The sequence below is a fragment of the Schistocerca piceifrons genome, chromosome 2 (genome assembly GCF_021461385.2).
Source record: "Schistocerca piceifrons isolate TAMUIC-IGC-003096 chromosome 2, iqSchPice1.1, whole genome shotgun sequence".
In the NCBI taxonomy this organism is placed as follows: Eukaryota; Metazoa; Arthropoda; class Insecta; order Orthoptera; family Acrididae; genus Schistocerca; species Schistocerca piceifrons.
The window spans coordinates 36,937,389-37,081,567 of record NC_060139.1 but is presented as its reverse complement, the minus strand read 5'-3'; the positions used below and the strand labels follow the sequence as shown (position 1 = coordinate 37,081,567).

The 144,179-nt window shown below is 43.5% G+C and overlaps 1 protein-coding gene across 1 annotated transcript; it reads right to left on the bottom strand.

The window, feature by feature from the left end:
* Window positions 1-29,123: 29,123 nt before the first annotated feature.
* LOC124774034 (UPF0764 protein C16orf89 homolog) lies at window positions 29,124-86,360 on the bottom strand. The gene is made up of 6 exons (XM_047249450.1): window positions 86,107-86,360; window positions 59,424-59,564; window positions 46,729-47,009; window positions 43,366-43,510; window positions 41,318-41,441; window positions 29,124-29,297 (listed from the first exon to the last, which is right to left on the bottom strand). Exons 1-6 carry the CDS (start codon window positions 86,291-86,293, stop codon window positions 29,186-29,188), a joined length of 990 nt encoding a protein of 329 aa, XP_047105406.1. The 5' UTR covers window positions 86,294-86,360; the 3' UTR covers window positions 29,124-29,185.
* Window positions 86,361-144,179: the final 57,819 nt, after the last annotated feature.

Here is a 144,179-nt window from a genome sequence, read left to right as displayed (position 1 = left end):
ATCCAGTATAGAAGGATCAAGAAATAACTACATGATTTATTGTTCTTTCCCAGAACACAAACTGTTACTAGAACAGGATTAATTAATGTGGGTACACCCTAAAAAGCAAGCTATATCACACTCATCTGTGAGCAAACACTGTACATATTGACACATATGTCATTCAGAAAACTTGTCACACATTTCATTGTTAGCACATTGTCAAATGAAGGAAGTGGTGAACAAATTACAATGCAGATATCACTGAAATAAAACTAAACACACTCTTAACTCTGTGGAATACCTTACCAAAATAAATTTGGACTTGTTCGTGAAACATAACAAATATGATACACAAGAAAGATGAGCTTCTCATATAATTAAAGTAACTGAAAAATCAAAGGTAGTTCTACAGCTGTGTATTATGTGTAACATAACATCATTTGAAAATCGTAGAAATTGAACAAATGTGATGAACTAATAATACTTAGCAGAAATAACTAGGAAGTCACTTTGTGTGCTTCTTTCAGTATTAATTTCATCTTGGATAGTACTGAATGTACTTAAAGATACTGGTTGAGGGCATTGTTGTTCAACTTAGTCTCGTTCCCATGTAATATTTCCAATATAAAGGACATTGTACAAGAGTGATTAATAATTTATTCTAATCCCAGCTGAGCTCCATAGTAAATCATTTAGTTGGATAGATAAAAAAATCTACTCACCAAGTGGCAGCAGGACACACACACATGAAAGAGGGCTGTAATTGCCACCACTTGGCGAGTGGACTTTTTATCCATCCAATTAAATTATTTTGTCTAAAATTGATTGTTTTAGTTGTTATAGTAAATGGTTTATCTGACTATGATGGTCACAGGGCAGCACTGAAGTATCTTCGTAAGTCATGTTTAGCTAAAGAAGGGAGAAAGTACAGTTTCTCAAAATCACAATGTTGACTCAGCTACATGATTCAGTGATAATTTACTATGTGTACAAGAAGAGGAAGTTTACTGAGTACACACAGTAGATAAAAAAATATTCTTACAATGATATGAATCCACTTTTCCTTTTAAATATTTGGGATATAATTGAAGCAGAAACAGAGAAAAAGTTCCAGCATAGTTTCACTAAAAAATCTAACATGGCACTCGAAGACATCAGGCAGCAAACCAGAAATCCCAAGGTGTTCAAAACAAACTAAAAGCCATCCCCATATTTTATCAGAGTCTTTTGACTGAGGTATGTAACTTTCAGCTTATACTATTCCTCATATTAACTAGTTTCTAACTATACCAGTGTGTAGACAGACGATGATCTCTAAAATGAGTGAGATTACATAAATGCTTAGCCTGAAGTAGTATATAAGAATGGCAACTGGATATTACAAAAGGAATGCAGTGACTTAAAAAGAAATCAACTACTTTTCTCATGTCATGATGTGTTATTTGTATACTTTACTTGAACAGCCTGCAGTGCCTTCATCTGGCTGTTAAGGTATATCTTAACTTGTTCAGCAGAGTGCGAGTTATGGAACAGGATGAAGCAAGAATCAATGAAGCCAATAACAAAAAGCACATAGAAAATTACTTAAAATGCAGCAGTACAAGAAAACCAATCAGGAAAACCAACCATTCCTCCCCTGTCTGTTCTCACCACAGCAAGGTTTTTAGCAGTTGCAGGTGACCCATTTAACTCTGGCTAGTTATGAAACTTCATACAAAGAGTGTTAATAAGCAACCAGTTGTTTCCTGGATTTCTAATTACATATTAACAAAAAGGGTCATAAATAAGGAAACATTAAATGCTTTTCAAATAGCACTATCTGCAGTACATTGGCAGCCTGGATTACAGGAAATGGCAACAAGTGATGCATATCAAATGCTCTTTCACACCATCACAACAAAATTTTACCACATCCGTCCACACAAAATAAAAAAATGTGCTGCAAGCATATCCAACACATGTAGAACTAGTAAAAAAATGTGGTATACTAGTTAAATGCATTCTATGACTACCAAGTGATCACTTCAAAGCAGCAACAGGTCCCAGTTCAAAGGAAATATTTTACAGCAAATATTTACAGGCCAAAATAATTTTTCGAATTGATGTAGACAAAGTCAAGAAGAAAAGCAATGACTGCTTCACCAAAGGAGCTCACAAATAATCCAAGGCTGTCAGTTCTGTAGCAGCATTATTGGAAAAGGCAAATGAAAAGGAATTGTGCTTGGGATGGGGAATTAGCAAGTTTCCAGATTCCCCCATGAACCTGTAGACAACCAATGGTATAATTTGCACAAGAGAGTAAAACAGCAAGGCCTCTGATTTGTATCTTAATTGCTGCCTGCTACTCACAAGATGTATGCAGGACTTTACAAACTGAAAAAAAACTTTATCATCAGAGTCTTCAGTAAGCAACTGGATAGGTATGTATGCAGTAGAACAGTTCACAATGGGATGGTACTTCCATGGTATATAGCCACTGTAAAGAAACAGAGATTACAGCATAATAAGTATAAAATAAACTGTAGGGCTATAGATAGAGAGATGATTTGGGTATCAAGAGAACAATGCGTGATGCCTTCAGTGACTACCGTAACAGAATATTGTCAAATGAGATTTCAGTAAATCCAAAGAAATCCTGGTCATATGTAAAGGCTCTTAGTACCACCAAAGTTAGTGTTCAGTCCCTAGCAAATGAGACAGGAAGTGAAACTGAGGGTAGCAAAGCAAAGCTGAAATGCTCAATTCCATTTTCAAATGCTCCTTTACAAAGAACAACCAGGAGAATTGCCTCAGTTTAATCCTTGTACCACTGGAAAGGAATGAAATGAGTATTAGTGCCAGTGGTGTTGAGAAACAGCTGAAATTGTTGAAACTGAACAAAGCTCCAGGCCCCAATCAAATCCCTGTCAGATTCTATACTGAATTTGCAGCTGAGTTAGTCCCTCTTCTCACTATAATCTGTTGTAGATCCCTTGAACAAAAAACTGCTCCCACTTGGAAAAAGGCACAGGTCACATCCATCTACAAGAAGGGTAGTAGAAGTGATCGACAAAACTACTGTCCAATATCCCTGACATCAATTTGTTGAAGAATTTTAGAACATATTCTGAGTTCAAACATAATGAAGTGTCTTGAAGAGAATGACCTACTCAATGCCAAACAGCATGGTTTTCAAAAACATCGATCATGTGAAACCCAACCTGCACTTTTCTCACATGACATACTGAAAGCTTTGGATCAAGGCAAGCAGGTAGATGCAGTGATTCTTGATTTCTAAAAACCATTTGACTCAATACCACACCTATGATTATTGTCAAAAATACAATCATATGTGGTATCAAGCGAAATTTGTGTTTGGATTGAGGACTTTTTGGTAGGAAGAACACAGCATGTTATCTTGGATGGAGAGTCATCATCAGATGTAGTAGTAAATTGGGTGTGCCCCAGGGAGGTGTGTTGGGATCCTTGCTGTTCATATTGTATATTAATGACCTTACAGACAATATTAATAGTAAAATCAGGCTTTTTGCAGATAATGCAGTTATCTATAATGAAGTATTATCTGAAAGAAGCTGCATAACTATGCAGTCAGATCTTGATAAGATTTCAGTGTGGTGCAGAGATTGGCAACTTCTCTAATTGTTAAGAAAATAAAAATTTTGCACTTCACAAAATGAAAAAAACATAATATCTCATAACTATAATATCAATGAGTCACTGCTGGAATTGGCCAGGTCATACAAATACCTAGGTGTAACACTCTGTGGGGATATGAAATGGAATGATCACATCATGGGTAAAGCGGGTGGTAGATTTTGGTTTATTAGTAAAATACTCAGGAAGTGCAATCAGTCTACAAAAGAGACTGCTTACAAATGACTCATACGACCCATCCTAGAACATTGCTCAAGTGTGTGGGACCCATACCAGATAGGATGAACAGGGGATTTTGAACATATGCAGAGAAGGGCAGCACGAATGGCCACAGGTTTATTTAATACATGGAAGAGTGTCACAGAGATACTGAAGGAACTGAAACGGCAGGTTCTTGGAGACAGATGTAAACTATCCTGAGAAAGTCTATTAACAAAGTTTCTAGGGCTGGTTTTAAATGATTACTGTAGGGATGTACTACAACTATAAAATTACAATAATTACTACATCACAGAGGCATTCAGACAATCATTCTTCCCGTGCTCCATACGTGAATGGAACAGAAAGAAACATAATAATTGGTACAAGGGAATGTACGCTCTGCAATGCATCTCATGGTGGTTTGCAGAGAATGGATGTAGATGTAGAAGCATATCTAAAATATCAGTACTTTGCATTATCCTAATGAGTACTTTTTACATTCAAGATCTGGAGAGGTTTGTTTGTCAGTCTTTAGTATAATTTCAATATTATGATAACAATTTACTGTCACTGGAATTGTTTGACAAGTTGTTTCAAAAAATTCCTTTATAAAAACTGAAACTTTCAACTCTCCATTAATAATGACAGAATAACACAACTGAGGTGCAGATCCTTGTGTGTCTGCGTTAACAAAAATTACACTGTCTGTCTTGCTGCAGACAGTCCAGAACAAAGAAATGTTAATTCAATGCACCCCATCCCTCATTAACTGAGATATTCTTGAAAGTTTATTTTCTTTTTCATTTTGCTCAGCTGATTTCACACTTATATTCATTGCTGGCTGAAGCTAAGCTGCTTACAGACAAATTTGCTTTCCATCAGGAAATTCTCAGAAAACCAGTTGTGATGACAAATAGAATGTACAATCAGGAAATACTGATGGAACACATCCATTTTTTTACCCTCAGTCATTTGAGATTTACAGTTAAAATATGTCCTGTTTTCTTCTTAAAGCAGCATGCTATCAAAACAATAGTTTTCAGATGAAATGTTTGTGACAAATCTATTACAACAAAACAAGAATTAATAGAACTATCCCCTGACTGAACAGTGTCTTTAATGACAAACATTCTGCAGCCAGGTTCCTAATGATCTGTATGAAAAATCAGACATTTATCTGCTTACAGACATTGATAAATATCAACGGGGACAGTTGAAAAATGTGTGCCCTGACCGGGACTCATACCCGGGACTTCTTGCTTACATGGCAGATGCTCTATCGGACTGAGCCACCGAGGACACAGAGAATAGTGTGACAGCAGGAACTTATCTCTGGCACGCTCCCCAACTTACTATCCACACACTACATGTCCAAAAGAACATATACCATCTTTATACAGACAAGGCTTACTGGCCAATGACCTTCTTGAGTGCAGATGCACTCACATTGCTCAAACTCTTATGGGAATCGGTTGATTTACTGCCGTGAATAGTGAGCATAGTATGGTAGGAGCACTACAAATGTAGTGTGTGAACAGTTAAGTTGGAAAGTGTGAGTCTTGCAGGAAGCATGCCAGAGATAGGTCCCTGTAGTTTCACTGTTCTCTGTGTCCTTGGTGGCTCAGTCGGATAGAGTATCTGCCATGTAAGCAGGAGGTCTCGGGTTTGAGTCTCTGTCAGGGCACTCATTTTTATACTATCCTCATTGATATTTATCAACACCTGTAAGCAGCTAAAGGTCTGATTTCATTGTAATTTCATTCTTCGAGAGCTGTAAGGTCACCAATGGTATCTGTACAGATACCAGCTTCATATATTCATATCATACTGATCTTGTCAGCTATGGTGCCAAATCAAGTAACCAAATCAAGTAACCTTGGTCCTTTACACATATATACTTATATACTTTATAAAACAATTGCAAATATGCAGTGGAAACAAATAAAACATTACAAATTTATCATCTTTTACTTACACTTAAACAGTGTGTAGCACAAAATTGTTTCTGGGCATTAAGTGAGCCAGCAATTCCTCAGCTTCTCGCATTTGGGAAATTAGAACATGTCTTTCATTTCTTATTGGTATTTATAAATTTTCCTGCCAGTATGGAACACAGAACTTGTATCCTATAACTTACACAAGAACTACAGGCATATAATGTATGAAGTATAACACTTCCAAGTGGCATACATAACACATGGAATTAGGGAACGGTCCAATTCCACTCATCTGCTTTGACCCATCATGTCATCAATATGGCAGAAACACCTACTTCAAGCATATACAAAATGCAGAATGAGAACAATGCCAGGATCAGACACACTTGCCAAAAACGTGGACAAAAATTAAAACAACACAAGAACATCTCACTCCAACAATAAAATGATACTAACAGAACAACCACAACAAATGGGGGTTTAAGGTGGGGACAAGCTAAATATGTAACAATACAAAACACCACACCATCCCAAAACAAATTTTATAAAATATCTCAGCTTACAACACGATGCTGCAGCCACAAAACCAACAAGAACTGTACACTTCAGATGACCTATATAGCTCAAACAAAGCCTACAATACCATCCGCAATGGATACCTATTGGCAAACCAAACATAAAAAGAGCACTATCAGAAACTTCACACACCTACATAACTCACAAAACACTACCTAAACCAAAACCCCAACAACTTGGAAACCCCCATATTCATTAGATAAATTAAAACACAACCGAAATATCATAAATACAAAACAGCCAAAACATCAGAATTACTTTAGAATAAAACCAAAATAAAAATAACTTAGCAACAAACCCGCCCCCCCCCCCCCCACACACACACACATACACACACAAAAAAATAAACCTGTGTCACCATGGTGATAACCAAGACTGAAATGAACCTAGTATCTTATGTAAAACCCAACACCCACCACCAGAGGGTGCCATCAAATACAACAATGCACCAACTAAAAAATACACTCATGGAAATTGAAATAAGAACACCGTGAATTCATTGTCCCAGGAAGGGGAAACTTTATTGACACATTCCTGGGGTCAGATACATCACATGATCACACTGACAGAACCACAGGCACATAGACACAGGCAACAGAGCATGCACAATGTCGGCACTAGTACAGTGTATATCCACCTTTTGCAGCAATGCAGGCTGCTATTCTCCCATGGAGACGATCGTAGAGATGCTGGATGTAGTCCTGTGGAACGGCTTGCCATGCCATTTCCACCTGGCGCCTCAGTTGGACCAGCGTTCGTGCTGGACATGCAGACCGCGTGAGACGACGCTTCATCCAGTCCCAAACATGCTCAATGGGGGACAGATCCGGAGATCTTGCTGGCCAGGGTAGTTGACTTACACCTTCTAGAGCACGTTGGGTGACACGGGATACATGCGGACGTGCATTGTCCTGTTGGAACAGCAAGTTCCCTTGTCGGTCTAGGAATGGTAGAACGATGGGTTCGATGACGGTTTGGATGTACCGTGCACTATTCAGTGTCCCCTCGACGATCACCAGTGGTGTACAGCCGGTGTAGGAGATCGCTCCCCACACCATGATGCCGGGTGTTGGCCCTGTGTGCCTCGGTCGTATGCAGTCCTGATTGTGGCGCTCACCTGCACGGCGCCAAACACGCATACGACCATCATTGGCACCAAGGCAGAAGCGACTCTCATCGCTGAAGACGACACGTCTCCATTCGTCCCTCCATTCACGCCTGTCGCGACACCACTGGGGGCGGGCTGCACGATGTTGGGGCGTGAGCGGAAGACGGCCTAACGGTGTGTGGGACCGTAGCCCAGCTTCATGGAGACGGTTGTGAATGGTCCTCGGCGATACCCCAGGAGCAACAGTGTCCCTAATTTGCTGGGAAGTGGCGGTGCGGTCCCCTACGGCACTGCGTAGGATCCTACGGTCTTGGCGTGCATCCGTGCGTCGCTGCGGTCCGGTCCCAGGTCGACGGGCACGTGCACCTTCCGCCGACCACTGGCGACAACATCGATGTACTGTGGAGACCTCACACCCCACGTGTTGAGCAATTCGGCGGTACATCCACCCGGCCTCCCGCATGCCCACTATACGCCCTCGCTCAAAGTCCGTCAACTGCACATACAGTTCACGTCCACGCTGTCGCGGCATGCTACCAGTATTAAAGACTGGAGCCCCGTATGCCACGGCAAACTGGCTGACACTGACGGCGGCGGTGCACAAATGCTGCGCAGCTAGCGCCATTTGACGGCCAACACCGCGGTTCCTGGTGTGTCCGCTGTGCCGTGCGTGTGATCATTGCTTGTACAGCCCTCTCGCAGTGTCCGGAGCAAGTATGGTGGGTCTGACACACCAGTGTCAATGTGTTCTTTTTTCCATTTCCAGGAGTGTACCATGGCAAATGACATCACACCACAACACCATTACATCGTGGGTCAAAGCGGACAGGTGGAATCAGATTGAAACTTTGTGTAACAAATGATCAACAGCAAGTGTTGTAGACCTGTGTATGTAGAAGGCACTGAGCAGCGCAGCTTTCACAGTGTCATACCTGTTGACTGCTGAGGGGAAGGATGGTATCACTTATTGTGTAAGGATGTTCCCCCAACTGGCTTTGTAGGGTAACAAATTTTGTGACATAGGTTGGCAAGACAATGTTCATAGCTTAAGAGCAATTGAGCAAGTATTGCCCATAGATAACACATCATGCTGTGTGTTGGATCAGGTGGAAGGTGATGTAGCTGGCTGCAGAGTGACCAGATTCAGGCATTACCTGGTTGATGTCTCTTCAAAAGCAACTGAACACAGATCAAACTGGTTGGAGTGATGTGGCATGGGTGTAGTCCAATTTGCAATGGTAGCAGGGACCCAAGCTTGATTGTGAAGTACATAGTTTCTTATCTTCCATTGTTCAGCAGTGTTGCACATTAACGGAGCACTGTCCAGGACAGCGACACCGTCATCTTTTATCGCAAGCGTTGTATGTTGGTTGTTATCCATAACAGCTTACATCATGGCTTGAGAAACGTTGTCCATAGGTGATGATTGAGCAGCACAATGTGGGCATGCCGAGAGCTTTGTTTTTGTGCTGTAGTCTGGAATGTTGAAATTTGCATGCGGTCATGATTGCTGGGAATCACCAATGTGGATCCACAGGTACAGGAAACAAGTATGATGGATAATCACTTGATCCATACATTGTGTACAATGCTTTTATTGACAGTATAATCATACGCTGTACAACAAATTGAATGCAACCAATTCACCAGCCTGACTGCCTGTAAAAGAGTTCCCTGAGTGGGACCCAGTGATATTATTTCAGGGAATAGTGTTCCCACACAGTATAATGGCTGGTGTGTAGATGTGATACAGTTTCTCACATAACTGAACTGTTTAAAAATGGCTCTGAGCACTATGGGACTTAACATCTGAGATCATCAGTCCCCTAGAACTTAGAACTACTTAAACCTAACTAACCTAAGGACATCACACACATCCATGCCTGTGGCAGGATTCGAACCTGCGGCCATAGCAGTCGTGCAGTTCCAGACTGAAGCGCCTAGATCCGCTCGGCCACTCCGCCCAGAGATATGCGACACCGTCCACCGCCACTGTCCAGCATTCGCCATCAGGTAAGTGTCGATTGGCCAGGACCTGTGAATCGGAAGGCCCCACTTGTGTTTTCTTCGTTTAGTGCCCTCCAAAGTCAGCTCGCACAATGCAAATGAACTGAAATTTGTACCTTAGTACACACTAGTTAACACAGAAAAATACACAAATACAGTCCATTTCTTCACATAAGTAAGGGGAAAGAAAACTAAACTGCTGCCGCTGCTTGTGTGTAGACTCTCCTGCGGCTGCGGGTACAGTATAATCATTCACATACCCACTCATGCTGTGTATGGGAATGAAATTACTTCGACATACCACCATGTCTTTTGGGTGCTTCACTTTTTGGTCAGGCAGTGTAATATTTTTATCTACTCAGCTTTCTTCCTCCCAATTTCAATAAATTTTAACCGCTTTGGTGCCGCTGATACAACCATGCGTATCAATTCCAGGGGCAATGGAAATTTGATTTTTCAGTATTTCCTACAATTATTAACCGAAATTAAAAATTTAAAATGCTGTCATCGTCTCCTCATTAAGAGGTATAATCGTACGTTAAAGATTTCACAGGAAGTCAAGTACAAGTTAGAAACTGAGTATAGTCTTGGGGCAGTGTATCTGATAGTGCGCAAAATTTTAAGAAACAAAGAAGTTAGAGACTCTCAACAAACTTTACATACAATTTCACATATTTTAGAAACTTTGTCTCGCTGTAACCCTACATAGAATAATGAAAAGGAAAATGTTTATCACTTACTACATTTTCGCTATTCATGCAGTAAGACTTCAGTATCAGGCACGGAGTTTTAAAATTTTACTTCCTTACTACTAACGCTTTTGACAGTATCCACACACAACAATGAATGCACCTGCTTTGAAATACCAAATGGTTCAAATGGCTCTGAGCACTATGGGACTTAACATCTGAGATCATCAGTCCCCTAGAACTTAGAACTACTTAAACCTAACTAACCTAAGGACATCACACACATCTATGCCCGAGGCAGCATTCGAATCTGCGACCGTAGCGGTCGCGTGGTTGCAGACTGAAGCGCCTAGAACCACTTGGCCACACCGGCCGGCCCGAAATACCACATGAGAAAATTTATACTTTCGTGTTCGGAAATAATAGGAAGAAATATTAGTGACAATGAACTTTTTATCCTGACGTGAATAACTTGTATGTCATCAGATGGTTAAAGGTCTGCACGAGAAAAGCAGAGAATTCGTGTTCGAATCATAGTCTGGCACTAAGTTTCATATGTCACAACATATTCAAGATAATACAATGAGCTGTGAAGGGTGAGCCAGCCGTATGACGAAGGTAAGTAGTAGTATAGTGGCGGTGTCACTTCACTTTTGATATCAAACTGAAATGCAAATTAATTAAATATATCAATCACCCCCACCAACCCACGCCTAAACCCGACACCGACCATGCCACCCCAACCCCGGATGACGTCACGTGTTTTTCTCAGCCTGCACATCTATCTCAGCCCCTCCCCCACCACCAACCTAAACTATTGGCAGGAAATCGAATTTTGGAGGGAATTTCGCATTTTCGTGGGAATTTCTTTGTCCCAGCGCTGTGCTGACATTCCTCCCCTCCTACCCCCTCACGCCCAGGAATTGGCAGGAAATTAAAATTTTCAGTATCCTTTCCGGGATTCAAACATTGGTCCTCCTCGGTGGAAAGCCCAAGGGGCACCCCCCTAACACTATTAAACCGCCAGAGGTGCTTGGAATTGACGAATAATTAAAAATGGTGGTCTCCTTTCCAGGACTCGAAGCCTGGTCATACTGAACTGAAAGCCCAAGTGCACCCCCCAACATGTGGAAACTGTCCAGATGCGGGAGAGAAAGGTCTGGTTAGAGTGCTTTATTTATTTTGGTCTGGAAACTAATGCAAAGATCGATCCTAATTACATAATTTATCATAAAGATCGGACCTCATTACACAACTATATGCATAACGCTACACTAGGACGGCATAAAAGCGCAATACAACTCAAAAACTGACGATACAATACAATGGTGTTACGCTGCAGGGAAAAAAACTTCTCAATACCACTCGAAACTAGTGACAGACACACTCAAACTCTACCCTATAACAACAAGCTGGCGGGAAAAATGCAGGGGTGTAAGATACCATCTTTATTCTTTTGCCGGGAAATAAATTCAACTGACGAGATGCTCGTGTTGGACAGAGAGGAGTTTAATAAGTGTATAACCTGTAAGCATACAGCTGAGGCCAATATTTATAGTTGTTTGACATCAGAGTTCACTACAGATGCCTGCAGCCCAGGTAATAGTAGCCAATACACGATACCACAACTGACGGAAAAAAATGCGTCACAGACTAAATTACACATGAAAAATCCAGCACTCGTAATGAATGGGTCACAATGCATCACATGTACTGCGGAAAATCGTCGTCCTAGGCAAAGGAGGCGGTAGTTGAACGTGCATTGTCCTCAATAGGCGTCCATCAACTACCGAAAATCGAGGACCTCTTCCTCCCTAACTCCATCGACCTACGGGGAGGGGACAGGGGTTTCTTATAACAGCCAGCTGTTCTGCCTATCACCTCGCAGCACGGGCAGGCCACTGTCTGCATTCGGCTTTTGACCATCTGGTTGCTGCCTTAAGGCGATGGTCCTAGATAATACAAAAGGGAAATTTAGTAGCAAAACCCCACCCATCTGGAGAACGCTCCAGGCCGCTATTTCAAAAGGCGGCTGCTTGCGAAACAGAAAACTCCTTCCGTCTAGAGCAAGCGTTCCCTCACGCCAGCATCCCTCAGATTCGTGATAAATGATTGCTATCCCGACCGAGGGAGAGCCACGTCTGTTAGGGAGCTCGCCCTTTGTTCTGTGCAGAACTATTCAACATAAACGCGACTCCTATAGTAAAACAACTATTAAATAACGAAAACACATTCGTGACGATCATAAATGTCCTCTTTCCACGAAAATAGGCAAAGTCCATTTTCTTTTAGTTTTGTGAGCAAAATCGGTATAGCTTTTGCATTCGACTGCAGTCGCATCTCATTATTTTGTGATGTCCAGCGAAATGTACCGCCGCCGATTAAAGATGATCAGCAGAGACATGCGCACGCTGCGTAAAATCAGGAAAAAAAACTTCGACTATTTTCATGCGAGTACTACCGATACTCCAGAACGTCCTCGTTATTTCGAAACCGTCATCAGAGTAAAGAAAAAGCGTAAATTTAAACTCCAAGGAAAAAATAATAATAATCTATGTTAAAGGCTAATGTAGGTCGCTGTCTGGTATACTTTGGTGGATATGTTCGATAATTAACAATGAATGAAGGTACTGTACAGTCATCTACTTTCATTCACGATGGGACTCGCAAAGTAGTAGAGGGGCTGTTTAGCAATGATACAGAAATTGGTAAGCATGCTAGCGCGTCATTGATCAGTGTTGAAATTACGATAAAATTGCTAAACTTGATCGCACTATCAGCTATGCTGCTTATTATTAGTTCATCAACGGTGTCTTTTCCATCCCAACAGTCCACTGGTACGCTGTTGATTACCACATAATGTGATTTACAACATGCGGTGTCTAGTTTCCTGGAGGAGTTAATGGACCAAACGTGTTAATGTCAGTTTAGAATCTGACACAGACGTCGAAGTTGTGGCGGAAAAAAACAAAAGGTATGGTCCTGTACAAATCGTGTTACAGCAGAAAAAGCAGTGTATCAAACAACGAAACAGGGACCCTATCCTGCGACTGATAACATGTGGGAGAAGGTTCTCATACAGTAAAGGCGATGAAACTTTACACCGGTCTGTGCAAGGAAAGTTGATCACTGGACACCTGCTCCAATGGATAAATACCTGTATATTTAATAGAATCGCCGCATATGCTTGATGCCGGCATGTAGACGGTATTCGTTTTCGATGAATCAGGAGAGAGAGAGATGTAGTAAAAATCTTTCAGGTGAAATTAACGGAGCTTATATACTTCGTAATTTTTCTCTGCTGGAATGTACAGAATAACGATGGTAGAATGTTTGGGTGACAGACGTGAATGGATTCTGAGGGACACAGATCTGCTTCGATGTTGAGTCTTCCTAATTTTCCCGACGAGAAACACCACCGTAACTGTTTGCACTGTGCCGGCCAGTGCGGCCGAGCGGTTCTGGGCGCTACAGTCTGGAACCGCGCGACCGCTACGGTGGCAGGTTCGAATCCTGCCTCGGGCATGGATGTGTGTGATGTCCTTAGGTTAGTTATGTTTAAGTAGCTCTAAGTTCTAGGGGACTGATGACCTCAGCAGTTAAGTCCCATAGTGCTCAGAGCCATTTTGTTCGCACTGTCGTCGTGTTGCCGGAGCGGGCTCCATGTGGCACTGACCTTACTCATCATACACTCCTGGAAATGGAAAAAAGAACACATTGACACCGGTGTGTCAGACCCACCATACTTGCTCCGGACACTGCGAGAGGGCTGTACAAGCAATGATCACACGCACGGCACAGCGGACACACCAGGAACCGCGGTGTTGGCCGTCGAATGGCGCTAGCTGCGCAGCATTTGTGCACCGCCGCCGTCAGTGTCAGCCAGTTTGCCGTGGCATACGGAGCTCCATCGCAGTCTATAACACTGGTAGCATGCCGCGACAGCGTGGACGTGAACCGTATGTGCAGTTGACGGACTTTGAGCGAGGGCGTATAGTGGGCATGCGGGAGGCCGGGTGGACGTACCGCCGAATTGCTCAACACGTGGGGCGTGAGGTCTCCACAGTACAGCGATGAGAGTCGCTTCTGCCTTGGTGCCAATGATGGTCGTATGCGTGTTTGGCGCGTGCAGGTGAGCGCCACAACCAGGACTGCATACGACCGAGGCACACAGGGCCAACACCTGGCATCATGGTGTGGGGAGCGATCTCCTACACTGGCCGTACACCACTGGTGATCGTCGAGGGGACACTGAATAGTGCACGGTACATCCAAACCGTCATCGAACCCATCGTTCTACCATTCCTAGACCGGCAAGGGAACTTGCTGTTCCAACAGGACAATGCACGTCCGCATGTATCCCGTGCCACCCAACGTGCTCTAGAAGGTGTAAGTCAACTACCCTGGCCAGCAAGATCTCCGGATCTGTCCCCCATTGAGCATGTTTGGGACTGGATGAAGCGTCGTCTCACGCGGTCTGCACGTCCAGCACGAACGCTGGTCCAACTGAGGCGCCAGGTGGAAATGGCATGGCAAGCCGTTCCACAGCACTACATCCAGCATCTCTACGATCGTCTCCATGGGAGAATAGCAGCCTGCATTGCTGCGAAAGGTGGATATACACTGTACTAGTGCCGACATTGTGCATGCTCTGTTGCCTGTGTGTATGTGCCTGTGGTTCTGTCAGTGTGATCATGTGATGTATCTGACCCCAGGAATGTGTCAATAAAGTTTCCCCTTCCTGGGACAATGAATTCACGGTGTTCTTATTTCAATTTCCAGGAGTGTACATGGGGTGGCGGAGCTACGACAACATGTTCCCACTTCCACCAAGTGGTCAAAACTCGCTCCTATAGCATTAACTCAGCTCACTCTGTTTCTACACAGGTTGCAGAATGTGGTAGATATTTCTCTCTCTGACTTCTGGGTAAAATTGCAAAAACTGATCTCGTTATCAACTGCAGTGTGTATTACAGTACATTGCTCCATTTCAGTGGTGTCTTTTCCATCCCAACTGTCCACTGGGTACGCTGATGATTACCGCATAATGGCTGACTGACACCACACTGTTGAGATGGAGGGAACCTTGGCAGAATGCTGGGTATCAGCTACTTGTCGCTGTGGAACGTGGGATTAAATGTACAGGTCATCATCTGAATACAATAGTATGGAAGTGTTCCTCATTGCTACAGACTCAACGTATTTCCATATGCTGCAATGTCATATACATGTTTCTATTTTTATTGTTTTTCACCAATAACTCTTTTTATTTGTGCTACCTCACACATGTTGTGAACAGCACCTTCCAGCGATGGTCAACACCGGAACAGTAATCATGTACATAGCTGCAAAATGAAGGAACAATGCTTTTCGAAATGGAGCACTGACAGATCCGCTACCCTGGCGATGGGAAGATCAGATTAACTGTACAGGTAATTTCCTTCGAATTCCGTCCACGGTAGCTGAGTGGTCAGCGAGACAGAATGTCAATCCTAAGGGCCCGGGTTCGATTCCCGGCTGGGTCGGAAATTTTCTCCACTCAGGGACTGGGTGTTGTGTTGTTCTAATCATCATCATTTCATCCCCATCGACGCGCAGGTCGCCGAAGTGGCGTCAAATCGAAAGACCTGCACCAGGCGAACGGCCTACCCGACGGGGGGCCCTAGTCACACGACATATATCAACTTCGAATAGCTATTTGGAAGCGCAATACAATACTGCGAACTCATCCGATTTCCATATGTTGCGATGTCTTTCACGTTTTGTCAATGAGAAACATCGCATCCTTGTTTCATTTCTACCAGTCTGTGTTGCGGTAGCTGTATAGTTTATGCCATGTGATGTTCAGTTTCGTATGAGAGCCAGAGGATCGAAACGTGTTAATGTCGGTTTAGCAACAGCTGACATGGATCTCTAGGTCATGGTAGAAAAAACGACGTGTATGGTGGTGTACACAGATTGGGTGCATTACAACTGAAAAAAAATGTATGAAACTGCTTATGAAGGAGCAACACAGGAACCATCTCGTGAGACTGATAGTCTGATGGATATGGTCATCCTACAGTACAGGTGATAACACTTTACACCGCTCTGTGGAAGCGACTTCGACCATGAACCACCTGCTCCTAGGAACCAATGCCTGTATATTTAATAGGATCGCCACTTATGTTTGGGTGATAGAAATGAATGCACCCCGAGAGACATAGATATCCTTCAGACTACCTGTATGTAGTTTGGAGATGTGTCGCAACGCTGTACCAAAATCTTTGTCCTTCCTACATGCCATGTATGATGTGTAGTCTTCCTAATTTTCCCAACAAGAAACACCTCCATAACTGCTCGTACTGTCTTTCCTACTACCTCGTGTGGCAAGGGGAAAGCTTAGTTTGGCACTGACCCTATGTACTGTACATGGTTGGTGGAGCTATGACAACATGTTCCCATTTACACTGAGTGGTTAAAACTTGCTCCTGTCGCATTAACTCAGCTCATCCTGTTTCACCACAGGATTGCAGAAGGTCTTAGATATAGTTCTCTCTGACTTCCATACAGCTAAGACTTAAATTGTAACGATCACATGGATTAATCGCAGGGGGGGAGGGTCATGGGGGGGGCGCAAAGACTTAGGAGTTAAATTAAAAGGAAGGTCAGTGTTGGCCGTAATATTGATCGTTTGATGGTTTATTGATTCCAAAATCGATTTTGCTATCAATAAACCATCAATATTACGGCCAACGCTGACCTTCCTTTTAATTTAACATATATGGTCGTTGTGCACACTGCACTCCATGGAGTCACCAATCGATAGACTTAGGGATATTTACAAGATGCAGAGGGACTGTCTAAACAACAGCGCTGGGGTTCTTGGTGTATTGGGTCTTTAGCAGATAGGTTAAAAAAAAAAAAAAAAGAAGGTGACTCGTTTCGAGATACGAGAGTGGCAAGAATATGATTCTCCAAAGGCTGTAATAATTAAAAAACGTCTCTACAGGAACCAACGCAAATATGTGGTTGAATGGGTAGACTTGATTCCAAATTGCGGACAGTATTTCAGACAGCATTTCTGCCTGAAGGCGTAACACTACCAGCGACCTGTGTGTACCTGTAGACTCAAGATTGCTTATTGTGCCGGGTGATGCTAAATAGGCGTTATGATCGTATTTTTAATAGCGCGGTCCTTACACGAAATGTATGTTGTGGTCTGTAGAATCCCTGTGTGGTCAGCTTCAGATGTCTTTTCTCCGTAGTGTTCCTCGAAAAGAACATCGTGTTCCTTCCATGGATTCCCAGTTGTCCTACTTGGCGAGTGTAATCCGACTGCTGAAAAAAAGTTATTCGCCATGCAAAGTGACTCTCATGATCAATTCAATTAATTAGCCTATCAAATTGGCATCAGGACGTGCCGCCTGGTGGGTGGAAGAGATGGCTAGGGCACCACGGAATGATTCTTGACAAGCATTTCTTTTTTTTTTCGTTGCGGTGATATCTTTTAACGAAATTTCAATCTCCCACCTACAAAAGGTGAGACAGGCTCTCACGATTTGTTTCGTAAATATTAATATAGCATCGCATTGGGAAAGGGGACCCGTCATAGTGTACAAAACTGCTATGTTCTTTTCAATTATAGCTTGTTGTTGTCGAATGTAAAATGATTGTGTTTCTTCCGACATGTGAGCCAATGGCATGAAAGATTGTTTTCTCTAATGTTATTTCACGTGGATGACAGGTTATTTACAGAGACTGAATGCAAGAGACGCTCTCAGGTCGTGTAATTTGTTCAACAAGCTGGAAGTAATTGTTTAATATAGATAAATATTATTTTTTTAGTTTAAATTCTCTCTTTTTTTTTACTCTGATGATGGTTTCGAAATAACGAGGACATTCTGCAGTGATCGGTAGTTCTCGCATGGAAATAGTCAAAGTTTCTTTTTCCTGATTTTACATTACGCAGGGTGCGCATGTCTCTGCTGATCATCTTTAATCGGCGGCGGTAGATTTCACTGAATATCACAAAATAATGAGATGCGACTGCAGTCGATTGCAAAAGCTATACCGACTTTGCTCATAAAACTAAAAGAAAATGGTCTTTGCCTATTTTCGTGGAAAGAGGACATTTATGATCGTCACGAATGTGTTTTCGTTTTTAATAGTTGTTTTATTATAGGAGTCGCGTTTATGTTGAATAGTTCTGCACAGAACAAAGGGCGAGCTCCCTAACAGACGTGGCTCTCCCTCGGTCGGGATAGCAATCATTTATCACGAATCTGAGGGATGCTGTGAGGGAACGCTTGCTCTAGACGGAAGGGGCTTTCTGTTTCGCAAGCAGCCACCTTTTGAAATAGCGGCCTGGAGCGTTCTCCAGATGGGCGGGGCTATGCTACTAAATTTCCCTTGTGTGTCGTCTAAGACCATCGCCTTAAGCCGGCGGTCAGACGGTGGAAAGCCGAGCGCGGACAGTGGCCTTCTCGTGCAGCGAGGTGGTACGCAGAGCAGTTGGCTGTTTCAAGAAACCCCTGTGCCCATCGTCATAGGTGGCTGAATGGAGGGAGGAAGAAGGCCTCGATTTTCGGCAGTTCGTGGACGCCTATCAAGGAGAACGCACGTCCAACTACAGCTCCCTTTGCAGTCTTTTAGAACGACGATTTTTGCCAGTACATGTGATGCATTATGACCCGTTCATTACAAGTGCTGAATTTATCACGACAATTTCTACAGTTTTCAAATACGTCCACGCGAAGAGAAACTCAGGTCTCAAATTTCGACAGTAATTAAATCTGTGACGCATTTTTTTTCCATCAGTTGTGGTATCATGTATTGGCTTCGATTACCTGGGCTGCAGGATGGTTTTGAGGAGGCATCTGTAGTGAACTCTTCAGTCCATAACCGCACTGCTGGTACGGTCACAGGTTCGAATCCTGCCTCAGGCATGGATGCGTGTGATGTCCTTAGGTTAGTTAGGCTTAAGTAGTTCTAAGTCCAGGGGACTGATGACCTTACATGTTAAGTCTCACAGTGCTTAGAGCCATTTGAACCATTTGTAGTGAACAACTATAGATACTGGGCTCAGCTGTAAGCTTACAGGTGATACAACTATTAAACTCCTCTCTGTGCAACACCAGCAACTAGCATCTTGCCAGTTGAATGTATTTCCCGCCAAAAAAGAATAAAGATGGTACCTTACACCTCTGCCTTTTTCCCGCCAGCTTGTAGGTATAGGGTAGAGTTTGAGTGTGTCTGTCGCTAGTTTCGAGTAATATTGAGAAATTGTTTCCCAACAGGATAACACCAGTTGTATGGTATTGTCAGTTTTTGAGTTGTATTGCGCTTTTATGCCGTCCTTGTGCAGCGCTATGCATATAGTTGTGTAATTAGGTCCAATCTTTATCATTAATTGCGTAATTAGGATGGATATTTGTGTCAGTTTCAGACCATAATAAATAAAGTACTCTAACCCAACCTTCCTCTCCCGCATCTGGACAGTTTCCATCCGTTGGGGGTGCATTTGGGCTTTCCGTTCAGTATGACCAGGATTCGAGTCCCGGAAAGGACAGCGTCATTTTCAATTTATCGTCAGTTTGGAACGCCCCTGGTGGTTTAATTGTGTTAGGTGGGTGCCCTTGGGCTTTCCGCCAAGGAGCATCAGGGTTCGAGTTCCGGAAAGGAGACCGCCATTTCTAATTTCCCTCCAATTCCTGGTGCGGGAGGAGGGGGGGGGGGGGTGTTGGATCCTCAGCACAGCCCTGAGACAAAGAGATCCCACTAAAAATCGAAATTATCGGCAAAATTCTAAATTCCCACCAATAGGGTAAGCTGAGAAAAACACGTGTCATCATCTGGATGTAGGGGTGGGGGTGGGCGTGGTCGGCGGTGGGGGTAGTTAATTGATATATTTAATTAATTTGCCTATCAATTTGATGTCAAAAGTGGAGTGACACCGCCACTATACTACTAATTAAGGCTTAGGTATAGTAAGGCTTTTGAACATGGGCCTACCCAACGGTGGTGGCTGGGGGGGGGGGGGGGGGGGTTGCCTGGGATGGCGGACAGCTGCATTCCCCTAGGAAAATAATCTTTGCAAGCCGAACAAGTCTCCTGTGCCGCCCACAGACAGATGAGTCGCTCCAGCAACATTCTGAAGAAAGGTGGAGCATGTAATAGATGCTGTCTAGTAAGCAAGTCCACCCAAAAACATTCGTCATGAAATCTCAAAATTATTTCGCGATTCACCAAGAAACTAATATGAGTTTCCACCTACTTCCTATTTCCCTGCCTCCTCCCTCCCCACCTCAGATTCTGGATACGTTCTTGCTGAGGAAAGAAACCTTTAAATAGTTATCAGACAAAATGTCAGTAACACATCAAATCAAGGTATTTCTTATTGTTTTTATTCACCATGGTTAACTGCTTGGTTCCCATTCTGTATTTACCTGGATGTAGTCAGCTTCTGCAGTCGTCGGTACGAGGATGGAATGTGTTTCTAAGCTATTCCGGTGTTGTATCTTGCGGGTCTGATGCTATCCTCTATCTATTCTTTTGGTGCAAATATTTCCAATTTTGCATATCTGTTACGCCCAGCATCTTTCATAAACACTCTTACATATTACAGTCTCTGTCTACCCAAATTACTTCCCTCTTATGTTCTCCTCCAGGGCCGAGTTAACATTTCCGCGATGCCGCAGCAGATATCCAACTACGCTGCGTTTTTCTGGTTTCTTCGCCGTTGTACGTCCTGTTCATTTTTAACATCACATTCCTAGGGATTAGGCTTCCTCTTCCTCCAGTTTCTATAGTACGATCAACATTTCAGTGCCCTATATTGTTGTGATTCAGGCTCTCCTGTGCACTTTCTCTTTGATGCTTATAAAAAGGCTGGGAGCATGGAAGCATCACCGGCAGCACGAATTCCACAGTAACCGGAGGAAATTGTAGGCAATAAGCCCCAACTTGCTTGTTCATCATTGTGAACAACAGAATGGGACCTGTAGCTTGTTAACTGCAAATGTTCAGACTGACAAACAGAAATGACAAACCACTAAATGTTTCATGCAGTCAAGTTGAAGTTGCTCCATGAACTAGCAGTAGCACATAACGGTGTTAACTGTTCAGTTTTAAATATCATCTCTTACAAAACTATGAAATTAAAATAGGGAGATTTAGCCGATCATACACCATAAAGCTTCCTTTCGTGGGTTGTTGTACATTATAGTGGGCATGTCTCACATTAATTTCTTATTTTCTTGCAGGGTCTGCAGCCAGATTTCACAAACTGACTGTATGACGTGGCTGCAGACCCGACAGTAATATAATGAATTAATACGCCGGGAAACATTATGCAGTCATATTACATTACTTTGTTTCCATCATCATATTTGTTGATAGGACTGAGGAGTATAATTATGCCCGCCAGACAAAAAGAAATCTGCCACATTTGACCTGATAGTGTGTGATATTTGGACGAATTTCGATAATAGATGTGGTTAACCTTGGCATGGATTGGACACTCTTCTGAATGTAAAAGACACCAGTATCAAACCACTTTCGCAAAATAAAGTCTTATAGTTTGCTCAGATTACGTATAACCGTTCCTGACACGGAGTGCGTTGTTACAGATGATCCTCTGTATTTGCAGTAAGAATCAGTTCTAGCGACATAGACAGTCCAAATGTATGAATGTTGGTATTCAGTTTTCTTCTGAGCGCTCAGTTGTAGGTCAGCGGACGCGAGGATTATTATTTTTGAAAACAGATGTTATATCGAGATGGAGGCGATTGGGCGTTCGCTCCTTGACTTGCTACCGCAATCCCTGCCTCGTAACAAAGTAATTTTTAACCGTGGACTCTGTCCTTCTCTTCAGTTGCGATACTGATATTCTTGTGGACATTGGTAATACATACACTAACACACACACACACACACACACACACACACACAAAACACAGCACAAAGGAAATACCCGAATGGAACGAAAATCGGTAGGTATGATTTACACGTACATACAAATAAATCATTACAGTTTCTGAAAAGTTGGATGATTTATTCAAGAGAAAGATCTTTACAGTTTAAGCAAGGCAATAACGTTTTGGTTCACCTCTGGCCGTCATGCAAGCAGTTATTCGGCTTCGCATTAATTGATAAGAGTTGTTGGATGTCCTCCTGAAGGATGTCGTGCCACTTTCTGTCCAATTGCCGCGTTAGATTGTCAAGCTCCTGTGGTTTTTGGAGGGTTGCGCCCGTAACTCTCCAAACATTCTCAACTGGGGAGAGATCCGGCAGCCTTCCTGGAAAAGCTGGAGTTTTGAAAGCACGAGCACAATCAGTAGAAACTCTGGTCGTATAGGGGCGGATATTATGTTGTTGAAATGTAAGCGCAGGATGGCTTGCCACGATGGGCATCAAAATGGGGCGCAGAGTATCGTCGACGTACCGCTATGCAGAAAGACTGCTGTGGATGACGATCAGAAGGGTCCTGGTATGAAAAGAAACAGCGCCCGCAGACCATTACATCTGGTTACCAGGCTGTATGGTGGGAGACTGTCAGGCTGGTACCCAACCGGTGCCTGCAGCGTCTCAAGATAAGTCTTCGGCCTGGAATCTCATTGACTGGAACAGAATTGTTTGCAGTGATGCGACGCACTTCGATTTGAGCCCCAATGACCAGTAATATCTGGAGACACTCCAGACAGCGGTGGAATACCAACCTAACTGTCGACCGCCATATTGGACGACAACTAGGAGTGATGCACTGGCTTGCCATTTCTTTTCATAGCAGGAGCTTTGTGGTTGTCATAAGCGACACTCTTACATCACAGCGGTACGTCGACGATATTCCACGCCCTGTTTTGATGCTCTTCTTGGCAAACCATCCTGGGCTTCTATTTCAAAAGAGAATGCCCGCCTGCACGCTGTGAAAGTTCCTACTGTGACAAACAGACCCGAACTATTTGAAACAGTTAACGCAGAACAGGAAATCAGCGATCATAAAGCGGTTACGGCATCGATGATTTCAGCCGTAAATAGAAATATTAAAAAAGGTAGGAAGATTTTTCTGTTTAGCAAAAGTGACAAAAAGCAGATTACAGGGTACCTGACGGCTCAACACAAAAGTTTTGCCTCAAGTACAGATAGTGTTGAGGATCAGTGGACAAAGTTCAAAACCATCGTACAATACGCGTTAGATGAGTATGTGCCAAGCAAGATCGTAAGAGATGGAAAAGAGCCACCGTGGTACAACAACCGAGTTAGAAAACTGCTGCGGAAGCAAAGGGAACTTCACAGCAAACATAAACATAGCCAAAGCCTTGCAGACAAACAAAAATTATACGAAGCGAAATGTAGTGTGAGGAGGGCTATGCGAGAGGCGTTCAATGAATTCGAAAGTAAAGTTCTATGTACTGACTTGGCAGCAAATCCTAAGAAATTTTGTTCTTATGTCAAAGCGGTAGGTGGATCAAAACAAAATGTCCAGACACTCTGTGACCAAAATGGTACTGAAACAGAGGATGACAGACTAAAGGCCGAAATACTAAATGTCTTTTTCCAAAGCTGTTTCACAGAGGAAGACTGCACTGTAGTTCCTTCTCTAGATTGTCGCACAGATGACAAAATCGTAGATATCGAAATAGACGACAGAGGGATAGAGAAACAATTAAAATCGCTCAAAAGAGGAAAGGCCGCCGGACCTGATGGAATACCAGTTCGATTTTACACAGAGTACGCGAAGGAACTTGCCCCCCTTCTTGCAGCGGTGTACCGTAGGTCTCTAGAAGAGCGTAGCGTTCCAAGGGATTGGAAAAGGGCACAGGTCATCCCCGTTTTCAAGAAGGGACGTCGAACAGATGTGCAGAACTATAGACCTATATCTCTAACGTCGATCAGTTGTAGAATTTTGGAACACGTATTATGTTCGAGTACAATGACTTTTCTAGAGACTAGAAATCTACTCTGTAGGAATCAGCATGGGTTTCGCAAAAGACGGTCGTGTGAAACCCAGCTCGCGCTATTCGTCCACGAGACTCAGAGGGCCATAGACACGGGTTCACAGGTAGATGCCGTGTTTCTTGACTTCCGCAAGGCGTTCGATACAGTTCCCCACAGTCATTTAATGAACAAAATAAGAGCATATGGACTATCAGACCAATTGTGTGAATGGATTGAAGAGTTCCTAGATAACAGAACGCAGCATGTCATTCTAAATCGAGAGAAGTTTTCCGAAGTAAGAGTGATTTCAGGTGTGCCGCAGGGGAGTGTCATAGGACCGTTGCTATTCACAATATACATAAATGACCTCGTGGATGACGTCGGAAGCTCACTGAGGCTTTTTGCAGATGATGCTGTGGTGTATCGAGAGGTTGTAACAATGGAAAATTGTACTGAAATGCAGGAGGATCTGCAGCGAATTGACGCATGGTGTAGGGAATGGCAATTCAATCTCAATGTAGACAAGTGTAATGTGCTGCAAATACATAGAAAGATAGATCCCTTATCATTTAGCTACAAAATAGCGGGCAGCAACTGGAAGCAGTTAATTCCATAAATTATCTGGGAGTACGCATTAGGAGTGATTTAAAATGGAATGATCATATAAAGTTGATCGTCGGTAAAGTAGATGCCAGACTGAGATTCATTGGAAGAATCCTAAGGAAATGCAATCCGAAAACAAAGGAAGTAGGTTACAGTGCGCTTGTTCGCCCACTGCTTGAATACTGCTCAGCAGTGTGGGATCCGTACCAGATAGGGTTGATAGAAGAGATAGAGAAGATACAACGGAGAGCAGCGCGCTTCGTTACAGGATCATTTAGTAATCGCGAAAGCGTTACGGAGATGATAGATTAACTCCAGTGGAAGACTCTGCGGGAGAGACGCTCAGTAGCTCGGTACGGGCTTTTGTTGAAGTTTCGAGAACATACCTTCACCGAAGAGTCAAGCAGTATATCGCTCCCTCCTACGTATATCTCGCGAAGAGACCACGAGGATAAAATCAGAGAGATTGGAGCCCACACAGAAGCATACCGACAGTCCTTATTTCCACGAACAATACGAGACTGGAATAGAAGGGAGAACCGATAGAGGTACTCAGGGTACCCTCCGCCACACACCGTCACGTGGCTTGCGGAGTATGGATGTAGATGTAGATGTAGAGTTAATGCCAAGCCGAATAACTGCTTGGGTAAGCAACGTTATTGACTGGTTCAGTTTGTAAAGCTCTTTGTCTTGAATAAATCATCTACTATTCTGATTTGTTTCTCATTACATGTACATCACATCTACTGATTTTCGTCGCATTCCGATAATTCCTTCGTGGTGCACTGATTTCATTTATTTTTTAGTTTCTTATGTCGATCAATCTACTATGAAACATTTGCGATACCTAACGGACGACTTTTGTCGCGTAACCAATCGATCCGTTTAGCCACTGCGTGACAATGGTAGTGCGGCACATGTTACTAGACAGATTTTGTACTGTACACCCTCCTTGGACTTTCTGAGCGCGTGTCCACACTCCCAGATGTTTTTTACTTGCTCCCGTCTTTGCATGCCATCTGCAAGTGCTTCTTAACTAGTGGCTTTGATACGCTATATGCTAGCATTTTGTCTGGTGGGAATATGTAGTGATTTTATGCATCATCATCATCATCATTTAAGACCGATTATGCCTTTCAGCGTTCAGTCTGGAGCAGAGCCCCCCCCCTTATAAAATTCCTCCATGATCCCCTATTCAGTGCTAACATTGGTGCCTCTTCTGATGTTAAACCTATTACTTCAAAATCATTCTTAACCGAATCCAGGTACCTTCTCCTTGGTCTGCCCCGACTCCTCCTACCCTCTACTGCTGAACCCATGAGTCTCTTGGGTAACCTTGCTTCTCCCATGCGTATAACATGACCCCACCATCTAAGCCTGTTCGCCCTGACTGCTACATCTATAGAGTTCATTCCCAGTTTTTCTTTGATTCCCTCATTGTGGACACCCTCCTGCCATTGTTCCCATCTACTAGTACCTGCAATCATCCTAGCTACTTTCATATCCGTAACCTCAACCTTGTTGATAAGGTAATCTGAATCCACCCAGCTTTCGCTCCCAGACAACAAAGTTGGTCGAAAGATTGAACGGTGCACAGATAACTTAGTCTTGGTACTGACTTCCTTCTTGCAGAAGAGAGTAGATCGTAGCTGAGTGCTCACTGCATTAGCTTTGCTACACCTCGCTTCCAGCTCTTTCACTATGTTGCCATCCTGTGAGAATAAGCATCCTAAGTACTTGAAACCGTCCACCTGTTCTAACTTTGTTCCTCCAATTTGGCACTCAATCCGTTTATATTTCTTTCCCACTGACATTACTTTCGTTTTGGAGATGCTAATCTTCATACCATAGTCCTTACATTCCTGATCTAGCTCTGAAATATTACTCTGCAAACTTTCAATCGAATCTGCCATCACAACTAAGTCATCCGCATATGCAAGACTGCTTATTTTGTGTTCACATATCTTAATCTCACCCAGCCAGTCTATTGTTTTCAACATATGATCCATAAATAATATGAACAACAGTGGAGACATGTTGCAGCCTTGTCTTGCCCCTGAAACTACTCTGAACCACGAACTCAATTTACCGTCAACTCTAACTGCTGCCTGACTATCCACGTAAAGACCTTTAATTGCTTGCAAAAGTTTGCCTCCTATTCCATAATCTCGTAGAACAGACAATAACTTCCTCCTAGGAACCCGGTCATATGGCTTTTCTAGATCTATAAAGCATAGATACAATTCCCTGTTCCATTCATAACACTTCTCCGTTATTTGCCGTAAGCTAAAGATCTGTCCTGACAAACTCTAAGAGGCCTAAACCCACACTGATTTTCATCCAATTGGTCCTCAACTAATACTCGCACTTTCCTATCAACAATACCTGAGAAGATTTTACCCACAACGCTGATTAAAGAGATACCTCTGTAGTTGTTACAATCTTTTCTGTTTCCATGATTAAAGATAGGTGTGATTGCTACTTTTGTCCAGTCTGATGGAACCTGTCCCGACTCCCAGGCCATTTCAGTTATCCTGTGTAGCCATTTAAGACCTGACATTCCACAGTATTTGATGAGTTCCGACTTAATTTCATCCACCCCAGCCGCTTTATTGCACTGCAATCTATTGATCATTTTCTCCACTTCCTCAAATGTGATCCTATTTCCATCATCATTCCTATCCCATTCTACCTCAAAATCTGAAACATTACTGATCGTATTTTCACCTACATTGAGCAACTCTTCAAAATATTCCCTCCATCTGCCCAAGGCATCCACAGGATTCACCAGCAGTTTTCCTGACCTGTCCAAAATACTTGTCATTTCCTTCTTACCTCCCTTTCGAAGACTGCTAATTACACTCCAGAATGGTTTTCCAGCAGCTTGACCCAATGTCTCCAACCTGTTTCCAAAGTCTTCCCAAGATTTCTTCTTGGATGCTGCAATTATCTGTTTGGATTTGTTTCTTTCTTCAACATAACTTTCTCTGTCTACATGAGTTCTAGTATGTAGCCATTTTTGATACGCCTTCTTTTTCCTTTTTTTAGGCTGCCTTGACTGTGTCATTCTACCAAGCTGTTTGCTTCATCCTACTTTTACACACTACTGTTCCAAGACATTCTTTAGCCACTTCTAGTACTGTGTCCCTGTACCTTGTCCATTCCTTTTCCGATGACTGTAATTGACTACATTCAACTAACTGGTACCTTTCTGAGATCGCTGTTATGTACTTGTGCCTGATTTCCTTATCCTGAAGTTTCTCCACTCTTATCCTCCTACATATGGACCTGACCTCCTGCACTTTCGGCCTCACAATCCCAATTTCACTGCAGATTAAATAATGATCAGTGTCATCAAAGAATCCCCTGAATACACGTGTGTCCCTTACAGCCTTCCTGAATTCCTGATCTGTTATTGTATAGTCAATGACAGATCTGGTTCCCCTGCTTTCCCGATACCGGTGAATGTTCTTATGTTTAAAAAAGGAGTTTGTGATTACTAAGCCCATACTGGCACAGAAATCCAAGAGTTGTTTCCCGTTCCTGTTGGCCTCCATATCCTCTCCAAATTTACCCATAACCTTTTCATACCCTTCTGTTCGATTTCCAATCCTGGCGTTAAAATCACCCATGAGCAGAAGACTGTCCTTGTCCTTTACTCTAACAACTACATCACTGAGTGCCTCATAAAAACTATCCATCTTATCTTGATCTGTCCCTTCACAATGCGAATATACTGACACAATCCTAATTTTCTTGCTAGACACTGTCAAATCTATCCACATCAGTCGTTCGTTTACATACCTTATTGCAACTACTCTGGATTCCATTTCTTTCCTGATGTAAAGCCCTACACCCCATTGTGCTATTCCTGCTTTGACTCCTGACAGGTAGACCTTGTATTCTCCCACTTCCTCTTCTTTCTCACCCCTTACCTGAATGTCACTAACAGCTAAAACGTCCAGCCCCATCTTACTTGCAACCTCTGCCAGCTCTACCTTCTTCCCAGAGTAGCCCCCATTGATATTAATAGCTCCCCATCTCATTACCATTTGTTTGCCAAGTCGTATCTTAGGAGTCCCTGGTTTGTCAGTTAGAGGTGGGACTCCGTCACCTCCAACGGTCCGAGGTATTTTGCCCGGATTGTTGCCAGCATCATATTTAAAGTACCAGGGAAGCATGTTGCTAGCCTTACTTGCCCCGAGTCCCATTGGGTTTTACCCCTAACGGCTGAGGGACTAACCGGTGGATTTGGTAGTCTTTGCCGTATGAGCACAAAGGTGACCACGACTCAGAATATGTCCGAGATGCCCAGCCTTATTCCACAGTAACTGGTATCCCGACTGTCGGGACCACTTACTTGGCCACTCATACGTTGCCCGTGGTTCATGAACTAGGACATGACTACAGGAACCCACACCATGATTTTATGCAATGATCACAAATATCTTGCATTCTTCCAACAAAGTTTTATTAAGTTCTTTAATGTGAAACTACAATATAGTCTCTGGTTATCTCGTTTCCATCATGTCACGGAGAAACAGCGTAATTCCACTGACAGCTAGGCCAGTGAAGTGCATCGAACAGTCGTAATCGCCTGCGATGTCTGTTCTCTTCCGTCGCCTGTGAACATGAAAATGCACAATTTTTGAAAGACTCACACTTTTTGTGGTTTACTGTAGCTTACACTACACTGTTACTTCAAACATATAAGCTACACTGTTCTATGTATCCTTTGCTGGTCATATGACTAAAATTTTGAGGCATGCAACGAAGAGCTGGAAAGCCAGACACAGAAATCAGAGTCTGAAACAACAGTCCACTGTAGTTTATTGCTGCATATATACAAGACTCTTTTTATTATAAAGGGTCATCAAAGAGGTTCAGTTTGAGGGCGTTGCTGCAGCGTGTACAGGATCATCGGAAATTCCCTTTACAAACTTCTAAGCTTGTAGAGCGGAATGAGTACATGATATTTCGGATAAGATTCCATGTCCAGAAACGTACCGTTTCCGTTCACGTCGACTGAGTGAAAGAAAAAAATCCCAGAGTTGCTTGTCCTAGTATGCAGTAGGGTAGACAGGATAACGTGTACTACGTCAGACTTTGACATGATGTCACTTAACGTCTGCCTTGCAGTGAGACTCCTGTAGAGACAGAGGAAGATTTTCTGGCACGAGTTTTGGCCGCTGCACTAGAAATTGAGGAGGGACCAGGTGTGATGGAGAGTGTGTACCAGAACATGCTTCGTAGCAGGTACAGTGTCTGTAACGACGTTGGTGTCGCTACGGCGAGGCGCTGTTGTAATGCATCGGTACTGTTCTGAACGTACAGTATGTTGGGTCCTTTTTTGTCTTAGAATAGATTAGACTGATTATTCATTCCATAAACCCACAAAAGAGGGGTTCCTCCTGGTTGTGGAACATGTCAGATAAACACATTACAAAAATGAATTTACAAAAACTTGAGTTTCATTCATTTTAACGATCCTCAGTCAATAAACAGTAAAATTATGTACACGAATTAAAATTAAACTTCTAATATTTACAGGTTTAATACTTACATCTGCTTTCATTAAGTCCATCATTCACACAGTAGCTAGTTACGTGGCTATTGCAAAGAAGTATTGTCAAAAATTAAAGTAAATTATTCATTTCAATGATCCTCAGTTAAGAACAGTCAAATTATGTACAAGATTTAAAATTAAACTTCCACTATTTACAGACTTCAGACTTACATCTGGTTTCATGTAATGTTTAAGTGATAATAAAAAAATGTGCTTAAGTGATAAATGGATGTTTCGTTGTCTTTCCTTTCGAATTGTTATTAATAATTGCACTGCGTCACGCCTAACTCATTTTCTCAAGCAGAAGCGGATGAGTTAAACATCTGAATTGAAAGCGTCAAAGAACGGAAACGGTACGTTCCTGGACATTGGTTCCTATTCAAAATATTATGTATTTACTCACCTCTACAAGCTCTAGAAATTTGTAACGGGAATTTCGGAACACCCTGTATGGAACGTAGCCCGACTACGATGAGGTTATACGGGCATCGACATGTAGGCAAGGCACTAGTGCCGCATTCCTCTCTTTGCGACGTGCGTGCGGCAAATACGGAAACGTGAACTGAAATGAAATGATCGTATGGCATTTATTGGCCGGGATATCCCCTTCAGGGTTCGGCCGCCGTATTGCAAGCCTTTTTAGCTGACACCACTTCGGCGACTTGCGTGTCAATGATGGTTCAAATGGTTCAAATGGCTCTGAGCACTATGGGGCTTAACATCTGTGGTCATCAGTCCCCTAGAACTTAGAACTACTTAAACCTAACTAACCTAAGGACATCACACACATCCATGCCCGAGGCAGGATTCGAACCTGCGACCGTAGCGGTCACGCGGTTGCAGACTGAAGCGTGTCAATGATGATGATGGACACAACACCCAGTACCCTGCCGCGAATCGAACCCGGGCCCCCTTGCGTGGTAGGTGGTAACGTTGCCGCTGCGCTACGGAGGCGAACTATGGCGACGTTATTACCAAATGCATCAAACAAACAAAGACCAGTGTGCTGCTATTCTTTTATTGGCTGTTGAAGGACAAACACCGGTAGACATATCGGAGAATGGAAAGTGTATGCGACAACATGTCAGTCGAAAACCACTGTTATGGAATGACGCGCCAAGTGGTGCTGTTGCTTCACGGTAACGCTGTTCCTCATACCGTAGATGTCGTAATGCAGAAGTTACGCCAACCAAAGTGGGATACAGTCGAGCACCCGCCCTATAGTCCCGTACTCCTGATCTCTCCCCATGTGGCCATCACTTAAAAAAGCATTGAAGGGCTGACAATTCCTGTCGGACGAGGTTGTGCAACAGGCACTTACTGACTTCCTCACCTGGGAGAACACCGTGTTTTACCGAACGATTATCTCCATCATGTTGCGTGGGTGGGATGAAGTGTCTCATGGTGATTCTTTCTGACTAACGTACCGATTCTGAAATGTACGACCTTCGAACAGAAATTTTTTGATAGCCCCTTATACTTACACAACTTTTTTCGTTATAGAAAATCACTTCCGAGCCAATATAATACGACCGCGCGCTGAGTAGCCTATGCTGGGCCACGCAGTTTCCGTGAACTAGGGACCAGCGTTTCATGGGTGCAGAACTGCCACCGTGCAGTGCCCCAGGTGTGTTCCATCGTGTTCAGATTAGGAGAATTTGGTGCCCAAGACATCAACATGGGTTCACTCCTACACTCCTCAAACGACTGCAGCACGATTCTGGCCTTGTGCCAGGGATAGATATCCTGCTGGGAGATGCCCTCGCTCTCGGGGAGGGCATAAAGTATGAACGGATGCAGGTGGCGTCCTACAACGTTAACGTAGTCCACTGCTGCCAAATTGCCTTCAGTTACTGCCACTGGTCCCATGTAAGCCCAGGTGAATGTCCCACATAACAAAAAACTGTTAGCAACGGTCTTTGTCCATGATGCGGCGTATGTTTCGAGCAATCATTCTTTTGAATGACAGCGTGTCCGAACACGACCATCGAGCTCGTATAACAAGAAACATGATTCATGCTACCAAGCGACACGTTTCCATTGACACACCATCCAATGTAGACGATCCCGTCTCCACGTCAGTCGTAATTGATCATCTCGTTGGGTCATCGTAGGAACACCGAGGGGTCGTCTGCTGCGGAGGCCCACATTCAACAGTGGGTGCTGAATGGTGTGCCCCGAAAGAATTGTCCTCCATCAGTATTGTACTTTGTCGCCAGACCTGCCGCAAATCGCCGGTTCTGCTGCAGTACCGAGCCTGTTCTGTCATGAGGTACTGATGTCTTGTCGCCTGCTCGTGTCTCACCGTCCTCAAACCACTTTGCGTAAACGCTCATGACAGCAGAACGTGAACAGCTGATCACTATATTCGTGTTCCGTCGCTGGGCCGTAATACTATGAATTATACACGACCAGCCATTAAAATTGCTACACCAAGAAGAAATGCAGATGATAAACGGGTATTCATGGGACGAATATATTATACTACAACTGACATGTGATTACATTTTTACGCAATTTGGGTGCATAGATCCTGAGAAATCAGTAGCCAGAACAACCATCTCTGGTGGTAATAACGGCCTTGATACGCCCGGGCACTGAGTCAGACAGAGCTTGAATGGCGTGTACATGTACAGCTGCCCATGCAGCTTCAACACGATACCACAGTTCATCGACAGTAGTGACTGGCGTATTGTGACGAGCCAGTTGCTCGGCCACCATTGACCAGACGTTTTCAATTGGTGAGAGATCTGGAGATTGTGCTGGCCAGGGCAGCAGTCGAACATTTTCTGTATCCAGAAAGACCCGTACAGGACCTGCAACATGCAGTCGTGCATTATCCTGCTGAAATGTAGGGTTTCGCAGGGATCGAATGAAGGTTAGAGCCACGGGTCGTAACACATCTGAAATGTAACTTACACTGTTCAAAGTGCCGTCAATGCGAACAAGAGGTGACCGAGACGTGTAACCAATGGCACCCCATACCATCAAGCTGGGTGATACACCACTATGGCGATGACGAATACACGCTTCCAATCTGCGTTCACCACGATGTCACCAAACACGGATGCGACCATCATGATGCTGTAAACAGAACCTGGATTCATCCGAAAAAATGACGTTTTGCCATTCGTGCACCCAGCTTCGTCGTTGAGTACACCATTGCAGGCGCTCCTGTCTGTGATGCAGCGTCAAGGGTAACCGCAGCCACAGTCTCCGAGCTGATAGTCCGTGCTGCTGCGAACGTCGTCGAACTGTTCGTGCAGATGGTTGTTGTCTTGCAAACGACCCCATCTGTTGACTCAGGGATCGAGACGTGGCTGCACGATCCGTTACAGCCATGCGGATAAGATGCCTGTCATCTCGACTGTTAGTGATTCGAGGCCGTTGGGACCCAGCACGGTGTTCCGTATTACCCTCCTGAAACCTCCGATTCCATATTCTGCTAACAGTCATTGGATCTCGACCAACGGGAGCAGCAATGTCGCAATACGATAAACCGCAATCGCGATAAGCTACAATCCGACCTTTATCAAAGCCGGAAACGTGATGGTACGCATTTCTCGTCCTTACACGAGGCATCGCAACAACGTTTCACCAGGCAACGCCGGTCAACTGCTGATTGTGTATGAGAAACTTTCCTCGTGTCAGCACGTTGTAGGTGTCGCCACCGGCGCTAATCATTTGTACATCACAGCATCGTCTTCCTGTCGTTTCAATTTCGCGTCTGTAGCACCTCATCGTCGTGGTGTAGCAATTTTAATGGCCAGTAGTGTGTTAAAGCCGGTTATGTCGATGTATTTCCCCATTTGCGGCCTGTCGTTACGATGATTCTCCACTCGTATCTGCTACATTGTGTTCAATGAGGTGAACAAAGTCGAGCAAGCGATATACACATACGGGTGTACAGATGAGAGTAGCATCATGCACACAAGGATAAACGGGCAGTGCATTGGCGGAGCTGTTATTTCCACTCAGGTGATTTATGTGAAAACGCTCGGACGTGATTATGGTTGCACGACGGAAATAAACAATTTTTGAACGCGGAATGCTAACTGGACTTAGATTAGTGAGACATTCCATTTCAGAAACAGTTAGGGATTTCAATATTTCGACTTCTACAGTGTCCATATCCTGCCGAGAATAGCACTGCCTCTCACTACAGACAACGCAGGGCCCGACGGCCTCTACTTAATGAGTGAGGACAGCGAGTCGTCAATGCTGAAATGAAATGTAATGAGCGCGTGGCATCGTTGGCCGGGAGGCCCCTGTTCGGGGAAGTTCGGCCGCCAAGTGCAAGTCTTACTTCAGTCGACGCCACATTGCGCGCCAGTGATGAGGATGAAATTATGTTGAAGACAACACAACGCCCAGTCCCTGAGCAGAGAAAATTACCAACCCAGTCGGGAATCGAACGTGGGCCCGCTTGCATGGGAGGAAAGCACGTTACCACCCTTCTAAGCAGGTGGACTGTCAGTGCTAACAGGTGTGAAATAACCACAGAAATCAATGTGGAACGTAGGACAAACGTGTCCTTTAGGACAGTGCGGCGAATGTTGGCGTTAAGGGGTTATGACACCAGACGTACACGAGTTCCTTTGCTAACGGCACGACATCACCTGCAGCGCGTCTCTTGGGCTTGTGCCATATCGGTTGGACCGTAGACGAGTGGAAAACCGTGGCGTGGCCAGATGAATCTCGACTGAGGTGGTGTGACGTTTCCATACGTGGAATGGACTGACTCCTCTGGTCCAACTGAACCGACCATTGTCTGGAAATGGTTATGTTCGACTACTTGGAGACCATTTGCATCAATTCATGGTTCATTATTCCAAACAACGATGGAATTTTTATGGATGAGAATCCGCCATGTCACAGGTTTAAAGAACATTCTGGGTAGTTCGAGCGAATGATTTGTTTACTCCGAACCCTCGACTTGAATCCAATCGAACGTGTATGGGACATAATCGAAAGGTTATTTCGTGCACAAAATCCTGCGCCGGCCACACTTACGCAATTAAGGACGTCCACAGGGACAACATGGCTCAATGTTTCTGCAGAGGTTTTCCAATGACTTGTTGAGTCCATTCAACCTTGAGTTGCTGCACTGCGCTAGGCCAAAAGAGGTCCGACTCGATGTTAGGAGGTACCTCATGATTTTTGTTACCTCAGTGTACTTTCCTTATCGTATCAGTTCTCGAAAATCCGTCAGGCGGCTATTTTGTCTCGAGGTAGGGAGTAGTCATAATGTTTGAGCTCATCAGCGTATAGAATATCGTCAACCAGTTTTAAGTGGAAGTCACAATATCAAACTTTGTGGGTCCTTGGGAATGAAATAAAAAGGTAGCAGAAGGTAAAGCAGAAGGACATCGCAGCATTAGCAATTTCCGCAGGGTGGAGAGAGGCTGCGAGAGATAGAAGGCGGTGGAAACAGATCGTTGATGCAGCGCGTGGTCTACAGGCATGTGATTGCTGATAAGAGACAGAGAAGGTAAAAGTGGGCTGACATGGCACAACCGCTGGAATGTTGGTTCAAATGGCTCTGAGCACTATGGGACTCAAACATCAGAGATCATCAGTCCCCTAGACTTAGAACTACACTACCAGCCATTAAAATTGCTACACCACGAAGATGACGTGCTACAGACGCGAAATTTAACCGACAGGAAGACGATGCTGTGATATGCAAATGATTAGCTTTTCAGAGCATTCACACAAGGGTGCCGCCGGTAGCGACACCTACAACTTGCTGACATGAGAAAAGTTTCCAACCGACTTCTCATACACAAACACCAGTTGACCGGCGTTGCCTGGTGAAACGTTGTTGTGATGCCTCGTCTAAGGACGAGAAATGCGTACCATCACGTTTCCGACTTTGATAAAGGTCGGACTGTAGCCTATCGCGACTGCGGTTTATCGTATCGCGACATTGCTGCTCGCGTTGGACGAGATCCAATGACTGTTAGCAGAATATGGAATCGGTGGGTTCAGGAGGGTAATACGAAACGCCGTGCTGGATCCCAACGGCCTCGTACCACTAGCAGTCGAGATGACAGGCGTCTTATCCGCTTGGCTGTAACGGATCTTGGAGCCACGTCTCGATCCCTGAGTCAACAGATGGGGACGTTTGCAAGACAATAACCATCTGCACGAGCAGTTTGACGACGTTCGCAGCAGCATGGACTATCAGTTCGGAGACCATGGCTGCGGTTACCCTTGACGCTGCATCACAGACAGGAGCGCCTGCGATGGTGTACTCAACGACGAAACTGGGTGCACGAATGGCAAAACGTCTTTTTTTCTGATGAATCCAGGTTCTGTTTACAGCATCATGACGGTCGCATCCGTGTTTGGCGACATCGTGGTGAACGCATATTGAAAGCGTGTATTGGTCATCGCCATACTGGCGTATCACCCGGCGTGATGGTATGGGGTGCCATTGCTTACACGTGTCGGTCACCTCTTGTTCGCATTGACGGCACTTTGAACAGTGGACGTTGCATTTCAGATGTGTTACGACCCGTGGCTCTGCCCTTCATTCGATCCTTGCGAAACCCTACATTTCGGCAGGAAAATACACGACCACATGTTGCAGGTTCTGTACGGGCCTTTCTGGATACAGAGAATGTTCTACTGCTGCCCTGGCCAGCACATTCTCCAGATCTCTCACCAATTGAAAACGTCTGGTCAATGGTGGCCGTCCAACTGGCTCGTCACAATACGCCAGTCACTACTCTTGATGAACTGTGGTACCGTGTTGAAGCTGCATGGGCAGCTGTACCTGTACACGCCATCCAAGCTCTGTCTGACTCAATGCCCAGGCGTATCAAGGCCGTTATTACGGCCAGAGGTGGCTGTTCTGGGTACTGATTTCTCAGGATCTATGCACCCAAATTGCGTGAAAATGTAATCACATTTCAGTTCTAGTATAATATATTTGTCTTGGTGTAGCAATTTTAATGGCCGGTAGTGTTCTTAAACTTAACTAACCTAAGGACATCACACACATCCATTCCCGACGCAGGATTCGAACCTGCGACCGTAGCAGCAGCGCGGTTCTGGACTGTAGCGCCTAGAACCGCTCTACCACAGCGGCCGGCGCTGGAATGATGGAAAAATTTGTAGACCCTTGTCTAGCTTTCAGAGGAGGTTTGGACTAACGAAAGAGGAAGATACGGGAAAACAAAAATCTTGCGGATAAAGCACAGGGAGGGAAAAAAAACAGTTTACTTGCCCTACTTAACAGAGCATGAACAGCGGCAACGTTTGCAGATGTTTGGAACACGCTGCAGAGTAAGCGGATGGTTGCTGTTTTGGTGTTTGCTTTTCAACTATCGAAGAAACTGTGGAAAATTTATTTCTTTTATCGTTTTTTATGAAAAAGAACGACAGGCCCAAATTATCGCAGAAATCGATACATGCTATAAAAGTGGACGTACGATTGTATGTATGTATTTATGTTCCGTATCTCCTCCTAAACCACAGGACCGATTTCAACCAAATCTGGTAAACGTATCACTTACTGCCTGGAAAGAATCGCTGTGGGGTTAAGAACCACCTACCTATCGAAGGGATGAGGTGAGGGTGAAAAAGACGTGCGAAAAATAATTTACTCATCGAGTTTTTTAAAATGAGAGCTTTATCGACTTGTCACGGGCTTTAAACATAATTTCAAACCTTTAGGAAACTTTTGTCGCTGGCAGCCGTCACAAAATTATAAAAGGTAAAAGAAATTTATTCAAAATGGTTCAAATCGCTCTGAGCACTACGGGACTTAACTTTTGAGGTCATCAGTCCCCTAGAACTTAGAACCACTTAAACCTAACTAACCTAAGGACGTCACACATATCCATGCCCGAGGCACATTTTCACTGGTCACTCAGTAAAACTGCTGCATGAAGCACGACGTTTTAATTTGTTATTTCTTTACAACTGATTGTATTCCCAACGCATTTTGCAGACAGTATTAACATACACAACTAAATGCACCAGCAAAATTATGCCATTGTACGACACATGGTTCAGGAGATATGACGTCATAAACACTGAGGTGCGTTAAAAACAGCCGCATCATGCATGGCATTTAAATTTATTAACTTTTTGCCAGTAACTCTAGTCGCATCACATTTCGCAGACAGTGTACACATATTCTGCTGGATGTAGCAACGAAAATACATCACTGTATGTCAGACAGATCAGGAGACACGACTTCATAAACATAGAGCTTCATGAAAATGAAACTTCATGGTGAAATTCGCTAAAGATACCAGTGAAATACGTGTGAAATATGTTAAATATATGTGAAATGTTTTTGACGTGTGTTTCTGGGAGCAAAGTCACGGGTGGAGAGCTCATCCTAAACCCTGTGGAACAATTTCAACCAAATTTGGTACGCATGTTAACCACGTTCTGGAAAGAAATAGTATGGCAGTGAGAACCACCAGCCTCCTATTGGGGTGGGGGAGGCGAGAAAGTGAAGGAAGATAGGTGAAGGAGGAGAAGGGCAGAAAAAGAGGGGAAGAGGAAATGGGCACAGATAGGGGGGAGACAAAGAGATGGATAGAAAGAGGACGAAGAGGAAATGGACAGAGGGGAGAGGTGGAGATTGGCAGAGAAAAGAAGGAGGAGGATATGGACAGAGATGGGGAGGGGGGGCGGGTAAGAAGGACGCCGAGAGATGAGAAGGCGGCATGGGCAGGGAGAGGAGAAGAAGGGAATGGATGGAGAAAGGGAAGACAAGTGGATGGCTGAAAGAGGGGAGGGGAGAAAATAGGGAAAGGAAGCAGGTGGAGAAGGAGAGAGAGAGACGAGGAAGGAGGAAAGGAACAGCGAAGGGGGGAGATGGGGATGGAAAATGAGAGGGCATCAGGAGATTGAATTAAATGAGGAAGAGGAGGAGGAGATGAACAGAGGGGGTGGATGGACTGAGGGGAGAAGGAGTAGATGGACAGGGTGGAGTGGACAAGCAGATGGTCAGAGAGATGGCAGAGGAGTGGATAGACAGAGAAAGGGGTAGGAAGAGATAGAAGAGCAGAAAGGGATGGAGAGAGAATGGGAGATGGAGGAGGTGAACGGAGGGAGGGGTGAGGGTAATGGACAGGGGGAGAAGCGAGGGGGAAATTGACTAACACAAGTGTTGCGGCCACATGTAGTAAGCGTTGCTTCACGCAGTGGAGAATCGCAAAACAGAGGCACGCCGGCGACTGAGGCGTTGCAAAGTAGGCAGGCACAGACAGCCTTGCTGACAGCAGCAGTCTACCAACAGACTGACGCAAGGACACACGCGGACCGAGCACTGAGCGAAGCCTGGAGAGTGCTGAGTAAGGGGAAGTGAGGCCATCACGCTAAGTTACGCTGCAATATACTGTGGGAGTAATAACAAAAAGCTACAACCGAGGGTAAAAAACGTCCTCCTGCCGGATATAAACAGTGGAACGCAGGCAGGAACAGACAGAAGCCATTAGGAAGCAGTTCGGATCTGAGGACGGACGTGGTCCGTGTCCGAATGTCCAATCTTCGTAGGTGACTATTCCGGAAGTCTGTTCCAGCTCGCAGGAGTCATCCGTTCGCCACCAGATGTCAACTTCAGCTCTGGAGGTCGGCTCGAGTTCGGTCTACATCTACATCTACATCTACATTGATACTCCGCAAGCCACCCAACGGTGTGTGGCGGAGGGCACTTTACGTGCCACTGTCATTACCTCCCTTTCCTGTTCCAGTCTCCTATGGTTCGCGGGAAGAAAGACTGTCTGAAAGCCTCCGTGCGCGCTCTAATCTCTCTAATTTTACATTCGTGATCTCCTCGGGAGGTATAAGTAGGGGGAAGCAATATATTTGATACCTCATCCAGAAACGCACCCTCTCGAAACCTGGACAGCAAGCTACACCCGCGATGCAGAGCGGCTCTCTTGCAGAGTCTGCCACTTGAGTTTGCTAAACATCTCCATAACGCTATCACGCTTACCAAATAATCCTGTGACGAAACGCGCCGCTCTTCTTTGGATCTTCTCAATCTCTTCCGTCATCCCGACCTGGTACGGATCCCACACTGATGAGCAATACTCAAGTATAGGTCGAACGAGTGTTTTGTAAGCCACCTCCTTTGTTGATGGACTACATTTTCTAAGCACTCTCCCAATGAATCTCAACCTGGTACCCGCCTTACCAACAATTAATTTTATATGATCATTCCACTTCAAATCGTTCCGCACGCATACTCCCAGATATTTTACAGAAGTAACTGCTACCAGTGTTTGTTCCGCTATCATATAATCATACAATAAAGGATCCTTCTTTCGGCACCATGGCTGACTAACTACAGTGAGAACTTCCAGCAGGACCGGCCGCAGCGCGGTCTCGGTCACAGGCGCTGCCGGGGACTGACGCCCGGACTCCACGGCAACCCGGCCCCACGGCTTGTGGTCCGTCCATGACGGGACCTCGCGGATATCGCGACTGACGGCTTCCCAGCCACCGGTGCAGCAGGCGTCGGCAGTTGACCTCACGTCGACGAGTTCATCTCAACCACGGGGCACCCTGGCTTCAGCGGAGCACTGGTGGCCTGAGGCTCATGAGTGCGGTCAGCGGCGCGCGTTGCTCGCTTTATCAGAGAATCTACACAGCAGCAGCCAGGCGGAGGGATCTGAAGGGCTGGGCAGCGAAGACGAGGGAGAAATTGTAAAGAAAGTTCAATAAATAATTGTAAAACTGCACGCGTCTCAGTCTTTGGCGCAGCCACTGTGTCTGCTGCTATCAAGTGGTGCAGAAGCCGTAACACAGGGTTGGAATAAGCACTACCCGAACAACAGTAGGTACTCTGCTGGTACATCATAATTATGTTATGTAAATCTATCCGTCCTTTCTTAGAAATGGACCGTGATACCTTGTATATATATTATGAGTTCATATTGTTTATGTTGGGGCGATGGAGGGGAGGTGTTGGGGAAGATAGTTTCTTGCTTTTAACTGTTGACAGCGTCGTTTTCGGATGAATGTTTCACGGCTCTGGGGTTCTCCATCAAAAGACGCCCCGTCATTTACTTTATTTTACCAACCGACTGCGAGAAAATTTACTTACCTTTTGCGTAGTATAGAATTATGCAGATTTCCGTAACAGCCAAATGGTCGTTGCCATGATAGTATCTTCTCCAGCCACGAAGGTTTTATAAATTCTTTAAATCCCTCTAGGCCACAAAGAACAACTGGAACAGAGAAAAAATATACTTTGTTGTAATAGGACTAACGTAAACTAACTGCAGATGCTATTCAACTTTATGAATAAAGCCTACTATTTGGTCCACAGGATCTCAGAAGAATCAAACCACGAATTTCAAAGTAAAACTCGAATACGTTTTGGTTCTGAACAAATTTCTGTATCCCAAGTAATAGGCACACGATATGTTATGGGACCAGTATTCAACAGAGTACAAAAAAAATATTCTCATCGGTCAAAAATAAATCTAGTTTCTAGAGCAACAGCTTCAAATATAAATAGTTATTTATCTACAGTAGTAGCTGAACGAATAAATTAGTGTCCTTTTCTTAGTAACTAGAAACGCTGGATGCAAGGACAAATTTGTCTGCTGTATTACACATCCAGCATAGCAAAAGTCTCCCTTCCGGTACAGGATTGAGAGAGATAGTGCAAAGGTTCAATGGACTTCAAATCTCTATATAGCTGTCCTGATTTACTGATTCCGTGGTTTATATAACTCAGTTATGGAGACTGACAGGTTGACACCTGTCGAAAGACCACGGCTGATTTGCTGTCCAGTTCGAGTTTGTGCACCGTCTCCATCCTCTCTTTGTCGATGCCACGTTCAACTCTAATGTTCCTTTCCTCCTTCCTTCCACTAAATTGAATGCCTTGTCTTCTATTCAGTTTCCGAAACATTATCCTTGTGCTTTACGTTCATACAGCGTCTTGCGGAAAGTGTGGAAATGAATTCTGAGTCAACAACCAAGGTACCCCATTGTTAACTGACTTTACGAGGACATGCTGGAAAGCAGTGGCTCCAATTTTTTTCTGCGAAAGCTCTTAAGGCTTTATAAATAAAACAACCGTTTTAACATTCTACATTTTTATTCTTCATGTCTACATATTTGCAGCCCTCTCTCGCTTCAGGGTTCCGAATTGTAGCGTGAAACATAACTATGTATGTGTATGAGAAATGGCGCGATGTAGTCGAGTTTCGAATTCGAAGGGTTCATCCACGCATGGAGTATCCTTTCCAGGACAATGACAGGACACACGACCGCTGAAACATCTGCAACAGTCCGACGCCCTGGGTGCACTGTCATCGATCATCTTACACACAGTCCCGATTTGGCCTCACTCGATTTTCATCTGTTTCCATAACTTTAAGAGCACCCTCGAGGACTTCACTCCGATAGTAACGAAGCGCTGCAAGCAGAGGTGCGGTTGTAGCTCCGTCAGCAAAGTCAAACATTCTACAGTAACTGTCTCGAGAAACTGGTCTCTCGTTGGGAGAAATGTATTCGCCGCCAGAGTAATTTTATTCAGAAATAAATATCTATACATGAAGAATAAATATGTAGAATGTTAATAATGTTTTTTTTATTTAAGAAGCTTCAAGAGTTTCACATAAAAAATTCCGAGGCATTACTTTTCAGTACGCCCTCGTATATTCGATCTGTGAAACGCAGATTAATGACAATGTGTTGTAACTGGAGTGTAATCTGCGCTCAAAGAAGTTCCATAGATATCTGATTTAACAATGAGAATGTGTTCACATATTTATTATAGCACCCGAAGTACAATGCACTCACATTGTGAGACTGATTGCGAAGTATACATGTAGTGATCGTGCGAAATGTACTATCGTGTTGTGTTGTGTCGTTTTGCGCTCGTGTAGCGCCCGGCGCTCAGCAATACTCAATAGAGGTCAATAACGTGGCACGAGCAGCGTGTAAATCATGTGTAGTACTGGGTGTTCCAAAATTTCTTTCCTCGTGCCTATTGTTACAAACTGCTACTGTGGTGTTATCTTCTGACAAACCAGAAATTCCTTTTGCTCTACTGCTCAGCTGAACGTCGTGCTGCACCGTGGACAACGCTTATTAGGTGACACTGCACGCTATAAGCTGTACAAATGTCTTGATTACTTTGCTCGGTGAAGAGGTCCCTGGTGGGTGATAGGTAGCCGCCTGCGGCGAGTTCTTCGGCGTCCAACAAGATGCTGGCACACAGCTCAGGGATCCGGCTGCCCCAGTCCGTATCAGCGAAAGACGTGGCGTTGGCGCAGCCGAGCTGAAAGGGAATGGTCTGTGAGGGCACGCTCCTTATAACAGACAAACGGTACGGTTGACATACTGGTAGAGCTAAAATGCAGTAGTGTCCAAACTGAAACACAATCGCGAAAAGAGAACAAATTAACAAAGAAAATGTAAAGAGTAACTGCAAGCGGTCGCAATCATTTCTCCACAAATCAAAATTGTTGTGAAATTCACAAAAATACACACAATTTCTGCTTGAAACACTTTCATTACTAAAACGAAAGAGAGCTGTTTCAATTATACTGAGAATTAAAGATCCGTGTAAGTATTATTCAAAATTATATGAAAGCCTTGTATGTACATCTTGAAAAGATTACTGTTAGTTAAGACACAATTAGCAGTGGCTACACGAAAATAAAATCAAATATCCACAGCCACTGTGCAACACCACAAGATAAATTCCATGTTATTCCTACAAATATTGGCAACTCCTGAAAAGAAAGCTCTCACATTAGGATATAACTACACAACAAACTGCCATATAATACAAAATTTACCACAGATATAGGAAAAGTATAAGAGACAAGTAACAACATATGCATAGTAAGCCAATTTTTCGTTTGCAAATTGCCCAAAAAATTTTACTTGTGTATTTGTTGTTTTTTAGGGGAAACCTCTTTCCGCCACAGAATTGTTGACGCCCCCTCTTTAAGGGACCTTCAACGTTTCCTTTTCCCTTGGGTTATATTGCATTGTACCTTTAGAAATGCTATTATGAGACATTAGTATTGGATATGGTTTTTCATATTCCTAGAGCGACAGAGTCAAGAATGTACTGAGAATACCAAATTTCAGGCATTATCTCTCACCCAATGCAGCGGCCGACGGCCTTCACTTAACGACCGAGAGCAGCGGCGTTTGCTTAGAGTTGTCAGTGCTAACATGCGAGCAACACAACCTGAATAACTGCAAACGTACGACGAACGTATTCGTCAGGACAATGCGGCGATATTTGGCGTTAATGGATTAATGGTTATGGCAGCAGACGCCTGAAGCAAGTGCCTTTGCTAACACCACGACATCGCTTGCAGCACCTCTCCTGGAGTCGCGACCGTATCAGTTGGACGCTATATGACTGGAAAACCGTGGTCCGATTTCAATTGTAAGAGCTGATAGTAGTGTTGGAGTATGGCGCAGACCGCACAAAGCCATGGACCCAATCTGTCAACAAGGCTGGTGCTGGCTACAAACGGTGTGCGCTATGTTTACATGGAATGGCCTGGGTCCTGTGATCCGTCTGAACCAGTCATTGACTAGAAATGGTTATATTCGGCTGCTTGGAGAGCATTTGTAGCCATTCATGGACTTTATTTTCCCAAAAAACGACGGAACTTTTATGGATGACAATGCACCACGTTTCCGAACCACAGTTATCCGTGACTGGTTTGAAGAGCATTCTAGACAATTTGAGCGAATGATTTGTCCATCCATATTGCCCGACATGAGTCCCATCGAACATTTATGGGACATGATCGAGAGGTCAGTTCGTGGACAAAATCCTATATCAACAACACTTTCGCAGTTATGGACAGCTACAGAGGGGCTCAATATTTGTGCAAGGGACTTCCAACGACTTGTTGAGTCGATGACATGATGAGCTGCTGCACCACAACGGGCGAAAGGAGTTCCGTGACTTTTGTCACCTCAGTGTAAACATGTGAAGACGGAACAGACAGTCCCGATCACTGTATGTAAGACGGCGATGACGATGTATATATTTTAAAGGCAGTTGACTGAACAGCAGCAACTTGGTTGCTGCCACCGCTCAACCCATGGAGTGGGAAATAAATGATCAATAAAGAAAGAAATATTTAGATTAGATTAGATTAGATTAGTTTTTCGTTCCATAGATCCGTGCTGAGGAGATCCTCGTGGATGTGGAACATGTCAATTTTTTTTAAGCTGGAATAACAATACTAATAGTATGAGTATATACAATACATCATTTGTTTCTGTTAAAAAATTCATTAATAGAGTAGATGGAGTTGGCCACTAGTAAGTCTTCAGGCTCCTTTTAAACTGATCTTTATTTGTAACTAAATTTTTTATGTTTGCTGGCAAATTATTGAAGACGAGTGCTCCTGAGTAGTAGACCCCATTTTTAAGCTAAAGTAAGTGCTTTTAAGTCGTTGTGCAGATCATTTTTGTTCCTGGTATTGTATGTATGAACTGAGCTGTCTGTTGGAAAAAGAGATATATTATTTAGGACAAATTTTATTAAGGAGTAAATATACTAAGAGGCAGTAGTTAGTATACCCAGTTCTTTGAACAGGTTTCTACAGGACGTCTGTGAATTTACTCCACAAATAATATGTATTACACGCTTTTGGACTCTGAAAACTTTTGTTTGACTTGAAGAGTTACCCCAAAATATTATACCATATGACATTATGGAATGAAAGTAGGCAAAGTATGCAAGCTTTTTCATTTTTATGTCGCCTGTGTCTGCTAACACTCGAATTGCAAATGCAGATTTGTTAAGGTGTTTCTGCAATTCTGTGGTGTGCTCCTCCCAACTGAATTTATTATCAAGATGTAATCCCAGGAATTTAAGACTGTCAACCTCTTCTATCTGCTCTCCTTCATACTTTATGCATATGCTGGGTGGAAACCTCTTATAGGTCCTGAATTGCATATAGTGTCTCTTCGAAGTATAATGTCAGTGATTTGGCATTAAATCATTTATTAATATCCATGAAAATATCATTAGCAGATCTTTCTAGAACTACACTCGACATACTATTTATTGCAATACTTGTGTCATCTGCAAACAAAACGAACTCTGCTTCTGACAGTGTAACTGATATGAGATCATTACTGTACACAAGAAAAAGCAATGGCCCTAAGATGGATCCTTGTGGGACACCACACGTAATTTCTTCCCATTCCGATGATGACTGATGACTTAATTCACTAGTCCCTTGCACTGACACCCTTTGTTTCCTGTTAGCGAGGTATGACTTGAACCATTTTGCAGCACTGCCCATTACACCATAGAATTCTAATTTATTTAAAAGGATGTTATGGTTCACACAATCAAATACCTTTGACAAATCACAGAAAATACCTGCTGCTTGTAATTTGTTATGTTGATGATTTGTTATGTTTGATGATAGATAAACACAGCCCCCTCCAATAGAAATCGAAACTGAAAGAGGAAAATACAATAAATGTGTGGAAAGTAGAGCTTACCCTCCAGGCGACCGAGTAGAAGAGCAGGCGGTGCGTGGTGGAGTAGCCCCTGGGGACGGGCACGCTGCTGGTCTCGACCCTCCAGCAGCCGCTGGAGACGCGGCAGCCGTCTAGCAGGCCGCGCAGACACAGGTCGGAGTCGGCCTCGGAGGGCCAGCGCTGCACCAGCAGGCTGGCCAGTGAGCTGGCGGTGAGCGCGCCAGGCTGCGCTGGCGCCTCTAGCGGCGACGCGCCGTACCGGCCCAGGCCTCGCCACAGCCGTGGCTGCGCCAACTTCAGCACTGCAACACGCGTGCTCGCTGCTACTCAGGTTGTTCCCACACTGGGCCGTGGCAGTGCTGTCCTAAGTCGCACGACACCTCATCTTCGAAACTAATACGAATATAAACATTGGAAGCGCAGCCACGTCTGTCGTATACATCCGACTTGCGACACCACCACTTCCTGTTGGGTGTATTTAGCACAGTCCTTGGCCCATAAATTGACCTAAGTTCGACCACTTTCATTTATTAACATTTATTGATTCTTCCTTCATCTTGTTGTTACCACACAAATTAAAATCATAAGATTTTATAAGTTGGGGAAGGAACACTGATGAAACCACATACCCCAACCGTTAATGTGTATCTACACTTGTTCGTGAAATAAATAAATAAACGAAGATAAATTTTGTTGTAGTCTTCTGTCTGAAGACTGGTTTGATGCAGTTCTCCGTGCCAGTCTAGCCTATGCAAGCCTCTACATTTATGAGTAGCAATTGCTGCAATTTACACCCATTTGAACCTCCTTACTGTAACCATTCCTTAATCTCTCTTCACAATTTATATCCCTCGCCTTTAGTTACCCTCATAACCACATGCCTCAGGATGTGCCCTGCAATCAGTCCCTTCCTTCAGTCAGGTTTCACACTAAATTACTTTTTCCCAGTTCTATTCACTACCTTGTCAAGTGTGTATGTCATCTTGGCTTTTACAGAATTGTTAACTCCCTTACTTTCATTTATCAATATGCATCTATCTGAGAGCACAACTTGTTGATCCGCGAGTTTCGGTTGCGTTGTTACACCGTCTCTTCCTAACTGCGCTCAGAGAGAGTATATTGTTAGTCGAGATGTGTTGGGTAGCAGACGTAGGACTGCAAGGTCGGGATAATTCTATCTGAAATTGAGTTGTTAAATATTGAATACAATTATGCTGGAAATGATTCAATAAGATGATGATGAGAACATTTATGAATTTTGAAAAGAATTTTGTGAAGAACTTAATTCAAGGTAAATCCGTAGCTTTTCGCAGTAGTGCGCAGTTAAATAAAGAAAAAAAGATCATTTTGGGTAAGTTAATTTTTCGTGTAAAGGACTTTTTTGAATAATCAATCAGTTTGAATTGTTTCTAAAACCATTCATTCTCGTATGAAGTCAATATTGTTCAAGATCTTAAAAGAAAGTTATAAATTAATTCTTTGCTATAAAATTCTTTGAGAAAAATCATTTGCAGAACATTAGTACCCAAAATTACTCCCGTGTAATCAATTCAGTGCTGCTTGTGTTCGCATTGCACGCGTCGGTACACACGCATTTCAATATCATTTTTAAGTTAACATTTCGATTTATTTTCGCTGCGGCGATGCTTGCTGTGCTCCACTTTCGAGAAAGAACTGTTATTGTATCGAGGTAAGTGAAGGAATAGCTCATATAATTAGGGAAATCGCAAGGTATCCCACAAGAAACATGCACAGACAGGGACCCCTCAACTAGACTCACGTCTTCTGAAACCGAACAGGGGAAACCACACGTAAGAGTCTGGGCAAGTTGAAGACTGCAGCAAAGGAAAAACCGGATAAAGAAATGAGGCCATTGTCGCCAGAAAAGAAAGAAATATCTTATTGCACATTCCGGAGCAGCAGATATGTCCCAGAAACACAAGACAGAGTAAGTAAAACAAGGAGCTAAGAGAAGGGGCTGATGAAGTGCAAGGTAGCAAGGGAGAAACTGAAAAAGCTTTCGATACTGTAGAGCAACTACTAACAAGATAGGATGCATGCTGAAAGGTCATGGACTGAGATCAGTATTCTGGCTCGCCTCGAAGATAATAGATATGTTACGCCCTTTAAATATAACATAGATCTTCGAGTTCATGGCGTATATGGTGTACCCTGAGAATATGGTAGCATTTACGCTGTTCATAGGTCAAAGCATTCGCACTGTTGCTGAGGATTGTGCAGAGCATTCACGACACATCAAAGGGAACTTAAGAAGTCGGCTGTGGATGAACATTGTCTAGGAAATGGGCATAAAGTACAGTTTGAAAAGACTAGAGTTCTGGGGTTCTGTTATCAAAGAAGCGGCCGAATTTAAAATAAACAATAAACAGCAGCGGCTTCAACAGAGACCAGAGGTACACACTCAGAAGGGCAAGGGGGGGGGGGGGGCTGCGGGCTTTGGACATTGAGTGAAAGCAAAGACATAGGCTTGACGTTTATAGGGACACACGGGAGCCTCAGTTTCAAACTTGGCACCAGTCCTTCGCGTCGTGAGACGCCATTCGGTCCCGCTGTGAGGCCCACGAGAAAGACAGGCCATGGCGCGTACGTCATGGTGCGTGAGTCTCCATGACTTACGAGTGCCAGTAGCTGTCTCTGGTGAGGAGCGAATAACTTTTTCAGACGAGTTTACTAATTCTTGACTGGCGTTTAAATGTCTGCAAGCTCTCGATGGCACACGACAAAGTTAAGACGTTTAGTGACTACCTTTCCCGTGCCTCTTCACAGACCCTAGCTTTCGCGAAGTGGGGCGGACAAGCCTGCTAATGTGACGTCACAAGTGCGTTGCAGACCCCAATTTTCTCGTAGATCCCGTTCCAGCGGCTGGACGGAGTTGCTACGAGCTACCAAACATGCCTTTCGCGCATGCGCCACTCCGGCCCTCTCTGGAAGCTTCCAGACGCCCCCATTATATCTGTATAAGCGGAACACAGCCATGGCAGTCAGTGATTTTACCTCATGATGACGATGGACGAGACACCTACCGAAAGCTCGAGTGGTTTATTCGAAGTGACGGGGCTTGTAAACCGAAAAGATTTTACTGAAGTGGAGAAATATGCCTACTGGCCTCGCCGCACATTTATTAAATGAAGTGGCACCAGTTAGCCTTATTCCGCCTATCAGCGTCAACCGTATACCGAACGTACTATCATTTAAAGCATTTTCTCATTGATTACAGTTATACGCAAGTGGCAACGACCGATAACAAACTGACAAACGTAAGGTAATATATACAATATGTTAACGTAACACAAAGCTGGGAACATCAGAGAAGAGAAATACAAGAGTACAAAGTGGCAAGCGGTATGCAACAATACTCAGAAGCAATATTTAACAATGAGCGTGAGGGTCCAGCGGTATACCGCCGTCAATAGCAAAATTCCAACTAATTTCAAACTGTACACAATATAAAAATTCCTGGCAGAATAAAACTGTGTGCCGGACCGAGACTCGAACTCGGGACCTTTGCCTGTCGCGGGCAAGTACTCTACCAACTGAGCTACCCAAGCACGACTCACGCCCCGTCCTCACAGCTTTACTGCTGCCAGTACCTCGTCTCCTACCTTCCAAACTTTACAGAAGCTCTCCTACGAACCTTGCAGAACTAGCACTCCTGAAAGAAAGGATATTGCGGAGACATGGCTTAGCCACAGCCTAGGGGATGTTTCCAGAATGAGATTTTCACTCTGCAGCAGAGTGTGCGCTGATATGAAAGGTCCCGAGTTCGAGTCTCGGTCCGGCACACAGTTTTAATCTGCCAAGAAGTTTCATATCAGTGCACACTCTGCTGCAGAGTGAAAATCTCATTCTCTATACACAATATACCTCACCGATTCGCCCTTGAGCTCCACATGTAATCTTATCGACAGTGAGAAACGTAGATTTACATGTATAAACGAGGAAGGAACATTGAATGGAATTGGAATGGTGCTGCCGAGTATCAAGTGGATAGCACCCTGTACAATAACAACAGCGGATTAGTATTGTACTGTATTGTATGTTAACCGGGGACCTAGAAACTACGGAGAGGCTCCGTCCCAGATGCAGCCGCAGTGGTCCACAAACCCACGACGACTACCGCACTCCACTTCACCCCTCCCCCGCCCCACACCGAACCCAGGGTTATTGTGCGGTTCGGCCCCTGGTGGACCCCCCCCCCCCCCCCCCAGGTAACGTCTCACACCAGACGAGTGTAACCCTTATGTTTGCGTGGTAGAGTAATGGTGGTGTACGTGTATGTGGAGACAGCGTTGGCGCAGCAATCGCCGACATAGTGTAGCTGAGGCGGAATAAGGGGAACCAGCCCGCATTCGCCGAGGCAGATGGAAAACCGCCTAAAAACCATCCACAGACTGGCCGGCTCACCGGACCTCGACACAAATCCGCCGGGAGGATTCGTGCCGGGGACCAGGCGCTCCTTCCCAGTCCGGAAAGCCGTGCGTCAGACCGCACGGCCAAACGGGCGGGGACACAACGGATTTACTCAACCCAACTGATGTCCGATTTTCCAAAGTGAAGAGGAACGCAGTGAACTGTCTAAACGATCATATGGTATGTTATAGCGGGCCATCAAAAAGTTTCCGTTCGAAGGCCGTACCCTCCAGAGTCGGTACGCCAATCGGCAAAACCATCGGGATCACTGAGGCAGTCTTACTACTGATGCATCAGGTCGAAGACACCCTTCCGGTAAAACACCGGGTCTGCTGCGTGAAGAAGTCCGCATCCGGCCGCACATCCCCGTCTGACAGAATCATCGGCGCTTCAAGGCCTTTATTAGGGGGCCGAAGGTGTGACAATCGCCTGTGGAATGGTCAGGAATACGCGGCGGGTGGTCCTGTGTCTCCCGTATGAGTTGGCGTAATTTCTGCCTTCCGACATTTGTGATATGGGGACGTGCGTTATCAAGGAGCAGCAACACACCTTCGCACACCATTCCGTAACGGTGGTTTTCGACAGACAAGCTGCCCCATACACATTCTACATTGACCAACAAATGTGTGCATTTGGTTATAATGTCACCATAGTTCACGTTTCCGCATTTATCCCACGCACGTCGGAAATACACGAGTGCCGCACTGGTCCCTCCCTTTTTTTCTTCATTGGATTTCGATTCCCCCCTCCCCCCCACCGGGGGCGGAGGGTGGGGGGAGGCTGGCAGAAGCCTAATATGCCACTCTGCAGCCTACACAAAAGTTAAAAACAAAATTAGGAGATATCATAAAAATAAAAACAGGTGATAAAACGGTGACTGATTGAAACTGGAACAAGGCGAAAAATTGCGAAGGGAATATAAAAACAAAGGGTCGGTGATGCTGATTAAAACACACAGTAAATAGACAGGTACAATTAAAAAAACATGGCGACAGTCTGTCTTCTGTTTGCAACATTTTAAAAGCACACCTAGCGACAATATGGTGTCTGTTCGCAACACTGACAGGGGACACACAACACTGAACATGCACTTAAAACAGCACTATAGAGGAGACACTGCGGCAGATGGGAGGGGGGGGGGGGGCGGCCGCTGGTGGCCGAGCGGTTCTGGCGCTACAGTCTGGAACCGCGCGACTGCTACGGTCGCAGGTTCGAATCCTGCCTCGGGCATGGATGTGTGTGTTGTCCTTAGGTTAGTTAGGTTTAAGTAGTTCTAAGTTCTAGGGGACTTATGACCTCAGCAGTTGAGTCCCATAGTGCTCAGAGCCATTTTTTTGGAGGGGGGGGGGTAGGGGAGAGGACCCGGACCGATGACGTGAAAAAAGGGGGGAGAAGAGGAAAGAAAAAAGGGGGGAGCCGATGGAGGGAGAGGGCACAGGAAAAGGAGGGGGCAGGGCGGACGCGAAAAGGAGTGGGGAAGGCAGTGGAGGGGAAAGAAATAGGACCCAGGAGGAGAGAATGGAATCAACGAGTGGGTAGGTGAAAAAAAAACAGGATGGAAGGGGGGCAGAGAGGGAGCCAGGGAAGAGGACAGAGGGAGGGAGGGGGAGGTGAGGATCATTGTTGATAGGAGGGAGAGAGTGCATCATGTGGGAGGGGCAGTTGATGGAAGCCACCTCGGGAAAGGAGATGAAGGGCATAGAGGTGGAGGGTAGGGGGGACACAATGGTGAAGACGTGGCAGGGGGTGGGAATTGGAGAGGAGCAACCAGGGGATGAGGGGGATCAAGTCGACAGGAGGTGTAGAAGAGCTCGAGGATATGGAGGGATTTATAGAATTGGAGGGGGGGGGGGGCGGATATGCAGGCAGGACTGACATTGTAGGTGTGGAGGATGGTAGAGGGATTCAATCCCCATGTCCAGCCAGAGAGGAGGTTAAGGACAGGGAGGGGTTTGTGGGTTTTCGATTGGATAGAGCGGAGATGAAGGATCCAGGTGAGGTGACGGTCAATGGTGAGTCCAAGGTAGGTGAGGGTTGGAGAGAGGCGGACAGGACGAGCGCAGATGGTAAGGGAAAGATCAAGGAGCCGGAAGGAGCGAGTGGTATGACCTACAATGATTGTCTGGGTCCATCCCCTTCATGCCGTACCAACAATGGAGTCGCTCTACAATGGATATACACTGCAGCAACGCCCTCAAACGAGAACTTTTTGACTGTGAGGAAAAGACTCAACAGGACTTTTGGGCGTTCCTCGCGACAGATCATCATGAACTTAAACGGATGACAAACTATGAAGCTGAATGTGCCAATTTTTTACTCATTGTCTCAAGGAAAAGTTTTATTTTGTAATAATATTAAAGACAAATATCCTTTATGTTAAAGGATAATTACGCTAGTTATATGGAGTAGTTAATAATCATGTAAGTTATGAAGAAGAATGATAAAATTGTGTTAAATAAAAAAGGCCAGCATGGTCGACTGCCGTATGGGAAATCCGGGTTCGATTCCCACCTAGGTATGAGATTTTATCCGCTCGGGGACTGAGTACTGCGTTACATTATTTTCATCATTATCGACGCACAAGTCGCCTAAGTGACTTCACTTAAAAAGACTTGCACTCGGCGACCGAACTACCCCAGATGGGTCTCCCAGCCCATAATGCCACAGGCTGCTATCATATACAGGGTGTCTCTCTTAAAAGTCGTGAGGCGCATTTTTTCTAGCGTTTCGCCAGATATTAACAATTCAGTTTTTGCCATATGCAGATAGTGTCAGCCCAAGAAACACTGGTCATCACGTCTTTCATGCGACGCCCACCGTCACGAAGCGTCAGTCTGCTTCCGTTTAGAAACAAAATTTTTTAAAGTGGAATTTTACGTGCCCATTTGATAATGCGACCCTAAATTAGTCTAGTGCTATGGAAAACACAGAGACGCTTTCCATCGACGCTGGGAGTTGCATGAAATGCGTGATACGCAGTATTTGTTTGGGTTGATACCATCTACATATTGGAATAACGAAATTGCAAATATCTGCCGAAACACCAGCGGAAATGCACCTGACGATTCTTAGGCGACGTAGCCGGTATATCCCGAAACTCAGAACCTCTTGCAGGTTGCCTATCCAATGGCTTCTAGGGCCAACAAGAATTTGATTTTTAAGTATTACAGTTAGAAAGTGTGTGTTTGCGTTCAGGCAGCGTAACTGACGGTGCGCAAATTCCTGGACTTCAGTCATCCAGTATTTGAGAATGGGACCTCTTGACACCATACAATAAACTTTACACGTAATTTCAAACCTTTAGGAACCTTCTTCTCGCTGACACCGCTCCCCCTCTCCCAAATACATATATAGCAGACATTGCGTTTTAATTTATTACTTCTGTACTAATACCAACTATTCACAACAAATTTTTCGGATTTCCTCCACACATACTATTGAACCTACGACCAAAATTAAATCATCGTACGATACATCGTTCAAGAGATATGACGTCATGAACATCAAGAGGCGTGAAAAACTAGCTTTTGCTTAAAATGGAGCGCAAATTACCCACACTATATCCATTCGGTGTTTCCTAATGAGAACTTCCAACAAACTTTAAACATAATTTCGAAACTTTTCCTAACTTCTTCTCGCTTAAATGCTTAACGTCAAATATGTAACACATTAACTCACTTGTTATTAGATTTTAGAAGCTGTGTTGTTCATTGGAGTTCGAGTCTTTAAAGAATCGGGTGTTCACTAGTTTATTGCCATTTGGACGAAGTCTACTGCGAAATTTTTCTCTGTACATCTGGCTGCACCTTACATTACATGCATATCCGTAAATTCTGGTGATGAGTAACGCTCGATATTGACAATCAGTCACGAACTGTTAATGATCGTAAATGTCACCGAGTGTATTGTTTTTCAACGTAGCGCCACCAATGTCATGCTGTGCGCAGTTGTTGGTCATTAAGTGCAGTTTATAAATATGTGCCTGACATACATTGCACAGTATGAACCTCTCACATTGCACACGTCTAGGGATACATACATCGATTTGATGAACATCGATAGTTCGATGTATTGATGTTCCGAGGGGAACATCGATGTATGATAAGACTGATAGTTTTTCAGATTTTTAATTCGACGAAAAACTATTGCTTTGTAGGTTTTTACCGTACTATGAAGTGTACATGTGAAAGAAATTAACTAACTGCTATTACAATTTTAGATGAAATGACAGCAGATTACAGTTCTATATTTTTTATAAACTTTAAACTAACACAAATCTAAACACAATTATAGTAGATAACAACGTAATTGCTCTGATCAGTAATCAGTATTTTTTTTCATTTTTAGGGTTCGAAGACGTACTTTACTGTTCAGTAACTAAATTAAAGACGACAGATTCGATGGCCGTTTCCCCTTCAAACGATTACGTTGCTGACTTATCATCGATTTTCCTACAACTGGTAAATATCGTGGCTTACTTATATAGTCCCGGGAACATAGATTTTATATCTTCCCACAAGTCAATACGAGTTATCGGAGCAACAGACGAACCACTATACATCTGAACTTCGGTCTCCATTGTAGCCGTACACGACAACGACCTAAACTTCATGCTACTATGTACTTATCTTTTTTATCCTGACTCGTCGGAGGAATCGTATTTATTACCGATTTTTTGGCCGGTTTTTGAGATTTCATTTAAGTATGTGATCACTTTAAAATGTAATATCTTAAACCTTGAGACCAATGCAGTAGGCAGTGCCATAATCGAGTTATATTTGATTCTCAAACCACCTTCTCACTTGTTTGCTTAATTCACTTTTTAACCGGAGTATAATCGTATCTTTTGGAAACCCATATTTAAGGGATTCATACAGGCAATTTACTTGGGATATTTGGCAGACAAGTAGGCCATGAGCTGGATTAACTAGATACAGATAACGCAGTTGCCCACGGCAGTCTGAAAATACCCCAGGGATACTCATTTGTCCAGCCATGATCTCCTTGTGTGTCAAATGTTGTCCTAATACGAGTCGTTATAGTTATTTTTATACACAACTCGAATATACAAACTTATTCATCACTATACGTATGAAACGAAACAATAAAATATTTCATGGAGTAAGGGAAGAATATACTACAATTTAGCTCATAACTGAGTAATTTTGAAGAGTAATTGTATTAGAAACACCAACAACAACTACTCTATAATGAGCAACAAACAACGTATTTATTTACCTGTATAGAATTAAGATTAAACCACCAATTCATAGTTTTCACAAATGTAATAGATCAAGTTTCTGGTAACCAATCAATTTATCGCAGTCATACCCCGTTTCTAGGTCACCAGTATAAAAACTGCTAAGAGTCTTGAAATCCTCAACTGTGAATAGCAGTTGATAAACGAGGGCATTGTTCTAAATGTCATACAAAACATAGATATAAAACATCGTTCAAAATAACATCGATACATCGATGACTTGCAACTAGAAACATCGATGTCTCTCTGAACCCCTACACACGTCGATACAACTGAACCTATATATACCTTAGATTTTATATTTTTGGTCTAGGAAATAATGTCCCAGAATCAAATTAAAAACAGTTCCCATCCGCTGGTCCTGGCTAAAGCTTCTGGGAGGTTTCCCTAGGTTGTAGGGCAAATACTGAACTCACAGCTCCCTTCCAAGTGCAGGGAGGTTATAATTAAACTTCCGCTACTTGAGAGGGCCCCATGAAAAACGATTGATGGTAGGGCAATGAAACTTCGTGGAAACTATTGTAAGTACTCGCGGAAGGTAAAAGAATAAATCATTGAAAGAAACACATTTTAATTTCCACATCAGAGGATAACATATGTTAATTGCGTTTGATATTTTTGTACCACGTATGACGACCATCTGCTCCACGACAGGCTGGATGTTTATACCGATACCATTTCACAACTGCTCGTAGCATTTTCGAACGGTGGACAATGGAATGTTGAGCTATCGAGATACAGCTTGTGTACGTCCGGCATTCTCAGCCGTGGCCACACCAACTTCTTCTTCAGCCATTTGTGACACCGTTGCCCGTCGGCCTCTCCCATCGGTAATTCCCAAATCGCCAGTTAATGTTAACTTCCGAATCATGTTCTTCAACCACAATGCGGAAAGGGGACTTCTCCGCGTTCCTTTAATGCGCCGGTACTCGCAAAGAGTAGCAGCAGTTTTGCTGTTGTTTTGACAAAACAGCTTTACGACTAGAGCCTTACTCACCTTATCCAGAGCCATGTTCACTGTCTGCAACTGTAATGCAGACACTGGTAAGAACCACCTACCTATCATAGGGCGAAAAGCAGTGTAGTCCAAGACACGCGTATATCCATATTCCCAGTATTTGAAAACGAGAGCACTTAGTAACTTGCAACAAACTTTACACATAATTTCATATCTTTACGAAACTTCTTCTCGCTGACGACTCCCACAAAATGGTGACAGGAAAATGTTTGTCGCTTACTACATTTTCACAGATCTTGCAGTAAAACTGCCATATAAGTATTACTTTTCAATTTATTACTTCTTTACTGCTAACTGTATCCGCGACTTTTATCCACTGAATGTACCAGCAACATTATGTCATTGTGAGGCGCAGAGTTCAGGAGATATGACGTGATATGCGTGAAAAACTGCAGCATCATGTAAGACGTCTAAATTTATTACTATGTTACTGCTAACTCTATTCGCAACATTTTTCACAGATAGTATCCAGATCTTCTGCTGAATGTGTGTACAACAATATATCATTGTGCGACACATAGTTATGCAGATACGACGTCATAAACTTTGAGCTACACGAAAATGAAATTGCATGGTGAAATCCGATAAAGACACCAATGAAATATGTGTAAAAATACGTGTGAAATATGTTAAGTATATTTGACATGTGTGTGTGCGAGCAAAGTCACGGGTAGAAAGCTCGTCCTAAGCCCCTGGAACGATTTCAACCAAATTTGGTACGCATATTAGCTACAGTCTGGAAAGAAATACCGTGGCGGTGAGAACCACCAGCCCCCTATTGGAGTAGGGGCGAGAAAAAGAAGAAAGAAGCGTGGAAGAGGAGAAGCGCAAAAAAGAGGGGAAAGAGGAAATGGACACAGATAGGGGAGAGAAAAAGAGATGGATAGAGTTTGAGTTGTGTGATAATGAAACTGCAAGTGAAATTCGCTAGAGATACCAGTGAAATAAGTGTAAAACTGAGAAACATGTCGAATATATTTGACATGTGTGAGAGTGAGCAAAGACATGGGTAGAAAGCTCGCGATAAATCCCTGGAACAATTTGAAACAGATTTGGTACACAAGCTGTTTACGATATGGAGAGAAATACCGTGAGGGTAAGAACCACCAGCCTCGCATTGAGGTGAGTGTGATAACTTGCAGATGGATAGACAATGACGGGCAAGGAGGAAATGGACACGGGGAGGAGGAGATAGGCAGAAGGAGGAGGAGGAAACGGAGAGAGAAAGGGGAGAGAAGGAGATGGACAAACACAGGGGGAAGAAGGGATCGGCAGAGAGATGGTAGGAGAAGACAAACAAAGAGAGTGGGAGGAGGAAATGGACATAGAAAGGGCAGAGGAGGAAATGAACATGGAGATGTGGGAGAAGGTAGTGGACAGAGAAAGGGGGAAGGAGAAGATGGACAGACAGATGGAGGAGGTGGAACTGGGCTGATAGACGAGTGGAATAACACTCTCAGCTGGAGTAAATACATACCTGCGCAATGTCAGGTACTGACCTACATATACATATATTTGTAGTTACAAAGTTGGGTTCCCATACGGTAAACAGTTTTCCGTCTACACTGGCTGAAGTAGCGAAAGTTTAATTACATCCATGCTATATTTCGAACTGGCACCCCTTTTGCCCCACCATTAACTCGACTGATGTTTTTCTGAAAAGTCCATGCCTCTCCAGTGGGTCATTACTCGAACAGCCCCGCTGTACCTTTAACGATAGCGCCTGAAAAGTACATAAAAAGTTCTTGTTCATTTCTTTATCTGAAATATCAGTTTAGGGTGCTCTGCAGTCTCCGCAATTTTGAGCCTAAGCGTTTATATCATCTTTCAAGTGGCATGTACAATAAACTCCCTGTAGGAGCAGGTGACAGGAGTGGACACTATCTCCCTATGCTGACTTCGTAGCCCCTACAGAAATTTCCTCAAAATGTTTAGTAGAGAACTGCCCACATCTCATTTTTACAGAGTCGTCACTTTTACTGGTTAGTCTGTCAGCGTAGCACTTACTCTGCGCGCCCGCGTGGTCGGCGACGCGGGCCAGCTGGCGGCTCCTGTCGCGCACGAAGGCGTCAGCTCGCGCCTCCAGGTTCTGCAGGGTGCTCCTGAGGCCAGCATCGCGGGCGGCCTCCACCATGTCCTGCAGCTGCCCTGCGCGCACACCACCACACCACAGCTCACACACACAATGAATCTCAGTGGAGTTTATCTAACAGGTGAAGACACATGAAACACAGAATTTCAGACTTTCTCACAGGCACTCACTCACATACATCAACTGCCACATGTATTCCCCACTCGAAACTTCTGCATTTTTTTTAATAAATTATGGCTTCATTATACTATTCCTTCGTTGCCGAACACACCATATCACTATTAGTAATATGTACCCCTATGTCCACTATCTACATCAGTGGTCTGCAAGCCACCTTATGGTATATTACGGAGAGAATTCTGTGTACCACAGTAACTCCTCACCCCCCCCCCCCCCCTCGTTTCCTGTTCCGATCGTGAATGGTGTGCAGGATGAACGATTGCTGGTAAGCCTCTAAGCGAGCTCGAATAAAGGAAGCAATATATTGATTGACTGTTCTATGAAGGTACACTCTTGGAATTTTAAAGGTTAACCATATCTAGGCGAAAACTGGTTTCATGTTAACTAGCTACACAGCAGTTAATAGTGGTATTACACAAGCTGACTCTCTTTTTGAAGTAGCCATGGACGAGGGGATAAAGAGGTTATTGATTGGTAGTGATTAGAGAATGGGGGGACTTAAAAATAAAAATCATTTGTTATGCTGATGATGCAGTTCTGCTGGCAAACAGTGAAGATAACCTGCAGAGACTTTACATACATTTATCGTGGCAGCCAAAAACCTAAACATGGTCATACACACGCAAAAAATCAAATGTATACCCATATCTGTGGAACCAATTGCATACAAACTGGAAGTCGATGGAAAAATTATTCAACAGGTAATGACATTTAAATGTCGTGGTGTTGAACTGTCCGACAGTGTCAATGTAGGAAAGCTTGTTAGAGAACAAATAGAAAAAGCAAACAAAGTGGCAGGGTGTTTAAATGATACTATTTGGAAAAACAAGCATGTAGGAAAGGCAAGAAATGCAAAAGAATAGCAAGACCAAGTACAATAAACAGAGTTGAGACAAGACCGTAAAAATAAAAAAGACTTTTGGAAGCAACGAAAATGAAAATTCTGCAAAGGATTACAGGGAAGACTGAGAGTTAGAGAAGTGAAAGCATTAGAAAAGGAGTAACGTTCGCTCCATCAGTGAATGGGTACATAAGAGAAAGCTTGAGTGGAACGAATACACAGACCAGATCGACAAATGGAAGATTGTGAAAATCGTAAGAAATAAATCACGAACTGGTCAAAGAAATATTGCCATCCAAGGAAAATATGTAGCGATAACCTCAGGGTAGACTGCCAGGTACTGAAAGAGACAGGCCTTAGCCTAGGAAGAAAGTAAGAAGAAGAAGAACCACATCATGATGCACAACGACTCTCTTGTTGGTGCTAGCTAACTAAACGAAACCGTGACGAAACGCGCTGCCTTTCTTTGGGTCTTTACTATTTTCTGTCAAGGATCTCAGACTGACGAACAGTTTTCATCTATCTATCAAACGAGAATTTTGTAAGTTACCTCCTTCGTGGGTGGACTACACTGCCTGAGGATTTTTGTAGTAAATCTCTGTCTGATATCTGACCTTCCTGTGATTAATTTTATTACGTCGTTTCACTTTAAATCATTCCATACGCATAATCCCTTATATTTAAAGGATGTGACTGTTTCCAGTGACTGTTCCGAAATCGTGTAATCAATAACGAATCTTTCCGTCTATTTGTGCACAATATGTTATATTTGTTTACTCTGAGAATCAACTGTCAATTCCTGCACAAGTGTCAATCGCCTTTCGGTCTTCCTGCGTTGTGCTACAATTTTCTAGCGTTGCGACTTCTCTCTATACGGAGACAACATCCGGGAACAGCCTCGTGAGGATTCCGACGTTATCTGATAGGTCGTTAATAAATATTGTGAACGGTAATGGCACTATAGGACTCCCTTGGAGGAAGCTTTGCCTCTGTTAGGAATGACATGCTCTGATCTACAGGTTGCCCCAGAAGGAATGGTCAACGTTCAGGGATATGACAGGAAGTTCATTCGGAGAAAAAAGGTATCGTAAACACGGGCTCTAAAATGCATACCTTAAGAGCTATGGGCACTTCTTCATCTTTGATACATGAAACAAACCTCTTCTACAGCATGCTCTTTGCTTTCCATATTTTTGGAAGAGGTAGTATGTACGTAAACGACAAGAAATTCCAGTAAACGTGGGCCCTAAAATGCCGTTATGAGCACTTCTTCAGTAGAAGAGATGTGTTTCACAGTAGCAAAGATGAACACGTGCTCACAGCTCTTAAAGTATGTTCTTTAGAGCCCATGTTTATTGAATTTTTTCCTGTTTTGGTCCACATTACCACCTCTCAAAATACAGAAAGCAAACAGCTTGCAATAGAAGAGATTTGTTTCACGTATCAAAGATGAAGAAGTGCCCATACCTCTTAAGATATGCATTTTAGAGCTCGTGTTTACTATACATTTTTGCTTCGAATGACAATTCATGACATATCAATGAGTACTGACCATGCCTCCCGGAAAACATTGCAAGGAACTCTTCACAAACGTTTACAACACAAAGTTGGTCAGATATTCTGTAGACACGTATTTGATTCACTGAGCGACTATGTGGTAGCGTATCAAACGACATCCAGAAATGAAGGAACACAGCATCAACCTGGTGCCGATATCCGCTGCCTTCTGGACCTCGTGAGTAGACGGCGTCAGTCGGGTTTCGCACTGTCCATACTGATTCATTCAGAGGAATTTTCTGGTCTCCAGAACCGCCACAATGCGTGAACATAAAACGTGTCCCAGAAGTCTTCAACATATTAACACAGGCTTTGCTCTCATCTTTCTGCCATCCTTATACGCGTTATATATCATATTCACATATTAAATAACAAAAATTACTTTCTTTTTGTGGGACTAAGTAACACAGGAGGTATTTTTTTTAGCAGCAAGGCAGGTGACTGATGGTGACATATTGCTGTGTGTTTAATACTTGGTTTCCAGTCTTCAAAAAGCGATATGTGCATTACTAAGCACTACAATGAATGTAATTTTCCTTATTTTCAACCGAAAATAACAGCGAGAGACACTGATGCGCTTATTAGAGCAATAAACAAGGGACCGATACAGAAACTGTTTGCCGGCCGCGGTGGTCTAGCGGTTCTAGGCGCGCAGTCCGGAACCGCGCGACTGCTACGGTCGCAGGTTCGAATCCTGCCTCGGGCATGGATGTGTGTGATGTCCTTAGGTTAGTTAGGTTTAAGTAGTTCTAAGTTCTAGGGGACTGATGACCACAGATGTTAAGTCCCATAGTGCTCAGAGCCATTTGAACCAGAAACTGTTTAATCCATACGTAGCCCTTTTCTTATTCCACTTAATGGCCCATATCCTTACCATGAAGCACCTCCACAACTTAGAGCCCAAACCACTGTACCTGAGATGAAGTGCCCTTAGTATGCATCCGTACATGGCTCATTCTAATCGATTCCTTCTCCGTCGAGAGAAAATTTCAAGTGTAGCGCTTGTGGCGTGCTGATAACGGTACCTCGTGTTTTAAAAAATATTTTAAAAATAACTATACCCAAGAGAAAAAATTAATACAGTCTCTGTTTTAATGAATGACGGAGAAATGAGGCACGAATTTTAAGATTGTATTGACTTGTTCAGCCTTCTTTCCAGATTATTAAGAACCAGGTTCGAGGGCTGGCTGATGCAAACTTTGAAATTATACTTTACTGTAAGACGGACATACTTCCGTCAGTTATTAATTTGCTCTTCAGCGTTTTAATTTATCAAATTTTCAATGTAGTGTCTGAACAGCTCGGTAGGTAAGAACATTACGCATGAAATTTAAGAGTTAGAGAACACAACTTTAATCTGCCATGTGGGCACACAACATTGTTTCTTTCTTTCATTTCTCGATAAAGTACGTAGCTTCATTACAACTAGGTACTAACTGTAAGCTGAAACTAATTGCAGTGTGAAAATGTGGAATTCCAATGAAAATAAATTTTTAAAAGTAAATCTATGTCGGCCTTAATTGCTCTGGCATTAATGATAAAAAACTATCTTTCATTAAGTTTTGAATCTGTGCGCTATTATGCCAAAAATTATTCCCAGTGTACACAGTGTGTTTGACATAAGATGTACACCTCTGTAACTTACAAACAATGTGTGACAGGCAGGAAATGGCTGTGCGTAGATGAATGTTATGCTGGCGAGTTCAAATGTGTGCCCAAGTTCTTGAAATCACATCACAACGCTTCATCTAAACGGCCTATGGATGGGATTGCTGACCGTCGCCTTACACTGTCATATACGCGGCAGGTCATACCGCACAAACAAACGGGTTCAGTGCGCCACAGATACCGGCGTCGAATAAAAATGGCATACACATCCAACCAACACTTTGACATGTTGCTGATGCTCGGCGAATGCCGACGTGATGCTAATGAAGCAGCCACTGCGTTTGCTGTGAGACATCCTGGTCGAGAAGTTCCGGATGCCATTACGTTCTTAAGTACTGAACAACGACTTCGGCAAACAAGTGGTTTGAGAAGGCGCGGCGGTAACAGATGAAGAGCAGGGAGAAGTGAAGAGATGGAGGTGTTTATTGTAGATGCAATACACCAGGATCCTCGTTTCAGCCTACGAGACGTTGCCGCATTCACTGCTATCAGCCTTATTTATGCCTGTGTGGCATACAGTACAGGGTCACAAGTTTCACCCGTACCACCTGTCAGCAATGCTGTTTGGCGAGGATTTCAACCGGAGAGTTACTTTCTGCAAAGGGACCTTGGATAATTTCACTCTGGACGCCTTACAAGAAATGGTGCAGTGAACGTCATAATACGTATTACTGGGCCATAGAAAATCCTAGGTCGGTATGTTCCGTCGATCAATAACGGCCATTACTGCTTGTTGTGGAATTATTGGGGATAAAATCATCGGTCTATACAACTTCGCAGAGAGACTGACAGGTGAGTTGTACCGACCTTTCATCGTCGAAATTTAGGTGCTGCCTTTGAAAATGCCTATCTAGACACTGGAGGTCGTATGAGGATGCAGCACTATGGTCACCCATCCTGTTCTGTGCGTGATATTGTGCAGGAACTGGACAACGATTCCTTGGAAGATGATTGGGGTGCCGAGGTCCTCAGGAATGGTGTGTACGTGCGACCGATTTAACACAAGTAGATTTGTTTTTTAGGACATATCCAAGGAGTCGTGTTTGTATCACCGAACTCACAACCACAAATGACTTCAGATGACACATCGACGAAGCTTGTCGCTCCGTGGCACCGTCGACGTTACGTCTCGTCAGTAGGTCATTTAGAGGACGCATTGCGTTGTGCACTCAGAAACACGGGCTCACATTGGAATACCTAGCTTACGTCAACATTCCGCCACCAGAACATTCATCTGCGCGTAGCCAAGTATTATGTACAGCATGTTGCATCCACCCCTAAGTCTCTGAAAGTTTCTAGTTCCCACGCGATAGAAATGTGTTTTAAACTGATTTGTACAGAACTGATTTAAATACAGCAGCTACATAATAGGAAAAACTAATGTTCTCTTTAAAAATTGTGTCTGGTTGCTGTACGAGGCGTTTTTTTTAAGTAAGTACAGTTTTGAAATTAATAAAAAGGCGTGCTGAGATATCTAAAAAAAATGTGTGTGAAATATTATGGGACTTAACTGCTAAGGTCATCAGTCCCTAAGCTTACACACTACTTAATCTAAATTATCCTAAGGACGAACACATACACCCATGCCCGAGGGAGGACTCGAACGTCCGCAACGATCTGCCGCACAATCCATGACTGCAGCGCCTTAGACCGCTGAGATATCTCAATAATTTTATTTTTACACGAAAGCCTGTACCTTGATCTACTTTTCTACATAATTTCCGTTAATACTGAGGCACTTGACATAACGTTGTAGCAGTTTTTGAATACCCTCCTCATAGAAGTCTGCCGCCTGACTTGTTAACCACTGTTTTGACTTCGTCATCGTCTTGAAGACGCTGACCGCCCTGTGCAGGGACAGATGGTAGTCACTGGGCGCAAGATCGGGGCTGTACGGAGGATGATCTATAGTTTTCCATCGAAAAGATGTGATGAGATCTTTGGTCTGATTCGCCACATGCGGACGGGCATTGTCTTGCAACAAAACGATGCCCTTGCTCAACTTCCATGGACTGTTGCTTTGATTCTGGTGTGACGTAGGCCACCCATGTTTCATCACTCGTAACAATTTGGCTTAAGAAATCATCACCGTCGTTGTGGTACCGCTCAAGGAAAGTCAATGCACTGTCTAAACGTTTGGTTTTGTGCACATCCGTCAACATTTTCGGTACGCAACGTGCGCACAGTTTTCGGTAATTCAAGTGCTCGGTCACAATGCCATACAAAACAGTACGAGAAACATTCGCAAAGTCTTCCCGCAAGGAGAAAATCGTAAAGTGTCTCTTTTCTCTCATCTTATTGTCCACTTCCTGCACAAAACTTTCATTAAGGACCGAAGGACGCCCAGTCCGTTGTTCATCATGCACATTTGTGCAGCCATCTTTAAATGCTCTCACCCACTTTCTTACCATTCCGTGACTCATAATTTTTTCTCCGTAAGCTGCACAGATCTCACAATGAATATCGATCGCCTTTAGGCCTTTAGTACTAAGAAATCTTATAACAGCCCGTACCTCACAGTCGGCGGGACTCAAACGATTGTCGGAGGCGTCTTAAACACTCAGTACACAACGTAAACGAGGAAGAATCAGACTGTAATGGCGTCAGTGCGTAGATTAAGGTACAGGTTTTCATGTAAAAATAAAATTATTGAGATATCTTAGCACGTCTTTTTTTAATTTCAAAACGGTACTTACTTAAAAAACACGCCTCGTAAGTCTCTGGAAAATAAATCAATAAACTATGTTCATAGCCCCGCAGAAAGTGTAACGTTTCATATGTGGACCCACCACAATAAATTTTCCTGTCACCTATTATTTTGTAAGTTACAGGGGCATACGTGTCATCTGAAACACCCTGTATATAACACACAAACGTTTACAATGACGTACGCCACAAATCGGTAACGTTAGCTGAAAACATCTGAACTTATATCCACTTCATTAAATGTGGAAGTCTGCTGCCTGGTTACTGCTGTTAAAGGTAAGAGAAACTGTTAGAAAAAAACTGTTAGAAATGGTGAAGGCCATGTGCTGCACTGTCTCGGAAAAGCTATTAGCGTGAAATGCGTCGTTCAGGCGGAAGACCGCAGACGATTTGTCGCTGTTAATGTCTGCAGATGTTGACGTCCTTCAGACTTTCCCACAGGCTCACAGACGTGTTTGGGGCCTCAGCCCACAGCAGGTCGCTTAGCATTGACTATAGAAATATATGGCCTGTAAGGAATTGCTCGACCATTGTGCACTATTCCCTTTAACCCCCTACGCACAGTCACTGTGGTAGCTGGACCGCTGGTAGCTCTTTGGAACTCACTAATGACTCCTTCCGCTGATTTCACGCAATTTTTTTACCACCATCCTCCGCAACGCTGATCGATTCCTGTGCGTCAGTGCGTGAGAACTGCCTCGTCTTGTTACAGATATGACTGCTTCTTCTCGTTTCCACTTAACAATCACGCCACCAAGAGTCGACGTGGGCCTAAAGAAAAGGGCTGAACTGTCTCAGATGAATTCGTTACTCAAGTTATATCCAATGACTGCTTCACACACGAAGTCATTACGCTCTCCTCACGAATCAGTCTGCTGTTACTGCTTCCCTACTTGGGTTGTCATCTGTGATGTGTAAAAATTAAGTGTATTTGCTGTTAACGGTAGGGAAAAAAATACATCAAAATAAAGTATTTTTAACTTCGGTTGATTCTTCGTTTAAAAATATATTTTTTTATTGCGTTAGCAGTGTTTCACAAATAATTGTCACTTGTAAACTGAGTCACAGCACTTTGCGGTTTGTATTTAAGTGACGTCGAGTAAATAATTCGTTTTTATAAAATTCAGAGACGAATGATTTTTACATTGTTGTTATTGTATAATTTTTCTACGAACTGAAATATACTTGCAAGAAAATTGCTGCTGAAGAGAGGAGATAAAATATGCAAAGTCACGTATACATTTTCAGCTATTCACGATTTAGTGAAGAATAAGTTAAAAGATTGAGTTTATATTAACCGGAAATTAATGGACTGTGTAAATTTACGCCCATGTAACGATAGCAGCTACCTTTTTTATACGCATGTACAATATATCGCGTGTCGTATAAGCAATAGTTACAGCACGCCGTATATATCCCGACTTGCCTGGTTGTAGACACAAGGCGTGAATTTAGAATGCAGACCCAAGACTCGGGTGCCAGCAGGTGTTACGGTGATACATGGGCAGCTTTGCTATTCATTTCGAGCTCTCCGCAGAGTGAACTAGAGGCGGGAACGAATCAAGCTGTCGCTGAGGTAAGAGGCAATTGCACTCGAGAGTCAGTCGTGGTAAAATTTTCACAGCGATTCCGGAGGAGCATCGATCTCTCGTAAGAATTCAACGCACAAGCATATCAAGCGGACCTTTCTCGTAGTTACACGCCGATAATGTTGTTTAGGAAGTAATAATAAATGGAATAAAAGTAATGGGGAGTCATTTTTAAGCCATAAGCATGTGTGTTAAGCAACGTTTTTGGCGCCGAATGCACCATCAGCTTTGTTGAACTATAGAATGTGAAGGTTTGTGTGAATATAAGAGTAACTTAGGAAATTAAAGAACACGTAAAATTTAAAAAAAATACTCAAACATATCTACGCTTCTGAAAAAGTTAATGCGTTCCTACCAAAAAGGAAAATAACAAATTTTGTGAGACACGGTTGTTCCAAACAGTCAGGGTTAAAATTGTATACTGTAGATGATAGAGAATCCTCTCCAGAGTATGTTGAGGTAGGAAGTAAGTATCTGAAATTAGTATTTCAAGCGGTGTGACTTCCTAAAGGCCTATGAGTAATTATTCTAGGGCTCATGTCAGTATATTACTTGCGTTTCATAACAAACAACTGCCTGCAACAGTGGTATTTTTGAAGAAACAATAGACAATGTGTAGATCATAAGTTTTTCCAGGGCGATTCCATGCTCACATTGGTGACAGTAATGCAACCATTACACCTAGCCCAAACAGAGAAAGAGCGTATTGTAAATCCAGCAATTCAATTTATATCACAGATTCTGACGCTGATGAAATTACAAACCGAATGACCGCAAACACAGCTCGATTACATTTATGTTAAGTGAGTACTGTAACTTAATATACAAGTCTCTCCCAGTAAAACAATAATGCGTGAAGTGTGTCGTGGACTGATTGGACTATCAAATATTTGACTATCAGAAATCACTTTTATCAAAAATATGATGTAGAAGTACATACAGGCATATCTACATCTACAGCTGCATCTACATACTTACTCCGAAAGCCACTGTACTGTGTGTGGCGGAGGGTACGTTGTACCAGTACTAGTCATTTCCTTTCCTGTTCCACTAGTAAATAGAGCGAGACAAAAACGTCTACCTGTATGCTTCTGTACGGGCCCTAATTCCTCTAGTCTTTGCTGTCCTTACGCGAAATGTACGTTGGCACCAGCAGAATCGTTCTGTATTCAGTTTCAAGTAACCGTTCTCTAAATTTTCTCAGTAGTGTTCCCTGAAAAGAACGTCGCCTTCCCCCCCCCCCCCCCTTCCCCCCGCTCCAGGGGTTTCCATTTGAGGTCACGAAGCACCTCCGTAATATACGAATGCGTAGCCTCTCCCCGATGTTATTCAATCTGTATATTGAGCAAGCAGTAAAGGAAACAAAAGAAAAATTCGGAGTAGGTATTAAAGTCCATGGAGAAGAAATAAAAACGTTGAGGTTCGCCGATGACATTGCAATTCTGTCAGAGACAGCAAAGGACTTGGAAGAGCAGTTGAACGGAATGGATGGTGTCTTGAAGGGAGGATATAAGATGAACATCAACAAAAGCAAAACGAGGATAATGGAATGTAGTCGAGTTAAGTCGGGTGATGCTGAGGGTATTAGATTAGGAAATGAGACACTTAAAGTAGTAAAGGAGTTTTGCTATTTGGGGAGCAAAATAACTGATGATGGACGAAGTAGAGAGGATATAAAATGTAGACTGGCAATGGCAAGGAAAGCGTTTCTGAAGAAGAGAAATTTGTTAACATCGAGTATAGATTTAAGTGTCAGAAAGTTATTTCTGAAAGTACACTCCTGGAAATGGAAAAAAGAACACATTGACACCAGTGTGTCAGACCCACCATACTTGCTCCGGACACTGCGAGAGGGCTGTACATGCAATGATCACACGCACGGCACAGCGGGACACACCAGGAACCGCGGTGTTGGCCGTCGAATGGCGCTAGCTGCGCAGCATTTGTGCACCGCCGCCGTCAGTGCCAGCCAGTTTGCCGTGGCATACGGAGCTCCATCGCAGTCTTCAACACTGGTAGCATGCCGCGACAGCGTGGACGTGAACCGTATGTGCAGTTGACGGACTTTGAGCGAGGGCGTATAGTGGGCATGCGGGAGGCCGGGTGGACGTACCGCCGAATTGCACAACACGTGGGGCGTGAGGTCTCCACAGTACATCGATGTTGTCGCCAGTGGTCGGCGGAAGGTGCACGTGCCCGTCGACCTGGGACCGGACCGCAGCGACGCACGGATGCACGCCAAGACCGTAGGATCCTACGCAGTGCCGTAGGGGACCGCAACGCCACTTCCCAGCAAATTAGGGACACTGTTGCTCCTGGGGTATCGGCGAGGACCATTCGCAACCGTCTCCATGAAGCTGGGCTACGGTCCCGCACACCGTTAGGCCGTCTTCCGCTCACGCCCCAACATCGTGCAGCCCGCCTCCAGTGGTGTCGCGACAGGCGTGAATGGAGGGACGAATGGAGACGTGTCGTCTTCAGCGATGAGAGTCGCTTCTGCCTTGGTGCCAATGATGGTCGTATGCGTGTTTGGCGCCGTGTAGGTGAGCGCCACAATCAGGACTGCATACGACCGAGGCACACAGGGCCAACACCCGGCATCATGGTGTGGGGAGCGATCTCCTACACTGGCCGTACACCACTGGTGATCGTCGAGGGGACACTGAATAGTGCACGGTACATCCAAACCGTCATCGAACCCATCGTTCTACCATTCCTAGACCGGCAAGGGAACTTGCTGTTCCAACAGGACAATGCACGTCCGCATGTATCCCGTGCCACCCAACGTGCTCTAGAAGGTGTAAGTCAACTACCCTGGCCAGCAAGATCTCCGGATCTGTCCCCCATTGAGCATGTTTGGGACTGGATGAAGCGCCGTCTCACGCGGTCTGCACGTCCAGCACGAACGCTGGTCCAACTGAGGCGCCAGGTGGAAATGGCATGGCAAGCCGTTCCACAGGACTACATCCAGCATCTCTACGATCGTCTCCATGGGAGAATAGCAGCCTGCATTGCTGCGAAAGGTGGATATACACTGTACTAGTGCCGACATTGTGCATGCTCTGTTGCCTGTGTCTATGTGCCTGTGGTTCTGTCAGTGTGATCATGTGATGTATCTGACCCCAGGAATGTGTCAATAAAGTTTCCCCTTCCTGGGACAATGAATTCACGGTGTTCTTATTTCAATTTCCAGGAGTGTATTTGTATGGAGTGTAGCCATGTATGGAAGTGAAACATGGACGGTAAATAGTTTGGACAAGAAGAGAGTAGAAGCTTTTGAAATGTGGTGCTACAGAAGAATGCTGAAGATTAGATGGGTAGATCACATAACTAATGAGGAAGTATTGAATAGGATTGGGGAGAAGAGAAGTTTGTGGCACAACTTGACCAGAAGAAGGGATCGGTTGGTAGGACATGTTCTGAGGCATCAAGGGATCACCAATTTAGTATTGGAGGGCAGCGTGGAGGGTAAAAATCATAGGGGGAGACCAAGAGATGAATACACTAAGCAGATTCAGAAGGATGTAGGTTGCAGTAGGTACTGGGAGATGAAGAAGCTTGCACAGGATAGAGTAGCATGGAGAGCTGCATCAAACCAGTCTCAGGACTGAAGACCACAACAACAACAGTGTCTGTCCTAAAGAATAGCCATCACGTGGAATCCACATCTGTGATAGATATTATGTAAACTGAAGGTGGAGGGGGAATAAGGAAAGGAGAGGAATGGAACTAATGAGATCAGCTGCATCGGGAGTTCATGCGGAATCAGTAGTGACGAGTGAAAAAAAATGTGCCTCACTGGGACTCTAGCCCAGGATGTCCTGCTCACTGCGCCACCCGGACACAAACTTCATCGCAGCTGCGCAGACTGTCTCGGAACGCCACCCAGCGCCACCTATCCGCTGTCCCCGTCCACGTCCTCCGTGTTCCCCAATTTTAGATTTCCGTCTGAGGTCGAGCGTAAATGTGCACCCGCCCAGCGAGGTGAATCATTTATATAGTGTGCCGAGATATTCCGCACAATTGCGATAACCACTGTTCCTGGGTGGTGCAGGGGTTTAGGCAACTGCCCATTAATGGGGGATGTTGACGAAATTGACCAAAAATGTCAGTTTTCAATTTATTTTTTATTTGTTAGTACAACTCGTGTACAGTATGTTCCCATAGTTTCAATGTTGAAAATTAATTAAAAGTGTGACGTGGCCTCCCTGCCACGCCCACAGTTTGAAGCAGCACTTCAATACCAGCTCAGCGAACAACGATTCTGTGTATTACTTTCAACCAAACATGGGCGTGATGCATCTAGAAGGCCGTGATACAAACTCTTTGGATTTATAGATTATCTTTGGCCGATCCTGCACTTCTCAAAAAGTATGATGATGGTAAAACCCAAAATCCAAATGAGTCTCTAAATTCACTCACAAGGAAACGATGCCCTAAAAATACATTTGCATCTGCTACAGTTGTCAGATTCGCAACTTATGATGCAGTTATTGTATTTAATGATGGCAACGTCGGGAGTATGAAGGTATCAGAAAGAATGGGCTTCAAGATAGGAAATTTTACTCAAAACATCCTGTGAAAAATAAATTTACAGCGCGTCTCTGCAGCTGAAAAGTCAGTCGAAGACTTGGGAAAGGAAAGAAGACAAATAACAAGAAACCAGAAGAGAAGCCTTGAAGGGAAAGACGACCCAGAGTACAAATGTGGTGCCTTCTGAAAAAGTGACATAAGGAAAAAAGTTAGGTTGAACTTTAAATTGCGTTTTGTGAAAAGCTTGTTTTTTAAAGTTTATGTACATTTTCCTCAGATTCTATGAATGCTAGAGTTATGAAATTTTGTACGCATATTTCTGTAAATCTAATAAACGTCGTCTCATGAGAAAATTTTGAAATTCTGATTGCAAGCTGAGATATGGGGAAAGGTGCTTAGTATTTTGCATGAATTTAAAATTGTACTTGTGTGATTATAATTTAAAAAATATGAAAATCTCCTATTTCACCTATTCCAAAAACCTCATGAGAGAAGCCTACAACATATAAAGAGATGAAACAGAGAAATTTTTGTAGAAATCTCTCGAATACTTTCTGAGAAAAAGGGACATACATTATTTTTTGAAAATAAAACTTCAAATTTTATTTTAAAAAGTTGAATATATATAATCAAAGGATTTTATATGTAAGTGTGTTAGTTTCATACAAAGAGTGATACAAAATTTTAATTCGACCAGGCGCGGATCCCAAAACCCGAGCAGTACTCAATTATGGGTTGCACTAGTGTCCAATATGCAGCCTCGTTTACAGATCAACAACCGTTGCCTGAAATTCTCCCAATGAACTACACTGAAGAGCCAAAAAACTGGTACATTTACCTAATATCGTGTAAGGTCCCCGCGAGCACGCAGAAGTGTGGCAACACGACATGCCATGACTCGACTGGTGTCTGAAGTAGTGCTGGAGGGAATTGATACCATGAATCCTGCAGGGTTGTCAATAAATCCGTAAGATTACGAGGAGTTGGAGATCTCTTCTGAACAGCACGTTGCAAGGCATCCCAGATATGCTCAATAATGTTGTTCTCTGGGGAGTTTGGTGTCCAGCGGAAGTGTTTAAACTCAGAAGTGCGTTCCTGTAGACACTCTGTAGCATTTCTGGACGTTTGGAATGTCGCATTGTCCTGCTGGAATTGCCCAAGTCCGTCGGAATGCACAATGGACATGAATGGATGCAGGTGATCGGACAGGATGCTCATGTAAGTGTCGCCTGTCAGAGTCGTATGTAGACGTATCAGGGGTCCCATATCACTCCAACTGCACACGCTCCACACCGTTACAGAGCCTCCACCAGCTTGAATAGTCCCCTGCTGACATACAGGGTCCATGGATTCATGCGGTTGTCTCCATATCCGTACACTTCCATCCGGTCGACACAATTTGAAACGAGACTCGTCCGACCAGGCAGCATGTTTCCAGTCATCGACAGCGGAATGTCGGTGTTGACGGGCCCAGGCGAGACGTAAAGCTTTGTGTCGTGCAATCATCAAGGGAACACGAGAGGGCCTCGGTTCCGAAAACCCATATCGATGATGTTCCGTTGAATGGTTCTCACACTGACACCTGTTGATGGCCCGGCACTGAACTCTGCAGAAATTTGCAGAAAGGTTGCACTTCCGTCACGCTGAACGAATCTATTCAGTCGGCATTGGTCCAGTTCTTGAAGGATCATTTCGCGGCCGCAGCGATATCGGGGATTTGATGTTTTTCTGATGATTCCTGATATTCACGGTGCACTCGTAAATGGTCGTACGGGGAAATCGCCACTTCATCGCTACCTCGGAGACGCTGTATCCCATAGCTCGTGCGCCGACTACAACATCACGCTCAAACTAACTTAAATCTTGATAATCTGCCATTGCAGCAGCAGTAACAGATCTAACAACTGCACCAGACACTTGTTGTCTTGTATAGGCGTCGTCGACAGCAGCGCCGTATTCTGCCTGTTTACATTTCTCTCTACTTGAATACGCATGCCTATACCAGTTTATTTGGCGCTTCAGTGTATGATTTCAATGACTCACAATTGGAACCTGTCAACTCATGTGAGTTCCCTGATGTCATACTTTGTAGGGATATGAAATGGAACGGTCACTTAGGCTCAGTCGTAGGCAAAGCACGTGGCAAACTGTGTTCATTGGTAGACCAGCGAAATGCAACCAGTCTGCAAAGGAGACAGCGTACAACAAACTCGTGCGACCCTTGGTAGGATATTGCTCAATTGAGTGCGAACCATTCGAAATAGGAGTAACAGGGGATACTGAGCCGCGAGGGATTAGCCGAGCGGTCCTAGGCGCTGCAGTCATGGACTGTGCGACTGGCCCCGGCGGAGGTTCGAGTCCTCCCTCGGGCACGGGTGTTTGTGTTTGTCCTTAGGAAAATTTAGGTTAAGTAGTGTGCAAGCTTAGGGACTGATGACTTTAGCAGTTAAGTCCCATACGATTTCACACACATTTGAACATTTTGGGGGATATTGAACGGATGCAAAGAAGGTAAACACAAATGATCAAGGGTTCATTTGACCCATGGGAGAGAGTCACGAAGATGCTGAAAGGACTGAACTGGCTGTAGCTTGGGATGGTGCAAGCTACCCCGATAAAGCCCACTTAGAAAGTTTCTAGAACCGACTTGAACTGTTAAATCTAGGAATATACTACAGCACGCTATGTATCGTTCCCCCACGGATTGCAAAGACAAGATTAGACTAATTACAGTACGCACAGAGGCATCTAAGCAGTCATTTTCCCTGCTGTCCGTACGCCAATGTAAAGGGAAGAAAACCCTTATAAAGAGTACAATGGGACGTACTCTCTGCTATGCACTTCATATTGATTTATTGAACGTATATGTAGATGTAGATGGCGATATACATGAATTTATTTACTTCTCTTTCGTATCAAACAAAAATTATGTTTTCCTGTTCAGTTGCAGACATAAAAGTTTTAAGCATATTTATCGGTAGCTCAGATGGTAGAGCACTTGCCCGCGAAAGGCAAAGGTCCCGAGTTCGAGTCTCGGCCGGGCACACAGTTTTAATCTGCCAGGAAGTTTCATATTAGCGCACACTCCGCTGCAGAGTGAAAATCTCATTCTGGAAACATCCCCCAGGCTGTGGCTAAGCAATGTCTCCACAGTATCCTTTCTTTCAGGAGTGCTAGTTCTGCAAGGTTCGCAGGAGAGCTTCTGCAAAGTTTGGAAGGTAGGAGACGAGATACTGGCAGAAGTAAAACTGTGAGGACTGGGCGTAAGTCGTGCTTCGGTAGCTCAGATAGTAGATCACTTGCCCGCGAAAGGCAAAGGTCCCGAGTTCGAGTCTCGGTCGGGCACACAGTTTTAATCTGCCAGGAAGTTTCATATCAGCGCACACTCCGCTGCAGAGTGAAAATCTCATTCTGGAAGTCCCATCGTGCTCAGAGCCATTTGAACCAGTCACTTCTTCAGACTTTCGCCTCTAGCTAGTGCTGTAACGGAAGTTTATATAGGATGTTTCAAAAAGAATGACCTGATTTTGGACTGTAATAATTAAGAAACATGGGACGTGCGAGCAAGGAAATAAGTGTGTTTGAATCAACGTGACCGAAAGTTTGATAAAATCGCCGTCATATGTCAGTCAATGTGTCTTTTCAGTTTACAGTAAGTCAAGAGTAAGATGGCGTCCGCTCAACAGAAATCGTTTTGTGTGTTGCAGTTTGCAAAGACTGAGTTAGTGGTTTCCATCGAGCGTGCTTTTAATAGGCACTGATCCAACTGCATCCAAAAACATTCGTCGTTGGTATCGCCAATTTGAAGAGACTGGATGCTTATGCAAAGGCAGGAGTCCCGAACGATCTAACACTTCTTTTGAGCAGAGACCACGAAAGTCTACTCACCGCGCAAGCAGAGAACTGGCAATGCCTCATATGACTGTATGGTGTGTATTAAGGCGTCATTTGGTGTTTAAACGGTACAGAGTACAATTAGTGCAAACTCTTTCGGTTTGTGGACTCCTGCGTTCTTGGCGTCGCAAGATCGCTAGACATGACCTCATGCGGTTTTTTCCTGTGGTGATGTGTCAAGGAAAGTGTGTTCATCTCCCCTTTACCTCGTTGCATAGAAGAAGTGAAGAACAGAATAACAGCTGCCATAACTTCTGTAAAAGCAGATACAATGTGAAAAGTTTATGACGAATCTGACTATCGTCTATATTTTGTTCGTGCTGCTGATGGCAAACACATATAGTATTCGTTTTAGCGTAGCTATAACTTTAAGATTTTCTGAGTATTTTGCAATTATACCACGTTTGTTGTATGTTTTTATCAATAAATATGGGGTTTTGAAATCAGCTCTTTCTTTTTGAAACACACTGTATTTTCTTACTTCTTTTTTAAATTATGGCATTCACTTTTTATGTCATGCAGTCAATTTCTGTCATTACACAAATTACTCTGAAAAATTAAGATGTTTTCAAATATGGAAACATGTTCAAAGGTGTAATATTACCATGCACCTAGGAACAAATTTTCGGTCGAAATTTAAAATTGTTGCAGTCAAGAAAATCTTATCAATGCTACGATTTACTGCTCTACCTGTTTCATTATTCTTCTGCTACCACACCAATAATCACTAAGTTAAGCGAAAGTAAGTAGAAGTAAGCTGTCTATAGCAACCACTTATAAGTTAAATATGTTTCGAAACAGAAGCTATTGAAAACTAATACAATGTCCATTTTCAAGACAGGTAAAATTGTTAAGACATTGTTCAAACTCAAGCATCACATGTTGCTCGATAAAAGACCTTCTTCTGTTTCAAGGTACAAGGTGGAGCGTGACCCAGAAAGTGTGGCTAACTGCTCTCATGTTATATAAATAGTTCTAAAAAGGCATAGCGTTTTTCTCATCATAAACTCCTGCACCAGAAGAATTAACAGTATATTCCAACAGTTTTATGTATTGTACAGCAGTTAAACGTGTAGATCGTAAAATACTTACAGTTGCTATGTACAACACAACCTCATGTCTGACAACAACAGCCGGCCGCGGTGGTCTAGCGGTTCTAGGCGTGCAGTCCGGAACCACGCGACTGCTACGGTCGCAGGTTCGAATCCTGCCTCGGGCATGGATGTGTGTGATGTCCTTAGGTTAGTTAGGTTTAAGTTGTTTTAAGTTCTAGGGGACTGATGACCACAGATGTTAAGTCCCATAGTGCTCAGAACCATTTGAACCATTTTTTCTAACAACAACAGAACATGTAGAGGAAACGGTGGTAAGTGCTTATGGTGGTCTCTACTGTGCATTCTTTCCTATGACAGTAAAATCACTACATCTACATCTACGTGGATACTCTGCGAATCACCTTTAAGTGCCTGGCAGAGGGTTCATAGAACCACCTTCACAATTCTCTATTATTCCAAACTTGTATAGCGCGCGGAAAGAACGAACACCTATAGCTTTCCCTAGGAGCTCTGGTTTCCTTTATTTTATCGTGGTGATCGTTCTCCCTATGTAGGTCGGCGTCAGCAAAATATTTTCGCATTCGGAGAAGAAAGTTGGTGATTGGAATGTCGTGACAAGATTCCGTCGCAACGAAAACCGCCTTTCTTTTAATGATTTCCAGCCCAAATCCTGTATCATTTCTGTGAAACTCTCTCCCATATTTCGCGATAATACAAAACGTTCTGCCCTTCTTTCAACTTTTTCGATGTACTCCGTCAGTCCTATCTGGTAAGGATCCCACACCGTGCAGCAGTATTCTAAAAACGGATGGACAAGAGTAGTGTAGGCAGTCTCCTTAGCAGGTCTGTTACATTTTCTAAGTGTCCTGCCACTAAAAAGCAGTCTTTGGTTAGCCTTCCCCGCAACATTTTCTATGTGTTCCTTCCAATTTAAGTTGTTCCTGATTTTAATACCTAGATATTTAGTTGAGTTTACGGCCTATATATTTGACTGATTTATCGTGTAACCGAAGTTTAACGGGTTCCTTTTAGCATTCATGTGGATGACCTCACACTTTTCGTTATTTAAGGTCAACTGCCACTTTTCGCACGATTCAGATAGCTTTTCTAAATCGTTTTGCAGTTTGTTTTGATCTTCTCATGACTTTATTAGTCGATAAATGACAGCGTCATCTGCAAACAACCTAAGACGGCTCCTCAGATTGTCTCCCAAATCGTTTATATAGATAAGGAACAGCAAAGGGCCTATAAAACTACCTTGGGGAACGCCAGAAATCACGTCTGTTGTACGACTTTCCGTCAATTACTACGAACTGTGACATCTCTGACAGGAAATCACAAATCCAGTCCCATAACTGAGACGATATTCCATAAGCACGCAATTTCACTACGAGCCGCTTGTGTGGTACCGTGTCAAAAGCCTTCCGGAAATCCAGAAATACGGAATCTATCTGAAATCCCTTGTCAATAGCACTCAACACTTCATGTGAATAAAGAGCTAGTTGTGTTTCACAGGAACGATATTTTCTAAACCCATGTTGATTGTGTGCCAATAGACCGCTTTCTTCGAGGTTATTCACAATGTTCGAACGCGATATATGTTCCAAAATCCTGCTGCATATCGACGTTGACGATATGGACCTGTAATTTAGTAGTCTGAAGTAACGTCCAAACAATATCGTGTGTTTCTAGGTACACTATCCTCTAGGTACAAAACTTACTCCTACTTATTTCAGAGGAAAACACAATCTGTTTCCAAGACCAAAACATTTAGATCTATTTTTAAAGCTCTTAACAAGAGCCCAAGGAAAGGCAACTAATGTCTGGGAGTAGGGGGGGGGGGGGGGGCGGTTGCGATGGATACGTCGCTTGTGTGAAAAAATATTTTCGCACCAGCCCGCAATGGTCGGCAATTTGTCCGGAGCACCATGTCAGCTTAGAGAACGGTAACCATCTGATTCTCGCCGCAGCAAACACGAGCTTATTTGTGAAATCTCTCATGAAGGATTCGCGTTGTTGCGCAACATCACACACTGGCTGCTTTCTGTGAACAAAGCGTATGGCGATAAAGAGGCAGTGAGTGCAATACTGCTGCGCTGTTGCGTGGATGAACACAAAAGTAGTCACACAGTAAAAGAATCGTGCGGAATTAATAAAACTGATGTCTCATGTGACTCTTACAGTCGTAATTAGACTCATTCGGAACATGCAGCCGAATCAGATAGCCAACTTACTCCTTTATTTTGTATAGCTTGTGACCCATGTCAATACGACGCTTGTAAGTCCAGAACAACACAAAGAGTCATATCCTGTCTACAGAGGACACTTTCCGTCGAGACGCTCACTTCCAGTACACTGTACCCAGTCTTGTGGATCAAACGTAGCATCCGCAACCAAAAAAGCAAATACCATATGCGAGCGAATTTGGGTACTGGCTGAAAAAAACAAGAAACGAAAAAGAGAATTAAAAAGTCTGCAAGATTAGTGTCCGTATGATGATAACATGATTAAATCATGTCAAAAAATATTTCCGTATCGATTAAAAGAATTTTTACGGCAGATAACCTTGGTTGGCACTGCTACTTCTGATATTTATTCGCATTTAATTTTACAGACTACACCGTTACTTGTAGCGATTGTTGATTTCTAACCGGCAAATACTAGAAAATAACGCAATTACGAAGTACGCTGCAGCACAAATTCCCGGGAATAATCGTGAAACAACATTTAAACCCATTAGAGAACTTTGAACTATTTCTTTGAATATGGCCTCATACGTTACATAATTATAACGCTGATATTTTAGTGGTGTTGTTTTCAACATATCTCTTCAGAAGTCGTTTATTATTTCCAGCTTGTAAGTCACTTTACTGCGTAGCACATACCTCTATATAATTTACTTCGTTTAATACACAAAAATTATTCAGCTGTCAGTTCAACCTGTAATGTTCAAGTAGTAGACGATTCAATATTTTGAATAATGGAAGTATTAAATGTGACACAGTAGGAATAAATAATTTGTGACTATAATTGGGCGAACTTTTTACATCACGATAAGTGCTGTTGTTAATGAGCAGTTAGCGAGTTCATGCTGCAATTGAGGAAGTTAGGCACCTGCTCACATTATGTAAGGTCGTGGAGAGAGATTCGTTTATAGCTGTGTGCAAGGCGCTTCAGACACGTCCGTGTAAACTATTCACTTTTTATTCGTGTTAAATGCGAATGTTGCTAGAGAGAAGAATTTTATAAGAATAGAGTGGACGCTGACTCAAATTATTGATGAACACTCATAATGGCAGGCGAAAATATAAAACCTTTTATTCAGTGACTGTATTGTCAGTGCTGACCAGCACAAGCAGGAATCTGTTTAGACTGACTACACAAGTTGTCCTATTCTCATACAGCGTCTCGCATTCCGGAGGTTCGGAGCTCGAATCCCTCTCCATGCATCCCGATTGATTTATCGTGGTTTCCCGTATCTTTTAATACAAATACTGACATGGTTCCGCTGAAAAGAACATAGCCGATTTCCTTTCCCATCGTTCTCCTATCCGACTTTGTATTCTCTCTGTAACGAGTGCGTCGTCGGGGGTGTTAAAACCTACCTGTACCGCCATTTCCTTTCATCTTACGTGAAATAAAACGTAAGTCGAATTATTCTTATGTTATAACAATAGAAGGACATTTAAAAAAAATCATAAACGTCAGAAAATTTCGGCTCAAATGTAAAAAAGAATCACCAAGGGGATGACCTCAACCATTCCTACCAGTGTGGATTCCGAAAATATCTGCCATGCGAAACCTAACCTGCGCTTTTCTCACACGATTACTTGAAAGCCTTAGGTTAAGGGCCGCGCGGGACTAGCCGAGCGGTCTTAGGTGCTGCAGTCATGGACTGTGCGGCTGATCCCGGCGGAGGTTCGAGTCCTCCCTCGGGCATGGGTGTGTGTGTTTGTCCTTAAGATAATTTAGGTTAAGTAGTGTGTAAGCTTAGGGACTAATGACCTTAGCAGTTAAGTCCCATAAGATTTCACACACATTTGAACATTTTTTTAGGTTAAGGCAGTTAGTATTTCTTGACTTCAGAAAAACATTTACTCAGCACCAAACCTAAGCTTTTCATCGAAAGTGCTTCGTGTGTGGATATAAAGCGAAATTTGTAACTGGACTGAAAATTTGTTGACAGAGTGTACGTAGCTTGTTATCTTGGATGAAGAGTCGCCGGCAGACGTAAAAGTAACGTCACAGTGTGCCCCAGGGAAGGGTGTTGGGGCTTGTTATTCGTGCTGTATATTTTAGCTGCACAGCTGTAAAAGTGCACAAATAGTCAGTCAGGCTATGACTACAGCTCACACAAATAACTGGATGTAACAATTTGTATGGATGTGGAACGGAACTATCATTTAGGCTCAATCGTTGGTAAATCAGGTGGCAGACTTCGGTTCATTAGTGGAATACTGTGGAAAGGCAATCAGTCTGCAAAGGAGATTGCTTACAAATCGTTCTAGACTATCGCTTAAGTGTATGGAACGCATACCAAATGGGAATGACGAGGGCTGTTGAACGTACACACAGAAGGGCAGTGCCAATGGTCACAGGTTTGCTTAAATCACATGACAGCTTCATGGAGATGTAGGAGAACTGGGAGACTTCAAGACAGATGCCAACTGTCTCGTGAAATCCTACCTGCAAATTTTGAGCAACCAGCTGCTTCAGGTAAGGAACCAAGGAATATACAATGAGGTTACAATTAAAGTATCGCTATTACAGAGGACTCCCACGAAAAACCAGTGATCAAAGGACAATGAAACTTCGTGGAAACATGTGTAAGGACTTGCCGAAGTGAAATAACGAATACACCATTGAAAGAAATACATTTTCATTTGTATGTGAAAGAGTAACTCTGTTAACTGCGTATCATGTTTACGTTTAAGGTTGGTTACAAACTTTGCAGAATGTTGCGACCACGATGGCCTGGATCCACACTAGAGTTCTTTCGTAGCACTTTTCGAACTGAGGATCACGGAATTTTCAGTTGCAGTGACGAAGCTGGAAGATCGTACATTGCGTCCAGCATTCTCAGCCATAGCAACAGCAACTTCTTCAACGATTTGTGGCGCAGTCCGCCGTTGGCCTCTCCCAGGAGCAATTCCCAAATCGGCAGTTAACTCGGACTTCTGAATGTTCTTCAACCCCGTGCGGAAAGAGGGTCTCCCCGTGTTCCTTTAATGAGTCTATACTCGCGAAGAGCACCGGTAGTATTACTATTGTTTTGATAAAAAAAGCCCCACGAGTAAAACCCTGCTCGCATTGTCCAGACCAGTGTTGGCTGTCTGCAACTGTAATGCACGCTGATGCTTGTTTCAACCCTATGTCGCCGTGCCAGTACTGGCACCTAACCGCAAGTCATAACATAAACTCTTCCAAAAACGCAAATCCTGCAGCGCTCAGTCTGAACATCTTTCCTATAAAGGTGGTTCCATCTACACTGGCTCAAGCAGCGAAAGTTTAATTATAACCACTCTGTGCTATAACCCCCTACGTGTCGCGTAGGCCAGGCTGGTTACACCACACACAGATGCGTTTCAGTAGTCATTATTCCCGCCTTCCATGCGCGGATGGAACGGAAAAAAGCCTTAGTAATTGGTGGAGCGGGAAGTGCACGCTGTATTGCAGAGTGTAGGTGTATATGTAGAGGTGTTGCAGTTATGGCAAAAATAAAACTGTACCGAAATATTTTTTCCACATTTCGAGACAACATAATCTAAACAGCAACAAGATTATTTGTGGTAAGATTCGCTCCAAAGAATAAATTTAAAAAGTCAAAGTACTGTCGTCAGACCTGAAAAATAGGTTGTAGCCGGCCGCTGTGACCGAGCGGTTCTAGGCGCTTCAGTCCGGAACCGCGCTGCTGCTACGGTCGCAGGTTCGAATCCTGTCTCGGGCATGAATGAGTGTGAAGTCCTTAGGTTAGTTAAGTTTAAGTAGTTCTAAGTTCTAGGGGACTGACGACTCAGATGTTAAGTCCCATAGTGCTCAGAGCCATTTGAACCACGGAAGATATCGTCTTCACGGAAGTATAATGCCATTAAATGTCCAAAAATGCATATACTCGTATTGTTTGTGATAATTATAAACACAATTTGATAATTTACAGTAAATAAGTTACATTTATGTACGTAGTTAAGTTTCTGTGTGCTAACACTGAAACGTCCCCTTTGAACAATTATACAATACTGTGCTTATACTGACATAGAATATTTTTAGCGCAACGCAATCTGACTTTCAAAAATCCCTGCAAAAGAATAGCCCTGAGTAACATTAAACTATACCTTTCAGAAATCACTTACCTCACAAAAATCTTCATTACTCGAACTACGACAGTACAGCGAGCGCCACTACTGCCAGCTAAATAAAAGATTCAAACTACGGAAGGCACTAACTACTGATAGGGATAGTTAGCAAATGAAAGATATTAATAGAGAACAAACAATGTATTTACCTTAGTATCATCAAAAGTCATAATATATAAGGCTGTTTAGGTTTTTTTATTGGTGGCGCCACCTCTGTATGAAAAACGCTGGCTGTGCTGTGTGCAGTCTGTGGCTGCTTTGCATTGTTGTAATAATCGCCATTGTAGTGTTGGGCAGCTGGATGTGAGCGGCGCGTGGCGTTGGGCAGTTGGAGGTGAGCCGCCAGCAGTGGTGGATGTGGGGAGAGAGATGGCTGAGTTTTGTAATTTGTCATGAACTGCTATATATATTATGACTTTTGATGATACTAAGGTAAATACATTGTTTGTTCTGTATTAATATCTTTCATTTGCTAACTATGCCTATCAGTAGTTAGTGCCTTCCGTAGTTTGAATCTTTTATTTAGCTGGCAGTAGTGGCGCCCGCTGTACTGCCGTAGTTCGAGTAATGAAGATTTTTGTGAGGTAAGTGATTTCTGAAAGGTATAGTTTAATGTTACTCAGGGCCATTCTTTTGCAGGGATTTTTGAAAGTCAGATTGCGTTGCGCTAAAAATATTGTATGTCAGTTTAAGCACAGTCTTGTATAATTGTTCAAAGGGGACGTTTCAACACCAAGGAACATATATAAAATGTATCGTATATAACTTCACTTATATACGTTTCTTATAGATTCTACGTGCTTTTATATGTGTTTCTTGCCGCTAACACAACTTCCTATGTACATAAGTGTCATTCATTTACTACAAATTATCAGTCTGTGCTTTTAATTGTCATACAAATTATGTACATTTTGGACATGTCGCATCATTATGGTTCTATGAAGAAGATATTGACGTCTTCTAAATCAATACTAACAGTAAGTAAGTCTCTGCAACACACTTCTTATAGTTTACATAAATGCATGGCCAATTTCTACTGATTTATAATATCCCAAATTTTTTAAGTTTCAGAAGATGACAGATTAATCTGTTGAAACCGGTAAAGTGACAGAAAAAGATAACTGTGCAATTGACGACGGAATTTTATTCTGAAATACTTACTGCGAATATGTTAGAGAAACAGCAGGAGATATGAATCACAAGTTCTTCGCATTTACCACACTGGACTCGCATTCGGGAGGACGACGGTTCAAACCCGCGTCCGACCAACCTCATTTAGGTTTTTCGTGATTTACCTAAATTGCTAGAGGCAAACACCGGGATGATTTTTCGAAAGGGCACGGCTGATTTCCTTCCCTAATCCGAGCTTGTGCTCTCTCTTTTATGACCTTGTTGTCGATGGGACGTTAAACGCTAAACTGCTCTTCCTCCTCCTCTTCGCATTTACACTCTATGAAAATCAGCAGACGGATTTTTTGCACTGTTAATAAGTTATCATCAACCACTAGCTACCGTTATAGGAATTCTCCTTCGTCGAAATACAATAGTATTTTTTTAAGAAAAGCTACGACGCTTCTGATTAAATGTAACTGTGGTGTCACCGCCAGACACCACACTTGTTATGTGGTAGCCTTTAAATCGGCCGCCGTCCGTTAGTATACGTCGGACCCGCGTGTCGCCACTACCAGTGATTGCAGACCGAGCGCCGCCACACGGCAGATCTAGTCTAGAGAGACTGCCTAGCACTCGCCCCAATTGTACAGCCGACTTTGCTAGCGATGGTTCACTGCCTACATATGCTCTCATTTGCAGAGACGATAGTTTAGCATAGCCTTCAGCTACGTCATTTGCTACGACCTAGCAAGGCGCCATATTCAGTATTTACTGAACAGACAATATTGTGAATCATGTACCGTCAAGAGTGACGTTCATCATTAATGGATTAAAGTTAAGTATCAAAATAATCACGTCCGCCTTCTGAATTCTAATTCCTTGTCATGTTCCAGACCACACGTCAGTATAGTCCTTTCCTCCTCACGCCAGCCTGCGTGAGCAAAAATGCGTGCGTTTCGGCCTCCACTCGTAACACGGTGTTGGCTCTTCTGCCAACCCAACAGTAACCTTACCTTCCAACATACTATAACATTCCTAAAACACAAGGCGGTGGCTGCGTAACCAGCAGTAGGAAAAAAAGGGGACTCTTTGGTGTGCAGACAGCTTACCGTCGGCTATGGCGACGGCGAACACGGAGTCGAGGAGCGCCTGCGACTGGCCCTCCAGGTAGGCCAGCGCGTCGGACAGAGCCAGCAGCGCCCGCTGCTGCAGCTCTGCCTCCGGCGCCGCAGCACCCGGCTGTAGCAGCAGCAGCAGCAGCGGCAGCAGCAGGATCGGCGCGCTGCGCGTCTGCATGGCTTCTGAGGGCGGCCGGCCACCTGCCGACACCTGCGGCCGAGGCAGACGTGTCTTCTGTGCGCAGCCGCCTCCTGCGCAGCCCTGCCAGTGACGTAGGCACGCGGCAGCCGGCGCACACTTGGGTACACCGAAGACGCCGTATAAACAACACCGTGCTGCAGTATAGCTTCGGAGACAACTCACGGGTGATACCGACTGCGCGCAGACACCAAATTTCACCTGCTCTTGAAGTGGTCAACTGCGCTTTCGGCCACTTTTCGAAATAGCTGCACTGTGGATGCTGAAGTTAACTGCAAGCGGGGGAAAACCCAAGGTCGCACTGCAGCAAATTCCTTCCCATTTTCAGAGACTTAGCACTTTCCATTACTTCTAAGCTATATCATATTACACTACTGGCCATTAAAATTGCTACACCAAGAAGAAATGCAGATGATAAACGGGTATTCATTGGACAAATACATTATACTAGAACAGACATGTGATTACATTTTCACGCAATTTGGGTGCATAGATCCTGACAAATCAGTACCCAGAACAACCACCTCTGGTCGTAATAACGGCCTTGATACACCTGGGCATTGAGTCAAACAGAGCTTGGATGGCGTGTACAGGTACAGCTGCCCATGCCGCTTCAACACGATACCACAGTTCATCGAGAGTAGTGACTGCCGTATTGTGACGAGCCAGTTGCTCGACCACCATTGACAAGACGTTTTCAATTGGTGAAAGCTGGAGAATGTGCTGGCCAGGGCAGCAGTCGAACATTTTCTGTGTCCAGAAAGGCCCGTACAGGACCTGCAACATGCGGTCGTGCATTTTCCTGCTGAATCGTAGGGTTTCGCAGGGATCGAATAAAGGGTAGAGCAACGGGTCGTAACACATCTGAAATGTAACGTTCACTGTTCAAAGTGCCGTCAATGCGAACAAGAGGTGACCGAGACGTGTAACCAATGGCACCCCATACCATCAAGCCGTGTGATACGCCAGTATGGCGATGACGTATACACGCTTCCAATGTGCTTACGCCACCATGTCGAAAAACACGGATGCGACCATCATGATGCTGTAAACAGAATCTGGATTCATCCGAAAAAATGACGTTTTGCCATTCGTGCGCCCAGGTTCGTCGTTGAGTACACCATCGCAGGCGCTCCTGTCTGTGATGCAGGGTCAAGGGTAACCGCAGCCATGGTCTCCGAGCTGATAGTCCGTGCTGCTGCAAACGTCGTCGATCTGTTCGTGCAGATGGTTGTTGTCTTGCAAACGTCCCCATCTGTTGACTCAGGGATCGAGACGTGGCTGCACGATCCGTTACAGCCATGCGGATAAGATGCCTGTCATCTAGACTGCTAGTGATACGAGGCCGTTGCGATCCAGCACGGGGTTCCGAATTACCCTTCTGAACCCACCGATTCCATATTCTGCTAACAGTCATGTGATCTCGACCAACGCGAGCAGCAATGTCGCGATACGATGAACCTCAATCGTGATAGACTACAATCCGACCTTTATCAAAGTCGGAAACGTGATGGTACGCATTCCTCCTCCTTACACGAGGCATGACAGCAACGTTTCACCAGGCAACGCCGGTCATCTGCTGTTTGTGTATGAGAAATCGGTTGGAAACGTTCCTCATGTCAGCAAGTTGTAGGTGTCGCCACCGGCGCCAACGTTGTGTGCATGCTCTGAAAAGCTAATCATTTGCATATCACAGCATCGTCTTCCTGTCGGTTAAATTTCGCGCCTGTAGCACGTCATTTTCGCGGTGTAGCAATTTTAATGGCCGGCAGTGTAGTTATGGATAAAGATGATTGATAAAATAGTCATGCCCATAATGGTGCACTCGTCAACGTCTTTAAATGCGCACGGAAACTATTTTCATTGCTCACGAAAATAATAAGAACCGCTTCTTAATTTATTCAAACGGTCGTAGTTTCATTCCTGTATACGTTGATCATGTTTTTCAAGTTCCTTGTTAGACCGACGATGCCTGTCTATATCACTCATTTTAAAGTTTCGACGACACCGTAAACAAAGTTATATACTATGTGTGAAAGCGCTCTCTGAAAATCCAGGCCGAAAGCCCTGTGAAACGTCTCACACGGCTGCTCCACAGTAAGTTTACAATCCGTTTGTAACTTGCTACTTACTTGCAAGGAATAGGGCAGTAACAGTCCTAGCATCAGTTCAGTGCGAACAGTACGAAGTAGCAAATAAAATACTCGAGCGCAGACGTCTTGTTATAACATACCTCATCGTAGTCGACCTGTTTGCTGAGGTAATGCTGAAGTTGCCGTCGCACAGTTGGACAAACACCAAACCTTTTCGCGCGCAGTCGGTCCCCACCCACGCACCTGACCTTCTCGCTCGTTAGATTAGCCAAAGACAATTTGAACTCCACACCGGAAGACGTATTGCTCACGTCACCAATACGCTTTTCTCACGTTCGAACCACCTCCTCGAAAGCAAAAAAATGTTCAAATGTGTGTGAAATCTTAAGGGACTTAACTGCTAAGGTCATCAGTCCCTAAGCTTACACACTACTTAACCTAAATTATCCTAAGGACAAACACACACATCCATGCCCGAGGGAGGACTCGAATCTCCGCCGGAACCAGCCGCACAGTCCATGACTGCAGCGCTCGGCTAATCCCGCGCGGCTCCTCGAAAACATAAAGTTACAAATGGTTCAAATGGCTCTGAGCGCTATGGGACTTAACATCTGAGATCATCAGTCCCCTAGAACTTAGAACTACTTAAACCTAACTAGCCGAAGGACATCACACACATACACGCCCGAGGCAGGATTCGAACCTGCGACCGTAGCGGTCGCGTGGTTCCAGACTGAAGCGCCTAGAAGCGCTCGGCCACACCGGCCGGCAAAGAACTACATGGGAGACTCTCTGTCTCTATGTAGAAGCAGGAATAGCAAGATAGACCTTAGCACTCGGGCACAGGCGTATCACAATCGAGCCGACAGTGGAAAAGAGATCAGTGAAGGACCAGTTTCAGCATCTTACACGGCATTCTGGACGTGACAAAAGTCGCCCTTCACTGGGTTCCGCGACTGCTCACATCAGTTATTCAAAACGCACATGAAACCGAGGCAGCAGAAGAGAAATTGCAACTGTGTCAGGCTAATCTGGATTGCGCCCATAGCCGCCTCGTCACCACGGACGAGTGCTGGTCCCAAGCCAAAGGAGCAAAGCGAGCAATGGAAAAATGTCAATTCACCACAGCCGATAAAGGCGTAGATGCAGTTACCACTGGTCGAGATGATACTGAGTGTTTTATGGGAATACCATGGCGTTCTGCTAGCAGATTACGGTCACAAGGGGCAAACAAGCACAGGCGGATACTAGTGAAATCTCATGACGAGGACACGGGATGCCGCCAAAACGAAGTCGAGGGAAGATGTCCAAGCCAGTGGTTTTGCTCCACGACAACGTTCAAGCTCATTCTGCATAGTCACATATACTGCTTCTCTGGGTTATCAAATTTTAGCTGACCACCCTGCCCCCGTGTATTTCCAGAAAGACGACGAGGTGATTTTGAGGGTGGGACTGAAGAGCAAAAATGCAGACTTCTACAGTTAAGTTCTCCGCCAAGTCATAATGATTGGCAGAAATGCACTGAAGAGCAAATGTGTAGAGAAGGAATAACACCATCAGCGGATTTCGTGGCCATACCTCAATCTTTTCGAGGTGATAATTCAAGCTCTAAGTCTACCCCTGTTACACTCTAACGTCAGGTCTCCCCACACAACTTAAGCGGTGCCAGCCAAAATTCTGGCGACACACATTTAAACATGGCGCCAAATTAAGTGATTTGTTCCGAGGTCACTGTCACTACGCGATATGTGGGAATACAGCTGTCCTTAGTACTAAATAGTAGTGACAAATATTCGTCTAAAAGTGGATGATGTGCAAAAATAGCGCTTGGGTGTAAAATAAATCGTTGATCATGAAGAATCAACATCGTGCTGTCATACTTTATACAAGAACATACTGCCAGTACTGAATGTCAGATCAAGTGTACATGTCTAATTTTCTTCAATTTTGAAACGAATTAAGCCACTGGCACTCTATGAAAGGCTTTCTATCATTAATTACACTTGTTTGCGGACTATATGGTTAACATATAATTAAATATTTCCTGTGCATCAGATACTTTGAATCTCTCATACCCTCACAGGACAAAATACACACATAAAAAAGACTTTTGCATTACCTCGGTTCCGAGAATTGCGGAACTGTACAGAAAGTTGGAATAAGATCAACATAAACTTCATTTCCGGCCTTTTTATAGCTCACGGAAACCACACATTACATGTTGTACCACCATACAGCGAGGCCTTCAGAGTTGGTGGTCCAGATTGCTGTACACACCGGTACCTCTAATATCCAATAGCACGTCCTCTTGATTTGATGCCTACCTGCATTCGTCGTGGCATACTATCCACAAGTTCATGGAAGGACTGTTGGTCCAGATTGTCCCACTCCTCAAAGGTGATTCGGTGTAGATCCCTCAGAGTGGTTTGTGGGTCACATCGTCCATAAACAGCCCTTTTCAATCTAACCCAGGCATGTTCGATGGTGTTCATGTCAGGAGAACATGCTGACCACTTTAGTCGAGCGATGTCGTTATCCTGAAGGAAGTCATTCACAAGAAGTGCACGATGGGGGCGCGAATTGTCGTCCATGAAGACAAATGCCTCGCCAGTGCGCTGCCGATATGGTTGCACTATCGGTCTGAGGATGGCATTCAAGTATCGTACAGCGGTTACGGCGCCTTCCATGGCCACCAATGGAGTACGTCGGCCCCACAAAAAGCCACCCCAAAACAGCAGGGAACCTTGTTACACTCGCTGCACACTGTGTCTAACGCGTTCAGCCTTACCAGGTTGCCTCCAAACATGTCTGCGACGATTGTTTGGTTGAAGGCATATGCGACACTCATCGGTGAAAAGAACGTGATGCCAATCCTGAGCGGTCCATTCGGCATGTTGTTGGACCCATCTGTACCGCGCTGCATGGTGTCGTGGTTGCAAAGATGGATGCTATAGTAGCCCTTGGGCGGCGTGAGCGAGGCATGTCATCGACAGTTCCTGCCTCTCTGTATCTCCTCCATGTCCGAATAACATCGATTTGGTTCACTCCGAGTCGCGTAGACACTTGTTGAGAGCCCTTCCTGGCACAAAGTAACAATGCGGACACAATCGAACCACGCTATTTACCTTGTAGGCATGATTGAATTACAGATAACACGAGCCGTGTACCTCCATCATGGTGGAATGACTGGAACTGATCGGCTGTCGGACCCCTCCGTCTAATAGGCGCTGCTCGTGTGTGGTTGTTTACATCTTTGGGCTGGTTTAGTGACATCTCTGAACAGTCAACGGGACTACGTCTGTGATACAATATCCACAGTCAACACATCTATCTCCAGGAGTTATGGGAACTGGGGTGATAAAAGACTTTTTTTGGTGTGTGTATTAGTCATCATCTTAAAGAACCTCAGTGGTCGCTCTGGGCTGCTGTAGGTTGTGCAGAGCTGGTATCAGGCGGTCACGTGACCCTCCACCGATGACGTCAGTGATGGCAGTGGCGTGCTGTGTGTGCGCTGGTTGCGTGGCATCACTGCAGTAACATGGGTCGACGTAGAGGCGTTACAGAAAGGCAGAAAGGAGTTACCGTGTTTTTACAGGGTGTTTCAAAAATGACCGGTATATATGAAACGGCAATAAAAAATAAACGAGCAGCGATAGAAATACACCGTTTGTTGCAATATACTTGGGACAACAGTACATTTTCAGGCGGACAAACTTTCGAAATTACAGTAGTTACAATTTTCATCAACAGATGGCGCTGCAAGTGATGTGAAAGATATAGAAGACAACGCAGTCTGTGGGTGCGCCATTCTGTACGTCGTCTTTCTGCTGTAAGCGTGTGCTGTTCGCAACGTGCAAGTGTGCTGTAGACAACATGGTTTATTCCTTAGAACAGAGGATTTTTCTGGTGTTGGAATTCCACTGCCTAGAACACAATGTTGTTGCAACAAGACGAAGTTTTCAATGGAGGTTTAATGTAACCAAAGGACCGAAAAGCGATATAATAAAGGATCTGTTTGAAAAATTTCAACGGACTGGGAACGTGACGGATGAACGTGCTGGAAAGGTAGGGCGACAGCGTACGGCAACCACAGAGGGCAACGCGCAGCTAGTGCAGCAGGTGATCCGACAGCGGCCTCGGGTTTCCGTTCGCCGTGTTGCAGCTGCGGTCCAAATGATGCCAACGTCCACGTATCGTCTCATGCGCCAGAGTTTACACCTCTATCCGTACAAAATTCAAACGCGGCAACCCCTCAGCGCCGCTACCATTGCTGCACGAGAGACATTCGCTAATGATATAGTGCACAGGATTGATGACGGCGATATGCATGTGGGCAGCATTTGGTTTACTGACGAAGCTTATTTTTACCTGGACGGCTTCGTCAATAAACAGAACTGGCGCATATGGGGAACCGAAAAGCCCCATGTTTCAGTCCCATCGTCCCTGCATCCTCAAAAAGTACTGGTCTGGGCCGCCATTTCTTCCAAAGGAATCATTGGCCCATTTTTCAGATCCGAAACGATTACTGCTACACGCTATCTGGACATTCTTCGTGAATTTGTGGCGGTACAAACTGCCTTAGACGACACTGCGAACACCTCGTGGTTTATGCAAGATGGTGCCCGGCCACATCGCACGGCCGACGTCTTTAATTTCCTGAATGAATATTTCGATGATCGTGTGATTGCTTTGGGCTATCCGAAACATACAGGAGGCGGCGTGGATTGGCCTCCCTATTCACCAGACATGAACCCCTGTGACTTCTTTCTGTGGGGACACTTGAAAGACCAGGTGTACCGCCAGAATCCAGAAACAGTTGAACAGCTGAAGCAGTAGATCTCATCTGCATGTGAAGCCATTCCGCCAGACACAGGTTTCGGGTAATTTCATTCAGAGACTACGCCATATTATTGCTACGCATGGTGGATATGTGGAAAATATCGTACTATAGTTTCCCAGACCGCAGCGCCATCTGTTGTTGAAAATTGTAACTACTGTAATTTCGAAAGTTTGTCTGCCTGAAAATGTACTGTTGTCCCAAGCATATTGCAACAAACGGTGTATTTCTATCGCTGCTCGTTTAGTTTTTATTGCCGTTTCAAATATACCGGTCATTTTTGAAACATCCTGCGTGTACCCATGAGAACACCGTGAATGATGTTGCCTGATTTATCTGTGTATGGACGCAGACTGTTCAACATGTCTGCACGGAATGTGTACAACATGGAGGCACGCAACGCAGCGTAAGAACAGCGGCCGGAAAAAAGTAACTGACGGGGATCGGAAACTAGTGTCGTGTCTTGTCTGTCGCAATCGGTTTAGAATATTACAGGAACTGATCATCCAAGGTAGGCTTTCGCAGCAGATATTAATCTTTAAGCTTACGGACTGATAGGCCGTGGTGTGTGTGTAAAACTTTCCCCTGACGTTCGCAGCTGCGGAACACATCTTTGGAAGTGAAGCGGCGAACTGTTATCAGAATCGAGGGAGCGCCGGTTATACCGGGTTATTACAAATGAGTGAAGCGATTTCACAGCTCTACAATAACTTTATTATTTGAGATATTCTCACAATGCTTTGTACACACATACAAAAACTCAAAAAGTTTTTTTAGGCATTCACAAATGTTCGATATGTGCCCCTTTAGTGATTCGGCAGACATCAAGCCGATAATCAAGTTCCTCCCACACTCGGCGCAACATGTCCCCATCAATGAGTTCGAAAGCATCGTTGATGCGAGCTCCCAGTTCTGGCACGTTTCTTGGTAAAGGAGGTTTAAACACTGAATCTTTCACATAACCCCACAGAAAGAAATCGCATGGGGTTAAGTCGGGAGAGCGTGGAGGCCATGACATGAATTGCTGGTCATGATCTCCACCACGACCGATCCATCGGTTTTCCAATCTCCTCTTTAACAAATGCCGAACATCATGATGGAAGTGCGGTGGAGCACCATCCTGTTGAAAGATGAAGTCGGCGCTGTCGGTCTCCAGTTGTGGCATGAGCCAATTTTCCAGCATGTCCAGATACACGTGTCCTGTAACGTTTTTTTCGCAGAAGAAAAAGGGGCCGTAAACTTTAAACCGTGAGATTGCACAAAACACGTTAACTTTTGGTGAATTGCGAATTTGCTGCACGAATGCGTGAGGATTCTCTACCGCCCAGATTCGCACATTGTGTCTGTTCACTTCACCATTAAGAAAAAATGTTGCTTCATCACTGAAAACAAGTTTCGCACTGAACGCATCCTCTTACATGAGCTGTTGCAACCGCGCCGAAAATTCAAAGCGTTTGACTTTGTCATCGGGTGTCAGGGCTTGTAGCAATTGTAAACGGTAAGGCTTCTGCTTTAGCCTTTTCCGTAAGATTTTCCAAACCGTCGGCTGTGATACGTTTAGCTCCCTACTTGCTTTATTCGTCGACTTCCGCGGGCTACGCGTGAAACTTGCCCGCACGCGTTCAGCCGTTTCTTCGCTCACTGCAGGAACTGGATAGTTCCTATGAATTATTATGGGTGGAGGTTACACTAAGCAACCGAACTAGGTTAATAATTGGCTCCTTTTACCGACCTCACGACTCAGCAGCATTAGTGGCAGAACAACTGAGAGAAAATTTGGAATACATTTCACATAAATTTTCTCAGCATGTTATAGTCTTAGGTGGAGATTTCAATTTATCAGATATAGACTGGGACACTCAGATGTTTAGGACAGGTGGTAGGGACAGAGCATCGAGTGACATTATACTGAGTGCACTATCCGAAAATTACCTCGAGCAATTAAACAGAGAACCGACTCGTGGAGATAACATCTTGGACCTACTGATAACAAACAGATCCGAACTTTTCGACTCTGTATGTACAGAACAGGGAATCAGTGATCATAAGGCCGTTGCAGCACCCCTGAATATGGAAGTTAATAGGAATATAAAAAAAGGGAGGAAGGTTTATCTGTTTAGCAAGAGTAATAGAAGGCAGATTTCAGACTACCTAACAGATCAAAACGAAAATTTCTGTTCCGACACTGACAATGTTGAGTGTTTATGGAAAAAGTTCAAGGCAATCGTAAAATGCGTTTTAGACAGGTACGTGCCGAGTAAAACTGTGAGGGACGGGAAAAACCCACCGTGGTACAACAACAAAGTTAGGAAACTACTGCGAAAGCAAAGAGAGCTCCACTCCAAGTTTAAACGCAGCCAAAACCTCTCAGACAAACAGAAGCTAAACGATGTCAAAGTTAGCGTAAGGAGGGCTATGCGTGAAGCGTTCATTGAATTCGAAAGTGAAATTCTATGTACCGACTTGACAGAAAATCCTAGGAAGTTCTGGTCTTACGTTAAATCAGTAAGTGGCTCGAAACAGCATATCCAGACACTACGGGATGATGATGGCATTGAAACAGAGGATGACACGCGTAAAGCTGAAATACTAAACACCTTTTTCCAAAGCTGTTTCACAGAGGAAGACCGCACTGCAGTTCCTTCTCTAAATCCTCGCACAAACGAAAAAATGGCTGACATCGAAATAAGTGTCCAAGGAATAGAAAAGCAACTGGAATCACTCAATAGAGGAAAGTCCACTGGACCTGACGGGATACCAATTCGATTCTACACAGAGTACGCGAAAGAACTTGCCCCCCTTCTAACAGCCGTGTACCGCAAGTCTCTAGAGGAACGGAGGGTTCCAAATGATTGGAAAAGAGCACAGATAGTCCCAGTCTTCAAGAAGGGTCGTCGAGCAGATGCGCAAAACTATAGACCTATATCTCTTACGTCGATCTCTTGTAGAATTTTAGAACATGTTTTTTGCTCGCGTATCATGTCATTTCTGGAAACCCAGAATCTACTATGTAGGAATCAACATGGATTCCGGAAACAGCGATCGTGTGAGACCCAACTCGCCTTATTTGTTCATGAGACCCAGAAAATATTAGATACAGGCTCCCAGGTAGATGCTATTTTTCTCGACTTCCGGAAGGCGTTCGATACAGTTCCGCACTGTCGCCTGATAAACAAAGTAAGAGCCTACGGAATATCAGACCAGCTGTGTGGCTGGATTGAAGAGTTTTTAGCAAACAGAACACAGTATGTTGTTATCAATGGAGAGACGTCTACAGACGTTAAAGTAACCTCTGGTGTGCCACAGGGGAGTGTTATGGGACCATTGCTTTTCACAATATATATAAATGACCTAGTAGATAGTGTCGGAAGTTCCATGCGGCTTTTCGCGGATGATGCTGTAGTATACAGAGAAGTTGCAGCATTAGAAAATTGTAGCGAAATGCAGGAAGATCTGCAGCGGATAGGCACTTGGTGCAGGGAGTGGCAACTGACCCTTAACATAGACAAATGTAATGTATTGCGAATACATAGAAAGAAGGATCCTTTATTGTATGATTATATGATAGCGGAACAAACACTGGTAGCAATTACTTCTGTAAAATATCTGGGAGTATGCGTGCGGAACGATTTGAAGTGGAATGATCATATAAAATTAATTGTTGGTAAGGCGGGTACCAGGTTGAGATTCATTGGGAGAGTGCTTAGAAAATGTAGTCCATCAACAAAGGAGGTGGCTTACAAAACACTCGTTCGACCTATACTTGAGTATTGCTCATCAGTGTGGGATCCGTACCAGATCGGTCTGACGGAGGAGATAGAGAAGATCCAAAGAAGAGCGGCGTGTTTCGTCACAGGGTTATTTGGTAACCGTGATAGCGTTACGGAGATGTTTAATAAACTCAAGTGGCAGACTCTGCAAGAGAGGCGCTCTGCATCGCGGTGTAGCTTGCTCGCCAGGTTTCGAGAGGGTGCGTTTCTGGATGAGGTATCGAATATATTGCTTCCCCCTACTTATACCTCCCGAGGAGATCACGAATGTAAAATTAGAGAGATTCGAGCGCGCACGGAGGCTTTCAGACAGTCGTTCTTCCCGCGAACCATACGCGACTGGAACAGGAAAGGGAGGTAATGACAGTGGCACGTAAAGTGCCCTCCGCCACACACCGTTGGGTGGCTTGCGGAGTATCAATGTAGATGTAGATGTAGACCCGTTGATTTCCCCTTACAGAGGCATCCAGAAGCTTTAAACTGCGCATACCATCGCCGAAAGGAGTTAGCAGTTGGTGGATCTTTGTTGAGCTTCGTCCTGAAGTGTCGTTGCACTGTTATGACTGACTGATGTGAGTGCATTTGAAGCACGACATACGCTTTCTCGGCTCCTGTCGCCATTTTGTCTCACTGCGCTCTCGAGCGCTCTGGCGGCAGAAACCTGAAGTGCGGCTTCAGCCGAACAAAACTTTATGAGTTTTTCTACGTATCTGTAGTGTGTCGTGACCATATGTCAATGAATGGAGCTACAGTGAATTTATGAAATCGCTTCAATCATTTGTAACAGCCCTGTATAGGCAGTATAGAGGACCTGGAATCTCACTGACTGTACTAGTACTGAGTGATGAGTCCCACTTCGAACAGAGCCCCAAAGACTAGCGCAGACGTGTCTAGAGACTCCCCGGACAGCGGTGGAATGCCAACCTTATGGCCCGACAACCAGGACTGATGATCATTCCTTTTAGTAGCAGGTCCCTTTTGGTTGTCATCCGCAGCACCCTTACAGCACACCGGTACTTCGGCGATATTCTACGCCCCGTTTTGTTGCTCTTCATCGCGAGCCATCCTCGGCTTACATATCAACAACATACTGCCCGCCCACACACGGCAAGGGATTCTGCTGCTCATCTTCTTGCTGTCCAAACCGTACCTTGACCTGCTAGGCCGCCGGATCTCTCCCCAACTGAGAATGTTTGGAGCATTATGGGCAGGGTATCCAAGCAGCTCGGGATTTTGACGATCCAAGGCTCCAGAAAGACATGATTTGGCGCGATACCCCTCTTGAAGATTTCAAACAGCTCTGTCAATCCATACCAAGCCGAATTGCTGCTTACATAAGGGCCAGAGGTGGACCAATGCGTTACTGACTTGCTAAACAATTGAAACTTTTTCTCTTGAATAAATCATCCAATTCTTCTGAAACTGTAATGAGTTGTTTGTCGTACATCACATCACATCTACGACTTCCGTCTCATTCCTGAAAATTCCTTCGTAGTGCGTCGTTTTCTTTGCATTTCTTTTTTTTTGTGTTAGAGTGTATTTCGTTATTCCCTGTGTTAGAATGTGCTATGCAGAAGTAAATAATTTTTATTCTTTCAGAGACCACCTGGTAATACGAACGTGGGGACAGAGGCATCTTTCGCGTCAGTTTATTGCTCTAGCTGCGAATGACAATTATGATCGTAAGTATCGGAAAAACTGTGCCACTCCCTGGCACCAGGTACGTCGGTTCTCTTTCTCTTCCTGTCAACACAAGGAAACCTAGGATCATACACCAGGTTCACATTTTTTCTACGCAACCCACGCTTGGAGACAGCTGCTGCTCAGGCAGTACTCTAAGTACAAGGGTTGCAACTTAAACAGTGGCAATTACACTCCTGGAAATGGAAAAAAGAACACATTGACACCGGTGTGTCAGACCCACCATACTTGCTCCGGACACTGCGAGAGGGCTGTACAAGCAATGATCACACGCACGGCACAGCGGACACACCAGGAACCGCGGTGTTGGCCGTCGAATGGCGCTAGCTGCGCAGCATTTGTGCACCGCCGCCGTCAGTGTCAGCCAGTTTGCCGTGGCATACGGAGCTCCATCGCAGTCTTTAACACTGGTAGCATGCCGCGACAGCGTGGACGTGAACCGTATGTGCAGTTGACGGACTTTGAGCGAGGGCATATAGTGGGCATGCGGGAGGCCGGGTGCACGTACCGCCGAATTGCTCAACACGTGGGGCGTGAGGTCTCCACAGTACATCGATGTTGCCGCCAGTGGTCGGCGGAAGGTGCACGTGCCCGTCGACCTGGGACCGGACCGCAGCGACGCGCGGATGCACGCCAAGACCGTAGGATCCTACGCAGTGCCGTAGGGGACCGCACCGCCACTTCCCAGCAAATTAGGGACACTGTTGCTCCTGGGGTATCGGCGAGGACCATTCGCAACCGTCTCCATGAAGCTGGGCTACGGTCCCGCACACCGTTAGGCCGTCTTCCGCTCACGCCCCAACATCGTGCAGCCCGCCTCCAGTGGTGTCGCGACAGGCGTGAATGGAGGGACGAATGGAGACGTGTCGTCTTCAGCGATGAGAGTCGCTTCTGCCTTGGTGCCAATGATGGTCGTATGCGTGTTTGGCGCCGTGCAGGTGAGCGCCACAATCAGGACTGCATACGACCGAGGCACACAGGGCCAACACCCGGTATCATGGTGTGGGGAGCGATCTCCTACACTGGCCGTACACCACTGGTGATCGTCGAGGGGACACTGAATAGTGCACGGTACATCCAAACCGTCATCGAACCCATCGTTCTACCATTCCTAGACCGGCAAGGGAACTTGCTGTTCCAACAGGACAATGCACGTCCGCATGTATCCCGTGCCACCCAACGTGCTCTAGAAGGTGTAAGTCAACTACCCTGGCCAGCAAGATCTCCTGATCTGTCCCCCATTGAGCATGTTTGGGACTGGATGAAGCGTCGTCTCACGCGGTCTGCACGTCCAGCACGAACGCTGGTCCAACTGAGGCGCCAGGTGGAAATGGCACGGCAAGCCGTTCCACAGGACTACATCCAGCATCTCTACGATCGTCTCCATGGGAGAATAGCAGCCTGCATTGCTGCGAAAGGTGGATATACACTGTACTAGTGCCGACATTGTGCATGCTCTGTTGCCTGTGTCTATGTGCCTGTGGTTCTGTCAGTGTGATCATGTGATGTATCTGACCCCAGGAATGTGTCAATAAAGTTTCCCCTTCCTGGGGCAATGAATTCACGGTGTTCTTATTTCAATTTCCAGGAGTGTATTTATTCACAACCGATAGAAAAGAGTTACTTGTTTGCACTTGCGTTGTGTAGAACCCGTTGACAGCGGTGTGGAAGGCGTAATATACCGTTATCAGAGCTTGTTCTGTTGATGGTCATTCTCGCGTTCGACTGTGACGGTGTTACCCTAACGCACTACGTTCCTCCACGGCAGACCGCCAACGCACAGTATTACTGTTCGTTTTTGGAGCATCGCCTGCGACCAGCTTTGCGAAAGAAGCGGCGACACTTTCTACGCAACCCACCCATTATTTTGCACGACAATGTGCGGGCGCACATAACACAAACTGTGGCTGCTGTGTTCGGTCGATGGGACTGGGAAGTACTGCACCATCCACCATAGTCCCCGAACATAAGTCCTTGTGACTTTGATTTGATTCCGAAGATGAAGGAACCATTTCGTGGCATTCGTTTCAGAACTGTTCCAGAGATTCGACAGGCAGTAGACTGCTCCATTCGGACCATCAACAGAACAGGCTCTGCTAACGGTATACTACGCCTTCCACATCGCTGGAAACGGATTCCAGACAATTCTGTTGAGTACTTTGAAGGACAGTAAGAGGTGCAAAGATGTAACTCTTTTCTATCGGTTTTGAATAAATAGTTGCCGCTATTTAAGTTCCAACCCTCGAATAATGAGAACATAATGCGGTTCCACAATCATGCAGAGGTGACGAGCAGGAATTTTAGAAATGTTTTGTTCCGTTGTGTTGATTTCTGGATCTAAGATTGAAAGACTCATGCCGTGACGAAGACGTAAGAGGATTTTTCGTACACATACAAACGTAGAACGAGAACGAGGTTCATTAACACAGTAGAACGAGCTTTTGTAAAAATCAAAGTCATTATCAGGGGACTGGCCAAGACTACTTCATTGATTTCCAGAAGGAATCAGACATATGATTATGGCAGTTATGAAAGTTCTTTATTCCCTACCAGGCATACCAAGTTACTCTGTAACAGTGTGGTATATGTTTGTATAAAAATGTAATATCGAAGAGTCAAGGATTACAAATCGAACAATGACAGGATACGGATGTAGGGAAGTGGAACGTACTGAAGGGGTACTGAATGTTGATACAAACTTTTAAAAAAGTGTGTCTGACATCAGTAACAGAAACAAGAACCGAACATTGCTCCACAGTTGTGCTGTGTTCTATCGCATTGCTTAATTCTTAGCAAAAAGATTAATTCTCGAAAAATTGTCTACACAAGTAAATTCTCTTTTCAGTTTAATGTAGAATACGAGTTAATCATATTTTCAACTTCATGAAATAAAAAATGTTCATATGCTGTTAACTGTCTTACTAGACTTTTACAAAGCTGTGAACAACTACGCTCTAAGCATACTAGTTTTACGATGAGGTAGAAAATTTATAAAGCTTTTCTTGTCATTATCAAGCGCATATACCCATTTAAAAATACATATAAAACATGCACTCAACATTTAACCTAAATCTGGTACCTAAAACCAGTTTCCTTCTTAAGCACAACCCACCCCTTTGACCGGTCTGTTTCTGCAAACCTCAGACAACGTTACTCTTTCTCTCTGACTTTACATGAACAAGACATCAAAACTGGACATAGTTTATCAAATTACCGAACGTCAGCTACAGTGAGACAAGAGTTCACTAACTGGACAGTCATATTCTACTTGCATTGAATGGAATTGTACTACACTTTAATAATGTTCGCGAGCACTATCATATGGCAAAAACGTCGCTTAAGTGGTTATTGAATTTGCCGATTCCGCAAATTCACGTACCGTCTGGCTTAACACGTAGTCGAACATCAGCTGCATGTTCCTGTCTCCTCGCTGAAGCCTTATCTATACACGCTCTGTGATACAAGATAATCGAGCACCAGGTGACGGACACAGCTTCCGTCCTCGCGCTATCCACCGGCTGTCTCAGCGCCCAGTAGTACCACTCGGCTCGCCCTGTGTTGGTGACCACAGCAACTTGCCGGCAGTCACGCCACCCTCGTGCTCGCCGCTCTGCCCGCAGATCCGCTCTCCAAAGTTCCCTCTGCTCCCTCCTCTACAATACTCAGATATCGATCACATAGCCAGCTGTTTAGCTCGTGTCTCTGAAGAACAGCTGAAAAACTATGGTTCGAACCCGATCTACCACGGCTGATACTTTGACAGGGTTCGAAAATGTTCTGTCTTAACTATGAAGTCTCCAATCAACCCCGCAAAGGTGCTTTCCTTAACGATATTGTTTAACCAACATTATATAGGTGGAGGTGTAACGTGGCACCTTCATTGATATTTTTTGCGAGAACAAGTATGTGGGGAAATTTAGAGTTTGTATAGAGTATCATTGTATGAGGGCTGTTCGGACAGTAAAGTCCAATAGGCCGCAAAATGGAAACCACAGTGAAAATCCTATGACACTTTGCACAGATATATTGGACAGTGCCTCTAGTATGCCCATCGATGGCGATACGTCGCTCTTTTCAGTTCTGAGCACACAGTGAGCTTGCAGAGGTGCCTAGAACACTAGTGTCTCCCGTCAAGTATGAGGGGCTGGTGAAAGATTTCGCCTGCAGTCAGGCAGCCCTCATAACATAACTGCCATGCGTTTCCTTCTTCATGACAATTCTTGGCCACACACTGCAAGGCAATGAAGATGCTCCTGCAGCGTTTTCGATGCGAATTGTTCGATCAACTACAATACAGCCCGTAAAAGGCTCCCCTGAGTTCCATCTCTGCTCACATTAACCTCTGTCTATGAAGACAACATTTTAGCACATACAACGAGCTGTAGACCAGGATAGAGAATTGAAGGAAAGCCTTCTATGACGAGGGTATTGGAAAGTTGGAACAACGTGACGACAGATGTGTAAGTTGGAGCGGCGACGACGTAGAGAAGAAGCTGGGAGGTGTAGCTAACAGTTGCAAATAAAATATTTTTGATTTGGATAGTGGCTTCCATTTCGCGACCAAATGGATCTTACTTTGCGAACAGCACTCATACAAATACCTCGTCCTCATAAAATTATTTAAAAAAAAAACTCAGTTTTCCTGACAGACGTTTCCTGGAAGAAAAGAAATATCAAGTTGTCACATCATCACAGAACACAGTTATGTGATGAAAGCTATCTTTACTGTTCAGTGCCACGTGTTTCATTGGAATCGGCAAAGATGAGTGCCATAGGCTGTTAAAATTTTTTTCATTGTTTTGAAGAGTTATACTGTGACCCAGTGACAAAATGAAACAAGTCATGGAGGTTCCAGGGTCATCACGTAAGACTCTTCAATAATTAGTAAATGAATTAAAACGTGAATAGTATATAAAGATACATTCCAGAACGTTTTGACTTTTGGCCATTGGGCTGCCTACAGGCAGAGGCAAACTCATGATGTCATAAGCCATGCCCCCCTTATCTATGCCATGTCATACCTCTCCTATTTCTCATGTAACGAATGTAGCCCAACCCCCTCCCCTCCTCGCTCTATCCACCCATCCCACTGGCTCTCTCCAGCCAATCAAAATACAAGATGGTGGAATTAAACCAGTTGTGCTAGTGGGAAATTTAAAAAAATTCCAAGATGGTGGAACTAGCCCACTTGTGGTTTTTAATCCTTACCCTGCCGCTCCTGCTCCCCTCCTCCCTGCACACCTCCAATCACATCCCAGTACTTTACTGTTCATTAGAATGGAGCAGCTAATCGTTATGTACCCCCAGGACTGTATTCAAATTTGCACTGTACTCAAAACTATCAAAATAATGTGACTTATTTGTTAAAAAATTATGTTTGCATTTTTTCCACATCTAAAATATGCCAGCAAAATGCACACACACACACACACACACACACACACACACACACACACACACGTCAAAATGAATATGTAAACTCCGTCTAAACTCCGTAAAATAACGCCACATTTAAAAAAATTTGCCAACTACGTTTTCATGCCTCACTAAAAAGTATCGTTTATTGACTGTCTTGCCAGTCGCACCTCTAAATTTCATTGGAAACTATGTTGCATTCGCCATGGAATACAAGAATGAGTAAAAAACATTGTCTCTATAAATAGCCTAAGCAGTGTACTTAACGAAATACAGATACATAGCTGTAGAAAATAAGATTTACTTTAACTACTGTTCTACAAGATTTTAAAATCTGGTCCTGTTGCTTGTAGTCACCGACAGATGGCAGCATTCACAGATTTATCTGCATACCGCGTCTGGCGTAGTGCATCAAGGAACATCAAATTAATTATTTTCCACATTTTAATTATTTTAAGATGCTTTTCAAGCGTCGCAACATTAATTCAACGTCGTGAGTTAGACGCTGTCGCCAGGAATTTATATTATTTACGTCTGAAGATTTCAGCAAGATGTTCTTCCCTTAGTTGGGACTGGATTGACGGCGTATCCTGGGCCAAGGCAGACTGGGCTCACAGGGACAGTACGAACAGACAAAGTGCGAAGTTTAGCCAACTCGTAACACGAAAACCGCAAGAAGCTATCTCTGGACGATGCGACGATGTCAGTGCTTGCGAAAGGTTTAAACTTCGCTCCTACACCTGCCTCACTGCCTTTAACGGATTTCATCAGTTCCATTGAGGAAGCCATTAGACGTCTCCCTGTGGATTCTGCAGACGAAATTCGACGTGAATCTTGCCGAACGTTGTTGAAATGTGCGCCACAACGGAGTAACACCTCGCCAGCTGAAAGAGCTGCTCTCCGCAGCCTGAGAGAAGATACTAGCACAGTCGTACTGCCTGCGGATAAGGGTAACGCCACAGTTCTTCTGACAAGAGAAGCCTACAACGAGAAGATATATTGTCAGCTAAATGATTCTACGTACCGTAGAATTGAAAAGGACCCAACAAGCCGAATATCAAGGAAAACTACTACCCTTTTGAACGACTGTTCTCTACCTGAAGAAGTTATCAAGAGATTGAGACCACACAATGCAGTACCACCAAGACTCTACGGTCTTCCGAAGATACACAAGGATGGTGCCCCACTACGATTAATAGTGAGTAATATTGGTGCTGCGACCTATTCTACAGCAAAATATCTGGCCTCATTACTAAAGCCGTATGTGGGTAAGTGTTGCCACCATATACGTAATTCCGAGGATTTTGTCAGTCGCTTGAAGGAAGTTAAGCTTAGCAGCTCGGATTTATTAGTCAGCTTTGATGTGGTCTCACTTTTTACCAAAGTGCCTTTAATGGAATCATTACATCTTATTGGTAACTTATTCAGTGCAGAAATGACGGCCTTGTTTGAACATATACTCTCCTCAACGTACTTTTTATTCAATGACGAATTCTTTGAACAAACAGACGGCGTCGCCATGGGGAGCCCTTTGTCGCCTGTGGTAGCTAATCTCTTTATGGAGGACTTTGAGGAGAAAGCACTTGAGTCTGCTGTTTTAAAGCCTACGGTCTTCTGGCGGTACGTAGATGATACTTTTGCTGTATGGCCTCATGGCAGACAGGAACTGGAGAAATTCCTTCATCACTTAAACTCATTACATGAGAACATCAAATTTACGATGGAGATTGAAAAAGAGGGCACTTTACCATTTCTAGACGTGCTAGTATGCCGTAAAAATGATGGGTCATTAGGACATTCTGTGTACAGGAAAGCGACTCACACAGATCTGTATCTCCAGGCGTCAAGCTGCCATCACCCAGCACAAACAGGCGGTGTTCTCAGTACCTTAATACATCGAGCGCATATAATATCGGATGATGAAAACCTCCACGCAGAATTAGAACACTTGGAGAAGGTTTTCAAAGAGAATGGCTACACTTCTCGCCAAATAAGGAAGGCCATGCGCAACTATCATAACAAGAAGCAACGCACTGAGGACGCAGATGATGACTTTAAATCAACTGCGTTCCTTCCATACGCCGGGAATGTGTCGTCGAAAATAGGCCGATTACTGAAGAAAAATAAAATCAAGGTTATCTTCCGTCCACCAGCAAAGAACCGGGCCCTGGTTGGATCCGTTAAAGACGATTTACAACTGAAGAAGGCAGGCGTCTACAAAATTCCCTGTGAATATGGCGCTGCATATATTGGCCAGACGACAAGAACTGTCCATGAACGATGTATAGAACATGAAAGATACACCCGTCTGCGGCAACCGTCAAAATCGGCAGTAGCAGAGCACTGTATTTCTTTGGAACATTCAATGGAATACAATGTAACAAAAATTTTATCCCCGGTTTCCGGTTTTTGGGATTCCGTAATCAAGGAATCAGTGGAAATACGTCTTGCCAATAATCTTATAAATCGTGACAACGGCTTTAAGCTGGATAAAAATTGGAATCCTGTTATTAAAATTATAGAATCACAGCGGAATCGACAGTGTCATTCGATACTCAATGACTAGATGAACCTTTATTTCCACCACCGAGGGCAGCACGTACAACTCGGCTATGCTGCGCATGTCAACACCTGACGCATGCGCTGTAGGATGCCAGTACATTTCACATGCGCGAGATTCGGCATAAATACCGCGACTGCACCTGGGCTCTTCAGTAGTTGTGTACTCACCTGATGATGGCCGGACGTCTCTGGGCCGAAATATCGTGGCAGAATGTCGACGGGATCCGGCTGCATACCCGGAAATTATTAGAAGAAGAAATACGCCGGGAAAATTTCAGAAGTCACAACGTTTAAAATGTCTACAAAAATTTATCAGCAACGCAATAAAGTGCAATGTTTACACCAAGTATTACAAGGTTAATTTCACACCCACCCACCCACTCACACACACACACACACACACACACACACACACACACACACACACACACACACACACACACACACACATACACATACATACACATATTCATTAAATTGGTACCTAAAATGTGATTAAATTATTTCCATGCAGAAATAGTCACAAATAACGTGATAAACAGACAGCTGACATTTTAAGTTTGGTCTAAAGGATCGACACTAAACTGAATAGGCAGAGTATAGATATTAGGTACAGAGCTACGTTAAGTAGGCAGCCACACAACTGAGTAGGCAATCTGAGTTACTGTAAGAGTATAATTATTTAGGCCTACTTTCAGGGTAAAGTACTTTGCACCCTCAATTCAAATAATTCCATATTTAAATTGTTCTGTTTAAGTATCACAAAAGTATTTAAACATGTAAAAAGTGTTGACATTTCAATCTGATATAGAGGGAGTCAGTGAAGTGAAATAGAAAGAAGACAAGGTTTTCTGGTCAGATTAGTACAGGATAACACCAAGAGCAGTAGGAAATCGTATAATGGGAGTAGGATTCCTTATGAATTGCGAACAGTTCAGCGATAGGATTGTTCTCGTCAGAATCGACAGCAACCAACACCAACAAAGATAGTTCAGGTATGCATGCCGATATCGCAGGCTGAAGATGAAGAGATAGAGAAAGTGTATGAGAACATTGAACGGGTAACTCAGTACGTAAATGGGGATGAAACTCTAATAGTGATGGAGGGGTGGAATGCGGTTGTAGGGTAAGGATTAGAAGAGAGGCTTACGGGGGATATTGGCTTGATACTAGGAATGAGAGATGAGAAAGACTACCTGAGTTCTGCAATAAATTTCAGCAAGTAATAACGACTACGCTGTTCAAGATTCACAGGAGGAGGAGGTATACTTCGAAAAGGCCGGGTGATACGGGAAGATTTCAGTTAGATTACATCATTGTCAGACAGAGATTCCGAAATCAGATACTGGATTGTAAGACGTAGCCAGTAGCAGATTCAAAGTCAGATCACGATTTAGCAGTGATGAAAAGTACGTTGAAGTTTAAGGGACTAGTCAGGAAGATTCAGTGAGCAAAGAAGTGGGATACGGAAGTACTGAGGAATGAACAGATAGGCTTGAAGTTCTCTGAGGCTATAGGTACTGCTATAAAGAATAGCTCAGTAGGCAGTTTAGTTGAAGAGGAATGGATATTTCTAAAAAGGGCAGTTACAGAAATTGGAAAGAAGAAAGTAGGTACAAAGAAGGTAACTGCGAGGAAACCATACGTAACACAAGAAATATTTCAGTTGATCGATGAAAGAAGGAAGTACAAAAATGTTCAGGGAAATTCAGGAATACAGAAATACAAGTCGCTGAGAAATGAAGTAAACAGGAAGTGCGGAGAAGCTAAGACGAAATGGCTGCATGAAAAATGCCAGCAAATCGGAAGAGAAATGATTGTCAGTAAAACTGACTCAGCATGTAGAAAAGTCAGGGCAATCTTCGATGAAATCAAAGACAAGAGTGGTAACTTTAAGAGTGTAATGGGGATTAAATGCAGAGGAGAGAGCAGATAGGTGGTAAGAGTACGCTGAAGGCCTCTATGAAGGGGGACGTTTAACTGATGTGATAGAAGAAGAAAGAGGAGTGCATATAAAAGAGATTGGGGTTGCCGTATTAGAATCAAAATTTAAAAGAGCTTTGGAAGACTTAACATAAAATAAGGCAGATGGGATAGATAACATTCCATCAGAATATTTAAAATCATTGAGGGAACTGGCAACAAAACGACTGTTCAAGTTGATGTGTAGAATGTATGAGTCTGGCGGTATACCATCTGACTTTCGGAAATGTATCGTCCACACAATTTCGACGATTGCAAGAGCTGATAATTTTGTGAATTATCGCGTAATCAGCTTAACAGCTCATGTATCCACGTTGCTGACAAGAATAATAGACAGAAGAATGGAAAAGAAAATTTAGGGTGTGTTAGATGACAATCAGTTTGGCTTTAGGGAAGGTAAAGACACCAGAGAGGCAATTCTGAAGTTGCGGTTAGTAATGGAAGCAAGACTAAACAAAAATCAAAACATGTTCATAGGATATAATGACCTGGAAAAAGCGTCCAACAATGTAAAATGGTGCAAGATGTTCGAAATTCTGAGGACAATAGGGGTAAGCTATAGGCGGAGGCAGATAGTATACAACATGTACAAGAGCCAAGAGGGGACAACAAGAGTGCAAGACCAAGAACGAAGTGCTCAGATTAAACAGGGGTAAGACAGGGATGCAGTCTTTCGCCCTTACTGTTCGATCTGTACATCAAAGAAGCAATGACGGAAGTAAAAGAAAGATTCAAGCGTGGGATTAAAATCCAGGGTAAAAGGATAGCAATGATAAGATTCACTGTTCACATTGCTATCTTCGGTGAAAGTGGAGAAGGACTGCAAGATGTGTTGAATGGAATGAACAGTGTAATGAGTACAGAATGTGGATTGAGAGTAAATCGAGAAAAGACGAATGTAATGAGAGGTAGCAGAAATGAGAACAGCGAGAAACTTAACATCAGAATCGATGATCACAAAGTAGGTGAAGTTAAGAAATTCGGCTACGTAGGTAGGAAAATAAACAATGGCGGACGGTGCAAGGAGTTCTTCAAAAGCAGACTAGCATTGGCAAAACGGTGTTCCTGGCCTTGAGAAGTCTACTAGTATCGAACACAGGCCTCAATTGAAGGAAGAAATTTCTGAGAATGTACTTTAGGAACAGCATTTTATGGTAGTGAGACATGGACAGAGGGAAAACAAGAACAGAAGAGAATCGAAGCGTTTGAGATATGGTGTTACAGACGAATGTTGAAAGTTAGTTGGACTGGTAGGGTAAGGAATGAGAAGGTTCTGCGCAGAATCGGAGGGGAAAAGGTTATGTGGCAAATACTAACAAGACGCAGGGACAGGACGATAGGTCACCTATTAAGACATCAGGGAATAACTTCCATGGTAGTAGGGGAGCTTTGGAGTGCAAAAAACTGTAGAATAAGACCGCTACAGTCGCAGGTTCGAATCCTGCCTCGGCCATGGATGTGTGTGATGTCCTTACGTTTAAGTAGTTCTAAGTTCTAGGGGACTGATGACCTCAGATGTTAAGTGCAATAGTGCTCAGAGCCATTTGAATCATTTTTGATCTAAGGAATATATGTTCCTTGAGTTATTTATGAACTGATATACGTATGACATTAGCAGATCAAACTCTATTACTCAAGTACGTAACCGAGCTTTATAATTAAATTGCCTACTAAAGTGAGGCCCTCTCATAAAATCAGGATTTAAATTAACGTTTCCTTCAAGCGTTACTGTTATACTGATAATCATTCTTAGTGTTTCAAGGGGAAATGCTACCGGTTTCTGATCTGCAACGGTAGCACTGGCAACTGAATTTATTTGCTCTCTCCATGAGGTTCGTAGCAAGTTGCCGGTTGTATTTCCGAACACGGCAGAGTTCTGGCAACCGTATGCGGTTTTTCTCGTGATTAGGGTGCGGTCTGCTTCTTGCGCTTAATAAAACCCCAAATGCGGAAGGATATGAAGACGTTAATAGCATTGTCAACTGCGTACAGGAGAGGAACAGTTCGGAGACGATGAGTGTTTGTAACTCCATGAGAATGCACCCTGTCATAAAGCAGCACCTGTGAGGCAATGGTCTGTGAACAATGATATTCCTGAAATGGATTGGCCTGCACAGCGCCCCACCTGAATACAGTGGAACGCCTCTGGAAGTAGTCAGAACACCGGCTTCGCTCCGGGTTCCAGCGTCTAACAGCACTACATCTCTGGTTTCGGCTCTCGAGACGAGAATGGGCAGCCATTCCTCCTCAGACATTCAGACATCTCATACATGAAAGTGTTGCCAGGAGAGTTCAAGGCGTCATATCGGTGAACGGGACACACTCCACATTAAAGTCCACCAATAGGTGTTCGGATACTTTTGATCAGATAGTATAAGTATGCCACCTTCATGAAATTTAATAGATTACATAATTAGAATTATTCTTTGCCTCATACTTTTCAGCTACTTAGAAAATACAGATGCAGATATTAAACACGATTCGTAATTGGTCTGCCTCTCTAAAGACATCGTCGTTAACGAACGTTTAACACTAATGCTCCATTTTCTTCATTGGCTTTAAAATCATTAAGCTAATAGTTTATACGAACGATTTTGGCAATTACTAGATTTAAAATGATTCCAGCTAATTTCTTTTTAATATGCTCTAACGATCCATTCGATCGTTCCACATGGAAATACCACTCACGGGTGTTTGCCGAGTTGATAAGGACGCTGTATTTTCCAGTGGCTTCGGCACTCTGTTAGAATCCACGCAACGTAAAGTTTGTGGACTTCAGTGAACTGAAGCTTTACGAGCGTGTTTAACGAGACGGTAAGGATGTCTATGTTTTCAGGAGCGTCCATCATACTGATGGAATTTACGCATCGTTAAGTTTGTGGATTTTAGTGAATTAGTCATACGAGCCTTTAATAACCTCCTGACTTTGGTCGGTTCATTATGGACATGGTGCCCCAAATAACGTGGACATACTTGAGGGGTCAGAAGTGGTTCAGGAAACGATATTAAAGTTTTGTACAAGTGAAATCATGCAAAGGGCTGAGCATTTCGTTTTGTAGCTAAGCTCCAAAGAAGAAGACGACAACGATACAAGGCTTGTCAATATACAGGGTGATTCAAAAAGAATACCACAACTTTAGGAATTTAAAACTCTGCAACAACAAAAGGCAGAGCTAAGCACTATCTGTCGGCGAATTAAGGGAGCTATAAAGTTTCATTTAGTTGTACATTTGTTTGCTTGAGGCGCTGTTGACTAGGCGTCAGCGTCAGTTGATGCTAAGATGGCGACCACTCAACAGAAAGCTTTTTGTGTTATTGAGTACGGCAGAAGTGAATCGACGACAGTTGTTCAGCGTGCATTTCGAACGAAGTATAGTGTTAAACCTCCTGATAGGTGGTGTATTAAACGTCGGTATAAACAGTTTACAGAGAATGGGTGTTTGTGCAAAGGGAAAAGTTCTGGACGGCCGAGAACGAGTGATGAAAATGTAGCACGCATCCAGCAAGCATTTGTTCGCAGCCCAGGAAAATCGACTCGCAGAGCTAGCAGAGAGCTGCAAATTCCATAATTTCAGCAGGATGGAGCGCCACCACATTGGCACTTATCTGTCCGTATCTACCTGAACGTCAACTACCCGAGGCGATGGATCGGCCGCCAGGCAGCCCGTGACAGAGCACTTCATCACTGGCCTCCAAGAAGCCCTGATCTTACCCCCTGCGATTTTTTCTTATGGGGGTATGTTAAGGATATCCAAACTGTTACGCCTGATATGCTGCAGAGAGTGTGGAACGAGTTGGAGTATCGGGTTGATATTGCTCGTGTGTCTGGAGGGGGCCATATTGAACATCTCTGAACTTGTTTTTGAGTGAAAAAAAACCTTTTTCAATACTCTTTGTAATGATGTATAACAGAAGGTTATATTATGTTTCTTTCATTAAATACACATTTTTAAAGTTGTGGTATTCTTTTTGAATCACCCTGTATATTTGTTTGCGTGGCCATCTTCCACAGCAGCTGTTACAATCTGTTACTACAGGTTATCAGTCTTGAGCCGACTGCAAGCTAATTAAAAAGTGTGGTGTCACCGCCAGACACCACACTTGCTAGGTGGTAGCCTTTAAATCGGCCGCGGTCCGTTAGTATACGTCGGACCCGCGTGTCGCCACTATCAATGATTGCAGACCGAGCGCCGCCACACGGCAGGTCTAGAGAGACGTCATAGCACTCGCCCCAGTTGTACAACCGACTTTGCTAGCGATGGTTCACTGACAAAATACGCTCTCATTTGCCGAGACGATAGTTAGCATAGCCTTCAGCTACGTCATTTGCTACGACCTAGCAAGGCGCCATGTTCAGTTACTATTGATATTATGAATCATGTACAGTCAAGAGCGACGCTCATCATTAATGGATTAAAGTTAAGTATTCCACCAACTACGTCCGTTTTTCTAAATTCTAATTTCTTTGTCCTGTTCCAGACCTCACGCCAGCCGCCGTGAGCTGAAACGCGTGCCTTTCGGCTTCCTCTGGTCACACGGTGTTGGCTCTCCTGCCAACCCACAACAAAAAGAGCCAGATTTTACTTAGATTGCAGTCAGATCAAGACGAATAACCTATAGTAACAGTACGCTTGTCAGTGCTTGCACTCAAACTTTACTAGAGAAATTCCAGGAGATCTAGTGTGTGAAGATCAAGCGTGTCTGATCAGCGCAGTTCATGCCGCATTACGAGGTGTTGCCCTACCAGTGGAAGTGAAACTGCCTCTTCTAGGCAGGCTTTTCGCAAAAAGTTTCCCTGCCGTATGACTGTACTCCTCTTTTCAGTAGTTGTCGATTGCCGATGAATAAGTACATCATTCGACTTAAAAATATATATCTTTGTACATTATTTCGAACCATTTCTGAAGTATTAGAGGTATGACTGCAGAGGTAACCAGTCGAGACTCAAACAAGATTTTATTTTTAATTCCATTTAGAATAGCCATAAATCAACAATGCTGCAGCTACTTTGTTTTCAGCTGTAGTTTTCTTTGGGCTCACACTTCTTCCATTTTGCGAGAGTGTCGTTCCTTCTCTTCTTAATATTTTTTGTCCTGAAATTGTACTTTCTTACTGATTCTTTAAAAAGTGTTCTGATTCTTACTGTGTCCAAGTCGATTTCAACATTTTCCATACCTTCTCATTCTTCTCGCTCTCGTTTGGTTTTGGATTAGTAATTATTTATTTTTATGTCCTGCATATTTGTCCATAGAAGTTTAATCTCTTTTTTCTCATTACATCTATTACTTTTTCAACTTTCATAGATAGTTCTGCAATTGACCTTGACCTCTACTCAGATTCATTGCTGCTTTTGGGGCCAGGTATTTTTCTTAGGTTTCAATTCTTTCTAATTTTTTCAAGCTTTCCCTACACAGTCAGTTTAAGAGTTTCTGCTGCATTGAATATTTCTAGGCTTACCACTGTTCCATAGTGTTTCAGTCTGTGGATACCTCTAATATGTCCATATTTGCCTTGTTGTTGGCGTAGAGGGTACGAGCTTAGGAAAGTTGTTCACACAGGTTATCAGTCAATATTCACACATATTCGTTATTGGCTAACCCGGTTTCGACACTTAAGTCATTTTAAAGAGCCTGTACTACTTCTTAGCCAATGTCTGCGTCAGATCGTAGTAGGCGTGAGCATCTCTTCAAGGGTCCTCTATTGGAAACGACGTATGTGTCGAAACCGGTTTAGCCAGTAACACTCGTAAATTTGTGTGCGCATTGACTGGTAACCTCTGTTGTGCACCGATCTCTCCTACTCTTTCGTATACAGGGTGGTCCATTGGTCGTGACCGGGCCAAATATCTCACGAAATAGGCATCAAACGAAAAAACTACAAAGAACGAAACTTGTCTAGCTTGAAGGGGGAAACCAGATGGCGCTATGGTTGGCGCGCCTAGATGGCGCTGCCATAGGTCAAACGGATATCAACTGCGTTTTTTAAAATAGGAATCCCCATTTTTATTACATATTCGTGTAGTATGTAAAGAAATATGAATGTTTTAGTAGGACCACTTTTTTCGCTTTGTGATAGATGGCGCTGTAATAGTCGCAAACATATGGCTATCAATTTTAGACGAACAGTTGGTAACAGGTAGGTTTTTAAATTAAAATACAGAACGTAGGTACGCTTGAACATTTTATTTCGGTTGTTCCTATGTGATACACGTACCCTTGTGAACTTACCATTTCTGAGAACGCATGCTGTTACAGCGTGATTACCTGTAAATATCACATAAATGCTTGAAATGATGTCCGTCAACCTTAATGCATTTGGCAATACGTGTAACGACATTCCTCTCAAAAGCGAGTAGTTCGCCTTCCGTAATGTTCGAACATGCATTTACAATGCGCTGACGCATGTTGTCAGGCGTTGTCGGTGGATCACGATAGCAAATATCCTTCAGCTCTCCGCACAGAAAGAAATCCGGGGACGTCAGATCCGGTGAACGTGCGGGCCACGGTACGGTTCTTCGACGACCAATCCACCTGTCATGAAATATGCTATTCAATACCGCTTCAACCGCACGCGAGCTATGTGCCGGACATCCATCATGTTGGAAGTACATCGCCATTCTGTCATGCAGTGAAACATCTTGCAGTAACATCGGCAGAACATTACGTAGGAAATCAGCATACATTGCACCAGTTAGATTGCCATCGATAAAATGGGGGCCAGTTATCCTTCCTCCATAATGCCGCACCATACATTAACCCGCTAACGTCGCTGATGTTCCACTTGTCGCAGCCATCGTGGATTTTCCGTTGCCCAGTAGTGCATATTATGCCGGATTACGTTACCGCTGTTGGTGAATGACGCTTCGTCGCTAAATAGAACGCGTGCAAAAAATCTGTCATGGACCCGTAATTTCTCTTGTGCCCACTGGCAGAACTGTACACGACGCTCAAAGTCGTTGCCATGCAATTCCTGGTGCATAGAAATATGGTACGGGTGCAATCGATGATGATGTAGCATTCTCAACACCGACGTTTCTGAGATTCCCGATTCTCGCGCAATTTGTCTGCTTTTGATGTGCGGATTAGCCGCCACTGCAGCTAAACACCTACTTGGGAATCATCATTTGTTGCAGGTCGTGGTTGACGTTTCACATGAGGCTGAACACTTCCTGGTTTCTTGAATAACGTAAGTATCCGGCGAACGATCCGGACACTTGGATGATGTCGTCCAGGATACCGAGCAGCATACATAGCACAATCCCGTTGGGCATTTTGATCATAACCACATACATTTACACGATATTGACCTTTTCCGCAATTGGTAAACGGTCCAGTTTAACACGGGTAATGTATCACGAAGCAAATACCGTCCGCACTGGCGGAATGTTACGTGATACCACGTGCTTATACGTTTGTGACTATTACAGCACCATCTATCACAAAGCGAAGAAAGTGGTTCAACTAAAACATTCATATTTCTTTACGTACTACACGAATATGTAATAAAAATGGGGGTTCCTATTAAAAAAAAAAACGCAGTTTGACCTATGGCAGCGCCATCTAGTGCGCCAACCACAGCGCCATCTGGTTTCCCCCTTCAAGCTAGACGAGTTTAGTTCTTTGTAGTTTTTTCGTTTGATGCCTGTTTCGTGAGATATTTGGCACGGTCATTATCAACGGACCACCCTGCATAGGCCTACATCATGTCTTACTCTCAAGCAGTAAGAGCTAGAAGCAGCTATGCCATCGTCGGTCACTAATGTCCGATAATGGGTGTTTTATTACCCACCGGGGCACAAATATCGTAAAGCTACACTTATCTCAGAGGATACTGGCTGTTATGACTTCTAAAAACTTATCGAAATCTTATTCCTTATCAAGTCGCGTGGTTTTGGTCCTGATACCAAAGGTTCACTCTGAAAAATAATCTCGTGTGGTTCCTTTTTTTGCTAATTTTTCAATTTTGGTAGTTTTCAGACATCCTTAGTTTGACATAAACACTGTAAAACAGGAAACTCTATACAAGAAAGGATTCACAAGAAAATACAATTACAGCGTAGAAAAGCTGCACAATATAGGGGCTGGGAATCGACTTCTTAATTATTATTTTATTAAACGTGTAATATGTTCTACCATGTATGCCTCATAAGAGCTTGTTCCAAGTGCGAGTTGGTACTCAGTGGGACCGGAAGTGTGCGGCCACAGGAAACAAGATAGCTGTTAATCCGTCTAGGAAAAAAAAGTAGCTGATCACGGGCTTTCGAACCCGAATGCACAGTATGTCTAACTGCAGGGATTCACGAACCATTGATGTGCAAGCTGAACGTCGACTTTGGCGTTACCTGAAGGTCGATCGACGCGCTGCACTGGAACAGCTCGCTAGTACAGCAAATCAGGGTACAACCAGGCTAGTGCCTACTGCAACCTTGCTGCTTATGGTCCTCCGTTGAAGACAGATGCCGGCTGCACGTGTTAACGGCGGAGCACCGAAGATAAATAATTTACTCGGTTGCAACAAAGCTGGCCTTCTGTTAAATGGCGTCCCGCTGTCTTCCGCTGTGAGTCATGCCTTCTACTTCTTATGATGAGTAGACATCGGCGTGTCCAGCTAGAAAGTCCAGTTCTTCAATCAATGTTCAGATATGATGAGGACGTGCATTTTCTAGTGCATTTTCTAGTACCGTCAGTCTACATGAATAGTATTCGCGACCAATTTGGCTATGATTCTTGCTTGGAGATAAAATTGTGTTCCGTGGGGAAGACGAGATGTCTCATTTGGTAAGCGATTGTTTCCACACGGCTAGAACAACCCGAAACGCGCAGATGAGCGCACACAAGGCAACAAAGTACTTCATTGGTGGACAGTTTCACAAATCTTAACCCAGCTTATCTAACGAAAAATCTCGATACTAGTAATCGCTGTGTGAATTCTCCTTCAGACTACCTTCAAAAGCTGTGGAAATTATCATCATCATCATCATCATTTAAGACTGATTATGCCTTTCAGCGTTCAGTCTGGAGCATAGCCCCCCTTATACAGTTCCTCCATGATCCCCTATTCAGTGCTAACATTGATGCCTCTTCTGATGTTAAACCTATTACTTCAAAATCATTCTTAACCGAATCCAGGTACCTTCTCCTCGGTCTGTCCCGACTCCTCCTACCCTCTACTGGTGAATCCATGAGTCTCTTGGGTAACCTTGCTTCTCCCATGCGTGTAACATGACCCCACCATCTAAGCCTGTTCGCCCTGGCTGCTACATCTATAGAATTAATTCCCAGTTTTTCTTTGATTCCCTCATTGTGGACACCCTCCTGCCATTGTTCCCATCTACTAGTACCTGCAATCATCCTAGCTACTTTCATATCCGTAACCTCAACCTTGTTGATAAGGTAACCTGAATCCACCCAGCTTTCGCTCCCATACAACAAAGCTGGTCGAAAGATTGAACGGTGCACAGATAACTTAGTCTTGGTACTGACTTCCTTCTTGCAGAAGAGTGTAGATCGTAGCTGAGCGCTCACTGCATTAGCTTTGCTACACCTCGCTTCCAGTTCTTTCACTATGTTGCCATCCTGTGAGAATATGCATCCTAAGTACTTGAAACCGTCCACCTGTTCTAACTTTGTTCCTCCTATTTGGCACTCAATCCGTTTATATTTCTTTCCCACTGACATTACATTCGTTTTGGAGATGCTAATCTTCATACCATAGTCCTTACATTTCTGATCTAGCTCTGAAATATTACTTTGCAAACTTTCAATCGAATCTGCCATCACAACTAAGTCATCCGTATATGCAAGACTGCTTATTTTGTGTTCACATATCTTAATCTCACCCAGCCAGTCTATTGTTTTCAACATATGATCAATAAATAATATGAACAACAGTGGAGACAGGTTGCAGCCTTGTCTTACCCCTGAAACTACTCTGAACCATGAACTCAATTTACCGTCAACTCTAACTGCTGCCTGACTATCCATGTAAAGACCTTTAATTGCTTGCAAAAGTTTGCCTCCTATTCCATAATCTTGTAGAACAGACAATAACTTCCTCCTAGGAACCCGGTCATATGCCTTTTCTAGATCTATAAAGCATAGATACAATTCCCTGTTCCACTCATAACACTTCTCCATTGTTTGCCGTAAGCTAAAGATCTGGTCCTGACAACCTCTAAGAGGCCTAAACCCACACTGATTTTCATCCAATTGGTCCTCAACTAATACTCGCACTTTCCTTTCAACAGTACCTGAGAAGATTTTACCCACAACGCTGATTAAAGAGATACCTCTGTAGTTGTTACAATCTTTTCTGTTTCCATGTTTAAAGATTGGTGTGATTACTGCTTTTGTCCAGTCTGATGGAACCTGTCCCGACTCCCAGGCCATTTCAATTATCCTGTGTAGCCATTCCACTGTATTTGATGAGTTCCGACTTAATTTCATCCACCCCAGCCGCTTTATTGCACTACAATCTATTGACCATTTTTTCCACTTCCTCAAATGTGATCCTATTTCCATCATCATTCCTATCCCATTCTAAATTCCCGTTCTAAATTATTTACCATAAATTTATTTGCTATTTCCTTTTAGTCTGTAATTTAGCTAGAAAAACAGAACAGATACTGCATGCAAGATATCGGTAGTATATACTACTGTAACGCACAATGTATTAATGTCAAAGTTAAACATATCAGTGTGTCTCAGCATTGCCCTGTTTAGGGAAAGTATTTAGTAGGGAAAAAATGAGAAATAGAGACAAACAGAGAAGGAGTAATTACATATTGAGAGGAAAAGAATCTACATACTACCCTTTGGCCGTGTGGCACACAGATATACTCGTATGCTCATCCGGAATGGTACTGTACTACTGTTTTGCGCCCCATTGCTAACTCACGGGTTTTGTGTTTTGTAATTCTGCACTTGACTACACTGTACCACATTGCACTACGCTACTGTACCTGTATCACAGGCAGACTTGTTTTGTTTCTCTTTAATTTTGTCAGAAGTGTAGCCCCCTGGCACCCTGACGCACATCTCTGGGTTCACCAGGGCTGCTGTGCCATACCACCCAAGCTGCAGGGTTTGGAGGAGTGGAAACCAATGCAAACAACGTTACTCGCAGCAGTATTACCAGCAGCGAATCCGTCTCGGTTAAACGAATTCGTCCATCTTGGTTGCCGCGGCCGACTATTGTAAATGTTGGAAAGAAAACCAAACATGCTTTAAAGCACCTCTATAGGTGAGATTACTTTTGTCTCACTGCCTTTCAAACAGATCTCATATTTGAAAAAAAGCATCGTGTTTTCCTTTCAAATGAAACGGATACAGTAACCTGGAAGTATGAACTATTACGAACTGAATGGAAGAAACTGAAAGCGCCGAGGTCGAAGCCATTAGAAACGGGCCAGAAGCTCCGTTGGACCAGAACAGAGCAGAATATTGACAACGTTGTTCCTACAGAAACTGTGTCTTTCATTCACTTGAAGTGATGTAGGTAGCCGTTGAAAATTTGGTCCCTTACTGGGTGGGAATACTAGAGGAGACAGTAAATATTCAAACCACAGCGGAGATTTTGTACACGAATTTGTTTAGAAGTCGGAAGAACGTCAAGGAAGCTTATTAATTCCATTCAGGAACGACAAAACCAGGCTTTGCGTATCATGGCGAAGATTACGGTAAAAATTTCTCAAGCTTATGTCCAAAAGGAGTCTGAAAACATGTTATTACTTTCCACATACATCTTCCGAAATGACGCTAACGGGAAACTCAGAGATATTCGAAATCATACCGAGTTACTGACAGGCGTTCCTCCTGCGTGCCATTCCACAAGTGGATCAGGAAGGGGGAAATGATAGTGTGACAAGGTACTCTTTGACATACAGCGAACGGTGGCTTGCATAGAGTACACCGTCCGTCCATAAAGCTTTCCTAGCATATAAATGACGTCGGCACAGTAACTATGGTGGCATCTAGAACTAACAGCTGTAAACAATAGGTGTCATTCGACCAGTCAGTTGCATGCAAACAGTGTTAAGTAGTGGACATGTGGCTGTAGTGTGTCAACATAGTTGTGTCACAAATCGCATGGAGCAGTGAGCGAAACATCTCTAAATAAAGAGTTCAAGAAATTCTGCAGAAAGTTCTGTAGTGGACAAAAGTGTGTGCAAAGTTTGTCCCGCACACTTTGATTCCCGAACAAGCACGACGTCGAATGGACGCCTGCCGCGACTTGACAGGTGTGTAAACCGCGGACATTTCCTTGCTGGAAAAAATCCTCACGGATGACATGATTGGCTGCTGACAATTCGAATCTACCACAAACGACCAAGTGCAGAAATTCAGATGAAGGCTCAATACTTTGAGAACATAACCGACATTCAAGACAAAATAACACGCAAGTTGAGCATCATCACAAAGAAGAACCAAAAGTAAAATGAAACCATACAATTATTCTTAGGAAAAGCTGATACTAGTCTGAGATTCATTCGATGAATCCAGAGGATATGGAATTATCCACAAAGAAGTGGCTTGTAAAACACTCTTTTGATCGATTATTGTCCGTCAATCTGAGACCCTTACCAGGTAGCGTTAATGGAGGAGATAGAGAAGATCCAAAGAAAAGCAGCACGGTTCTTCACTTGTTCGGGTCAGTAAGCGTGAGAGCGCTACTGCCGTGCTCTTCGCACTTCAGCGGCAGACGCCACGGCGAAAGCGTTCTGCGTCACGAGGTCTACTGTCAAAATTCCTGTAACGTACATTCCAAGAAGAGACAAGCATCACATTACTTTTCGCGATATTGCATGTTGCAGTATGATCACGAAGGGAAAACCGGACCTCATGCAGGGCTGTCGACATCTTTCTTCCCGCGCACCATTCGCGAATGGGACAGGAAATGCGGTACAGTAGAGCGTCAATTATCCGAACTAATTGGGGGACACGGGCGTTCGGCAAACCCGTTAACTCCGATCATACAAAGGTATACTTTTATTTAACAATTTATCAATAAAAAGCCCATATGTTTATAATAACATTAATGTGTTATGTTCTTATAAAGGCAAATACCGCAGGACATGTATAGTACAGCCTACCAAACAAAAAATATGTAATAGATATGCATATGCATGTACAGTAAGTGTATATTCGTCTGCTGGAATATTGCTACGTGGTGTGGGATCGTTACCAGGTAGGATTAACGGAGGACATCGAAAAAGTGCAAAGAAGGGCAGCTAGTTTCGTGTTCTCGCGCAATAGGGGTGAGAGTGTCACTGATATGATACGCGAGTTGGGGTGACAGTTACTGAAACAAAGGCGGTCTTCTTTGCCGCGAGATCTATTTACGAAATTTCAATCACCAACTTTCTCTTCCGGATCAGAAAATATTTAGTTGACGCCCACCTACGGGGGAAGAAATGATAATCATAATAAAATAAGAGAAATCAGAGCTCGAACGGAAAGATTTAGGTGTTCCTTTTTCCCACACGCCATTCGAGAATGGAATGGTAGAGAAGTAGTATGAAAATGGTTCGATGAACCCTCTGCCAGGCACTTAAATGTGAATTGCAGAGTAACCATGTAGATGTAGATGTAGATTAGATGTAGAAGGACTTTTTTGACAGTTTCACACAGTTGTCTGAACGTTCTGTGCGTTGTATTTCAGTGGGGAAGGGGGTGGGAGACTATGTAGAACATATGACACACTGAAATCACCAGCTTAACCTTCCTCTACTTTTTTTCAAAATCCCATCTCCAAACTATTTTGACTTTATCTCACTTTTATAACCATATATTCTCATGTTTACTATAATAATTTCACACTTTTATCTGTTTTATTTACTTTTCAGTATCTTTGGTGATCCTTTTCACAATTTGATTTAGTATTTGGCCCTTTGATTTTCTACGGACTGTAGGGGTCCCATTGGACTTCCTACGACCCAAGTATTTTACTGTATTTTCGAAATTTCACAGAAATTGTGAAAACCTTTTGTGCACCAGGATGTGTGCGCACTGTTGTCTCACTTTAAACGGTGCTCACAGAAAGACAGCGGGCAACCCTCGTAGGAGGGCCCAGCGCTTCACAGAAGCTCTCCTACCTAGAGCACTTGCCCGCGAAAGGCAAAGGTCCCGAGTTCGAGTCTCGGTCCGGCACACAGTTTTAATCTGCCAGGAAGTTTCATATCAGCGCACACTCCGCTGCAGAGAGAAAATCTCATTCTGGAACGAGACTTTGTGTTCCCGCTTTCCGCACGCCGGTTGGCGACGCGCTGCGCGAACAGAATCCAGGCGCACGCCCTGCAATCTTTCTCAAACGATTTTACAGAAACTAGTGGGTAAAAAAATGATGTTCACTTTACTTTTAGCTTTGTATGTCAGCTTCAGGATGAAGTGCTCAGAATTTCGATAACGGTCATACTTGAAGTGAGTTTCGAATTCAAGTGCGACACAGCGCGAAGTTCAAAAAGGTTGCAATGAAAATAAAAGTCGGTGTGATCTTGCATTTGGTGCGAATTACACTTTTTTTTTTTTTTGGATCGGCAGTCTTATGACTGGTTTAATGTGGCCCGCCTTGAATTCCTCTCCCGTGCTGAGCTCTTCATCTCAAAGTGCCATCTTCAACCTACGTCTCAGTTATTTGCTAGATGTATTCTAATCTCTGTCTTCCTCTACAGTTTCAAATGGTTCAAATGGCTCTGAGCACTATGGGACTTAACATCTGTGGTCATCAGTCCCCTAGAACTTAGAACTACTTAAACCCAACCAACCTAAGGACATCACACACATCCATGCCCGAGGCAGGATTCGAACCTGCGACCGTAGCAGTCGCGCGGCTCCGGACTGAGCGCCTAGAACCGCGAGACCACCGCGGCCGGCTCTACAGTTTTCACCCTCTACATCACCCTCTAGTACCATGGAAGCTACCCCCCTGATTTCTTAACAGATATCTTAGCATCCTATCCCTTCTTTTTGCCAGTGTTTTCCACATATTTCTTTGATCTACGATTCTGTGCAGAATCTCTTAATTTTCAACAGTCGCCTGTTGCATCACATCTCAAATGATTCCATTCTTCTATATTCCGGTTCTCCTACATCCATGTTTCACTACCATCCAGTGCGTGTTCCAAACGTACATGCTCAGAAAGTTCTTCTTCAATCATACGTTGCTGCAAGTGAAATTTGGCTAAGATATAGAACTTTTCTTTAGACTTGGGAGAAGGTCTCTATCTTTCTCCAATCTCGAGAAAATGGAATTTATTTAGAATCTTCACTTCCGGCCGCACGTGCACGAGAATGAAATATTCATAATATCCCTCTTATGTCCTAACTCATTCGAGATATCGATACAAGATTTTGGCAAATGATAGCACGTAAAGGGGAGAATATTTTGCTATAAGGTTAACGTACGGAACTTTCTTATCTGTAGCGATGTAGCAGAAACTACAGATTTTATTTTATCTTTTCAATCAAGAACTGCAATTTTTTGAGAGCCGTTGACAGCTGTTGAGAACAGAATTTGCTATTATGAAAATAAACATGAAATTTCTTCTACTGTGTAACTGCAAACTGAAACAATGTTTTCCATAAGCTGCATACATAATATATACATTAATCCTTGTTCCATAGATCTTGAATACGACATTTCATAATGATGTGGAACGTGTCACTTTAATATAAGTTTTCTTTGCACAAAATAATTAAGTAATTTTTTTTACAGTTACTACATCATATCTAAGAATTCATCTATTGAGAAAGAAGGAGTTGTCATTCAGAAATTCTTTTAATTTGCTTTTAAATGTTGGTTGGCTATCTGTCAGACCTTTTAATACTATTTGACAAATGACCAAAGATTTTTGTGGCAGCATAATTCACCCCTTTCGGTGTCAAAGTGAGATTTAATCCAGAGTAGTGAAGATCATCCTTTCTTCTAGTGTTGTAGCTATGCACTTCGCTGTTATTTTTGAATTTGGATGGGTTATTAATTACAAGTGTCATAAGTGAATATATGTATTGCGAAGGTATTGTGAATATCTAGAGTTTCTTAAATAAATGCCTGCAAGGTGATGTTGGGTGGACTCCAGCTATTATTCTGATTACGCTTTTTTGTGCAACGAATACTTTCTCTCTTAATGACGAATTGCCCCAAAATATGATGCCATATGAAAGCAGTGAATGAAACTAGGCATAATAAGCTAATTTACTGATACGTTTATCACCAAAATTTGCAATAAGCATAATAGCATAAGTAGCTGAACCTGACCTCTCTGGTCGTCAATTTCTTGTTTAACATGTAACTGTTTCAGAATTATGTCGCAACAACTATTGCAAGACCAGTGTGTCCAAATTAGACTGTCTTTTAAACTTGTTGACAAGAAAAACATAACCCTTAATCATAACTGACGAGGCTTGTGCAAATAAGAAAAGTTTACAATTCAGGTAAAAATAATTCGCCAATTCTCTTTCAGTTTTGGCAGAATCCTGTAAGTTACCAGTATTAACTGTCAACAACTACAATGGAAACCTAGCAAAATGATTTTCACGCTATTCTTCATCCGAGAAATATGAATAATTAGCAGCAAATAGTGTATCATCTTTTTGTTCATATTCCCATTCAGAGTGAAGTGGTGATCTTCTTCGCCTTAATTGTCTTTTGGTCTGTTAGAAATATGTTATATACATTTACAATCTAATTGAACCTTAATGAGCAGTCTCAAGTGATTCATAAAGTAATGTCTGTCACATTTCTGTACCCTTGTTATACACTCTGCATTCATATAATGTTTTCAACATGTATACAAGCACCAAATTTGTTAATTCTAGTAGAACACTGCTGCATTTTTGCTGGACAGTAGAACTGACCCTCCATAACTATGAAGCCGCGAACACACTGACGACTTGGAGAGCCTAGCCAACTACTCGTCAAAGTCAGTATCACTGATCAATTGAAAGATATTTGTAGTAAGAAGATTCATTTCCTCCCACTGACGTCGATAGCAACGGAAAAAGGATATGATATTTGCTGTAATTTTTCATATGTCAAATATAACTGAGGTGTAAAAAGAACATCCTTTGGCAATTTTCATTCCCAGCTGTTCATTATTAAAGATACATTGGTTCACAGGATTCCTCTGAAATTGCCAGATGATTTTTGTCTGAACTGTTAACCGATTCTCATCTGAAGAAGCATCATCAATCATGAGGAACAGCTACATTTGTCTTGTTTAATTTTGCTTTATATGCCAAAACACAGTATAAATTGCAATACAGAATGACTTATTAAATAAGCAATAGGCGACCATAGAAGTCAATATGTTACGGAAAATCTCATTGTGTCAGTTTGCTGAAACATAAAAGAAGGAATTTCGCGTTTACTTTCATATCGGCAGATTCTCTTTTCACTAGCTATCAATACAGTACTGGGTTTAAAACAAAATTAAATAAAAACTGTAGCTTCGGCTGTATCAACGTAGATAAGAAAACTCCACATGTTAACCATACAGCAAAATACCCTCCTCGTTGTTTACTGTCATTGCCAAAATCTCGTTTCTATATCTCGAGCGGCTTAGGAGATATGAGGTATGTGATGAATATTTCATTCTGACAGCCGTGCAGTGAACAATCTACATAAATTCCATTTTCTCGAGATTGGAGCCAGATAGAGACCCCCTCCCAAGTCGAAAGAAAAATTGAATATGTTAGCTAAATTTCATTCGCAGCAACATACGGCGTAATATGCACCATACACAAAATCGTAGTGGCGCGTACTTTTCATTGCAAACTTTTCTGAATTTCTTACAGCGTCTTACTTAAATGCGAATATCACAATACGTATGACAGATAGCGAGAAGATGGACACTTCACTATGAAGCTCACATAGAAAGTTATATGTAACGTAACTTTTTTTATGAGTAATCTCTGTAAAATCGCGCATTGGGTCGTAACATTTTCCCTTTATTGGAAATTTTCTACACTGAATGGTCACTGTTTTCAAACAAAATATTAACAATGCCACTGCAGCAACACAACATTTTGTGCTTCCTACAAAAGACGGGAGACTTTCTTTTGGAAATGACGCACTATTTCCAGTTACTCTCCATTAGAGGTTTCTGAACAGAAAAGACTCATTTTTAGTTTTTATTCTTAACTTTTATGCATAGTTCTTAATTTCATTGTCTGTTCCCTTCACCTAAGGCTCTTGCCCACTGGGCATTTGTGGAAGTACAGGGATGTGGTTAGGGGTGTGGCGAGGAACAGATGTTCTCCATTATACAAAGCAAGAAAGTTAGCTTCCAGATGAAAATTTTTATTTCTTCACGTGACTAGTTTCGGACTTTCAAAACGTACTAATCTCCAGATTATTATATTGTGAAACTGTAAAATGCATATTTGAGGAATGGTAAAACAAAACAGGTACAGGATAAACGCTGGAACTAGTACCACTGCCAAGACTTACAAGATGTTCCGCAGTTCTAATAACTTGAGAGATTGCAGGACACTCTCACTTTTGATACGGTGTCATGCTGCTTCATAGGAAAGGTGGTCTTTATTACTTGCTTGCTGTATTTGATACGACCTGACTTCATTCATATGATGAAATTGTTCTCAGTAGTTAACGCTCTTGCTTGTGTGCTCTAGTGAAGGCGTAGCAGTAGTCTTTACCTGCGTTCGAAGGAAGAGGGTGCCGAATTAAATGACTGCAGTAAAAGCGTACGGCTGCTGAGAGCAGAAGGGAGCTTTTTTCCTGCAGAACGTGGGTGAAAAGGTTTGCTGACAGCTAAGTCTCCTGGTCTCATTGTGCAGACACATTGGCTGGCGCCGGTCGGTCAGCGACCACGCCCAAGTAGGCTGACCAGCGCTGAGGAGTCGCTACAGCTATGAGTGGCATTGTAGGATCTGATGGCTGGCAATAAAGCGGAGTATGGGCCCTTCTTAGGTAGAAAGCGGATGAGATGTCTGAGAGTTTCTGCAGCAGTGGCGCCCAGGCGTCCAGACTCTGCTGCAAAAAATATATCTGTGAAGGCTTGAGGCTTTTAGCAAGTTTACGGCCGTTCGTTGGAAAGTTCGAAATGGATGCAACAGGGGAGATAACGATCTTTTTATCGAGGTCTGTAGTTCCATTCAAGTCATGCTTTTAACAAAAACATGGCGTAAGCGTGTGGGAAAGAGGGTGCGAAGTTGAATCTTTTTTCCTTGTCTCCCAATTAATTTTGAAAGTCGCTTGTTGGTCAAATCTGTGTATGCAGAGCAGGAGGGCATTCTCCCAGCCTCGAACGCTGAGCTCCAGCTCGTGATTGGGTTGTGTTAAGGTGGGCATAGTCTAAGCACGCAAATGTGCTATGGTACCGAGCTGCGGGGGAAAGCTGTAGAGAAAGAGAAGATCACTCTTGTAGTGGCGCTTCGCTAGCAAAGAATGGCAGGTCAGACTACTGTCCTTTGCTAGTGTGCCACTTAGAGCCTGTGCCAGTCACCATCTGAACTGTCAGAGTTACTGCTTCTTGCATCACACATACGAGATATGCGTGGGTCGGCGATCAAAACGTTTGACATACCCCGTCAATGAGCCAAATTTATTTTGCAGAACAGCAAACGAGTCCACCTGTACACTGGAATCCACTGGGGTTTCAGAGGCTCATAGGGAAGTATTTGCGTTCTGAATCAGCTGAACGCAAGACCGCGTACTTGCATATTTGCGGGTGCACGCCATTAATAACATTCTCTCTGCCCGTGACTGCAGTCAGCGAGCGTGTCCTGCCGTGCCGCCCAGACCTGCAGAGGGGAAAAGCATTCGCTGCTACACCGTAGGGCTCTAATATATGCTTCTCAGCACCCTGTTCTTTGGAAACATATTTTTCTTTATGGAATAGTAGAATATAGGTGCTTGACAGTAGAGTAGTTTTTCGGCCATACCACGGATTCACATTTATGACGTCAGATAAAGCGAATAGTTCTGGTGAGTGTGGTGTGTTGATCCCCAGTTGATCACTTTGTAAACCATAGACTGCATAATACTGAAAGCGTTTGTCAAATAAAAATGTTTGTGTGGCATTTCTTTAGCCATCTTTTGTCATGCGTTGTTAAGAATGAATAAATCAATTGTTATTTAGACCACAACTCCTACCAGTGTTGTGATTTACATTACCTTTGCCATTTTATTAAAGTCTTGGTTGCAACTGAAAGAGTCAGAAGTTCACAAACTTACACAGTTTTTTTATTCTTACCGAAACTCGAAGTGACTGACATGACGCACAGAAGTATCAGCGTTTCATGTACACTCTTTGACATAAAACTCGACCGGCGGCCGGCCGCTTCAGAGGCTAAGTCCGCGCCGATCGCGACATGGGACAAAAAGCTGGCCAACTCGCTAATTCTCTAAGTCCGGTTATCTGCACAATCTGGCAACACTGTAGACTGCGGCACTTCCTGGAGGAAAACTTGTCCCATGATTGAGAAACCCTCGGCTGGTTACGCCTGTGGTCTAGCGGTAGCGTGCGTTGTTTCTGTTCATAATGTCAGTGGATCAAGAGCAGTTGGCATAAAATATTTTTACAGCCTCTTCTGTCTTAATGCTGAAGACGTGAATGTAATGGTAGCGCAGATTCAATCTACACTCCTGGAAATGGAAAAAAGAACACATTGACACCGGTGTGTCAGACCCACCATACTTGCTCCGGACACTGCAAGGGGGCTGTACAAGCAATGATCACACGCACGGCACAGCGGACACACCAGGAACCGCGGTGTTGGCCGTCGAATGGCGCTAGCTGCGCAGCGTTTGTGCACCGCCGCCGTCAGTGTCAGCCAGTTTGCCGTGGCATACGGAGCTCCATCGCAGTCTTTAACACTGGTAGCATGCTGTGACAGCGTGGACGTGAACCGTATGTGCAGTTGACGGACTTTGAGCGAGGGCGTATAGTGGGCATGCGGGAGGCCGGGTGGACGTACCGCCGAATTGCTCAACACGTGGGGCGTGAGATCTCCACAGTACATCGATGTTGTCGCCAGTGGTCGGCGGAAGGTGCACGTGCCCGTCGACCTGGGACCGGACCGCAACGACGCACGGATGCACGCCAAGACCGTAGGATCCTACGCACTGGCGTAGGGGACCGCACCGCCACTTCCCAGCAAATTAGGGACACTGTTGCTCCTGGGGTATCGGCGAGGACCATTCGCAACCGTCTCCATGAAGCTGGGCTATGGTCCCGCACACCGTTAGGCCGCCTTCCGCTCACGCCCCAACATCGTGCAGCCCGCCTCCAGTGGTGTCGCGACAGGCGTGAATGGAGGGACGAATGGAGACGTGTCGTCTTCAGCGATGAGAGTCGCTTCTGCCTTGGTGCCAATGATGGTCGTATGCGTGTTTGGCGCCGTGCAGGTGAGCGCCACAATCAGGACTGCATACGACCGAGGCACACAGGGCCAACACCCGGCATCATGGTGTGGGGAGCGATCTCCTACACTGGCCGTACACCACTGGTGATCGTCGAGGGGACACTGAATAGTGCACGGTACATCCAAACCGTCATCGAACCCATCGTTCTACCATTCCTAGAGCGGCAAGGGAACTCGCTGTTCCAACAGGACAATGCACGTCCGCATGTATCCCGTGCCACCCAGCGTGCTCTAGAAGGTGTAAGTCAACTACCCTGGCCAGCAAGATCTCCGGATCTGTCCCCCATTGAGCATGTTTGGGACTGGATGAAGCGTCGTCTCACGCGGTCTGCACGTCCAGCACGAACGCTGGTCCAACTGAGGCGCCAGGTGGAAATGGCATGGCAAGCCGTTCCACAGGACTACATCCAGCATCTCTACGATCGTCTCCATGGGAGAATAGCAGCCTGCATTGCTGCGAAAGGTGGATATACACTGTACTAGTGCCGACATTGTGCATGCTCTGTTGCCTGTGTCTATGTGCCTGTGGTTCTGTCAGTGTGATCATGTGATGTATCTGACCCCAGGAATGTGTCAATAAAGTTTCCCCTTCCTGGGACAATGAATTCACGGTGTTCTTATTTCAATTTCCAGGAGTGTATATCTATATCCATATCTAATGATCTTTGAGTTGGCACAATGCAAATATATTCTTAGCATTTAGTTGCTGAATTTAGTTCTGGATGTTTGCAGAGAACAGGAAAAGTCGGTACTTCTCGCTAGTGCAATATAATATGAACCAGCAACTACCCTTTCCTTAGAACACGATTGAAGCAGGTCCTCAAGTAGGTACCAAGGCACTGTTGCATTCTGTTCCCTGACATTGCTCTGATGACGGTTAATGCAGATAGTTCCGATTATGAAATACAAAACGTATTGCAGGTTAGTTCCTAGGATAGTAACATTAAATTTGCGTTGTAGACGGCACATGAACGTGACGACTATCCATATTACTCATCAATATAAAAAGACAATGTTATGGGAATTTAGCAGGATTACTCAACATGAATTCTAAAATTGGGTGACTGTGCCGCACAGGTGCTAAACGTCGTCAAGAGTATACGATGTCCTAATCGCATTAGGAATATGAAGATCGTCTTCGACAACTCGCAACTTTCACGTTGCTATCTCCACCCTACTCCAGACAGCCCTCGGTGGAGTTGCACTACGTTGCCGATGTCATGGAAGGCCTTCAAACCGACAACAGACCACATATTGAAAAATACAAGCGAATTCTCTTGCAGCGTAAGCTTATTGTAACTAATCTAAAAATTATTGGAGAGGAACATTGTCCTATTCAAAAAAAGTAAAATGTTACACACTGTTGACGTCAAACAGACATTATCTATGTTCTGTCTTGTGTCCTACTCATCTATAATATCAAGTGTACTATCAAAATGATTACATATAATGGATGATAATGTAATGCAGATGGTGGGTTCACAACAGTATTGATGCGAAAATAAAACAGAAGTTCGCAAAAGTGCAGTTGTGCATTTTCGTACGTTTTCACCCCGAGATGTAGAGTCGTGCTCAAAAGTATCCGAACGACCTAACTTGCATTTCGCCTGATTCGCCTGATTCGCAGCTGTCTAACAGGTCCTCTAATCGCTCCTTGGTACAGTCGTTTGACTATTGAAAATGGTTCCAACAAATCACCACTAGAAAACACTGCTCTGTATCGCAATTACTCAAGATGTAAAGTAATATCACGATACTACAAATATCAGGGAACACCTTATCACAGATAAGACTGTCGTTAAGGCTTGTAAGCTCACATTTATTACAATAAATGACATACCTGAAATGTTACCACTCTCATTATTACGTCAGATAGGTAATGCACGTAGTAAGTTCGTCGTATTCATGATTTCCTCTTCGAAGTAACATACCGTACTTATTATTTAACACAAAATGACATTAAAAATTTAAGTTATTCACGAGCAGCTAGTTGAGAATATGTATGAACTTCAAATGACACGACGAACCGTCTTGTTCCGCATATGGATTCAAACCCAGCTCATGCAGACTAAGCGAAGATTTCGTGACTGACGGAAACTAACAGTCATTCCTGCTTAGGCATACAGAGAGTGATATACCTCGATTTTAGATAGTATCAGTTAGCAAAGATCAACTTTAAATTTGCATAACGCAAACATTTTTAACAGACGCGAAATCCTACCCAGCATCTATTGTCCCTGTTAACGAACTACGAGAGATGTTAAATATTGCTTCTTCACAAGTAACTTACTTGAAATGCCGTGAGGTAAAGCTTTGTGTTGGACACGGATTCGAACCCAGAACCTAATCGGATTGCTATCGAAGCACAGTCAAATGTGACATATCGGATTTTCGCGGCAGTAACTAGATGTTTTAACTGAAATGACGAGACGAAATATTAATTTTTTCCTTCCCAGGCGCCAACCCGGCACCTATCGCTGTTATATTCTAGAGAAAACGAACGATAAATATGGGTTTGTTGCACCAGCAGTGACATGTGAGCCTGTTTGAACTAGAAATAATATGACGAAGAGTTCAGCGCTCACTGGGAATAGAGCCCCACACATATCGTTGTTGACTACACACAAAGAGTTGTCAGCTACCGAATTTTTCTCCACCAGCTGCTCAGAATAACATCTTGAACTTACAGTCATCTCGCAAATAGTTCTGTGTCTCACTGGGAGTTAAAAACGTGAGATATCGTTAGTGTTAACAACGAATGAAAATACATTAAAAATCAAAATTATTACCCACCAGCAGATAGGTGTTCTCATGCTAGAGCTTGATAATACATAATTAAATCTTTAGTGCCGGGCCAGGATTCGATCCCGTTGGGGAGATGTTGAGGAATCTGCAGTTTTGGACAAACAACAAATTGTAGCCGAGCTGTATTGTCACGAAGGGATCAAATTCCGCGTTAAGGGCGGTCTGAGTTGCATTCCCAGTTCAGAACCAATTTTATCGACATACAGAAGCTCAGATAAAAGATGGAATAAGTGTCCTGTGACCATACATAGCGTTTGCTTCGTCACTTGAAATAAATAACTAGTATAAGAAAGGAATGCTGGTGATAGAGTTTCTACATGTCGCCACTCCAGACTTTATTGTGGTTCAATCTACCGTCTACGTGATAGAGATGGAATATCATCTTTAATGTGAATTTTCAGACCACACTGCCATTATATCTTCTTCACTTGGTGTAGCCACGAGAGAATGGCATCTGTCTCTCCCTATCTAAAATCATTGACAGAGGTGTGATCGAAGCCAGACCATAGGTATAACAACCTACCAACTTGTCCAACAGACCACGAAATCCTCTTCTCTGCGACTCATTTTTCTATCGTAACGCCGTAGCGCCACACTGGATGAGAATTCTGACACTCAGGCTCCCTGTAGTAAATTGCAGCATGTTCAGTAAATTCATTTACTTGGTTGACCGAATCACCATGAACTAGCTGCCTCGGATGCCAAGTGCATATATTCGACTCTATTTTGTGATCACCGAAATAAAATCACGTAACTGCCACCTACACAGAACTGCCAACAGTGTAGGATGCAGAACTTGAAATAGGAAGTGTTCCTTTCTACTTGAGCTATTCTATTGCGCTATTTGTTTGTAGAAAACGTCGTTCAGTCCAAAAGAAAAGCTGTAACTGTTTGTCTCTCAGAAGTCAAGACCTGGCCATATGCATAATCTCACAGTGCTGTGGAATAGTTGTCGAGCTCTGGAGCTGTTGTAGCTACGTGTCAGCTAGTAGCGTAGATAAGATGTCGCGAGTTCGAATACATTCAATGCTACATTTTTTTAAAACGCAATTCTGCTGTCTGCTGAAGTTATCAATCTAATGGAACCCTGAACAGAATTCCCTTCACTTCTCAACCCAAAGTAGTCGCATGTGGAAAAAGGGCTAACTGCTGTGACATTTTGTTATATTGAGGTTTAATAGACACCAGGCAGCAAATGCATCTCGAAGATGTGTAGGGAGAGCGCATCGTGCCATAATATGTCAGAAAAGTATTTTCTACATTAGCTGTCGTGTGGTAGTGAGATTTTATTCTTCTTCAATCTTTGTTTGACAGCTTTAACTCAGAACAAGTTTTCTACATGCATGTAATCAATAAACTGCATGTGTATTGTCAGACTGTCATAGGTAACATCAGAGAATTCGCATATATCGTTGATGATTAATTTCTCTCTCATGCTTACTATTGTTTTAACAACACTAAAGGAAACCTTACGAAAATTGTGCACTGTATTATAAGAAATGAAATAAAACTAACCACGGTAACCTTACGACGAAAGTCTGTTTTAATAAAACCGAGTATCTGTACACAAGCGTGCCTCTGTCGACACGAATTAGTAAAATACTACTCACTTAGATTTTGACTGAGTCTGTGTTTAATTGGTATGCTGTGTCATACTCAAGAGGTATGCAAATGCGGCATTTCATAAATATAGTTACGTATTCCTAGAAACCCAAAATTCGCTTGTCAGCAGCGGAAAGAGGCGTTACCTGTTGTGGAAGAAACTCATTCACAGGCGTTTTCGTGTCTCGCCGATAGTCGAACACAACAAACAAATAAAAATAAAAAAGAATGTATATGTGTGTGTGTGTGTGTGAGTGTGTGTGTGTATGTGTGCTTTGTGAGAGAGAGAGAGAGAGACAGAGAGAAATAAAAAGGAATGAGAGAGGGTGTAAAAAATTGTTGTAAAGAAATTGAATCATGGTATTTAAAGAATTCTTTCATTAAAATAACAGGGTCGCCATTATTACGAAATGTCGTATTCATGATGTATGGAACAAGAATTAATCTAATGTAATCTAATCTAGTCATATCATGAAACTTCCTGGCAGATTAAAACTGTGTGCCCGACCGAGACTCGAACTCGGGACCTTTGCCTCGGTCAGGTACACAGTTTTAATCTGCCAGGAAGTTTCATATCAGCGCACACTCCGCTGCAGAGTGAAAATCTCATTCTAGTCATATCATATTGATGACTAGCTATGAAGAGTCATGAATTACCGAAATTTTTGCCAATACCAGTAACCACATCTAAACTTGAAAATAAAAGACGACAATTTTTGTAATAAACCGTGACTCCTATCAAGATCCTTTCGTCCCTGTTATCTAACCACGGAAGATGTCTGATATGCCTCCATTCTTAAGTAACAAATGTTGTGATGTGAAGTTCTGTGACGGCGATAAGAACCCAACACGTAATCGGATTGTTACCTAAGAAAAATCAAATGTTACGTATCGGTTTTTCTTACGAGCAGCTAGGTGTCTGAATCTAAAAGAAGGATACAAACTTTTGTGCCTAAGCGACAATCGAACTGCACACCTACCGTGCATCCACGAATATAGCTTAAGTATCAGTTGCTTACTCATGAACAGTAAGATGTGTGCGTGTTTGACCAGAAATAACGACACCTGTTTCGATTGTTGGCAACACATGAACAGACAAATTTTCACTAGTAGGTGGGTGTGCACTTGATAGAGCTTGAAATGAAATTATGAATATTTTCGTACTGGATCGGGGTTCAGACCCACATACTTAACTTTGGAGGAGACCTAGAGAAGACTGCAGTCTTGGGAAAAGGAACGAAATGATTGAACTATACTGTTCCGAGAGATTCAGATCCTCGAAAGAGGAGATACGAATTCGAATGACATTCCAGCACCAAATTTTTCAACGTCTCTAGTTTAATCAAGTACAAGTAAAATAAGAGCCCTGTCCCTTTAAATGGCTATCGGTTCATCAAATAAAATAAAAATTTCTAATGTAAGAAAGCTTACTGGCGACTGTATTTCTGTTTACCATGCCTTCCGCTATGTCATTTCCCAACGTAAACCGGCTCTGCCCAGTTGGTAATGAAGGAACGTGATGTTTAATGCGGATTCTGTATTATAACGTCTTTCTCTTGAGGTTACCACAGATAAAATAAATCTGTTTGTGCCTCTTAAAAGTAAATGCCTGAGCCCACGCATTGCACCTGAGATAGTTCGTTCCACCAGACCATTGTGGCCACATTTCCCATCCCCTGGAGTGTGCTGTAACGGATGATGTGCTTAGCTTACAAAATTAGTTACGGTGGAAAAAATTCGAGTCTATTAGATGGTTAAGTAGAAGCAAGCTTCTGACGCAGAGATTATGTTATTCTCATGTCAGCTGGATGTAAAGACTCTTCTAGGCATGATAGGCTGGATGTGAAGCCATTTTGATTTTTCACAAATTCAGCAAATTTCTTAGTTCAAGAAAATCCACAGTGAAGTATGAAGTTGCCGGATAATTCGATTATTACTGTTATTATTACTATCATTTTATTCATAGCGCTGCTGGAACACAAGTGATTGAAGATCATTTAATGCCTTTTGGTCACTATAGAGGTAGTTTCCCAAGAACAGGTTCTTTCCCTGTCTACGGAATCCTGTTCATGTTAATATCAAACATCAGCAATTACTCGTAGATTACATTAAAACTAAAGTAATTGACGAAGACGTTACTTGATAACAAAAACGCGCTGCCTTTCTTCATTTACTTGCGCCTAGAAATGGCTATCGAGTACTGTCAAACCAAAAGGCTAGAGATCTTACTGCCTTCCGATATACGTCGCTGTCAGTTCTTCCACATGATTTGGTCGACATGACCTGTTTCAAGTTGTGTATGACAGACGAAAATCTATTGTTTCCCTTTGAAATAAACAGAAATATTTTCATTCTAAGCTGTCCAAGTACAAAATTTTCGCAATGTTACTTCAAATTTAATATTTGCTTCTATAATGTAGGAAAGTATTTCACAGCTACAAAACTCGCATCCGAAACATTGACCTTACACTTAGTCGCTGACCTAGCTCAGAGTGACACCAGTTTAAATAACCTAATGTAGCGAAGACTGTTTGCCAGTGCTCTTTCTCACCGGAAAACACGCAATTCACTCATTTGTTTCCATAAGTACACTGTAACAGTAATTTCTGTGTGAAATTTGTCAGTAAGCTTTTGCCTTTTAACCGGCGGAATACGGCAGAGTATGGCCGGTAAACAATTCACAAACCACGATTTAGTGCCGATAAGACGATTTCTTTAAACATTGTCGAAGCTGAGGGAATTTAGTTTCTGCTTAAATCGTCTTAAGCAGCAACGTTCACAGATATCTCAAATAGGAAAAAGCTCATTATTCAGGTACGAAGGTTGTAAGACAAACTCCCACAGTTTGTGTCAGGTTTATCTTTTCGTCTGATAACACTGCTTAAGTATTTTGTCTAAGAGGTGTCACAAGTAGTGTTCCTTAGCTGTAGGAATCATTGGTTGAAAACGAGTTTAACACCAATGGGTACAGTGCTGCTAAATATTCAAAATTATTATCAACCAAAGTCTGACTTCATCCACAAACTGAGGCGTATTTATAGTATTGAAGCTAGACTGTGTATCCTTGTCTTCTTTGAGTGGTCATTGGAAGGCGTTGACACACACGTATACAATACTATGAATACTTCGAACGCTATGGTTAACGTTGCTCTCATAAACTACTTTTGTTTTTTTAATTCTTCTGGGTCTTCAGCGTGCAATATGTGTTGTAGATACAGTCTTAGACCAAAAAATTGACCGCCGAGTCGTTCACGTAAGGTGGACGATACAGTCGTGCTCCTCTCAGAATTCTATGTCTGGCAATATGCTCGATCTGGCAACATGTAGACTGCGGCACTTCCCAGAGGAAATCTTGACTCCAGTCTTAGTACATTGCTCGTGACTACGACCGTAGTCTTGAGGTAAAACGCGAGACCAGCTAATATGATATTGTAGATTCGCTTGAATTACATTCATAGCTTCAGCTCCGAGAGGAAAGGGGCGATAAAAATTTTGTCGATATGTGCTTTCGGTCGCCAGGCGTCATATTAGCTGGCCTCGCGTTTTACCTCAAGACTACGGCCGTGTTCCATCAGCGGTATGAATAAAATGATAGTAATAATTACAGTAATAATCGAATTATCCGGCAACTTCACACTTCACAGTGGATTTTGTCGAACTAAGAAATTTGCTGAATTTGTGTAAAATCAAAATGGCTTCACATCCAGCCTATGATGCCTAGAAGAGTCTTTACATCCTGCTGACGGTCATGCGGTTCTAGGCGCTCAGTCCGGAACCGCGCGACTGCTACGGTCGCAGGTTCGAATCCTGCCTCGGGCATGGATGTGTGTGATGTCCTTAGGTTAGTTAGGTTTAAGTAGTTCTAAGTTCTAGGGGACTGATGACCACAGATGTTAAGTCCCATAGTGCTCAGAGCCATTTGAGCCATCCTGCTGACATGAGAATAGCATAATTAACCATCTAATAGACTCGCATTTTTTCCACCGCGACTAATTTTGTAAGCTAAGCACATCATCCGTTACAGCACACTCCAGGGGCTGGGAAATGTGGCCACAATGGTCTGGTGGAACGAACTATCACAGGTGCAATGCGTGGGCTCAGGCATTTACTTTTAAGAGGCACAAACAGATTTATTTTACCTGTGGTAACCTCAAGAGAAAGACGTTACAATACAGAATCCGCATTAAACATCACGTTCCTTCATTACCAACTGGGCAGAGCCGGTTTACGTTGGGAAATGACATAGCGGAAGTCACCCTGATCCAATTGCATTTCATGCTCTATCAAGTGCACACCCACCTACTAGGGAAAATTTGTCTGTTCATGTGTTGCCAACAATCGAAACAGGTGTCGTTATTTCTGGTCAAACACGCACACATCTTACTGTTCATGAGTAAGCAACTGATACTTAAGCTATATTCGTGGATGCACGGTAGGTGTGCAGTTCGATTGTCGCTTAGGCACAAAAGTTTGTATCCTTATTTTAGATTCAGACACCTAGCTGCTCGTAAGAAAAACCGATACGTAACACTTGATTTTTCTTAGGTAACAATCCGATTACGTGTTGGGTTCGTATCTCCGTCACAGAACTTCACATCATGCACTTCATCTTTAAATGCATGCACACTTTGTTACTTCAGAATGGAGGTATATCAGAAATCTTCCGTGGTTAGATAACAGGGACGAAAGAGTCTCGATAGGAGTCACGGTTTATTACAAAAATTGTCGTCTTTTATTTTCAAGTTTAGATTTGGTTACTGGTATTGGCAAAAATTTCGGTAATTCATGACTCTTCATGGCTAGTCATCAATATGATATGACTAGATTAGATTACATTAGATTAATTCTTGTTCCATACATCATGAATACGACATTTCGTAATGATGTGGAACGTGTTATTTTAATGAAAGAATTCTTTAAATACCATGATTCAATTTCTTTACAACAATTTTTTACACTCTCTGTCATTCCTTTTTATTTCTCTCTGTCTCTCTTTCTCTCTCTCTCACACACACACACACACACGCACACACAAATTTACATTCTTTTTTATTTTTATTTGTTTGTTGTGCTCGACTATCGGCGAGACACGAAAACGCCTGTGAATGAGTTTCTTAGTTTTGAGTACACTTACGAAAGAAACATAAAAACAACAATGAGAGTTACTGGTTTATGATGCTTAGTTTGCAGTCAGTTCTGAGTATTATTAGTAACTACGCTCCAGTCCCTAAACCTAGTTACAGAAAGCGAATCAGACGCATTACGTATTCCAGGCCTTAGCAGCCGTGACTTGGAGACACCAGCTATGGTCACTTCCCAGCCCGCTGTAGGATCACATCGGTTCGTCTTCCTCCTGCTGGTACTATAACTGAGATTTGGCAACAAGGCAACGTATGTTTGGCAACTCTGTGATCGACGAGTTACTTCCTGGTGTGCACGGAATTAAGCCTCAAAGTTCACTTGATTTTACCTGTCATTTCCGTTGAATAACCTATGTTATTATCGCTTGAAGTGTAACAAAAGATTGTGAATTTACGGTTTTCAGCCCAGGAAAGTCGTTGCAGGTGGAAATCGCAACTAATCTCGACCATTAAATAGCGGGTTACGAGTTCTAGGCACTATTGCCCTCGTAAGAGGAAGCTCAGACCCATACCTCTTCGCCAGCTCTGTGGTAACGTGTTGACCTGTAAAAAAGGGTGTATTATGGTTCGCAGTTCCAGTCTCACTAATTGCAACGTTTTTATCCCTTCTGTGAAAGAGCTACAAGCAATCGGATCAAACATGAATAAGGAAATCGCAAGAAAATACTTTCGGCTCATAGTGCAATGTTGAAAAACTTACAATGCTACACAACAGGTAACGCCTCATTCCGCTGCTGACAAGCGAATTTTGGGTTTCTAGGAATACGTAACTATATTTATGAAATGCTACATTTGCATACCTCTTGAGTATGACACAGCATACCAATTAAACACAGACTCAGTCAAAATCTAAGTGAGTAGTATTTTACTAATTCGTGTCGACAGAGGCACGCTTGTGTACAGATACTCGGTTTTATTAAAACAGACTTTCGTCGTAAGGTTATCGTGGTTAGTTTTATTTCATTTCTTATAATACAGTGCACAATTTTCGTAAGGTTTCCTTTAGTGTTGTTAAAACAATAGTAAGCATGAGAGAGAAATTAATCATCAACGTGTAATATTGCTACACGAATTTTGCTATGATGAAAGCGGTACTGACTGACAATAAAACCGGGTTAAAAGCTGTGATCTGTCTGGGGACGTTAACCGTGGATTACTGGGCAACTGTTTCATCAGATATTTAGTCTAGGTTTACCAAGCAGACTAACATTAATGATAATCTTTTAATAGTCATACAAAACCGGTAATATATATATATATAAAAAGAGAATTTAAATAAAAAGAAAGAAATCAGTTTATGTTTGGAAATTTATTTTAAGATTGTTCATTGAAATCTCAGCATATTATACGTGAGTTATAACTCAGCTGGTGCCTTATTTACGATTGAAAAATGTGAGATTGTAATCTTACGGAACACATAACATATGGAGCCAAGATTGGGAGACTGCATACGACACTGCATTCATAAAATAACTCACGAAGAACATTGAAACATAAGCAAGAAGAAATTAACCACAACCAACAGATTCAGTTTTTACCCAAAGAAATTACGTTCATACCACAATCCTGTCCGTCATGTAATTACCACACACTGGTATACTAAATTCATATTAACTCTTTGTGAAGTCTTCGCAAAAAGAATAGCTGAGGGCTACTTTGATGATTACACCACATGCTCCACGTGGTCAACTTGGTTTACACAAAGCGTACAACTCCACAATAATTTTGATAGTTAAAATACATTAGATCGAAAAGCAATTGACAAAAGCAAAACCTTGAACTGGTTACTAACGTCTTACTATTAACCTGATGGGTCAAACAGTTATATAAGCACGTGGTAGTGGTCTCGCAAAGTACACCCCACGTGGGCTGAACATAAAGAAAAGTTGCTATATTGAAAATATAGTCAAGACGAGACGTTATAATCACACAAGCATTCGCATTTAAGATTGATCTTAGTTAGAGTTACTGATCAACACGTAGTTCCACTTTGCTCACAAAGTAGTAACAAAGCAACAACCGGAAAATAATATGAACTTCACACGAGAATTACACTACGCTGCAATTCAAGATAACCTTAGATATTTTAGAGTTAAAACCGAAATAAAGATGATTAAATTTTCAGTTAGGCTGAACTTAACAAATCCATTGTCCTATGGACTTAGCAGACACGCGCTTAGCCGGAGATCTTACCACTTCAGACGCTCGCCACGGCCACCCTGCAACTGCCCTACTACCGAGCGTGTTTCCTGAGGGTGGCTCACAAAGACAAACGGAAGGGGCCAGAGGGGCAGCTTCCTATACCAACATGACAACGGACGGACAGAGCCATACTAAGGATAGAAACCTCTCTGCTTTAAGAAAGCGTAGCTACCTGTTCCGACGTTGGTCCTACTGTTCTCTAGCAGACAGCCTTGTCTGCTACCCTCAAGCATGCAACTACAAATACATTTGCTCATTCATACTCTCACACAGAAGGGAAGGGGGATGACAGTATCTTATCATATACAGTATATAAAAGAAAGCGGATGTAGGTTCCGTATGAGACTGTGTGACATGAATTACATATAAACTGTGTTTTAAAGTGTAGTAGTGTGACAGATCGTTCTTGTTTATGTGTAAAAGTAACACGTTCCACTACTCAGTCTCCTCCCAGATAGTCAGAAACGCCACAGTAAATTTAGGAGAGGAATTTACTCCATAAATGACAACAGATTTAAGAAATTAAACATGAAAGGAATCCAACAGAGACCTTTCATAACCCCAACGCTCCGGGAAAAGACTGTGCAGGGAATTTTCTGGCCATGCTAGGACATTCCCAAGCAGGCTTCTCACACCCTACTTAAACCAAAAGTGTAAAGAAAAGGCAAAAGGTCACCAGCTACTTGCTAAAACACAATAATTTCAACAAATCTTTAAAATCTACTAATTTCAAACAAAAAAAAAACACAATCTGTGACACCTATTTAAAAGATAGTGTAGACCTAATTCGGTCAGCAAGTAAAAACAATGGTTCCTGTGTCATAAATATGAAAACAATTTCTGGTTGTTACCCTTATGGAGTTCACCAGTATTTGCTCATTGCAAGAGCCAACTGATCACAGGCACATTTATGACTGTTTATTAACAAGCAAAATTTATGAAAATAGCAAAGGTGCCACAGCAGTTAATAAAGAACATGAAATAACATCAGTATTATAAAGCAGAACATTACAATGCACAATCCGCAAAAGCAAAAATTGATAAGAAAAAAAAACATGTTTTACAAAGTGGTTATCAAAAAAAAATTCTATATCTTATAAAACTAATAATTTGTAGAATTAACATAACTATGTGGCATTAATTTAATCACTCTACTATATTTCAGTTAGTTAGCAAACAATGAGCACTGTGTCATTATACTGAAAATACAATTAATTATGTGATTGTTTCCCTTAAGGGGTTCCTCACTATAAATATGCCCCATGCAAAGGCTAATCGATCACAGTCCAATGAGAATGAATAGCAATCTGACTGATAAACGAAGCAATGCCACATGAATGAATTTACGAAACAAAATAACACAAATCTAATACATCACACAAGAACAAACATTGATCAATAAAACAGTACAATAGTCAATATCTAATAAAAAACACCAATAAATAAAACACCTGCAAAATACAATAGTCAAAGTCTAAAATAAACAATAAATATAACACCTGCAAAGTACGAGAGTCAAAGTCTAAAAAAAATAATAAATAGAACACCTGCAAAATACAAGAGTCAAAGTCTAAAAAAAATTAATAAATAGAGCACCTGCAAAATACAAGAGTCAGTCTAGTAAACACCAATAAATCGAATCCCTGCAAAACACATGAGTCAAAGTTTCTGTGACAGAAACACACGTATATGCATTGAACTAAGAACCGTATAATCACTGTTCACTGATACACTCACAAGGTCCACTGTTCCGAGGCACAGTGTAAGGGGTGGGGAAGGGGGTGCGTCGCCGCAGCTGTCAGTAGGGATTTTTGTCCATCTGTTGCGTGCAATCCCGCCGTCTCTGCCCTCTCATGAAGTTTCTCTTGGTGGTCTGTGTCACGTACATCTCGATTTGGTTCCTTGTTTGTGTTGTCAAATTCGTGCGGTATCCTCGATTGACACGCCAGGTTGATATTCCTGGGCAAGGATGACACTTAATGGCTCTTCTTTTGTGCCACCCTTAGCGACCAGAGAACATCGAACCATGATTTACTGTCGCTTGACAGTGGGCATCCGTCAGGAGATGTTGATAGGCGTCGTTGAAGTCTGCCAGTTTCTCTGGACAGTATGTGTCAAAAGGCTCTACGCCCTTTGTGTTGTTTCTCCGCGGCCGTCTCGTCACGGTCGCGTGCGTGTGGTGCGTTGCCAGCAGATGGATTTCCGCGCGGTGGACCGCTCGCCCATCTCAGGTCGTCGCCTTCAGGAAGGGTCGCACGGGGCGGCCGCCCATTAGCTCCAGGTACAAGGGAAAGTGTTTGCCGCGTACCTTCTTTTGTTGCCGGCCGCGCTCCCGAAGTGGCCTGGCTGACAGCGTGTCCTGCTGGGAAAC

Coding starts and splice junctions, on each gene's coding strand:
- LOC124774034 (XM_047249450.1), bottom strand. CDS start 86,293: ATGCAGACGCGCAGCGCGCCGATCCTGCTGCTGCCGCTGCTGCTGCTG. Junction 41,442..43,365: donor GGACCTCTTCACCGAGCAAA/GTAATCAAGACA, acceptor TCTCTGTTCCAG/TTGTTCTTTGTGGCCTAGAG. Junction 29,298..41,317: donor AATTCTATACTACGCAAAAG/GTAAGTAAATTT, acceptor TCATGTTCACAG/GCGACGGAAGAGAACAGACA.